At 44.0% G+C, this 142,550-nt stretch overlaps 8 protein-coding genes, 1 long non-coding RNA gene and 1 other non-coding gene across 17 annotated transcripts; 3 read left to right on the top strand and 7 right to left on the bottom strand.

Annotated features, from left to right (window-relative positions):
* Positions 1–16,234: 16,234 nt before the first annotated feature.
* Positions 16,235–18,562, bottom strand: H2BC21 (H2B clustered histone 21). Its single transcript, NM_001099384.1, is given in 1 exon segment — positions 16,235–18,562. A coding segment is annotated over 1 exon segment (381 nt). The 5' UTR covers positions 18,529–18,562; the 3' UTR covers positions 16,235–18,147.
* Positions 18,563–18,799: 237 nt separating this feature from the next.
* Positions 18,800–19,258, top strand: H2AC20 (H2A clustered histone 20). Its single transcript, NM_001081720.2, is given in 1 exon segment — positions 18,800–19,258. A coding segment is annotated over 1 exon segment (390 nt). The 5' UTR covers positions 18,800–18,846; the 3' UTR covers positions 19,237–19,258.
* A 118-nt stretch (positions 19,259–19,376) lies between these two features.
* On the bottom strand, positions 19,377–19,802 carry H2AC21 (H2A clustered histone 21). Its single transcript, XM_002686052.7, has one exon. The coding sequence runs from the start codon at positions 19,793–19,795 to the stop codon at positions 19,403–19,405; it is 393 nt and encodes a 130-aa protein (XP_002686098.1). The 5' UTR covers positions 19,796–19,802; the 3' UTR covers positions 19,377–19,402.
* A 7,976-nt stretch (positions 19,803–27,778) lies between these two features.
* On the bottom strand, positions 27,779–29,721 carry LOC101906484 (uncharacterized). The gene is made up of 3 exons (XR_233887.5): positions 29,593–29,721; positions 29,386–29,503; positions 27,779–28,227 (listed from the first exon to the last, which is right to left on the bottom strand). It is a non-coding gene; the product is annotated as an uncharacterized lncRNA (long non-coding RNA).
* On the top strand, positions 29,467–30,791 carry BOLA1 (bolA family member 1). The gene is made up of 2 exons (NM_001034352.1): positions 29,467–29,514; positions 29,862–30,791. The coding sequence occupies exon 2, from the start codon at positions 29,865–29,867 to the stop codon at positions 30,270–30,272; it is 408 nt and encodes a 135-aa protein (NP_001029524.1). The 5' UTR covers positions 29,467–29,514; positions 29,862–29,864; the 3' UTR covers positions 30,273–30,791.
* A 2,609-nt stretch (positions 30,792–33,400) lies between these two features.
* On the bottom strand, positions 33,401–47,559 carry SV2A (synaptic vesicle glycoprotein 2A). Of its 2 annotated transcripts, none has more exons than XM_024984491.2 (13): positions 45,788–45,872; positions 42,807–43,772; positions 41,109–41,289; positions 40,142–40,293; positions 39,892–40,025; positions 39,235–39,324; positions 38,904–39,014; positions 38,645–38,733; positions 37,818–37,982; positions 37,470–37,603; positions 36,466–36,672; positions 35,706–35,865; positions 33,401–35,274 (listed from the first exon to the last, which is right to left on the bottom strand). In XM_024984491.2, exons 2-13 carry the CDS (start codon positions 43,426–43,428, stop codon positions 35,091–35,093), a joined length of 2,229 nt encoding a protein of 742 aa, XP_024840259.1. In that variant the 5' UTR covers positions 43,429–43,772; positions 45,788–45,872; the 3' UTR covers positions 33,401–35,090.
* Positions 47,560–58,550: 10,991 nt separating this feature from the next.
* Positions 58,551–62,283, bottom strand: SF3B4 (splicing factor 3b subunit 4). The gene is made up of 6 exons (NM_001205584.1): positions 62,194–62,283; positions 61,616–61,744; positions 60,840–61,382; positions 60,320–60,526; positions 59,167–59,340; positions 58,551–58,967 (listed from the first exon to the last, which is right to left on the bottom strand). The coding sequence occupies exons 1-6, from the start codon at positions 62,225–62,227 to the stop codon at positions 58,780–58,782; spliced, it is 1,275 nt and encodes a 424-aa protein (NP_001192513.1). The 5' UTR covers positions 62,228–62,283; the 3' UTR covers positions 58,551–58,779.
* Positions 62,284–63,095: 812 nt separating this feature from the next.
* On the bottom strand, positions 63,096–71,600 carry MTMR11 (myotubularin related protein 11). Of its 6 annotated transcripts, none has more exons than XM_005203860.5 (17): positions 71,302–71,600; positions 70,865–70,955; positions 69,786–69,907; positions 69,499–69,559; positions 69,186–69,328; positions 68,638–68,716; positions 68,376–68,511; positions 68,039–68,126; positions 67,793–67,881; positions 67,584–67,708; positions 67,071–67,137; positions 66,770–66,840; positions 66,083–66,249; positions 65,647–65,820; positions 64,751–64,927; positions 64,039–64,332; positions 63,096–63,761 (listed from the first exon to the last, which is right to left on the bottom strand). In XM_005203860.5, exons 1-17 carry the CDS (start codon positions 71,365–71,367, stop codon positions 63,615–63,617), a joined length of 2,097 nt encoding a protein of 698 aa, XP_005203917.1. In that variant the 5' UTR covers positions 71,368–71,600; the 3' UTR covers positions 63,096–63,614.
* Positions 71,601–72,518: 918 nt separating this feature from the next.
* Positions 72,519–132,421, bottom strand: OTUD7B (OTU deubiquitinase 7B). 2 transcript variants are annotated; one of them, XM_059884587.1, is made up of 12 exons: positions 100,949–102,682; positions 99,954–100,103; positions 95,828–96,016; positions 93,705–93,932; positions 92,245–92,346; positions 89,717–89,844; positions 84,262–84,374; positions 82,291–82,418; positions 81,870–82,019; positions 81,169–81,283; positions 80,151–80,235; positions 72,519–78,965 (listed from the first exon to the last, which is right to left on the bottom strand). In XM_059884587.1, exons 2-12 carry the CDS (start codon positions 100,036–100,038, stop codon positions 77,757–77,759), a joined length of 2,532 nt encoding a protein of 843 aa, XP_059740570.1. In that variant the 5' UTR covers positions 100,039–100,103; positions 100,949–102,682; the 3' UTR covers positions 72,519–77,756. The 2 variants fall into 2 exon arrangements, with proteins under 2 accessions (XP_059740570.1, NP_001137565.1); NM_001144093.1 differs by lacking the exon at positions 100,949–102,682 and adding an exon at positions 132,191–132,421 and having other exon boundaries at positions 77,757–78,965.
* Positions 132,422–133,168: 747 nt separating this feature from the next.
* On the top strand, positions 133,169–133,240 carry TRNAW-CCA (transfer RNA tryptophan (anticodon CCA)). The gene has a single exon. It is a non-coding gene; the product is annotated as a tRNA-Trp (tRNA).
* Positions 133,241–142,550: the final 9,310 nt, after the last annotated feature.

The raw sequence follows: 142,550 nt of genomic DNA, 5'->3' as shown, positions 1-142,550 counted from the left end.
ACCTTGAGTATGGCCTGTTTGCACCTGAAGACGTCGGAGTTCGGGGGTTTTGTGTCTCAGCACAGTTGGTAAAAAGCATTACCAGAGATGAATGAAAATGCACTCAGGGGAATAGAAATTGAAGTAGACACACTGTTGAAAACCTTTGCCCCTTGCAAGGAGTTGGGGGTGAGGGAGGGCAAAGAAGAGCTGTGTGGACTGTAGCTTCTGACAGTAGGTACCCAGTTTTTAGCCCCAGGCTCACAAAGATTTTCAGAAAAGGCCCTATTATGGGCTGAATTGTGTCCCCCACCCATTCATATGTCGAAGCCCTTTCCTAGTACCTCAGATGTGACTCTACTTGGGGACAGGACCTCTAAAGTGGCGATTAAGATTAAAATGGTGTCATTAAGATAGGTCCTCATCCAATATGATTGGTATCTTTATAAGAGAAGGGGATCAGGACACAGACAGCAGAGGGACAGTCTTGTGAGGACACAATGAGAAGGCAGTCATCTGCAAGCCAAAGAGACAGGTCTCAGAAGAAATCAAGCCAACTGATATCTTTTTTAAAATTTGTTCATTTATTTTATTTACTTGGCTACATTGGGTCTTAGTTGTGGCAAAGCATGTGGGATCTTAGTTCCCCAAACACGGATCGAACCTGTATCCCCTGCATAGCAAGGTGGATTCTTAACCACTGGATCACCAGGGAAGTCCCCCTGTTGACATTTTGATCTTGGACTTCTAATCTCTTGAACTGTGAGAAAATAAAGTTAAGATGTTTAAGCCACCCAGGCTGTGGTATTTTGTTATGGCTGCCCTAGGAAATGAATACAGACACAGGGTCTCATTCCCTGCTCAGACCAATGCTGCAAGATGGGTTCCTCAGGATCTGTGTTCTATGAGATATAAGCAGAAGCAGCAGTGACTCAGGGCTGTGCAGGGGTGGCCCATGTGTACCCAGCATCTCATCCACTGACATTTGTTTGCAAAGTTGCAGCCTGAAGTTCTCAGTGAGTGACTTTCCAGCATGTCTGAGCCATTAGTGGCTGAGCAGACCCCTGACTGTATAGATGTCCATGTCAGGGCTTTTCCTCCCGAGGATCATATTTCCTGAAGTAATACTATTAATATATCAGATTTAAAAGCAGGTATCTAAGATCTCCCCATGGTCCTGAAATTTGGGCTCAGCCTTTGGGCATCTCTCATGGCTAAGGCAGTTCAGGGGTTCCTAGCTTCTCAGAAATGTCTGTCCTGCCTTCCTCACTTTTCTAACAACCTCTGTTACTTCTGCCACAACAGTGGAGTGCTCACTCCTCAAACTCAACACTTACAGGGTGTGAAAGGAGAATGGTGAAAGAAAGAGAGGGAGGAGCACTGGGCTCTTGGTGGTGGAAAAGGGGAGGGCCTCCCTGGTTGGTTTTTCCTGGTTTCTGGTCAAACGTGAACTCCCTAATGGCAGGGCCTTGTCTGTGTAATTGATCTGTCTTCCAGGGCCGCTACATAACGGGGCTCTGGGCCTCGACTGTGGAAGTGTACTCAGGTCAGCTCTTTAAGTCCCCTGTCCTCACATAAGGCCAAGAAACAATAGGCAGTGCAAACTGGTGTCTGCACACTCACTTTCTGAGAAAGTGGGACCTGCGTGACCCAATCCTTTTCACCTAGTGGAGGGTCAGGCCTTGGCAAGACACTACGGTCTCACCAATCAGTAGTCATCTTGGGGATTTGCCCCACAAGCTAATGACAACAGAATCTGGTTCTCACTGTGAGCATGTTCTAGGAGGACTGAGGAATTCTCCAGTGCCTTCAGGGCTTCCCAAACTGCCACAGACATTTTAGTGACAGATTTGGCTCAGAAGTAAAGAATCCACTTATCATGTAGGAGATGCAAGGGACACAGGTTCCATCCCGGGGTGAGGAAGAGCCACTGGAGTAGGAAATGCAACCCGCTCTAGTATTCTTTCCTGGAAAATTTCATGGACAGAGGAGCCTGGGGTTGCAGGACACAACTGAGCCACTCAGCAAACATTGATACCTTTTGGGCAATAGGACAAAGTTGACATTCTTACCACTATTCTGTGAAGGTCAAACTTCCTAAGCCTAGTAGAAAACTTTTGGAATGTCTTCATTGTTTGCAAAACTAGGGTGAGGTATTACCCAATATTTTTAATGGCAGTATCAAAATTTGATTATTTTAGGTACTTAAATAATTTCCCAATTTCAGATGACAAAAAAGAAACTCAAGCAAAAATCAATTCACATTCTTTTTAAAAGTTTCATCATGTCCAGCCTGTTTCCAGAAAAAGTTGGCCATGGAATTGGCTTGTTTGTTGGACTTTGGGTCCTTTAATCAGAGCTGATGGTGGCCTCAGCTAAGGCAGTGGCTAAGAGTGGACAGAGATAAAATGATGAACTTGAGAGAATTATTGAAAGTAAATTTGATATTTGGTGATATAGGTATTTGGAGAATGCAAGAGAGGAAGGAGCCTCTCCTTGGCTTGAGAAGCCAGGAGATAATGGTAGATTTCACTAAGATAGAGAATTTAGAGAGAAGAAATTGCTTTTGGAACCAAAAAGCTGCAATAAGTCCTTTGCAACATTATAGCTGAGATTCGGGTTATTTATCTATAATACATTCACCAGGAGTTAGGAATATTAATTTAATCAGCAAAGGGGCTCAGCTAGAGCTACTCTGGGGGAAGTCCTTAGGAGATAAATAAGGATAATAGAAGGCAGAAAATTAGATGAGATCTTCATGGACAGAGGAGCCTAGTGGGCTACAGTCCACAGGGTTGTAAAGAGTCAGACTGAAGAGACTTAGCACTCATGCACCCAGGAGTCAGAAGAGAAGACAGGCAAGGAGGAACAGTGATGGGGCTCGTAGGTGAAGAGAACATCAAGAGACAGAACAGCCAGAAATACAAGAGGGCCACCGGAAGAGAGTATCCCAAAGAGGCAAAAATGGTCAACACAGGGACTCTGACCATGCTTTATGTTTTGTATCTCTTTTAATCACCAAGACAACCCTGCAAGGGAAGTAAACAGTTTATTCTCATTTTAGACTAGGAAGCCTTGAGTATTTTGCCCAAGCTTTCACAGCTAGGGCAAAGGATTCTGACCAAAGCGCTGGGGCTCCAAAGTTCACGTGAAGCAGGAAACACCAAGTAAAGGGCACATTCTGGAAGCTGGGAGGGGAAATGCCAGAGGGGGCAGGATTGAACCCCAGGTTGATGGCCCCACTGCTTCAGTGCAATCTTCTCCACCTGCTTACCCAGTCTCCACCTGTCTCCTGTCATCAAGTGGAGAAACATCTCCACCCAATGCCAGAGCTGAGCTTGCCCCTCATGCGCTGTACAGTCTTCCCATGCCCTCCACCCCATTACCTTCAGAATGGAACCCACACGTCAGAGTCAGTACAGAGAGGCAGAGGCTAAGTGCAAGGCCCCACATGTGACTTTGAGTCCTGGTTCTGCCTCTTACTACCTGCATGACTGTGGCAAGATGCTTCATCTCACCAGGCCTCAGTTCCTCATCTGTAAAATGGAGATAATGGGCCTAGCCTGGTAGTGGTGTTTGGAAATATTTAAAGGAACAGTTCCCGTAAAGGGACAAGCAGTGTATGATTCAAAATAAACCCTAGAAAAAATTATAATGCTATTATTAGCAATTTAGAAAATTGAACAAAATTATAAAGGTAAACCTCCTTATACATCCAAAGTTATACATCTTCCTTGGGTTTGATTAGATGTTAACTAGCTATTTCCCTAGTGAAACCAAGCAGGACCCTGTTGGGCTTTCCTGAGTCGGCCATCCCCTCCTGTGCCCCTTGACCTCTTGTTTGTAGGAAGGCTTTAGCCTCCAAGGCTTTTCCTGAGTTCCAAAAAACAGTTTTCTGTGGTTCAGTAAGCAGAAGTTGCATAAGTTTATTCTGGCCCTGCCCAGTGTCTTCAATTCCCAGCCACTTCCATGACTTGGCAAAACCCTTTTTTCTGTCCATATATGTGCCCCTCCTGTGCAAGCCTATTGTTTAGTCTGTAGACTTCAGCCCTGTGATGTTTCCCTTCTGCGCCCTGCCACCACCACTCCAACAACAACAACCCTCTCACTCCTCAGGCCAAAAGGCAGCATTCTCCTCGGGTTCCAATAGGCATGTAATGAAAATCGCTCAGTTGTGTCTGACTCTTTGCCACCCCATGGACTATACAGCCCATGGAATTCTCTAGGCCAGAATACTGGAGTGGGTACCTGTTCCCTTCTCCAGGGGATTTTCCCAACCCAGGGATCAAACCCAGGTCTCCCACATTGCAGGTGGGTTCTTTACCAGCTAAGCCACCAGGGAAGCAACAAGCATACAGGTCCTCCATTTTAGCAATTCCTCTAGGATTAGTTAATCATTCTAGTTCCTCACTAGATTCTGAGTTCCTTCAGAGTGGGCATTTGGTCCCTTTCGTCTCTGTAGGTCAGCATCCTGACAGTGCCTACATGGTCAAGAAATATTTGTTTCATGAGGGATCTAAAACCTTGGCTTCTGAATCCTCACTCAAAAGGACCTAGTATCCTTTTGAATGTTCAAACTACCACACAATTGCACTCATCTCACATGCTAGCAAAGTAATGCTCAAAATTATCCAAGCCAGGCTTCAACAGTATGCGAATCGTGAACTTCCAGATGTTCAAGCTGGATTTAGAAAAGGCAGAGGAACCAGAGATCAAATTGCCAACATCCATTGGATTGTCGAAAAAGCAAGAGAGTTCCAGAAAAACATCTACTTTGCTTTATTGACTATGCCAAAGCCTTTGACTATGTGGATCACAACAAACTGTGGAAAATTGGGAATACCAGAGACGGGAATACCAGATCACCTGACCTGCCTCTTGAGAAATCTGTATGCAGGTCAGGAAGCAACAGTTAGAATTCGACATGGAACAACAGACTGGTTCCAAATAGGGAAAGGAGTACATCAAACTGTATATTATCACCCTGCTTATTTAACTTATATGCAGAGTACATCATGAGAAATGCTGGGCTGGATGAAGCACAAGCTGGAATCAAGATTGCCGGGAGAAATATCAATAACCTCAGATATGCAGATGACACCACCCTTATGGCAGAAAGCAAAAAAGGACTAAAGAGCCTCTTGATGAAAGTGAAAGAAGAGAGTGAAAAGGTTGGCTTAAAGCTCAACATTCAGAAAACTAAGATCATGGCATCTGGTCCCATCACTTCATGGGAAATAGATGGGGAAACAGTGGAAACAGTGTCAGACTTTATTTTCTTGAGCTCCAAAATCACTGCAGATGGTGATTGCAGCCATGAAATTAAAAGATGCTTGCCCTTTGGAAGGAAAGTTATGACAAACCTAGACAGCATATTAAAAAGCAGAGACATTTAGTTTGCCAACAAAGGTCCATCTAGTCAAAGCTATGGTTTTTCCAGTAGTCATGTATGGATGTGAGAGTTGGACTATAAAGAAAGCTGAGCGCCAAAGAATTGATGCTTTTGAACTGTGGTGTTGGGGAAGACTCTTGAGAGTCCCTTGGACTGCAAGGAGATCCAACCAGTCCATCCTAAAGAAGATCAGTCCTGGGTGTTCATTGGAAGGACTGATGTTGAAGCTGAAACTCCAATACTTTGGCCACCTGATTCAAAGAACTGACTCATTGGAAAAGACCCTGATGCTGGGAAGGGTTGAGAGCAGGAGGAGAAGGGGACGGCAGAGGATGAGATTGTTGGATGGCATCACCGACTCAATGGACATGAGTTTGAGTAAACTCCAGGAGTTGGTGATAGACAGGGAGGCCTGGCATGCCTCAGTCCATGGGGTCACAAAGAGTAGGACACAACTGAGTGACTGAAATGAACTGAACTGAACTGATCCAGGCCCCTTCTAGCTCTTAGGGAACTCTCAGGAATTTGCAGGCCAACAGCAAGTCTAGAAGAAATTTCCTGCAGGTTGCCCTAGAAGAGGGTAGAAGGTAGCTTGCCTGGGCTCTAACCCTTGCCCACAAATGGCTAAAGCCAACTGTTAGCCTATTTCCAGTGACCTCTGAGGGCAGAGTTCACCACTACTAACCCACTTAATGGGCTGTACTGGTGGCTTAGCAGTAAAGAATCTGCCTGCAGTGCAGGAGATGCGCGTTCAATCCCTCGGTCAGGAAGACCACCTGGAGGAGGGCATGGCAACCCACCCCGATATTCTTGCCTGGAGAATCCCATGGACAGAGGAATCTGGAAAGCTACAGTCCATAGGGTCGCAAAGAGTCAGACACAACTGAAAGGACTGAGCCCACACATACAACCCACTTAACGGGATCAGTGCTTGAAGGAAGATGCTTTAGGGAGGGGTTCATATTTGTAGTGCAGTGTAGTGCAAGTCGCTCAGTTGTGTCCGACTGTTTGCAACCCATGGACTGTGTAGAGTCCATGGAATTCTCCAGGCCAGAATACTGGAGTGGATAGCCTTTCGCTTCTCCAGGGGATCTTCCCAAACCAGGGATCGAACCCAGGTCTCCCACATTACAGGTGGATTCTTTACCATATTTGTAGTAGACTGAATAATAGATCTTCCCCCCATTAGCATGACTAATCCCTGGAATCTCTGAACATATTGTTACCTTATATGACAAAGGGACTTGGCCAATGTGATTAAGGACCTTGAGGGAGGGAGATTATCTTGGATTATCAGTTCAGTTCAGTTCAGTCACTCAGTTGTGTCTGACTCTTTGCGACCCCATGAACCACAGCACACCAGGCCTCCCTGTCCATCACCAACTCCTGGAGTCCACCCAAACCCATGTCTATTGAGTTGGTGATGCCATCCAACAATCTCATCCTCTGCCGTCCCCTTCCCCTCCTGCCCTCAACCTTTCCCAGCATCAGGGTCTTTTCCAATGAGTCAGTTCTTTGAATCAGGTGGCCAAAGTATTGGAGTTTCAGCTTCAACATCAGTCCTTCCAATGAACACTCAAGACTGATCTCCTTTAGGATGGACTAGTTGGATCTCCTTGCAGTCCAAGGGACTCTCAAGAGTCTTCTCCAACACCACAGTTCAAAAGCATCAATTCTTTGGTGCTCAGCTTTCTTTATAGTCCAACTCTCACATCCATACACGACTACTAGAAAAACCATAGCTTTGACTAGACGGACCTTTGTTGGCAAAGTAATGTCTCTGCTTTTTAATATGCTGTGTAGGTTGGTCATAACTTTCCTTCCAAGGAGTAAGCATCTTTTAATTTCATGGCTGCAATCACTATCTGCAGTGATTTTTCAGCCCCAAAAAATAAAGTCAGCCACTGTTTCCACTGTTTTCCCATATATTTGCCATGAAGAGGTGGGACCAGATGCCATGATCTTAGTTTTCTGAATGTTGAGCTTTAGGCCAACTTTTTCACTCTCTTCTTTCACTTTCATCAAGAGGCTCTTTAGTTCTTTTTTGCTTTCTGTCACAAGGGTGGTGTCATCTGGGTATCTGAGGTTATTGATATTTCTCCTGGCAATCTTGATTCCAGCTTGTGCTTCATCCAGCCCAGCGTTTCTCATGATGTACTCTGCATATAAGTTAAATAAGCAGGATGACAATATACAGCCTTGACCTATTTGGAACCAGTCTGTTGTTCCATGTCAAGTTCTAACTGTTGCTTCCTGACCTGCATACAGGTTTCTCAAGAAGCAGGTCAGGTGGTCTGGTATTCGCATCTCTTGAAGAATTTTCCACAGTTTATTGTGATCCACACAATCAAAAGCTTTGGCATAAGCAATAAAGCAGAAATAGATGTTTTTCTGGAACTCTCTTGCTTTTTCGATGATCCAATGGATGTTGGCAATTTGATCTCTGGTTCCTCTGCCTTTTCTAAATCCAGCTTGAACATCTGGAAGTTCACGGTTCACGTATTGCTGAAGCCTGGCTTGGAGACTTTTGAGAATTACTTTACTAGCATGTGAGATGAGTCCAATTGTGCAGTAGTTTGAGCATTCTTTGGCATTGCCTTTCTTTGGGATTGGAACGAAAACTTACCTTTTCCAGTCCTGTGGCCACTGCTGAGTTTTCCAAATTTGCTGGTGTACTGAGTGCAGCACTTTCATAGCATCATCTTTTAGGATTTGAAATAGCTCAACTGGAATTCCATCACCTCCACTAGCTTTGTTCATAGTGATGCTTCGTAAGGCCCACTTGACTTCACATTCCAGGATGTCTGGCTCTAGGTGAGTGATCACACCATTGTGGTTATCTGGGTCATGAAGATCTTTTTTGTATAGTTCTTCTATGTATTCTTGCCACCTCTTTTTAATATCTTCTCCTTCTGTTAGGTCCATACCATTTCTGTCCTTTATTGAGCCCATCTTTGCATGAAATATTCCCTTGGTATCTCTAATTTTCTTGAAGAGATCTCTAGTCTTTCCCATTCTATTGTTTTCCTCTATTCTTTACATTGATCGCTGTGGGCCCTAAATGTAACCATAACAGACCTTATTAGAGGGAGGCAGGAGGCTAAGTGGGGAGGAGCTGATTGAGAGAGTCATTCCCTAGGCAGATTGATAAGGAGTCTAGGGGTCCCCAAGGAGAGAGGGGTCTGGAATTCTCAAGGAGGAAGAAAGGACAAACTTTTTTTTTCCTTCTCTGCATTCCTTAGGATTATATAACAATAATGTATCCTGCCTGAGGGATTAAGGACAGTCTCTGGATTAAACCTTCTGGCTAATTCTGTTATCTTAAAATGTAAATTATGGGAGTAGGTCTGGTGAGGTCTTTATAACCTCCAGACATGCTTTGGATTCATTGGAGAGTATATAACTTCATTGCTAACACTAGCAAGCGGGTACTCTTTCTGCCCCCTCCTGATATCTATGTCAGAAGTTTTCTCTATCTCCTTTATACTTTAATAAAACTTTATTACACAAAAGCTCTGAGCGATCAAGCCTCGTCTCTGGCCCCCGTTTGAATTCTTTTCCTCCGGGGGCCAAGAATCCCGGGGTCTTCGCGTGATTCAACAACAACCTTTCATCTGCTGATGTAATCATGGAAGCCGAGATGGGATGATGAGGCCAGGAACCAAGAAATGCCAGCAGCCTCTAGAAGCTAGAAGAGACAAGGAATGGACTCTTTCCACAGAGCCTCGAGAAGAAATCAGTCTTTCTGACACTTGATTTTTGGCCCCTTAGGACTCATTTTTGGCTTCTGGCCTCCAAAACTACAGGAGAATAAATCTGTGTTGTTTTAAGCCACTAAATCTGTGGTAATTTGTTAGTTTGAATGGGAAAATAATATACCATCCTGTCATTCATGAAAGACACTAGTTTTGGTTTTTTTTTAATTTGTGGGAAGGGAGATCTGAGTGTGATTAGGAACAGAGTGTGCAATACACTTGGAAGAAAGGTGGGAGGGAGGGAAGGAAGATAGTAGAGGAGAAAAAAAGGCTTCTGGATTGGGAGACTTGGTGTTCCACAGCAAACAGATTGTCCTCTTCATGAGCCCCTTGACCAGCTTAACCCAGAGTTCCTCAGGGCATCTCTATCTTCACAAGTGTTACCAAAGGCCCCTAGACAGTGGTGACCTCTCCTAGACATGGACATCTAGAGAGCTCCCTGAGGCCATGCCATGGCAGAAAGGGCCCAGGTTGACTCTGCTGTGGTCTGCAGCAGTGGCGAGCTCTTCTTGCGCTTCAGGACAGCTCACACCCAGACTGCTGCCAGGGTGCTGTGCTTTTTCCCTTAGGGCTGCCATAGAGAATTACTAGAGAGTTGGTATCTCAAAACAATAGAAGTTGATATTCTCAGAGTTCTGGAAATCAGGAGTCTGAAAACAAAGTCTCAGCAGAGCCATCCTCTCTCCAGAGCTTCTAGGGGAGAATGCTTTCTTGCTTTCTTGCCTCTTTCAGCTTCAAGTGGTTACTGTTCCTTGACCTCTGGCAGTATAACTCCAGTTTCTGCCTTTGTCTTCCCAGACCCTCTTCCCTGAATCTCTGTGTCCAACTCTGCCTCTTCCTTTCACTTATCACATCCTCAATCCAGGATGATTTAATCTCAAGACCCTTAGTTATGTCTGCAAAGACTGAATTTCCAACTAAAGTCACATTCTGAGTTTCTGGGTGGACTTGAACATTTTGGGGGGACACTATTCAACCCACTATTGGTGCTGAGTTCTGAGCTCTATGGACCTCTGGAAGCAGGCCCATACTTCCCCTGGTTCCCCTGTCTAGGTGCCCATGAAGCCTTCACCTCCAAAAGGCCCTCAGTCAGTCACTTACACCTGAGTATTAAAGCTAAGAGTGAGAGTCTGCCTTTTTACTAATGCTCCCTGTGTCCATGAGTGTGGAGGCTAGAGAGAAGGCTGCATCTCCACTTGGGGAAGCCCAGGCTTGAGGGGCAGTACAGGGAGATGTGTTTGGCCCTTGGCTAAAGGCCTCTGCTAACCAGGAGATGGCCTGAACTGTCTGGGCAACAGTAGATTGTTCCCCGGATTCATTTGTCTGGGAAAAGCTAAAAGAGAAAAGACATAGAGCTAGAATAAGAGTTCAGGGTCTCAGTTTCAATACCTGTAAAACAGTGACAATAAATGTATACACTTCATAGAATTACCATAGAAATAAAATGAGATAAATACAGTTAATACGAAATACTTAACAGCAGTTTCAACATGGCAATGAATTAATAATTATTACTCAATTAACATTATGATGAACACTAATTGATACAAGTCCTAAATATTCCCTTTGGCAACAGTACAATCATGTTGTGAAAAGACTAATACATGGGAAACAATTAGTACACTATCTCATCTCTAGATGATTAGCATCTTGAGATTCTGCTAGACTGCAGCCAACATTAGGAATATTTGGGTTCCTGGGTGCCTTACGAATCACAAAAGCCATTCACTTATGTCCTTTCATTTGATTCCACAACAACCCAGGAAATGAAGAGGGTTTGTTTGTTTTCTTACAGAAAAGAAAATTTCTGGTGAAGACGAGACACCTAGGAATGTGAGTCACCCAGCTAAAACAAGGCCAAGATGGAATTTGAATCTAAGCTTTGTATTTTACCTTTTTCTTAGTTTTTTGTATTAGAGTCAATGTTTCAGGGAAACGTGATGTATACACAATAGCTACAAATAACATCAAAACGTGTGCTGTAGGGGAGGAAAGCTAATTTGCCCTTTTCAATTTTTAGGTGTGACCCCATAATAAAAGAGAGATTAACAAGAAAAAAGCAAACAGAAGTTTACTAACATGTATACCTCATGTATACACAGTAAGTACTCATGAAAAAAAAATTGAGTAACACCCCAAGATGACTTAGAATTCAGACTTAAATATCATTCTTAATAGGGAAAGGGGATGGGAGATGTAGGCCTCTTAAAGGAGAATAAATGCCTTTGAGGCGAAAGGAATAGGCCCTAGAATAATAGATGGGAGGTATAGTGAAAGTGAAAGTCACACAACTGTGTCCTATTCTTTGTGACCCCATAGATTGTAGCCTGTTAGGCTCCTGTGTCGATGGAATTCTCCAGGCAAGAATATTGGAGTGGGTGGCCATTTCCTTCTCCAGAGATCTTCCTGACACAGGGATCAAACCCGGGTCTCCCACACTGGGGGCAGATTCTTTACCATCTGAGCCACCAGGGAGATGTGATAGTTTGTGACAAAGTTGGTCTGGGTATGGTCTCGACTTCTAGTCTCCTCTCCTGTGATGAGTCAATCTTTCCTGTTCAGTGTAATTCCTGGGGGAGGGCATTTATGACAATCAAGTTTCTTTTGGAAAATCTGTTCTTAGGCAGCTAATGGGAGTTCAGAGAAAGTCGGCCTCTAAGTGACTACAGCTCAAAATTATCAATATGCCAAAGTAGCATATTCTGGAGTGGCATTTTCTATGACCTTTCAGTACAGTAGAAGGGACCTCTCCTAACCTCAACCCCCAGTAAGTAACACTTTTACATTGCTTCTTAGTCACATTCACATAAGAATATAAATTATAATAGGTTTCACAAAATGATATTTACTATTTGTGATATACTCTGATATTTTTCTCTTCTCTTCTTAAAAAGCGGGAGGAAAAAGGTGATCTCTATCAAAAACCAATTTCATAACCCACTAATAAGTTACAACCCACAGCTAAAAAAACAGTGGCTAGAGGACACTACAAAGGATAAAGTAAAACTCATCTTATGTTTTAAAGTCAGTATTTTTCGGAAACATGCCTTCTGAATTTCTCTATTCTTGCACACACAACCTGACGCCTTTGTGGGGAAGTGATACCCATGTGAATAGCAAGAGTGGAAGGCCTATTGTGGAGGATGACAAAGAGAAATGCAGGTTGAGCCTTGTGGGAGCTGAGAGGGAAAGGAATTGAAAATTGAAAGTTTGTTCAATTCCAGCTGAACAAACAAGGGAACCCATCCCATAGGAGGTGATATTTGAGGTGGGTTCTCAAGAATATTTAGGATTTGAGACATGTTCAGATTGGGGGCTAAGGAAGGTGGTATAATCCAGGCAGAAGGGACAGTGAAAACAAACGAACATGTAAAAGGGCAATAAGGAGAAGTGAGCTTTTCATGCTGGGGACATTAAGGACCAGTTTCAGGGACCTCAAATGCCAAGTTAGGGATAGGCTAGGTTTACATAAGGAAATGAACAATGATGTTTATAACAGCATTTTTGTGATGATGGGGAATTGGAGCAAATGTGGGTGCTTTTCACTGGGAGAGAGGGGGATAAGTGTGCTGTTTGTACTTCTTGAAGTTTAATGCAGTACTTCAGTCAACAGAGTGCACATTTATATCACAACATGTATAGCAAAGAGAGATACAGATTTTTTTTGTGGGAGTAGAGAGGCAAAGGTCAATGTTTAAAATATAGGTTAGAAAGGGAGAAAATAAAAAATAGAATAAAATATAAAACACAATACCACTTAACATGCATTCTGAGAAAGTAGACATTCGCTAGGACTGAGAAAGTAAAAAATCTGTTCTGCCATTCATCAGGCTGGGATAATCTAATCAAAGAATTAGAGGAAACACAAGTCCCAAGGACATATAACTGTAGCTACAAAGAATCAGAATCCCCTTCTTTATGTGACCACAGCTTTCTCATTCACTGAGAAACCATGGTCTTTTAAAAACTTTGGCTGTGTGAAATCTTATCAGTAAGAATGAAATATCCTCTTCCTGTCCAAAGGACCTAAATCACTCTAATGCAGAGACGCAGCCTTGGTTTTCAACCCAGTTTGTTTACTTGCTAAGTGGTGTCGACTCTTTTGCGACCCCATAGCCTGCCAGACTCCTCTGTCCATGGGATTTCTCAGGCAATAATACTGGAATGAGTTGCCATTTCCTTCTCCAGGGTATCTTCTCCACCCGGGGATTGAACCCAAGTCTCTTACGCCTCTTGCTTTGGCAGGCAGATTCTTCACCAATGAGCCATCAGGGACTAGATAATAATTATTGTTAAAATAAGTAGATACAATCTTCTTATTTTCAATCACCCATATTAAATGAATGATTAAACCTAGTCTCCCTAGTCACAGGGATAGTCTTTCAGCTAGAGGTCAATTTTGCAACCTGAACAGAGCTGCCCCTCAGGCTTACTCCCTTATGCCACAATCACTGATTAGCCATATTGTGATCAATGTTAGCCTCCCTTTTAAAGGACCAGAGTTACCCAGACCATGTTGTACAACCAAATATGACTAAGAATTGCTGATAGAGTTTTGAATTTTTTACTTTCATTTTTTTTCTTTTGAAGGCGAAACTATGTCAGTAAGGCAGGCCACTGGAGGTTTGTGAGCAGGTAGGTGATAAAGTCAGGTCTGTGCTATAGACTACTACTCTAGTCACAGGACATAAAATGGATTAGAGAGGTTTTGAGCCTAGGATAACAGAAGTGAAACCCTAATACTTTGTCCTACTCGAATAGAATAGGTATTTGTGTATATGTCTTATCCCCCTTCTGAATTCCTTCCCATTTGAAGGCAGAAATTTTAGTGTGGAACCATCATGACACAAAGTTGGAATGCATTAAAAAACGGAGGAAGGTGGCTTCCCTGGCAGTCCAGTGGTTAAGACTCCATGCTTTCACTGGAGTGGGCACAGGTTCCATCCCTAATTGGGGAACTAAGATCTCACTTGCCACGTGGAGAAGCCAAGGGGGGGGGAAACAAAAAAGGTGGAGAAAGACTGGAAACAACACAACTATCCATCAAGTGACTGAAATTATCAATTGTGGCCATAAAATGCAATACAACTCACCAATACAAAGGAATGCACCTAAATATGAATCTTACGCTGAGTGAAAGAAGCCAGATACAAATGATACCCATTGTATGATACAAAATATCTATAATGATATAAAGCAAACCAGTGGTTCCCTGAGGTCAGGAACAGAGCCAAAGGAGGACACTGATGAAGTGGGCAGGAGGGAAGAATTCTATAAGGAGCATGAAGAAACCTTTTGTGGAGGGGGGGGGGGGAATGGATATGTCCATTATGTTGATTGTAGTGATGTTTTCATGGGTATATACACATGTCTAAACTTAACAAATTGTATTTTAAACATGTACAGTTTATTGTATGCCAATTACCGCAGTAAACCATTTCTTTCTGTTACTATTTTTAAAGAAGAGATGAAGGTAGAGAAATTAATTGAGAGGTGTCATTTGGGGTGGTGGAAGATTATGGCCTTGGCTTGACAGCAAGCTCTGGCCAAGCCAGAAAGAAAGAGCAGTGCAGTATGGTCCTGGGAAACAGCAAATGGGTTTAGGGGAAGGCGACTAGAGCAGAAAACTGTATGTATAGCAGTAGGAGATAGAGCTGCGAAGAAGGAAGAGGCAGATTATGGAGGGCCTTGAATATCAAACTGTTTTAAAGTGTACATTGGGTTGTAGTTCCACCACTTACTTCCAAAATGATCCTGGACAAGTTATTTAACTTCTCTGAGATTCAATTTCCTTTACTTATAAAATAAGGACGGAATGTATCTTAAGTGGTGGCTGTGAAGATTAAATGAGGCAATGCATGTAAACCACTCAGCAGAGGACAAGGTAAACAGTTAAGTGCTCAGTAAGTAGAAGCAAGTATTATTATAACAAGTATTGTTATTAACTCCAACTTGGGCTTCCCTGGTGGCTCAGCTGGTAAAGAATCTGCCTGCAATGTGGGAGACCTGGCTTGATCCCTAAGTTGGGAAGATCCCCTGGAGAAGGAAATGGCAACCCACTACTGTATTCTGGCCTGGAGAATTCCATCGACTGTATAGTCCATGGGGTCGCAAAGAGTCTGACACGACTGAGCAATTTTCACTTCACTAAGCAAATGTATAGAGATGTTTGAGAAGGAGAAAGAAAAGACCAAAGAGGTTCTTTAGGAGAATAAAACTCACCATCAATAATCACCTCCCCTCCAGAGTTAAAATATCAACTCTAGCACTTCTTTCTCCTTCCTCACTTTGTAACTTCCTTCCTAGTAAACACCATGCCCAGGAGGAGCCCACAACCAGTAACCAAAGCTCTCTTATCTTAGTAAAAGTATTTCAGCTGGTGAGCCCTATGACTATGGGGACAAACTAAACAGAGTTGAGCTATGGCCTCTGGAAAATGAGAGCCCTCCACACACTTTCAGCCACCACCTCCACCACAGATGTATACCCACAGTGCATCCTGAAATTAAAGTAGGTGATATTTCTCTTTAATTTTAAAGCATACTTATTTATTTCCCCCCAAATACAGGTTTTTGGAGAGGGATCTTCCTTTCTCAAGTCCCTTAAACATTGACCTAAGAGTCTATTCTTTGAGCATTTCTGAGGAGAAGCCTTTCTATGCCTCAGTTTCCTCACCTGTAAAGTGGGAGACAATAATGGTAACTATTTCATAAAGTTCTTGTGAGGATTAAATAAGTCAATACATGTGAAGGACCTAAAACATCTGACAGACACATACTAAGTACTCTGCAGGTATTTTCTAAACTTTGTTAATAACTTTATTTTTTCTATTTTATTTATAGTGCTTCTTGTTTGTGGTCATGACCTTTGTTTCATTTTGTGCTCACGCACTTTTCAGTTACTAAGCATTAATAGTGTCCTCCTACCAGACTATTTCAGCCCCACTACCCTTCTGGAGTAGAAGCAAATTTGGTTGATAGTTTATAAATATTCACCTTCCGGGTCAGAGGCACTCAAACATCTCTATACGTTTGCTTAGAGCCAGTAGTGATTTTATCTACTTCATTTAGTTGGAAAATATATTACAGATAAAAGAATGCAGCCAAGCTTTTTAATTAACTGGTAAATTTATTAATAACAATAGCATATACACACATTTGAAAACACACATGTAAGAAACATTAAAATTTATTCAGTCTCTGATAATGTCTGGAGTCCATTTGGATTCATGAAACACCTGCAATCAACTCCAGGACCCCTTATCCAAAAGCAGAGTTGAATAACTGATCAGATCATCAGTGCCATTATCAGCAGAATCAAGGCTTGGACAGAAAAATACAACATTCCATGATTATAGTGAAATAAAACTAAAATGCAATCGTCCTTGCATCTGAGGGTACAAAGGTGGACAATGTTAGCTACATGACCAGTGGATCACTCACTCTCAACCTCATTTTTAAAGAAATATTAACATTCTCTCTTTTTTTTTCTCTTTCTGGGATCCTCCTGGATCAGGGATCCAACCTGTGTCTTCTGCACTGGCAGGAGGATTCTTTACCAGAGCCACCAGGGAAGCCCGAACCTTGTCTATTTTATAGGGTCTCCTGAAGAGTAAATGACACTGTTAATATAAATGAAAAGTTCATCTCAATGGGGAACAAAAGATAAGGATGGAAGGAGGGTGTCATAAATGAAAAAAGGAAAAGGATCTTCTAGTGAGCAATGTTCTGAATTTAATGCAAATCCAAAGATTAGACCAAACTGAAAAGCATAAAGGAAGGACTTAAAACTGCCACCTCCTCCTTAGCGCACACACACACACACAAATACAGCCCTCCTCCCAGCTGTTGCCCTGAGGTGACCATAGCCAACTTGGGAAAGGAGCTCCGAAACATTTCCATTTTCATCATGTCTTCCCATACACCTAATGGAAATGAACCGCACCCATCCATCCACGAAGGCTATTTTTAAAAGAAGAGGGACAGAAAAATCAATTCAACAAATACTAATTCAGTAAGTACTTAAAGTGTCCACTGTGTGCCAAGCACTGGTTGGTGGGGACAATAGAGAAAAACCAAACCAAACCAATAAAGTTTCTGTTAAGGTCTTGAGGAAAATGGTAAACAAGAAAAAAAAACTAATAGCAAAACAATTTCTGACAGCTGCTAGGAAGAAGATAAAATAGTGAGGGACCAGAGACAAGGAGAGGCACAACTTCCCGAAGGTGTCTGGGAGGTGACGTTTGAGACCAAACTAAAATGACTAGTGCCTTGCAGTGACTTGACGCCGAAATATTTCGAGAAAAGAGAATTAAAAGCAAAAATGATCCACAAACCAAGAAATAACAGGAATTTCACAGCGCCAAAGTGAGCGGCGCAAACCTAGAACCTATGAATTCCAGAGCGGCGGGAGATTTTGAATATTCATGTCCAATCAGGGAAAGGCTGAGACCAGGCAGCGCGGGCTCAGTACGAAGTATCCTGAACCGCTGGTGTCCACAAGAAGCCACATCGCAAGGGCGTAACTGGTGATCCGGCACCCACGCGGCTGCCAAACTCGCAATTCTTCAGGGCTGTGATGCAATGTTCGGAAAGACCCGGGCTTGGTCGTGTCCTGGGGTCCTTTCTTAAATGTGGATAGCTGGAATCACTCACTTCGTTTTGGAACACCGGTGAAACGTACCCAACAGAGCCACCAGGACACAAGTCTAGTAGCAGTCTCAGTATCCTAATTTAGAACTGACTCATACGAAAGCTAAGCAGCAGTGAGGGTTAAGACGCGCCCTAGATTCAAAAGCAAAGCCAGTCACGCGCCAGGAATCTCAAGTCATAAGGGCTTAAAAAGCTACGTGTGTCATCTTCCATTACTTTTAGCCAACTAGAGTAACTTACTTTGTGAGGAACTGAGGAAAAACAAGTGAACAAGGCTCTTTTCTGGTGATTAGGTGGGTGGCTCTGAAAAGAGCCTTTGGAAAATCAAGCGGCTTTGCGCCTCGTGCGAGCGCCGCGTACCAGCGAGGACTCACTTGGAGCTGGTGTACTTGGTGACCGCCTTGGTGCCCTCGGACACGGCGTGCTTGGCCAGCTCGCCAGGCAGCAGCAGGCGCACGGCCGTCTGGATCTCCCGGGACGTGATGGTCGAGCGCTTGTTGTAATGCGCCAAGCGCGACGCTTCGCCCGCGATGCGCTCGAAGATGTCGTTGACAAATGAGTTCATGATGCCCATAGCCTTGGACGAAATACCGGTGTCCGGGTGCACCTGCTTCAGCACCTTGTACACGTAGATGGAATAGCTCTCCTTACGGCTGCGCTTGCGCTTCTTGCCGTTCTTCTTTTGGGCTTTAGTGACAGCTTTCTTGGAGCCCTTCTTGGGCGCGGGAGCGGATTTTGCCGGCTCAGGCATTGTAGAACAACGCCGTTTGGCAAAAAAAAGAGGTATGAGAATGGGCGGGCCTGATCCATTTATAACCACCGTATGCAAATTAAGGCTCCAAAAGTCTTACATTCCCATTGGTCCGCGGAGAGACCTTACGTTATCAGTAATAGCGACAGAACAACACCGACTCTTAACCTTATTGGCTGTTTCAGGAGCCAATTTAGGACCAATGAAAAGCTCGTTCCTGACTCCACCCCTCGGAAAACTTATAAAGGCTTTCCAATTGCTGATCTTTTTTAAGCCGAGGGGCTCTGGTTTTTAATCGTACTACTCGTATCTTTAGTTATGTCTGGTCGTGGAAAGCAGGGAGGCAAGGCCCGCGCCAAGGCCAAGTCGCGTTCGTCCCGCGCAGGCTTGCAGTTCCCGGTAGGGCGAGTGCACCGCCTGCTGCGCAAAGGCAACTACGCTGAGCGGGTGGGGGCCGGCGCGCCCGTCTACATGGCGGCGGTTCTGGAGTATCTGACAGCCGAGATCCTGGAGCTGGCCGGCAACGCGGCGCGAGACAACAAAAAGACGCGCATCATCCCTCGTCACCTGCAGTTGGCCATCCGCAACGACGAAGAGCTGAACAAGCTGTTGGGCAAGGTCACCATCGCCCAGGGCGGCGTTTTGCCCAATATCCAGGCCGTTCTGTTACCAAAGAAAACCGAAAGCCATAAAGCCAAAAGCAAATAAAGCCTTTTCAAAGTAAGCCAAAGAACAAAGGCTCTTTTTAGAGCCACCCAAGTTTTCAAAAAAAGAGCTAATGCGCTATTTTGTGATCAGCCCTTTATTTTGACACTTTGGTGGTGGCTCTTAAAAGAGCCTTTGGGGTGAGTGGGGATGGTATCAAGCCTTTTAATTACTTATTCTTGCCAGGCTTGTGACTCTCCGTTTTTTTGGGCAATAAGACTGCCTGGATATTGGGTAAGACACCGCCCTGGGCAATAGTGACACCCCCGAGTAACTTGTTGAGCTCTTCATCATTTCTCACGGCCAGTTGCAAATGGCGAGGGATGATGCGCGTCTTCTTGTTGTCTCGGGCGGCGTTGCCCGCCAGCTCCAGGATTTCCGCGGTCAGGTACTCCAGCACTGCCGCCAAGTACACAGGTGCGCCGGCCCCCACCCTTTCGGCGTAGTTCCCTTTGCGCAGCAGGCGGTGCACTCGCCCTACGGGGAACTGAAGGCCAGCGCGGGATGAGCGCGACTTGGCCTTGGCCCGAGCTTTGCCTCCCTGCTTTCCGCGGCCTGACATTACTGCTAAAACTGCAGTTACGGCTTCTTTTTCAAGGAGAAGGATATGGCAAGGGTAACCAATTTGATGTAATTTATAAGAGCTACCGGGAGGGGCGAAGGGAAGTGGTTTGATTGGCTAAAAGGGGAGTCCGATCGAACAGCCAATAGGAAAGCGAAAAGCAGACTCTTCGTTTGCATCTTGCGCTACGTGGAAATGACGGCTTCTATAAGTACCTACCAATCGTTGTGAGCCACATTAAAGCCCTTTATTTGCATGCCAGGATTTTTAAAGTGAAGGCTTTCAAACAAGACGCTCTTCTGTTTTGCTTTATTTACTGAGTGGCAATATTTTTCTGGGTTACGGGTGGTAGGTTTTTTCCCGGTTTACACCAAGGGAAATCCTAAAAAGGGTCCTAAAGGGCTGCAGAGAGCCTTTAGCAAATGCAGTTACTCCCACTCAAGGGCCTTGGAACCTTAAATTACTAAGTTCCTCTTTTCCTGGCTCGTCAAAGCCAGACTACCTTAAAAAATACAGAACTACTGAGGCTTTTTCTTTTCTTTCAATTTAGTTGTCTGCGGTGTGGCTTCGCCCCATCCCCACCCGTCTCTGTTCCTCAGACTCCCGTTTAACCGAGAGCCATTTCCTTCTCAGGGGATCTTCCCGACCCAGAGATCGAATCCGGGTCTCCAGCATTGCAGGCAGGTGGATTCCTTACGGTCTGAGCCACCAGGGAAGCCCAGAATAGAATGTCATCCTCCTCTTGATCTCCAGGAGGCGTCCCAAACCGCCTTCAACTTGAAGGCGTCTTTAACTTGGCATTCAAAACGTCGCCCTCCGTCCTTCCTCATTCTGTTTCTTTTCCTCTGCCCGTGTTTAAATCCCATTGTTAAGCTCGGCTCTGCCTCCCTACTCGCCCTTTCCGCACATTCCATCTTCACTCTTCCTGAAGTCGTACCCAATTCAGTGCTTTCAACTAGTATTTGTTGCAGAAGCTCAGGCCTATATACCTGTTTACTGGATGCTTCAACCTGTCTGTCCCAATAACTCGACCTATCCAAGAGCAAACTCATCCAGTCACCTGCCAACCCCCGCCACCCCCCTACCCTCGCCAGCTCTCCTCTCTTTGTTCTTTCCCTGAATTGTTCCAACAGTCTGCCCGGTACCTGAGCTAACATCTACAGTTTCCTGCATCTTACAGCATATATTCATGAATATTCCTGAATATTCATTGGAGGGACTGATGTTGAAGCTGAAACTCCAGTACTTTGGCCACCTGATGCGAAGAACTGACTCATTGGAAAAGACCCTGATGCTGGGAAAGGTTGAAAGCGGGAGGAGAAGGGGACGACATGAGATGGTTGGACGGCATCACCGACTCAATGAACATGAGTTTGAGTAAACTCCGGGAGTTGGTGATGGACAGAGAGGCCTGGCATGCTGCATCCATGGGGTCGCTAAGAGTCAGACACGACTAAGAGACTTCACTTTCACTTTTCACTTTCATGCACTGGAGAAGGAAGTGGCAACCCACTCCAGTATTCTTGCCTGGAGAATCCCAGGGACGGGGGAGCCTGGTGAGCTGCCGTCTATGGGGTCTATGCGGTCGCACAGAGTCGGACACGACTGAAGCGACTTAGCAGGGGCAGCAGATTATTTTTAATACCTAATACAATGTAAATGTTATGTAAATAGTTGTAAAATGTAAAACTATGTACATAGTTGCCAAGGCAGGGCAAATTCTAGTTTTGCTTTTTGAAACTTTCTGGATTTTTTTTTTTTTTCAAATATCTTCCACCCACAGTTGGTTGAATCCTCAGGTTCAGAACCCGTGGATACTGAAGGCCGACTGAAATTGTTTCACAAATACGGAAACCAAGGCTCAGAGGAATTTAGGCACTTGCTGAAGGTCACACAACCACTTACAAAGACATAATTAGAACCAAAGTCAGTTCAGTTCAGTCTCTCAGTCGTGTCAGACTCTTAGTGACCCCATGAATTGCAGCACGCCAGGCCTCCCTGTCCATCACTATCTCCCGGAGGTCACTCAAACTCACATCCATCGAGTCGGTGATGCCATCCAGCCATCTCATCCTCTGTCGTCCCCTTCTCCTCCTGCCCCCAATCCCTCCCAGCATCAGACTCTTTTCCAATGAGTCAACTCTTCACATGAGGTGGCCAAAGTACTGGAGTTTCAGCTTCAACATCATTCCATCCAAAGAACATCCAGGACTGATCTCCTTTAGGATGGACTGGTTGGATCTCCTTGCAGTCCAAGGGACTCTCAAGAGCTTTCAACACCACAGTTCAAAAGCATCAATTCTTTGGCGCTCAGCTTTCTTCACAGTCCAACTCTCACAGCCATACATGACCACTGGAAAAACCATACATAGCCTTGACTAAATGGACCTTTGTTGGCAAAGTGATGTCTCTGCTTTTCAATATGCTATCTAGGTTGGTCATAACTTTCCTTCCAAGGAGTAAGCATCTTTTAATTTCATGGCTGCAATCACCATCTGCAGTGATTTTGGAGCCCCCCAAAATAAAGTCTGATACTGTTTCCACTGTTTCCCCATCTATTTGCCATGAAGTGATGGGACCAGATGCCATGATCTTAGTTTTCTGAATGTTGAGCTTTAAGCCAACTTTTTCACTCTCCTCTTTCACTTTCATCAAGAGGCTTTTGAGTTCCTCTTCACTTTCTGCCATAAGGGTAGTGTCATCTGGGTATCTGAGGTTATTGATATTTCTCCTGGCAATCTTGATTCCAGCTTGTGCTTCTTCCAGTCCAGCGTTTCTCATGATGTACTCTTCATATAAGTTAAATAAGCAGGGTGACAATATATAGCCTTGAAGTACTCCTTTTCCTATTTGGAACCAGTCTGTTGTTCCATGTCCAGTTCTGTTGCTTCCTGACCTGCAGCCTCACTCAAAGTCTGTGCTTTTTATCCCTCCAAGCCCATTGCTTCACTAAGGAGATTATGGGCTTTATGAAGTCATTGTGCCCAGCCTTGCTTCCTCCCTCTATTACAGAGGGAGGGAGAGCTGGAGAAATAGTTTAGAAAAGAAGATGCTAATTCTCTAAGAGTATAGTTTTATTTGTTTATTCAAAAACAAATATTTATTACCAGATGGGAAACAGTGGAAACAGTGTCAGACTTTATTTTTTTGGGCTCCAAAATCACTGCAGATGGTGATTGCAGCCATGAAATTAAAAGACGCTTACTCCTTGGAAGGAAAGTTATGACCAACCTAGATAGCATATTGAAAAGCAGAGACATTACTTTGCCAACAAAGGTCCGTCTAGTCAAGGCTATGGTTTTTCCAGTGGTCATGTATGGATGTGAGAGTTGGACTGTGAAGAAGGCTGAGCGCCAAAGAACTGATGCTTTTGAACTGTGGTGTTGGAGAAGACTCTTGAGAGTCCCTTGGACTGCAGGGAGATCCAACCAGTCCATTCTGAAGGAGATCAGTCCTGGGTGTTCTTTGGAAGGAATGATGCTGAAGCTGAAACTCCAGTACTTTGGCCACCTCATGTGAAGAGTTGACTCATTGGAAAAGAGTCTGATGCTGGGAGGGATTGGGGGCAGGAGGAGAAGGGGACGACAGAGGATGAGATGGCTGGATGGCATCACCCACTCGATGGACGTTAGTTTGAGTGAACTCCGGGAGTTGGTGATGGACAGGGAGGCCTGGCATGATGCAATTCATAGAGTCGCAAAGAGTCTGACATGACTGAGTGACTGAACTGAACTGAAGAGCCAGGTGGAGGGAATAAAGGACTCTTGATTTAAAGGTGATGAAGACATGGTCTCACCCTTGAAGTGGTCACAGAAAGGAAGTGAGACCAAGGTCAAAGCACAGGACACAGTGCTTCAAGTCTATCAGCAGACCATGAACAAAGAGATGTGGGTACACTGAGGCTACATGTGTGGGAGTAGGGAAGCTTCATGAAAGAGGAGGTGATATCTCATGGAACCATGAGGAGGACTTTGTGGGTCAAGAGAAGACTGAAAGCATTCTAGCCAAAGGCAACTTTATGTGCAATGGCTAGGAGCTGTGGGACGGCCTGGTTCATGCCATGAATGATGTGCAGCTCAGTGTGGAGGGGGCTGAGGGTGGAGCTGGGGAAAAGTGGAAAGGAGTATGGTTGGAATGATACAGTGGAGCTCGAATGCACTAAATGTTTGATTAACTAGATTGCCTGGTTAGGAATTCAGTTGCTTTCGGTTAAAAATCCCAGAGGTGTTCAAGGGGATAAGATCCAGTCTATTTGTGAAGGTATTTGGCTTTTACAAATGGCCTACTCTGTTATATATTTTAATAGCTCTGGTAAGAATGCTGGGAAAGGAACTCCAGGGAACAATAGATAGTAATTGAGGCTGATGTAATTTGTAGGGTATTGGCCTATCTGGACTTATCTAATAAGGATTTATAGCTAGATGAAATCTAAAGTATTAAATCTAATTCCACACCTCTCACATGCTCTGTAGCTCTCACTCTAACTCTCCAGCTCTCCCTCTCTCTGTAATAGGGAGGAAGCAAGGCTTGCTTCATGAAGCCCATAATCTAGTTAGTGAAGTAGTGTGCTTGGAGGGGTAAAGAGCACAGACTTTGAGTGAGGCAGACCTTGGTTCTAATCATGTCTTTGTAAGTGGCTGTGTGACCTTCAGCAGCAAGTGCTTAAATTCCTCTGAGCCTTGGTTTACTTATTTGTGAAACAATTATAGTTGGCCTTTGGTCAACAAACCACTCTCCAGATGCTAGCTATCAACAGTAGACTGTGGTAGCCAGAGTGATAGAAGATACAATAGAAGTTCATCAATTAAAGAAAAACAATATACCCTACCATAACAGAGTTGTTAGAATAAATGAGAATTAAATACAAGGAGCCTGGTACAGAGCTGGAACCTGAGAGCCCAAAATTAGGAGGCAGAATAACTTAATGGTTAAGAGTTCAAATTCTGCAGCCTGACTCCTGAGTTTGCTTACTAGATCTATGACCATAGACAAATTAATGTATTATCTAACCTGTAAGGGTGTCTGCTTCCTCAAAATGGTAAACCAAAAGTACTAACAGTAGCTACTTCACAGACTGTTGCAAGAATTAAGAGTTCATTTAGAATAGTACCTGTCACCAACAAAGCATCCTCCCACCATTCCCCACCACTGTCACTGGATTAGCAAATTACAAGGCACTCACCAAAAACAAGTGCTAAAGATTCCATCTCTTTAACATCATTCTAATTGTTTTACTTCTCTCTCTAGCTCATTTCCTGTCTTCACTCAGATTATCTTTCACCAGACTACTGCTAAAGGCTCTTCTATTCTTCGCTTGCATTCTTTTCATTCCCCTAATATATTCACACACTAGCCAAAGTGATCTTCTAAAGAAAATCTTATTTTCTCACTTTATACCTTTTCCCAGGTGATTTCACTCCCTTCCTTCCCACTTTCCCACCTTCACCCCACTGCACATGATCTTATTTCATCTTCAACAACTCTTACATCTCAGATGCCAAAATTAATAAACAAAATCTTAACAAGAAACAGAATATTACATAGACTCAAACATCTCCTACAACTACAAATGGAAAATAAAAATTTTACATTTTTTTTCCTGAGAGATACCACCTTAATCAACTGATCAGAATTATCATTAACAATAGGACAAAGCGAATTACATGCCTCCTATATAGTTCAGTGAGAAGGATTCAATACCACTTCTGCAGTTTTCCTGCCAAAAGTGTATATCCTAAATCTGAATCAGAAAGAAACATTAGAGAAACCCAAATTGAGGGATATTCAACAAAATAAATGGTCTGTGTGTGCATGGTAAGTCACTTCAGTTGTGTCAGACTCTGCGATCCTATGGACTGTAGCCTGCCAGGCTCATCTGTCCATGGAATTCTCTAGGCAAGAATACTGGAGTGGATTGCCATGCCCTCCTCCAGGGGGTTTTTCCCAGCCCAGGAATCAAACCCTGCATTTCCTGCATTGGCAGGTGGGTTCTTTACCACTAACACCACCTGAAAAGTGCAGATGGTCTGTACTCCTCAAAAATGCCAAAATCATGAAAGACAAAGACTAAGGAACTATTCCAGATTAAATGGAAGCCATAGAGACATAACAACTGAATACAGCATGTGATCCTAGACTGGATCCTGGCCCAGATTTTTTTTTTTTTCATTTTATATAAAGGACAATGGGACAATGAAAAATTTTCAGTAAAATCTGTAGTACTGTATCAATGTTAATTTCCCAAATTTGACAATTATACTGTAGTTATGTGAGAAAAAAGTTTTTACTAAGAATGTATTAGCAAATATATATTAGAGCTCTTCAGAGAAACAGAACAAAAAAGATATATATGCAGAGAGTAAGAGCAAACAAGCAAGAGAGAGAGAGAGATTTATTATAAGCAGTTGGCTCACATGATAATGGAAGCTGACAAGTCCCTAGATCTGCAGGGTGAGTCAGCAAGCTGGAAACCCAGGAGAGCTGATTGTGTAGTTACAGTCAAGCCTGAAGGTCTGAGAACCAAGTGACGCAGTGCTGCAGTGCCAGTCAAAAGCTAACAGGCTGGAGACCCAGGAAGTGCCAGTGTTTCAGTTCAAGTCTGAAGGCAGGTAAAAAGCCAGTGTCCCAGTTCAAAGAACTGGGACAGGAAATAACTCTTTTTCAGAGAGGGTTAGCCTTTTTGTTCTGTTCAGGCCTTTCACTGATTGGATGAGACCCAGCCACAACAGGGAGGGCAATCGGCTTTACTCGGTCTACCAATTTAAATCTCATCCAAAACCATCCAGAATAACATTTGCCCAAATGTCTGGGCTGGAGAAGGCAATGGCACCCCACTCCAGTACTCTCGGCTGGAAAATCCCATGGATGGAGGAGCCTGGTGGGCTGCAGTCCATGGGGTCGCTAAGAGTTGGACACGACTGAGCAACTTCACTTTCACTTTTCACTTTCATGCATTGGAGAAGGAAATGGCAACCCACTCCAGTGTTCTTGCCTGGAGAATCCCAGGGACAGGGGAGCCTGGTGGGCTGCCGTCTATGGGGTCACACAGAGTCGGACACGACTGAAGTGACTTAGCAGCAGGAGCAAATATCTGGGCACCCTGTGGCCCAGTCAAGTTGACACTTAAAATTAACCATTGCAAGTAGTTAGAGGTAAATGGGCTCTATCTCTGAAGCTTACTCTCAGATGGTTCAGAAAAAAATTATATATGTGTAGATAGATAAGAAATAAAGCAATCATGATAAAATGTTAATATTTGGATAATGTGGGCATCAAGGTGAGCAGTATACAGAATTATTTGTACTATTTGTAGTTATTTGTAATTTCTGTAGCTCTGAAAGCACTTAAGAAAAAGTTAAAAATAAAATGCATACACACACAGAACCATATATCCAACATGACATCTCTTCTTGGATATCATAAAGACACTACAAACTCAAGTCCAAAAAGAATTGGACACCAATCTCCCCCTTCCCCACCCTTCCAACCCTTCTTCCAAAATTCTGTATCTTAGGGAACAAATGCCATCCATCTTGATGCCCAAAGCTGATAATTATCCTTCATACTGTCCCTCCCATAATTACCCACAATTTCTTTCCGTCTCCACCTCCACCACCACCATGGTCCAAGACATCAACATTCTCACCTAGATTGCTACACAAACCTCTAAACTGGTCTTCCTGCTTGTGTCATTACCTCCTTTATAGTTCTCACACTGAAGCCAAGGAACTTTGCAAAATACAGATTTAAAGATGGCTAAATGCAATGCATGATCCTTGACTGACTTTCAAAAAATAAAGGCACTAATGAGACAACTGGGGAGATTTGAATATCAACTGTATATTAGATAATAGTATTGAACAAATGTTAAATGTCTCAGGTGTGGTAATGGTATTGTGGTTATATAGGAAAATGTCCTTGTCTTAGAAGATATATGCTGAAGTATACAGCAATGAAGTATAAAGATTTTCAACTCTCAAATGATTCAACAAAAATGGTAACAGTTTTTATTTTTATTATGTATACACATATGTGAAGAAAGCTGAGCGCTGAAGAATTGATGCTTTTGAACTGTGGTGTTGGAGAAGACTCTTGAGGGTCCCTTGGACTGCAAGGAGATCCAACCAGTCCATTCTGAAGGAGATCAGTCCTGGGTGTTCTTTGGAAGGAATGATGCTGAAGCTGAAACTCCAGTACTTTGGCCACCTCATGTGAAGAGTTGACTCATTGGAAAAGAGTCTGATGCTGGGGGGGATTGGGGGCAGGAGGAGAAGGGGACGACAGAGGATGAGATGGCTGGATGGCATCACCGACTCGATGGACATGAGTCTGAGTGAACTCCAGGAGTTGGTGATGGACAGGGAGGCCAGGCATGCTGCGATTCATGGAGTCACAAAAAGTCGGACATGACTGAGCGACTGAACTGAACTGAACTGATACACATATTCAAAGAGATTAAAAAGCAAATATGGAAAAATGTTAGTAAATATAGATGAAGGATAAATGGGGTGTTCATTATACTAACCTTGCAATTGACATTATGTTAAAAAAAATTTTTAGTGTGATAAGGGTATTTTTCTATAAGAGAATATCCCTTTTATTAGGAGGAGATATGTATTAGAGTACCTAGGGATGAAATGTCATGCTATCTGCAATTTATTTTCTGAAAAAGTATACAAATACACTTTTTAAGTATACAGGTATACATAAAGTACATGTTCAGTCACTCAGTCATGTCCAACTCTTTGTTACCCTATGGACTGTAGACCACCGGGCTCCTCTGTCCACGGAATTATCCTGGTAAGAATACTGGAGTGGGTTGCCACTTCCTACTTCAGGGTAGCTTCCCCAGCCAGGGATCGAACCCCGAGTCTCTTGCATTTCCTGCATAAGCAGGTGGATTCTTTACCACTGGGCCACCGGGAAAGCCTATATATATAGAGAGAGAAGGCAATGGCACCCCACTCCAGTGCTCTTGCCTGGAAAATCCCATGGACAGAGGAACCTGGTGGGCTGCAGTCCATGGGGTCGCGACTGAGCGACTTCCCTTTCACTTTTCACTTTTATGCATTGGAGAAGGAAATGGCAACCCACTCCAGTGTTCTTGCCTGGAGAATCCCAGGGACAGGGGAGCCTGGTGGGCTGCCGTCTATGGGGTCTCACAGAGTCGGACACGACTGACGTGACTTAGCAGCAGCAGCAGCAGCAGCGCACAATAATTATGTATTCGATAAAGGAAATGGACTTCCATTTTCTTGTATATAAAAGTGTTGGGCTAGATAGAGGAGCCTGGCGGGCTACAGTTCATGGGGTCTCCAAGAGTCGGACACGACTGAGCGACAAACACTGCTACTGCTGCTATTCCGGGAGACCTGGGTTCCATCCCTGGGTGGGGAAGATCCCCTGGAGAAGGGCACGGCAACCCGCTCCAACAGTCTACCTGGAGAACCCCATGGACAGAGGAACTTGGCGGTCTGCAGTCCTTAGGGACGCAAAGAGTCGCAAAGACACCACTAAAGAGACTGAGCATACACGTACGCACGCACGACCTCAAGAGACAAACAGAGACTACAGTTCCCGGGAGCCCTCACCTGCCTGGTCTATCGCGTAGCGAGAACTCCATTTCCCAGAGTGCCTCTGGACGCGAGATCTGCATTCGCCCGGCTTGTCAGGAGTTCCGTCCCAGAGAGGGAACTGCGGTAGCCAAGCCTGAGTACGAGGTAGAAAGGGTCCAGTTTGGGGTTCAGGGAGGGGGCACAGGGACAGCGGCTCAACCAAAAGCCCGGAGTTGCACATACCCTACTCTTGGAACCTCCAGCTCATTCTTTGCGAATCCCCTTAGAAGCGCGGGCTCTCTCTAATCATCGCCGCCCTTCAGCTGCTCTCGGCGGAGGCCACAATCTCCCAACGTCACACAGAGGAAAGGGGCGGTGCCTCGCATCTCACTGGCGTCTAGACGGGCTCCCAGGGTGGACGTTGGCCGGAGGCGGGGGCTAGGGTGTTTGAGACGCTGGTACCAAGAGCGAGGCCCTGACCCTCACTGCTCCCGTCTTTGTCTCTGCCGTAGCCGATGCTGAGTGGGCAGCTGGTCGTACGCCTGTTCTCCATGGCCAGCCGCGTCTGTATGTCCCGGGGCAGTGCGGGATCAGGGGTCATCGGTCCCGTCGAGGCTGCCATTCGCACGAAGTTGGAGCAGGCCCTGAACCCCGAAGTGCTGGAGCTGCGTAATGAGAGCGGCGGCCACGCGGTCCCACCGGGCAGTGAGACCCATTTCCGCGTGGCGGTGGTGAGCTCTCGCTTTGAGGGACTGAGCCCGCTACAAAGGCATCGGCTGGTCCATGCGGCTCTGTCAGAAGAGCTGGCTGGGCCAGTCCACGCCCTGGCCATACAGGCGCGGACCCCCGCCCAATGGAAGGAGAACCCTCAACTAGACACAAGCCCCGCCTGCCTGGGTGGGAGCAAGAAAAGTCGAAACTAACCCTGGACCTGGAGAGAGGGAGGACCAGGATTCAAGCGGGTTTCGTGAGAATAAACTACTGGGGCTTTCTTCCATTTAATACAGTCTGGTATTTGTTAGAAACGAGTAATGTAATATGCCCGTTTAACCAGCATATGCCTATTCTCAGGAGAGAGTAATTCATTTCACATTAAGGTTAAGCTAAGAAGAGGGGACAATCCCTACTATTCAGGAAAAGCTGCCCAGTTGTTTCATTTCATTTATTTTTTTTTTCTAATTTTATTTTATTTTTAAACTTTACATAATTGTATTAGTTTTGCCAAATATCAAAATGAATCCGCCACAGGTATACATGTGTTCCCCATCCGGAACCCTCCTCCCTCCTCCCTCCCCATACCATCCCTCTGGGCCGTCCCAGTGCACCAGCCCCAAGCATCCAGCATCGTGCATCGAAGTTGTTTCATTTTAAATTGTGACTAATGAATCGCCAGACTTTATATAAGTTACTAGTAATCCTGTACATTAAAAGAGAAATTATCATATGAGGTGAATTGCAGTGGTGTTAATGACCTGCTGTCAGTGCTACAGATGTTCTTCGGAAAAGAAAGATACTTGAAGCCTAGGCATAGTCAGAAAGAGCTTCGTTAAGCCAGAAAAGAGAGGAAGGTTGCTGCTAACAGGGGAAAGAGCCCAAGCAAGGGCAAAGAAGCTGGACTGGGCAGTTATTGGACAAAACAGCAATTACGGATGCGTTTGAACTTCAAACTTAGGGGATGTTTGGCTTTCTAACAACCTGTCCATTTCCAAAAGGATTTGCATTTCTCATGAGGAAAAAAATCTTTAAAAAAACAAACACTAAAGCAGTGAAAAGATTGTAACGTAGGAAATGAGTATAGAAGATGGAGAAAACTTTACAAAGCCCTTTTTCTTATGAGCCTTCCAAACGTTGTCATAATTCTGAGGGGAACAAGTAATGTCTAGATAAGCAATTTTCTGATGATCTCTGTGTAGAGATCGAACTTGGTAAAGAAAAGGCTTGGTTAACATTATCCACCATTTCCGGCTAAGGAGTTTAGACTGCATCTGGTTGGGCGGTAGGGAGTCATCATTGAAGAGTTTTGAGAAAAGGATGGCAAAGAGCATTTGGGGGCAGTGATGTTAGTCAGTTGTCATAGGGAATTGGAGGCATGGAGAGTAACCAATGGTGAAGGCAGAACTTTGGCTGAGAGGTTAGCTGTTGAAATGGAAAGGAAGGAGTTGATTTGAGAGCTATCATTTTTACAAAATCAAAAGGATTTGATTAGAACTGAAATGGACTTCAGTGAGAGGGGAGTCAATGTTAACCCTCAGGCAGGGTTTTTAGATTTCTTCACAGGTAAGAATTCCCAAGGGAGCTTGTTTAAAATATGGATTCTAGGTCACCTCTTTTCCAAAAAAAGGATTCTGAATCCACAAATCAAGAATGGAATCTGGAATCTATATTTTTAAAAAACACAAAAGGATTTGGAGTGAAGTTGGTTCTGTTCTCAAGAAATACCACTCCCAAGTTTTTATTTGTTTTCATTTGTGGAGTTTTTAGATTTTTTTAAATTTGTTTTTGTGAATATTATTTTATTATAGCAAAAACTTAATATGAGATCTACCTTCTTAACAAATGTTTAAGTGTATGATACATTATCACTGACTATAAGTACAATGTCATACAGCAGATCTCTAGAGTTTAATCATCTTGCTTAGCTGAAACTTAAGGTCTGTTGATTGATAATTCCCTACTTCCCTCTCCCCTCCACCCCATCCTGCCCCTAGCAGCCAACATCCCACTGATTCTATTCAGCTATTATAGATAACTCATATAAGTAGAATCGTGCATATTTATCTTTCTGTGGCTGGCTTATTTCACTTAGCATAACGTCCTCATGATTTATCACAGCCGAATTTCCTTTTTTTAAGGCTGGTGAGTATTTTATTGTATGTATATATTAATTTTTCCTTATCCAGGCATTTGTCAATTCAGGTTGTTTCCACATCTTAGCTATTGTGATAATGCTGCAATGAACATGAGAGTCCTAACACTTCTCCAGGATCCTGATTTCAGTTCTTTTGGGTAAATACCCAGAAGTGGGATTTCTGGATCATATGGTAGTTCTATTTTTGAGAAACTTCCGTATTTTCCAGAGTGGTTGCACCATTTTGTATTCCCACCAACAGTGTGCAGGGGTTCCAATATCTCCCCATCTTCAGCAATACTTTATATAATATATATATTATTTGGGGGCTTCCCTGGTGGCTCAGAGGGTAAAGCATCTGCCTGCAATCCCGGAGACCTGGGTTCGATCCCTGGATCGGGAATATCCCCTGGAGAAGGAAATGGCAACCCACTCCAGTACTCTTGCCTGGAAAATTCTATGGATGGAGAAGCCTGGTAGGCTACAGTCCGTGGGGTCGCAAAGAGTCGGACATGACTGAGCGACTTCACTCACTATATATATATATATATATATATATATATATATATATGTAGTTATCCTGACAGGTATGAGGTGGTATTTCATTAAGGTTTTTATTGTACTTCCCTGATGATTAGTGACATTGAGCATTTTTTATATACATATATACCTACTGGCCACCTGATGTGAAAAGCCGACTCACTGGAAAAGACCCTGTTGCTGGGAAAGATGGAGGGCAGGAGAAGAAGGCAACAGAGGATGAGAGGGTTGGATGGCATCGACTCAATGGACGTGAGTTTGAGCAAACTGGGCGATAATGAAGGACGGGAAGCCTGGCGTGCTGCTCTGCATGGAGTTGCAAAGAAGTCAGACACGACTGAACAGTACCTATTGGTCATTTTATGTGTTTGGAAAAATGGCTACTCAAGTCTTTAGCCCATTTTTTAATCAGGTTATTAGTTGTTTTGCTATTAAGTTGTAGGACATTACCCCAAGTTTTCGAAACTAGGAGACTATGAGGACCCTCTATCTATAAAAGTGGAAAGGTCAGCTTAGAGGCCAACTCAGGAAGTAAATGTGATGCATCGTGTTACTCTGGCCTTCAGTTTGGAGAAAGGAGTTGTTTTTCCAGCTCACCATCTTCTGCCTCAGGATGCAGAACAAAGTTGGATGTAGGTAGAGGCGAAGAAGCAGACATAGCCATTTTAGGTTTGAAGGATTTGTTTCCTTTTTATTTTTCATCAGTATTTTTCATTTATTTTTTTTTTACATCAACAGAGTTAGATTTAGGGTTCCCCAGGAGAGTAAGGGAGATGGATGGGTCCCTCCAGGGAGGTGCAGGGGAGAGGGCTGCGTCCAGCAAGTGAAGGGTGAAGAGAGAGGGTGCACACTCATACACTGGGCACTGGAGAAGGCAGTTCTTTGAACACAGACATCAGAGAGTTAAACAGTCACCACCTGGTTCACTTTTACAAAACGGGAGTGACCATAGGGTGGGGGCACCAGACGCAGCATGAGGCGGCTGAATTTGGATTTTCTTTTTTTGTTTGTTTTCACTTTTTTCCTTTTAACTTTTTAACATTTACAAACAGCTAAAAACTACAACACATCACAGCTACAGTGTTGGGGGTGGAGGACTGGGGCACCCAAGAAAGCAACCACACGGGGCGGGGGCGGGGGGCAGGGGCAGCTTAACCTACACTGGCTATCCTGTGGGGAGGGTGAGATGAGGAAACTGAGGCTTCTGGTCCTGCATTAGGGGTCCCCGGCTTACTGCTGAAACTCTTCCCACTGTGCAGGAGTTGCTAGGAAAGCCCGGTTCCTGCCCTGCCCCAGCTCCTTGTGCTTTTGATCTGCTGGTTTGACCACATACTGGTTTCTTCCCCTCCCCTGCTCCTCTGCCTGTGAGGAGACAGTCGAGGTGGGAGGGCAGCTGTGCTGTTCCCGTCTGTGCTGTGTAGGGAGAGCCTCTCACTCCAGAGGAGGCCTGTGCTTCTTGAGAGATGGGGAGGAGATGAACTTTGTCAGGTGCCCTTGGCTGTTCCTAGACTGTGAGACTCTTCTCCCAGCCTGCCGAGGCTCCTGCCACCCAGGCCAGGCTCAGAAACAAGATTAGGGGAGGTACTGTGGGGAGCAGGTACCTGTGTGTGTGTCCACTGAAATTACCCTTGGCTTGTATTTTAGGACAGTATAATGACACCCCCACCCCACAGCACACATACACACACACACACACATACATAAGTGTATACAAGCATTCACACACACACAGTCCTGCTGAGCTGCCTCAGAACTTAATATATAAATAAATAAGAATCAGAAAGCTAATTTCATAAAATTCAGGCTTGTAGCCCAAATTGAGGGGGAACTGGAGGCCAGGGGGCTGAGGTTTATTGCTACTTTCCCAGCATCCAACAGGAGGCATGAGAGGGCACTCTAGGCCCTTCCAACTCTAAGAAGTTCTTTTGGTCCATGGTCTATATCAAGCCTTAGCCCCCGGCATAACCACCTGCTTGTGGTTTCGCCAGAGCCTAGGCAGAAGGAATAAGGGGGAAAAGCCCCAGGAGCTGGGAAGAGCAAGGGCCTCTCACTAACACTGGGGGAGAAGGGTGAGGCCAAGCCTTCTCTTGTGCAAAGTCAGGGGTGGTAGGAGGTGGGAAACAGAGCTACACCCCAAATCTAGGATGGAGGAGCCTTCCCTGTAGTCCCTGCCCACGGGGTCTCACACATGCACACACATACATACACACACACACACTCACGCATACATGGCTAAGACTAAACAGGAGGCGGGGAACGAGGGCTCTGGCAGCCAGGATGGCAGGGCAGGGAACGGGAAGAGGGAATTGTTGGTCTCACAGTGTGCCTGCCACCCGCAAAGCCCGAGATTCCCTCACTGCAGCACCTGCCCCCGGGTCTCGGGCAGCTTCAGGGCCAGAGAACTCCCGAGGGCAAGGGCAGCGGAGGCAAAGAGGATGGGGGCAGCCTTGGTGATTCCCACAAAGGACGTGAAGATGCTGATCCCCAGCACAGCTGCCAGCTTACACAGGGCATTCAGGAAGCCGAAGGCTGTGGTTCTGCTCAGGAGTCCCCCAGCACAGCAAATGGGATGGAGGGGCCGGGGAGGGAGACAAAGGACGGGGCATGGGAGGATTTGTGGGGGAAGAAGGGCAGGTAAAGGAGAGAGCCAGCAGTGTCCAAGAGGGAGAGGAAGAATGGAGCAATTAGAGAGGAGGGGTACAAACCAGGGAATACAGATAAATTGGGAGGCAAGGGGGAAGGGACACCAAAAAATTAGGTTAATAGTTAAAGACTTCAAGGAGTGAATATAAAAGCTACCAGCTTAAAAAAAAAAAATGCTACCAGCTTTTAGAAGAGAAACTCAAGGGGAATATGTACCCTTTTACCCCTAAAGATGCCTTCCCCATCAGCCCCCTTCCTCACCCCGTTTCTGTCCTGCCCTCTGAGCCCTAAACCTGCTGCCCTGCCCCCACCACACTCCTGTTACCTCTTGTCCGAGGGGTAGAGTTCAACAGTCAACACGTCCAGCGCGTTCCAGGATGCGATGCTGACCCCCCCGAAAAGGCAGAGCAGAGCGATCATGGCGGACTCACTGTTCCCGAAAGACAGGAAGAAGCAGGAGACACAGGACATCACGCTGGAGCCAGCTGGAGCCAGGGAGGAAGAAAGCAGCATGAGCGTGGCCATGATGAAAGCCACCCACAGCCCACTCTGTCCCTTCGACCAGGATGAGACACTTTCTTTGCCAGGGTACCCAAAAGGAAGGCTTCTCCCTCATCTCCAATCTCACCTACATTGTCTTTTTATTAACAGTATCAGTACCAACCATTCCTTGGTGCAAGCTATGCACCAAACAATTGGATGGTTTACATACATTACTAATAAGTCAGCCTCCTAAGAGGTACTGTCATCCCTGCCATGTTGCAGATGAGACAGCTGGGTTCACAGAGGTGAGTAACTTACCTAAAATGCAGTGGAGCTGAGATTCAAAACCCATGACCCCAAAGCCTGTATCCTAGACTTGCTATTCTGCCCACCTCCTATCCCCAGAGGAGCTTCCTCAACAGACCCCGCCTGGTCATGCAGCCCCCACCTCCCCCCACTCCCTCCAAGGAGAAGCCGTGAGACACAGACCCTTCTCTGGCTAAGCTTTCCACAGACTAAGGTGAGAAGCCCAGTGACCGCCATGCCCTCCCCTGGCCTCCTAGTCAGTTCTGACACACCGCCACCCAGCCTCTCCCCCTTACCAAGCATTCGGAGCCTGCCAATCTTGTCCATGAGCAGAGCAGACACAATGTTCCCAGGAAGCACAGCCAGCGTCCCCAAGAAGCTGACAAAATACACCATGTAGGCGCCTTCACCCGTCCCCGTCACGTCCAGGGGGCAGCCCTCCTTGTTGTGCAGGAATGTGCTGTTCACCAGACGGCTGTTCACAAACTTGTACTCAAACAGGTCTGGGGGCGAAGGCCAAGACGGGCAGACAATCATGGCACATGTGAGAGGGAGGCTGCTATTGCTTATGCTCAGGGCTCTGCCTTTGAGGGGTTTAGCAGGCGGGGCTCTCAGAATCAGTCAGAACACTATGGCAAAACACCATAGGAGCTAGGATCCTTTTGTGCCACAAAATGACCATAGTTTACCAAATGAAACAGTGTGCTTGGCTGTTGCTATGTTTTCTCCTAATGATGTCTACTGATTTCTTGTTCATTCTTTTTGTCTACTCTAAGCAGTAGCAGAGCCATAAGTTTAGGACAAATTACTGAGCAAATATTAAAAAGCCTTAGAATCCTATCCATTTTTTTTCTGCAAGATAGGAAAACTCATTCAGCACTCCATTTAGAGGTGGGAAACCTGAGTCTAGCTCACAAAACCAGCATTTCATGTGCGTATAGTTTGAGAATCCCTGTTAAAGAAAAGGATTGTTTTTCTTTTTTTCCCAAGGCTGCTCTTTTGAATGATTTTGCCCTCTTCAAAAGTGCATTAATATCACAATATTAAGTTGTTTCAATTCTAGCCAAAAGCAAACAAACTTGATGTTTTCGTCAGATGTTCTACTTATTACAGAAAAATGATCAATTACCATTAGATTGTTGTAATTGTTAGTAGTAACTAACAGACCCCCCTATCACCTCCAAGGCTCTGAAGAGCTCAGCTTGAGAACCCTGAGTTAGGGAATGAAGAAGGTTCCCTTTCTCCAGCTCAGGGTCCACCCAATCCTTTGGTCTGTCAGCCTCTAGCCATCCCACCTTACCAGTGTTATAGAACACGGTGTTGATGAACGTGCAGTTGCGGAAAAATGTGTTGCTGGATGTGACATCCTCGAAATAACACTCCTCAAACAGGGAGTCCTCAAAGGATACTGACTTCAGACGTAGCCCAATGAACCTGTAAAGCCAGGATGATGAAAGCCACCTTCCCCTCATTCTTACACCCTCCTCCAACACTCGTGAAGTAACAGTGAAGTAAGACAGGAAGCTGCAGGGTTGAGAAGAACCACGGGTCTTTGCCCCCAAACAGCTTGTCTCTGAACCCCCAGACTCACAAAAAAGGCAAAGGGTAGGAGAGGTGGAAGGGGTGAAGCTCAAAGATCCCCACATACTTGTCATTGAAGTACTGTCCCCCTCGGTGGATCTGATTCTCCAAGGTGAAGTTAAAAGTCACGTGCTCCACACGTTCCCCAGGGAACACTTTGGTGCGGGCTGCATAGTCCACCGCTTGGAGATGGCGGATCATGTCGGGAAACCAGACAGTCAGGCCATAGTAGCTGAAGCGTCAAGGGCAATGGAATCAGGGCTCATGGATTAGAACCACACAGTCCAGAAGGAGAAAGAAACAGAGGAGTCAGCCCATGTTAGGACCATGCTCACCTCCCCAGCCTCATCTCTCACCTCATCTCATCTTTCACCAACTGCTGTGGTTCTGTGGGACTTCAGGTTCTTCTAACCCTCCTGCCTATTACTTCTTACCTCCCAGGCATTTGCTCTATCTTTTGTGTAAAACAGTCTCTCCATCCCACCCTCAGCCTAACTCCTATTCCTCCTTCAGGACTTAGATCCCCTCTCCAGCCTACCAGCAATCTGGGCTGGGAAGCCTGTTCCCAGTGCACATCTCCCACCGGGGCACTCCTCATTACAGCTAGTTTGTCTAGCTCCTAAACCAAGATGTAAATTCCATGAGGACTGAGACCACATCTATTCCATCCCAGCAGGGTACCTGGCACAGAATAGAAACTTAATACTGTTCTGCCTATAATATAAGTTTGTTGGATTAAGGAGTGAGGTAGAGGAGCCAGGTGGACTATCAGAGGGGATCCAAACAGCACCTTCCCTCATTATTCATCCCCTTCATTTCCATTTTCTCCACCTCTCTCCCAACCCACAGACCATCACATCCAGCACTTCCGACCCACCCCACCCAGCTCCTCACCTGAATGACATGGTGAACCACACACCCATCATCATCAGAGTGATGCGGCGGTATTCTGGACCAAAACAAGAGAGGAAATTCCCCCAGACCTAGGCGGAATAGGACAAAGTCATACAGCGGCTGCCAGCCAGTAGTTCTAGCACCTCCAGATCCCAGTTTTTCTGCCCCTACCAGCTCCCTCCAGTTCACGCATCACCCCCACCCCCAAGCTCCAGCCCTGCCCTCCTCTCCACCTCTCCACTATCCCCGCCCTCATTACCTGCCCTCCCAGGCTCAAGGCCCGGACCCCCCAGCGCTGGTACCAGGCCCCTGTGTCAGACTGGATCTCAATCAACTCATCCTCCTGATGAATTGTCTTAATGTGGGTTACCTGGGGTCAAAAGAAGGAGTGAGCAGTCACTTAGTCTGTACTTTCCAGCCCTTCCAAGTACCCCAGTTTCTCCTGCGGTAGCAGAGTGGGAAATGGGAGGGAGACATGATACCCTGAGAGATCCCACTGAGATCTCAGTGCGGCCTAGGAAGGTGGGCGTGAGTCGGGGGAGGAGTCCAGGGAGGGGCCAGGTGTGGGCACGTGGAGGACTGTGGCTTACCGAGAAGACTCGCTCAGGATGCCCCTTGGCTCGCATGTTGGTGTCATGGACCTGCTTCAGTACCATCCAGGCCTCATCATGCTTCCCATTCTAGAGCCACAGAAACAATCCCCACATCCGGGTCAGCCCTTCCCTGACCCAGGGCTACAGATCCCCCTCTCTCAACCTGACCTAGGGGCATACCCACCAAGCACTCCCAAAGAGCCCAAGGGGGAGCACAGCAAGAGATAACCAGGCTTGGGCAAGAGTTGGGGATCCCTTGGCACAATGGAAAGAGAAACTGAAAACGAGGGAAATGAAGATGGTCCGTGAGTATGTAGTCAGAGCAGGAGGAGCGTCCTCACCCTGCTGGGTCAGGATAAAGTGGGAGGGGGTGGGCTGTAGGACCCTCTTTTGAACCGTAAAGTCAGGGCCAGGGTCAGGACCCCTGCCTGCAAAACCCTAAGCCACCCATGGTGAAGCAGGTCCTCTGGTTTTAACACCCACAGAACTCCTCTGGAAATACATTCTAAGACAAAGGAAGTGAGATCAAGGCCCCCCAGACCTTGGACCCTAGGAAAGGAAGGCTGCCACGTGGACCAGACCCAGCCCATGGTGGGTGTTTGAATGCAGGAGCCCCTGTTGCCCACCCCCGAGCCCAGCCCCAGCCCCATTCACCTCCAGGAAGAAACGGGGGCTTTCAGGCTGTGTGGTCAGAGCCCCAATGGCAAACACAGAAGGGAAAGCGCAGACGAGGACAAAGACCCTCCAGCTGTGGAACTGGTAAGCAGACCCCATCTGAAAGCTCCACCCTGGCAAGGACAGAGTCACAGCATCAGCAGAGAGGCCAGAGGCTGTAGGGTCCTACCATAGGGAGCACAGGAGAGGAGAGACAGAGTCTGGGGTACATTTTCTGGGGGCTGCTCACCATAGTGGGGGATGATGGCCCAGGCCATAGCAGCTGCATACACTCCACCAATCATCCAAAACATGCAGAGCCAGCTCAAATGCTCCCCACGTTTCTCCTGTGCCAGAAACTCCGAGAAATAGGAGAAGACGATGGGGATGGACCCTCCGATCCTGAAGGGCATTGCAAGAATTCAGCGTTGGAAAATGGCTAAATTCCTGATTCCATACCCCAGCGCTCTGGATCCCCAAGTCCCTTTCATCTTCTGAACCTTTTAAAGAGAAACTCCTCACCACCATGCCCTATAAGCTCCCTCACCACCAGCCATCAGGCACCCATCCTTGGGACCCTAGGATCCTTTGTCTTGGGACCCTTGGGATCCTAGGAAACAGGCAGGCAGGTCTCAGGGAATGAGAAGGAACAAACATTGAATCTTGAAGATGACTACAGAGTTGGAAGGGAGAGCCGATATTCAGAAAAGAGGGGAAATCCCAAAGGAAGAAGAGCAAGAGGAATCTGAGGAAGCAGGCCAGAAGAGAGCTGGGAGACTATGCAAAGGGGACATGCAGGTGGCAGAGGAAGTGTAGAAGTTGGGTGGCTCAGGCATTCAGAGTTCTGGCAGGTGTGGGTATGAACAAGGTTTGTTGTTGAATGCAGGAAATATTTATGCTCTGGGAAGGGGATAACCACAGATACCCAGTGGTGAAGTTGAGCCCTACTGGGTCTCTTGAGGGAACCAGGCTCAGAATGGGACTAAAAGGTAGGGTGGAGGACTCGGGAGTGAACCAGATATGGAATGACAATCTGGACAGATAGTAGACAGGTCCTGGACAGGGAGAAACTGGCCTGAAGGGAGAGGATTTCATTCATTCCGTTCACACATATTTGAGGTATAGCTGGTGTGCCTGGCACTATGTAGGGCCCTAGAGGTATAACAGCAACCAAGGCGCAGCCCTGCCTTCCAGGGACTCATGAGGGGAACACTCACCCAACCCCAGAAAGGAGACGGCAGAAAAGGAAAGTGCCATAACCCTGGACGAAAGATGAGAAAAAGGCGAAGACACTGTTGACTGAGAGTGAGATGAGCAGACACTGTCTTCGACCCAGCCGATCAGCCAGCCCTCCCCAGAGGAAGGCTCCCACCATCATGCCCAGGTAGACAATGAGGCCTGAAGGAAGAGAACAGAGGCAGAAGGGATATGAGCAGACACACTAAGGTTCTCCCACTCGCCAGACATTTAAATGAGCTGAAACTGCAGCAGCATGGACAGAGGATCTGAAGGACTTGTAGGAGCTAAGTCTACCCAGAGATGAGATCAAGTGAGAGAGGATGCATTACATGAGCAAAGATGGAAGGTCATCTCTGCAGCCTGGAGGTTCAAAGGCAGAGATGCAGACATGGGACAGCCCTAGAATTCTCCTTTCTTTCCCTCTCATTCCTTATTGCTCACTCTTACTCTCTTGCTGTCTCTCACACACACACACACACACACACGCATACACAATACCCCCATCTCTAGCTTGCCTGGAATGAGAAATGGATCTGCCTAGATTCCCAGACCCTCCCAGGATCCCCTCTAGCCTCTCTACTTGATGCCCTCCAAGCGGCAGGAGGTGTCTCTCATGTTCCCTGGGAAAGAGGCTCCATTCCTTCAATCCTCCCAGGAAATCACACACACCCAAAAGTGAAAGTGAAAATCGCTCAGTTGTGTCTAACTCTTTGCGACCCTATGGACTGTAGCCCACAGGCTCTTCTGTCCCTGGAATTCTCCAGGAGAGAATACTGGAGTGGGTTGCCATTTCCTTCTCCAGGGTAACTTCCCGACCCAGAGATCAAACCCCAGTCTCCGGCATTACAGGCAGATTCTTTACAGAGCTACCACGGAAGCCCACATATAAATCCATTTTTTATTCCTTCCAGTTCCAATACTTCTGGTCCCCAAACTCCCCTGTTCCTTTCTTCTTTCATAAAATCAGAGTTGGAATTGGTCTTAAAAGTTATCTGCTCCAAACTCTGCATTTTACCCAGGCCGAAGCCCAGCCCGAGGGAGAAGGAAACTGCCCAAGATCTCGTGGCAACTTGGTGACAGAGCAAGACCTGATCCCTTCTGAGGGATCCCCTTCTAGGGGATTTCCTCCCTTGGGATCTCCATCAGGAAGGGCCATTAAAGACCACTCGCTGGCCCCTGAACATTCCCAATGCTAACGAAGAGCAAGTGTGACCAGCTTCTCTGGCTGGATTCTTCCCAGCCCCCCACCACCCCAAACTGACTCTCCTCATTTAAATCAAGGGGTTTGGATACTGCCTTCTTGTTCCCCCCAAGAGGGGAAATAATCAGGGTAACAAGAGGAAAGGCTTTGAAGAAACATTAAATGGGGGTCCATCCCATCACAGCCATCTCCTACAGAACTAAGCAGACACCCCACAACTACAGGCCCAAGCCCCAGCCCATGTGCCTTTTCTCTTGCACAAGCAATCTCACCATGACCCAACCTCTAGAGGAGGGTGTCAGGGTGGGGGGAGTGGAGGCAGAGAGCATGACAGAGGAACCCTGAGCCCTCCCAGGGGTATCTTGGGACCAGGATCCTCAGGAATGCAGTGGTGAGGACAGGAGCAGTTCTCAGGCACAGAGAACTGTTTTCCAGAGTTTGGGGCAGGATGGGGCTGGAGCGCAACGTGTCTTACCCAGCATGCCTTTGTTGGAGTCAGACAGGCACATGTCTTTCTCAGCACTGGGCAGCACGAAGCCCACCACGAAGACCTCAACACCATCGGCCATCAGTGCCAGACCAAGCACGAAATAGAGTGTCCACTGGAAGCGGCCATGGCCGCACTCCCGTAGGATGGCTTCATACTGCTGGGCTAGTTCTTCCCGTTCTTTCCGCCGCTGCGCTTCTCCCCGCCCCCCCGGGGGACCCTCCCCATCACCCAAGCCCCCCCTCACTCCAGCCAGGGGTGCCCCATCTGCCATCCGCTCGCCTTTGCCCCCAGACTCTGCCCGGGGGATGCCCTGATATTCCCCCTCGTAGATCTCATCATCCTCGTCGTGGCCCTCGGTGGCATCACTAGATGCGCCGCCTTCCTCCTCATCCTGGGCCCCTTCCCCGCGGTAATAGCCATCAGCAGGGGCGGGGAAGTCATCATCATCGTCCTCCTCCTCAAAGCGGGAGTAGGATCTCCGGGAATATTCATCCTGGACTCTGTCCAGGCCCTTCACCACCTTCTTGGTTGCATGCTTCTTGACTTCCTTGGCAATGTCTTTGGCCCCACGGATGAAAGCTGCCCGGTCTCTGAAGCCCTCTTCCATGATGGGGCTTTGGGACTACTTCACCGAATCTTCCCCCCTTCCTTATTCTGATTTTGCACAAGGGCTCGTGGAGTCAGAAAGACCACTTCCCCGAGTTACTTAGATGAAGTGTGTTTGAGTAACTCTGGGCACAGAATAGAATATAGGATCTGGCCAGTGAGGGTTTAGGAGGGGAAGGGAGGGAAGAGCTTTGGCCTACACCCAGTTCAGTTGGATGCATTGGGAAGGAAGAGGGGGAGAGAGGGTACTGGAACGGGAGGGGGAGCTAGGTTGGGGAGGCTAAGCTGGGGAGCCAGGATAACTCAGAAAAGGCTGCTACTTCTCTTCCAGGAGTCTCTGGAGATCTAGAAAAAGATGAGAGGGAGAAAAAAGGAGGTTGTGAGGCCTAAGACACTGAAGAGGGCCAATACAGTGCTCCGGCCAACCCAGAGCCCCACCTGGGCCTTGTGTTACAGAGATGATGGCCTGCTGGCCTCAAGCCCGACTCAGGAAAAAAGGATGATTGTCTGGGCCTGCTATGGGCCATTCAGTATACGTCCCTTACTTTGACCTTGGAGACTAGACCTATGGGATTTGCTCCAAAGTCACAATCAGCTACCCAGAGCCCATCTCCTCATCCCTGGCCCCACTTCAAGAACAGACCCTTTGCTTTACCACCCACCTGCCAAGGATAAAAGAGGAAATAGAGAAACCAAAACTCCCTTCTCTAGTCTGGTCTGGGTTTCTTACTGGGAGCAGAGCTTGGGGGGAACGTAAAGAAGGACAACTGAATCCTTCAACCTGTTGTCTTCAGACCACTGATGGCATCTGAAGATGGGGCTTCCATGGTCCTTCCTCAGGTTCCATGGTTGTAGGCTTCACAGGGAGGAGTCTTCTCCCAACGCAGCTCAGTGGGTGAAAGCTCAGCTTCCAGAGTCAGACAGACTTAGATTTGACTTCCTGCTTCAACAGCTTACTAAGTGACCATGAGCATGTCTCTGATCCTCAAAGCCTTAGTTCCCTCTCATTTAAGAGGGGGAAGTAAGGATTAAATGACATAATGAATATAAGCTCTTTACCATAGTGCCTGGCACATAACAACTGATGAGTAAATATTAGTTATTACGCTTTGTGGTGACAGTAATGTGGTAAGATGACCTCCACTCCCTCACAAGACGTTAGAACAAAAGCCACTTGTGGATGCTCTTTAGGGTGAATGGCAGAAAGGGATACTGGCAAGGAGAGAGCTGGTTCAGTGCAAAGCGCATGACAATCCGATGACATAAGTTGAAATTCCAGCTCTGCCATTTACTAACTGATCTTGAGCAGATTCCTGAACATCTCTAAGCCTCAGAGTCCTTATATTTAAACTGGGGATAATAATCTCTATTTCTCCAAGTTGATGTGATAATTTAATCTCACAACAGACCTTCTATTAGTTTCTTTCCTTCCTATTAGATTGAAAACTGTGAAAGAAGCATCAAGGGCAAAGCAGGGGGGGGTCACATTTGGATGCTGTTGTAACCTCCCAATACAGAGTCCCAAGACCCCTCTGTGTTCAAACAAATGCCAGCAGCTGGACCTATATTGTCTGCTCCAGACAAACAATGGAAGACTCACAAAAAGGGAGACGTGGAATCTGAGGTCATGGGGAGAAAAGGGCAGACCAAAATCTAAAAAAGAGGTGATGACTGGCTTGCCACCTTCCTTCAGGATGTCATAAATGGGCCCCCTTTCACTGGTCGGGGTAGAGGTGGAAAATCAAACACATTTCCAACATGGACATCTAAGGTTTATAGCTGTACCTCCTTCCTCCATGGCTTCCCTTTCTAATCCCTTAATCCTTTCTGCTCCTCCAGGAGTCAAGGAAAAAGGAGTCCATAAATACCGCATTGCGTAGGAGCTGATATAGAATGAAGGGGGCTTGGACCTCCCCTCCCCCACAAAAGACATCCTCCAGAGGCAAGCATGGGAGAACCCCCTCTTCCTTCATAGAAGCAAAGGAAGCAGGACTAGATTCTGATCAGAGATCATTCCCCTAAAAATATCCTGCTTCATTCTGTTCCCACCCATCCAGGGCCTTCATTAAATGTCACACATACACTTACACACACACACACACACACACACACACACACACACACACACACACACACGGTGGCCCAGGCAGAAGGGGTAAGTAATGCTATGTAGTTCAGAAAGAAGCACTGGCAAAGCAGAGCCCTACGCCCTCAGGTCACATGTAAGCAGTAGACCACGATGACCAGAACCAGTGACCCCTATGTCACCTTCTTTCCTTGTGGTTCAAGGCCCAAACCATCCCCCATTAGAGAGAGGGAACAGTGGAATCCCCTTTCTGCATGCAATTTGCTTGCCTCACCTTTCCTTCCCAGTTAGGATCTCCCCCCAGACCCTGGCGCAGGCAGATGGGCCCAGGAGGAGCCACGCTCGGTGTTTGTTTACACTCTCCACCCCTGAGAGGAACCGGAAGGGTACAGAGGGCCCCGGAGCCACAGCAGGATGTGAAGGCTCAGCAGCCAGCTCCCCCAGGGCCAACAAGCCCAGGAGCTCAGGAGGGAGAAAAAGAAGACAAATTCTTCAAGCTGGTGAGGAAGCGGTGCTATTTTTAGCCCCCAAAGCAGCACAGGGTGGCTAAGCTTGTGGGAGGGAGACAGACTCGGAGATGTAGAGGTTAAAGGAGACAAGATTCAGGGTTACAGGGCCCTTTAAGGTCTGTTGGCTTCACCTGATGGGAAAACATGCCCGGGAGATTTTCTGCAGAGGATGGGGGGAGGCGGGAGACTCTGAGCAAAGGCCTCCTCTCAGGATAACTCAGTCAGCCCAGGATTGGTTGTGGGGTGGGGAGGTCCAGAACCCCTTACCTCCATCAAAGCCCCTGACTTTGGAAGCCACCTGGATTTCCCAACCCACCCTAGCCCAGGTGACAAGGTCATTAAAAAGCAATCACTTATCAAAACATTCATGGATGTGGGGGAGAGAGGTGCTGGAGCACCCCTCCCCACCACTGCTGGGTAACTGAGCTTCGATCCCCACACCAGAACAGCCAAGGCTGCACTACCCCTGCCTACATACTACCCTACGGTTTGGAAGATGGAGTCTCCACAGTTCTGACGGAAAAAGATCAAGGTGTCAGCGGAGAATGTCCGAGGAGGAATTCGGAGTGGCAGGGACCAGAATGCAAGGGGAGATCTTCACGCGCGCAGGCATAGAGACCGCCCCTGCCAGCATCCGCGGCGACCCTCCCCATCCTGCCCCACTCTGGTGTAAGAGCGGAGTCCCTAGAACTGACTGAACCCATTCTCTGAGCGCCTCCCCTCACCCTTGATTCTGCTGCTGGACTAGTGCCCATCAACACTCAACACCCCTTCCCCCCACCCCGGAGCGACTGCCTGCCTCCAGCCCCACCCCCAACCGTGCCCCCAAGCCTGGTTGTTCACCACCTCTATCTACCCAACATTTCCGTTCACCATTCCCTTTCTTCCCTCCTTCATCTGCCCTTCCTCCACCAACCGCCTCCCCACACACACCCCACAAACCCAACCGCACCCCCCCGCCCCCCCCCCCCCCCCGCCCGCTGCAACCCAAGTCCAGGGGCACAGACTGAGGCAGCATATTCTCCCGCCCCAGCCAAGGTCATCTATCACGCGGGGCGGGGGGGGTGGGGGGGGTGGGGGGGTGGTGTCGGTGTGGGTAGGTGGAGGCGGGGGACAAGATGAGTTGGGAATTGGAGTTTGAGGGAACCCTATTCCACCTTACAAGCCCCCACCCCCGTTAATATCTGAGGAGAGTAGTATGGGCTTGGTTAAGGTAGAGAAAAACAACCCTCCTCCACACATATATATGTATAAATATATATATTTCTCTCTCTGATCAGCACAGCAACCGCCATAAATGTCCATTCAAACCACCAGCAATCCCCTCACCCCTGATGAGGGACGGTCACCCTCCCCACAAGCAAAGCATCGGAGGATAAAATGGCTGCAAGGCAAGGCGAGGATGCTGCTGCCCCGGGGCGGGGTGGAGCTGAGAAACTGAGAGAGGGGTCTCACCTGGGCTGAGTCCCCCAGATAAGGGAGTCTGGGTGAGGGCGGGGGTCCCGGCAGTGGGGCAGGCGGCAGCGGCGTCTGCTCTGGGTACCAGGGGAAGCAGCAATGCAGACCTGCCCCACCACGGGCTCCGGCCCCGCCTCCGCCCTCCCCCCGCCCTCCCCCGCCCCCCCCGCACCAGAGAGCATCGGGAGAGACCATTGTTGGGGGGTGGGGGGGTGGAAGAAAAAAAGAGGATGGGGAGGGACTCGGGGTTCTGGGGAGAGGTGGTGAGGGTGCTGGAGGGGCTGTCACAGGGGCAGCTGGAGATGACACCAGCCCCTCCTAGTTAAAGACTAAAGGATCTAAGGAAAGTAATACTGATGTCAAGAAGGCAAGTGGGAAGACAGAAAGGGAGACGTTGAACGAGGCAGCCCCTTCCTCAGCGCCTCCGTCCCAGAATGGCAAGACCCACGAATTTTAGGGACTCGCTCTGCCTTCAAATAGCGTCCCTTTCCCTTCCTCACTGTTCCCAACCAAACTCCCAAATCTGGACTGCTCACACTCCAAGTTTACCTGGCTGTTTCAGAGGAAGCAAGAGTAACAAAATGTGGTTTTTATCCTAAACTGCCAGAGAAGGAAACTCCTGGATCCTTGTTATCTCTTTCCAGAAATAGTCCAGACTATTAATTTCCAATCAGACCTTCTTGTCCTCCGTTCTGCTGGTGACAGCAGAGGTTGGAGAAGCTGCAGGGGTTTAGCGGGCATGACCAGTTGGGCATCTCCCCTTCCAGTTATTTGCTTCTTCTTGTTGTTGTTTAGTCCCTAAGTCATATCCTACTCTTTTTCTACCCTACAGACTAACTAGCCAGGCTCCTCTGTCCATGGGATTTCCCAGGCAAGACTGGAGTGGGTTGCCATTTCCTTTTCCAGAAGATCTTCCTGATCCCAGGGATCAACACTCATCTCCTGCCTCTCCTTCATTGGCAGGTGGATTCTTTACCACTGAGCCACCAGGGAAGCCCTAGGTATTTGTTACAATGACTCAAAAAAAAAAAAAACAAAACAATCTCCCGCAGTACTCTTCCCCACTTTCTCTTACCACACACACACACACACACACTTTTGCTTCCAGGGCAAGAAGGAGGTGAATTGGTTTCAATTCTTTCCTTTATCTTTCCTTTGCCTCTGTAACCTGGGCTTAGAGATCCAAGACATACCACTTGGTGAACATATTTGCTTCAGAGATGAGGGCAGCAGGGTGCTTTGGAGATGCTCATACTGAATGTGAGTCTACCTATTCGAGGTAAGGCCTGGGGTTATTTGGACAGAGCACTGACCAGGGTTCTCACTTCCAATAAGCTGTGGGCCCTTGGTCAAGTTCTCTGTCTCTCTGAACCCCGGTTTTCTCATCTGGAAAATGAGGGGCTTAGAGTAGATGCTGCATTGGATCTCTTGTATTTAATAATGTGTGATTCTGTTCTGTTAAGCACAGAGGTTTCAAAATGTTGGGATACGTTACATGGAGAGGGCTTGCACCTGGGTGTCCCCAACCTCACAGGTGGCATTTGTGTTACTGAATTTATCACTGACAAAGATATGGGTCTCTGGAGTTTCACAAAGCTACATCTTGGAATACTGTTTTGTGCCAACAAAGTTTACAATTTACTAAAACACATAGCCATAATACATAAGCGTTAAGTTACAGAGAGAAATTTAACTGTCACTCACACTGAAGGAAAACTCATGTCTGCATGTCCAGCACATTCTCTCCCTTTAAACCAAGTCAACAATAATGTCAACATATAAATGCACATTGATATAACCAAAGAGGAGGAGTTGTATCTTTAATGGCATCTGGCCATCCCCAGCAAGGAGTCGTGCCAATGGGTTCAGAAAACTCTTCTTGGCTACAATTCTCCACCCCCCATCTCTACGCTGTGGGCAGCCTTGCCAATGCTCCTGGACTACTCTGCTGGTTAACTCTGCTGGTTAAAGCACTCTTTCCAGGATGGCTCTTGGAAAGGCTGTGCCCACATGGGACTGAGGGACTCTCCCTTTACTAGCATTCACTGCTGACTTCTCTTTAGGTTGACATATTCTTCATTTAAACATGTAAATATTTTCAATTAGGTTAAAGCCAAGTTCTGCTGGCAGGGAGCCATGTCTTTTCTTTAAGGTGTCTTTGCATACTCTCTGCTTAGCCATTACTTATCCATTTCTAAAATAGAAATCTTGTACTCTTAGAGGGAAAGGGTGGATATATTTTTCAAGTTCTGAGGAAAGACTTCATCATTTCTCCCTAGAACCAAGGACCCATGCACCTCACCAGCTACTCCTTCATGGGCCCCTTTTCTGGGTCCACTAACATTAAGTTTCCTAGGGGCTCAGTCCAGGGCCCTTCTCTGCTTCCACCTACTCTCTTTGTGATCAGCTCAAGTAGATCCTTAACCTTAATGCTATCTCTATGATATCAATTCCCACATTTTTATCTCCAAAGGTCCAGACCTTTCCACCAAGCTCAAACTCAAAATCATCATCTGTCAATTCAACATCTCTCAATTCAACCATATGAATATCTAATAAGCATCTCAAATTTAACAGATCCTTAAACAAACTTCTGAACGAATTCTTTCCCATCTTTTCACCAAGGTGTTCAGGCCAAAAACCTTACAGGTATCCTTATTTCCTTTCTTTCTCTTATCCCTACATCAGCAAGTCTTGTTGGCCCTACCTTTAAAATATATTCTGTGTCTACCACTTCTCCACCCCTGCCCCCTAGTCTAAGCCACCATCATCTCTTACCTTAAAACTACTGCAACAGCCTCCTAACTGGCTCCCCTACTTCCAATCTTGCTTATTTAAAACCCAATATTCTCAGCAGTTAGGCTGATCCTTTAAAAACAAGTCAAATCTGATCCAACAAATACTCTCCCAAGAGAAATGAGTGCATATGTCCTACATAAAAGATAGTACAAGATTTTCCACAGCAGCTCTATCTGTAATAGTCAAAAACTTCAAATGTCTGTCAGCCAAAGAATGGTTAAACTTGTATAAACCAATTGTGCTATATTCATATAGCGAATGTGTGCATGCTCAGCCGCTTCAATCATGTCCAACTCTTTGTGACCCCATGGACTGTAGCCTGCCAGGCTCCTCTCTCCATGGGATTCTCCAGGTGAGAGTACTGAAGTGGATTGCCATGCCCTCTTCCAGGAAATCTTCCCAACCAGGGATCAAACCCATGTCTCCTGCATTGTAGGTGGATTCTTTACCGCTGAACCAGTGGGGAAGCCCCATATAGGGAATACTATGTTAAAAGACTGAATTACTATATTTGTTGTTGTTCAGTCGCTCAGTCATGTCTTACTCTTTGACACCCCATGGGTATATAGCTGCATAAAATAGTATACAGCTGCATAAAAAGATCTCACAAACAAAATACTAAGCAAAGAAGCCAGACCACGCCGCCCCCCCCCCCCCGCAAAAAAAGAGTACACTCCTGTGATTCCATTTACATAAAGTTCAAGAAAAAGCAAATTAAACAGTGAGAGGAAATAGTGGTCACATGGTGGGAATGTGCTACATTTTAATCTAAATGGCAGTGAAAAGTACATGCATATGTAAAAATCCTTAAGAAATACTTAAATAATTTGTTTTGTTTGTTTATGGATCTGTGTAACTCAGACAGTAAAGAATCTGCCTGTAATGCAAGAGACCTGAAGTTCGATCCCTGGGTGGGGAAGATGCTCTGGAGAAGGGAATGGCAACCCACTCCAGTATTCTTGCTGGAGAATTCCATGGACAGAGGAGTCTGGTGGGTTACAGTCTGTGGGGTTGCAAAGAGTTAGACACAACTGAGCAACTAACACTGCTACTGCTAAGGATTTCTTAAGTAAAAATATTGAAGATCTTTTTTAATGTTTATCTCTGATTTATTTATTTAGCTGTGCTGAGTCTTATTTGCGGCACGCAGGATCTTAGATCTTCTTTGCAGCATGCGGAATCTTTAGTTGTGGCATGTGAACTTTTAGTTGCAGCGTGTGGGATCTAGTTCCTGACCTGGGATTGAAGCTCGGGCCCCCTGCACTGGGAGTATGGAGTCTAAGCTACTGGACTACCAGGGAAGTCTTTTAGTCTAGACTTGTTCCTACCCCTCAGACCGCTCTTCTCCACAAATGGCTTATATGGGTGTGGGAAATAAGACTGTGGAGCAGGAGGTGATAAATGGGTGTATAGTAATGATGGCTGACGTTGTTAGAGCAGTTACCTGACTTGGGCACTTTTCTTACCACTTTACAACAATTAACTCACCCCACCTCCCCATTAACCTATGAAATGATTACCATTTACAGATGACATTGAGGCACTGATTGCTTAAGTAGTAACTTGATTAATCACACAACTCAGAAATGGCAAAACTAGGATTTGAACAAAGGCAGTATAGATGCAGAGTTCTTTACCTTTAAAAATGTATCCATCTTAGGTGTATAGTTCCATGTGTTTTAACAATCCTTCTGATCAAGATAAAGAACATTGCCCCTAAAATTTCTGTTGTGCCATTCTGAAGTTAATCTCCCCATCCTTAGCAACCACTGATCTCCTTTCTGTCACCATAGATTAGACTTGTCTATTCTAGAGCTTCATATAAGTAGGTTCATGCAGTATATAGGTCTCTGGCTTCATAGCTCTGGGTTTCAGAGCTTTCCAAGGTTTTAAATCACGGCCTTATACTACTTTCTGGTGTAACTTCTTTCACCACTTATCCATCAAATTGGCTCTTCTTCAGGACTTCCCTGGTGGTCCAGTGGTTAAGACTCTGCACTGCCACTGCAGGGGCCATGAATTTATCCTTGGTTGGGAACTAAAGATCCTGCATGCCAAGCATGTAACATGCCAAAAATATATTTTTGAATATTGACTACTCCTCAACATCAGGCACCCACTTATATCCTATCACTACTTTTTGTCTACTCCACTTCATGCACATGAGATTGTCAGGATGGGGAGCATAAAGAGGGATATAAGAGGGTCAATAACAGCCTCTCTAAGATACCATAAGTGGCTTCCCTTGTGGCTCAGACGGTAAAGCGTCTGCCTACAATGTGGGAGACTGGGGTTTGATCCCTGGGTTGGGAAGATCTCCTGGAGGAGGAAATGGCAACCCACTCCAGTATTCTTGCCTGGAAAATCCCATGGATGGAGGAGCCCGGTAGGCTACAGTCTATGGGGTCGCAAAGAAGATACCATAAAGTTCCAATGAGAGATGCTAACAAGTGAAGCATCAAAATTCCTACCCTCGAGGAGCTTTTAATCCAATTAGAGAGGGGATAGCTTATACAGAAAGCCAATAAGTCACAAGGCAAAACATTCATTCATTCAACATGTATTTATTCAGTAAAAACAATTGTATAACGTGACTAAGCAGTTGGCTACGGAGTTGAGTTCAGTTCAGTTCAGTCGCTCAGTCGTGTCCGATTCTTTGTGACCCCATGAACCACAGCATGCCAGGCCTCCCTGTCCATCACCAACTCCCAGATTCCACCCAAACCCATGTCCATTGAGTCGGTGATGCCACCCAACCATCTCATCCTCTGTCGTCCCCTTCTCCTCCTGCCCTCAATCTTTCCCAGCATCAGGGTCTTTTCCAATGAGTCAGCTCTTCACATCAGGTGGCCAAAGAATTGGAGTTTCAGCTTCAACATCAGTCCTTCCAATGAACACCCAGGACTGATCTCCTTTAGGATGGACTGGTTGGATCTCCTTGCAGTCCAAGGGACTCTCAAGTTTTCTCCAACACCACAGTTCAAAAGCATCAATTATTCTGTGCTCAGCTTTCTTTATGGTCCAACTCTCACATCCATTACTTGACCACTGGAAAAACCATAGCCTTGACTAGTCAGAACTTTGTTGACAAAGTAATGTCTCTGCTTTTTAATATGCTGTGTAGGTTGGTCATAACTTTCCTTCCAAGGAGTAAGCGTCTTTTAATTTCATGGCTGCAGTCACCATCTGCAGTGATTTTGCAGCCCAAAAAAATAAAGTCAGCCATTGTTTCCACTGTTTTCCCATCTATTAGCCATGAAGTGATGGGACTGGATGCCATGACCTTAGTTTTCTGAATGTTGAGCTTTAAGCCCACTTTTTCAATCTCCTCTTTCACTTTCAGGAGGCTCTTTAGTTCTTCTTCACTTTCTGCCATAAGGGTGGTATCATCTGGGTATTGAGGTTATTGATATTTCTCCCAGCAATCTTGATTCCAGCTTGTGCTTCTTCCAGCCCAGCGTTTCTCATGATGTACTCTGCATGTAAGTTAAATAAGCAGGGTGACAATATACAGCCTTGACATCCTCCTTTTCCTATTTGGAACCAGTCTGTTGTTCCATGTCCAGTTCTAACTGTTGCTTCCTGACCTGCATACAGACAGATCTTATTTCAATTACTACACCTACCGCTTCTTAGCATGTGACCTTGGTCAAGGAACTTAATGTCAGCTTCCCCATCTTAAAACTGGTGCAAAAGCAAAATCTAAAATCATAAAAGTAAAATCTACCTAAGGCATTGTTTTAAGGATTGAGATAATGCATATAAAACAGTTCAGTACCTGGCATATAGTAAGAGTTCAGTAAATGTTAGCTATTATTATTCTTATAGTTGGAACTTCCCTAGTGGCTCAGTCAGTAAAGAATCCACCTGCAATGCTGGAGACTAGGGTTCAATCCCTGGATCAGGAAGATCCCCTAGAGAAGGAAATGGTAACCCACTTCAGTATTCCTGCTTGGGGAATCCCATGGAAATCCCATGGCAGGCTATGGTCCATGGGAACACAAGAGTTCGTGACTTAACAACCAAACCACCATCACCATTTTTACAATTATTATGTATATTAGGCAGCTTTCAACACTCTCAGGAGATACAGATTAATAGAATGAAAGTCGTTAAGGATTCTTAAGGGATTCAGTTTAGTGGGGATACTTAGATTGGGATCCATGAAACTTCTGGAATTTTTGCTTCAGGATATTGGGTAAATATGCATGCATGCATTTTTTTCTTGGGTAGGGTCCATAGTTTTGTCATATTCTCAAAGGACTGTCCCATGGCCTACAAACATTAAGGACCCATGGTCTAGAGCCTGCATTGTCAATGGGAGTAGTATTGCCCCCCTCCCAAGAAGTCAAAAATTGGTACAGAGATGAGAACCTTAGATGTTATGTTTATGACCTTCCAAAGGGCCATAGTACATATACAGATACAACAGCATATCAGTGATATTAAAATTTCATACATGGGGGAGGGCGATTACAAAATGTCAGAGGGTGCATGAAAACTAAAAAACAAACAGATGTGTGAACTGAAGTAGCAAGGCGTACTCTGTTTAAAGAATTGCTGAGAAGAAATGGCAACCCACTCCAGTGTTCTTGCCTGGAGAATCTCAGGGACGGGGGAGCCTGGTGGACTGCCGTCTATGGGGTCACACAGAATAGGACACGACTGAAGTGACTTAGCAGCAGCAGCAGCAGAGTCTGAAATGGAGAAGGCAACAGCACCCCACTCCAGTACTCTTGCCTGGAAAATCCCATGGATGGAGGAGCCTGGTAGGCTGCAGTCCATGGGGTCGCTAAGAGTCAGACACGACTGAGCGACTTCACTTTCACTTTTCACTTTCATGCATTGGAGAAGGAAATGGCAACCCACTCCAGTATTCTTGCCTAGAGAATCCCAGGGACGGGGGAGGCTGGTGGGCTGCCGTCTATGGGGTCGCACAGAGTCGGACACGACTGAAGCGACTTAGCAGCAGCAGCAGAGTCTGAAAGAACCAGAGGGTGGAAAGATAAAGGAGAATTTAAGGAAGTCAAACTTAATAACTAGAGGAGGTACTCGGGGAATCACTGAATGAATAAAAGCTCAGAGATTCTGAGAATGTCTGAGAAAACAGTGGTTTGAATAAAGACAGTAGGGAATTCAGCAAAGGCACTAATTTGCTCTATGACAGTGTGAATTCATCAACATGATATCAGAAAACAGCCAGAATTGCCTCATAGGAGGAGTTCCCTGGTGGCCTAATGGTTAGGATTACAGGCTTTCACTGTCGCAGCCCAGGTTCAATCTTCAATCGAGGAAGTGAGATCTCAGAAGAATCCATTCATTTGATATATAAACTGAAGGCAGAAAGCACACAGAGACTGAGACAAAGCTTCCCAACACCTGGGGATGCTCCAGTGTTGGCCTCTGGTGTGTGGAGCCAGGATCCAGCTATGCCAGGTTCCAAGCATTTCTGGGACCTCAGTTTATGACCACATATAGCAGAACTCTGCTTGAAATTAAGGTGGTCAGTTCATCCCCTTGTGACTCAGAAGCCTGGTATCCAGTCATGATGTGAAATACCATGTCTAATCTTCCCCCAAGATTTTAGTTTGGCCAATGTAAGTTCTGCATGTAGGCTCTTAGTTCCACAAGCAGGGATGAAACCTGTATACCCTGCAGTGGAAGTAAAGTGTTAACCACTGGATCGCCAGAGAAGTCCTTCCCCCAAGCTTTTGGCATATGTAATCAGACATCCACTAGATGACTCAACCTGCACACCTTCCAACACGCTACAAAGTCAACATATCCAAAATTGTGCTTATCATTTTTATCCTGCTTCCCCAAGTTCTTCCTGCTGCCTACTCTCATCTTTGATTCCACTCTTCCCTTCATTCATTGTACCCAATCTAATACCAAGTCCTAACTTGCCTTTTAAATATCTCCCCACTGGAGGCTTCACAGTGGTAAAGTGGCAGAGTCCACCTGCCAATGCAGGAGACACAGGAGATGCTGGTTCGATCCCTGGGTCGGGAAGATCCCCTGGAGAACAACCCACTCCAGTATTCTTGCCTGGGAAATCCTATGGACAGAGGAACCTGGTGGGCTACAGACCATGGGGTGGCCAAGTCGGACACAACTGAGCAACTGAACACACACACACACACTCTCACCTGAATTGTTGCCAGATGCATAGCTTAACAGTCTTCATCTCCCCCAAATCTACCCTCTACAGTGCAACTATGGTTCTAAAACACCAAATCTGTCATCTCCTTGCTTAAATCCCCTGTGGCTTCCCATCAGGGATAGCAGCTTCCCAGCCAGTGTGTCTTGACAATGATGTTAATTCCCTCAGCATTTTGGACTGCTAGGCAGAGCCTGGGATAGCTAGAGTTCTTAAGCCAATAGTCTAAAGCCTGAAGCATTCTATCTGTGTGCTGTTTGAAATGGTTCTCTGTGCCACAATGTGAGAAGGGCTGAGAACTAATCTTTGGGCACTCCCTGACTGGTTCTGATCTCATCCTGCCTCCAGCACTGAACAGCTTAGCTTTAGCACATTATATACTATGCTACTTATTGGTCTCTTACTTCTGCTCAGAAGCATTCCACAGATCTGGAATGAGTTTCCCTTCATCTTTGTCTGAGAAGCTTCTAACCTTCAAGATCATTCAACTGTCATTTTCCCAGGAAGTTTTCTTGGACTTTCAGGCCAGGTTGGATACCCTTCCTTATGCTCTCAAAATAGTTTGTTTCATAATAATCTCTTATGTATCAGTCTACTGCTCTGGTGGCTCAGACGGTAGAGACTGCTGGCAATGTGGGAGACCCAGGTTTGATCCCTGGATTGGGAAGATGCCCTGGAGAAGGAAATGGCAACCCACTCCAGTGTTCTTGCCTGGAGAATTCCATGGTCGGAGAAGCCCTGTGGGTTATGATCCATGGGGACACAAAGAATCAGACACAACTAAGCAACTAACACTTTCACACCCCGCTGGTAATGATCAGACAGCAGAACTGCCCTGCTCATCTTTGTATCTTCAGTGGCCACCAGCAGAGCCCATGTGTGTACTACGTTACGTGAATGAGAATGATGCAAAAGAACAAGAGGGCCAGGCTTACCTTTTCTTGCCTGGAGTTTAAGAAAGTTCGTGGTTACATAAGCCAAAAAGAGCTTTGGAGAAGAGGATGATATAACAGGATTAAATGTGGCAAAGGAAAGAATAGGCCACTGGATTTGATCTAGTTAGTCTAGAGCACAGATTTAAATATGATGGAAATCAGGTTTGGAAGGACTGAGAAGAAAAGAAACAGGAATAAGATACACATCCCTTACCCAAGATATTTGGCAGTATAAAGAACAAAAGAAAATGAAGGATTACTGAGTTCCTACAGTCCCATTGCAATTACTTTGCTACCATTTAAGATACATGGTTCCACAGTAACAGTATGCTTGAGAAGTCCAGCTTCCCTCCATATCCCTTCCCTTCCCCTGCTGCTGCTGCTGCTAAGTTGCTTCAGTCGTGTCCGACCCTGTGCGACCCCATAGACGGCAGCCCACCAGGCTCCCCCGTCCCTTCTCCTAGTGGGTATCAATTTCCATTAGTCTATGGTTTATCCTTCCTTTTTCTGGCCATGTAGCATGTGGGATCTTAGCTCCCCGACCAGGGATTGGATCTGTGGCCCTTGCAGTAGAAGCAGAGTCTTAACCTCTGGAGCTCCAGGGAAGCCCTTATCCTTCCATTTTTACAATAGAGACAAATGTATAATATATATTATGTGTCACCCTTTAGATAAGAAAGGCCATTATACATTCTGTTCTACATGCTGCTTTCTTCACTTAATATAGTCTCATGATCTCTTCAATCAGTGTGTAGTCTCCCTCATTCCTTTTTACTGCTGCTTAGTATTCTATTGTGTAGATTTACCAGTTTATTCAACCAGTCCCCTACTGACTGAGAGTTGTTTCCAATCTGTTATTACAAATAGTGCTGCAATGAATAGCTTTGTGCATGTTACTTCCTATTTTTGCCATCTTATTTCCAGGAACTTTACTTCTGTTCTAACTTAATACTCACAGTAACTCTATGCCATAGATACTGGGTCTTCATCTTATGTGTAACTTTGACGTAATGAATCAAGTGCTGCAGTACACAGCAGTCCAGCACTTGCAATAGCACATTATAGAGTAAGTCTTTAAAACTTGGAATAAATACCCTCACTCCTACCTTACCGTTCTCCCAATATATGGACATCTCTTCTCAGAGAAAAAGAAGTTATTAAGTTAAGCACCACAAATGATAAACAAGCAGTTTAGTTTAATTTTCTCTGGGTATCTGTAAAACACTTAGGGCCAACGTAGGAAAAAATAAAATAAAATAAAGCCTCCTGTGAAAAAATTACACTTACAAAAGAAAGGCCTGAGAGGGATTAGCGCCTTAGCCCCTCGGAGCTACAGCAGCTCTGATTGGTCCAAGGAAGTGAATAGATATTGGGAGGCTACGACAGGAGGAAAAACAATGAGAAATCACTGAGGGAGAGGGCCTCGAAGTGGGCCTCGAGGGGGCACTGGAGGTCGGGGAGTGGGTCTGGGTGGAGGGAGGGGCCCCCGCTGGTAGCCGTAGGGTGGAGGTCGTGGAGGGCCAGTGTATCCATGAGGAGGCATCAGTGGAGGAGGTCCACGCATACCATGCGGAGGCATAGGACCTGGGTGACCTGCAGGTAGAAAAGGAAAACTAAGTAAAAACAAAGAATAGGAGACAGTGCATATTGGGACAATGTAGGGAGAGGATACACTGGGAGACAGTGAAAAGAAAGAGAAGAAAGAAAAGAAAGTGCAGGAGATAAGAGGTGTGACAAAAGAAGCTGCAAGAACAATATGTGAGGATGAGGGAGGTGGCTAAAGACTACTCACCCATAGGAGAGCCAAACGGAGGCCCTCGGGGGGGCATCCCCATTGGAGGAGGTCCAGGATGAGGCATTCCAGGTGGTGGTCGGGGTGGTGGCTGCCCCCCAGAGCCAGGGGGCCCAGCGTGGGGGTGCCCTAAGCCATGAGGGCCATGGTGGGCCAGCTGCATCTGAGACATCCCTATGAGAACAAAACAAGACACAATGAGAAATGAGACAAAAGGAAGTTAGACAGGAGGGCAAAGAAAACAAGACAGAGAAGAAAATGAAGAAAGTGACATCAGATAGAATACAGAAATTAAAGCTGGTAAAAAGTGCCCTTATCCTTGACTCCATCCCAAGAGAATAAATCAACCAACGACCCAACAGCTCCCCAGTCCCTGAAGCCCATTCGCTCCTTCCATGATTTAGGCATTGTAACAGTGCTGCAGAATGGCGTGATTATTCTACTGAACAGAATCTGGGAAGATAACAGAGACACTGTCACAGCAAAGATCTAATTCTAAAGGATGAACATGAATTTTTCAGGTGGACAACAGAGTCGGAAGAGAACATTCCAGGCAGAAAAAAATCAGCAGGTGCAAAGCATGGATGTGATCAACAGCACAGTATGTTAAAGGAAAACCAGGAGAACAGCTTGCAGTCATGGGAGTAACGGGCAGGAGCCAGATCATGCAAAGCCTAGAATGCTATGATAAAGTGTTTCGGTTTCACTCCGTAAGTAAAAGGGAGCAGCAGAAGAATTTTGAGCAAAGGTGTGTGAATATCTGTATTTAAGAAAAATTACTCTGAGATAGTCAATCAAAGTAGAGATAATTAGAGTCAAAGTGTCAGTTAGGGTATTACTGAAATAAATTAGGTGTGAAATAATGAGGCTAGGAGAGCCTAGGCTTCCCAGGTAGGGCTAGTGGTAAAGAACCAATGCAGAAGAGCCTGTTGTTCTCTTTGGTAAAACTTAAACAAGAATATAGACAGCATGATGGTTGTTTATTAAAATGAACAGTAAAGTATCTTGCATTTTTTTCATAAACGAATGTCTGAAAAAAAGGAGAGCTTGGGCACTATCTATTATTGTTAAAGAACAAAGAAGAGCAGCATTAAGTACTGATAGAGCTCCTCTACCAAGCTCATCCCTCTCCTTCCCAGCAAAGAACACCCACCTGGATGGGGCATCCCACCCGGTGGGAATGGGTGAGGATGTGAATGTCCGTGTCCAGGATGTCCAGCCCCTGGGGTTCCCGCTGATGGGGGGCCATGTCCTCCAGCCCCAGGAGGCATAGGTGGTGGTGGCATGGCTGGGGGTATCCCAGGAGGAAGGGCTCCAGGAGGCGGTACTGGAGGTGGGAAGGAGCCAGGAGGAGGCATGCCTATAGAGAAAATGGAAAAACAGTTAATGATAGTGAGCAGAGAGTGCCTTTAGAGAGCCTGTTCCACCCTGGCATCTCCAGGCAGAATGAGCTCTTTTCCCCTCCTCCCAGCTCTCTAAAGTCAGAAGCAACATTAAATGACTCGAGCAACAACCTTCTGGAGAAACTCAACAACTTTCTTCCCACCACAATCATCATCCCTCAACCCCTTTCACCTAATGACTCAATGTCCCCTCCTTGCCAGGTTCTTTTTCCTTCTTCCTGGCCCCACCCTTCCCAACCCAAGACAAACATTTTTTATCAAAAGCTTTACCTGGTGGAGGAAGCCCAGATCCCAATGATGATACCACAGGATTGGGAGCAGATGGTGGAGGGGGTGCATCTGCAAACAGCTGATGAGGGCGGTCAGCCTGGGAGAGTGGGTTCTGTGCTGCCAGAAGTCTTTCAGCGGCTGAGCCATGGCGCTCACCCTTGGAGTCCTTCTTGAATGCGTAGGACACAGTGATTGGGCGGTTACAGAGGTACTGCCCATTCATGGCCTCAATCGCTGCATCCGAAGCATCAAATGAAGCAAAATTAATAAAGGCATAACCTTTGGAGTTGCCTGTGTCAGGGTCCCGCATAATCTTGGGGGTTTGTAAGATGACCCCAAAGGCGCTAAAAGTATCATAAAGCAACTTCTCATCAATCTCTGGGTCCAGGTTCCCAATAAAAATGTTGGCCCCCACATCCAGGTTTTTGTTGTGAGCTGATGCCTTGTTCACCCGTATTGGCTTCCCATAGAGTTTGATCATGTTCATGATCTTAATGGCATAGTCAGCATCTTCCTCACTCAAGAATTCCACAAAGCCATAGCCTGCGGAAGTGGAAAAGAAGAGGTTAGCAACTGAAGTGATTTAAAAACGAGTTTATAACTCATTTGCCTTCTAAAGCACAAAGGATAAGAAATAATAATCCCAACTTCAATTGAGAATGGTTCCAGAAACAAAATCTTTAGTTTGCTCACTCCAAAACGCTTAATACCTCTAGGGACCTCCAGGAGCAGTCTGTCCCCTCCATACGTAACTGCACTTTTTGCCGTGTACTCACCTTGGTGCTGACCAGTGACTCTATCTTTTGGCATGTGCGTGTTCACTACTGGCCCTGCCTGGAGAAATAGTTCCCACAGCAGTGGTTCGCTAACCTTCTCATCGAGGCCCCCCACGTACACAGTGGCATCTGGAAGACAGGATTAGGAGGTGAGGGCAGAGATGAGGGGAAGTAGGGAGGTAACGGGAACATGAAGATGGAACCCAGGCGGAGGAAGTGGGGGTGGAGATGGGGTAGAAAAGCAAAGAATAAGAAAAAAAAAAAAGACGTTAGATTAAGCTTTTAGAAACTCCTCCTTTCCAGAAAATAGACAATCCTAAATCTAATTTAGAGTTGCGGTGCAAGTTCACTCTGTAACTTTTCTTTTTTTTTTTTTTGAGTGGGAGGGCAGCAGAGGATTGGACACAGCATCACAACTACAGGCCTCAAGCGCGTCCATCCCGTCCCCATAAGGCATCGGGACCAGTCTCGCGCCCTTCGGAAAGGTAAAATCTCCCGCCCCAACGGAAACACTGCTGGGCCTAGTCGAGGTCCCCCAAACCCCCAGAGTCCATTCTGGGTTTGTCCCCTCCAGTTACCCTGGTTTCGCTCGGAGATCGGCCCGGCCGCCATGGCGAAACCGCTCCCGCCGTCTCCAGGCAGCGATCCCGCCCCCTGACCTCAGTCACTACTTCCACTTCCGAGGCGAAGGCTGACGTGAGTGGTGGGCGGGGCCGCGGCAGGGGAGGAGCCGGAAGCGGCCTCGGCCATCTTAGGAGACGCTAAGACTGGAAGCGGCTGAGGCAGTGGTGCGCTTCAGCGCACGGTCCCGTGCAGAAGTGCTACGATGAGCGGACAGGGCGGGGAACGTGAAAAGGAAACGTTCTGTCTCTTAAGGCAGTGTTAGAAGTTAAAGGGTCACACTGCTCCCGAAAATGTCACTTCAGAAGCTGGGAGAACAAAACTTTAGTTTTCATGTGTTTTGTAGCCTTTTTTCCCCCTTAGAAGGGAGTGCAGAGGAACCCCTCAACGCAAGGCGTGGGGACAACCGTCCATCCCTACCCGCAGTCCTTGAACAGATGGGGCCTCACAGCCAAGGCCTGGGCTTGAGGTATTTCCTTTTACCTCGGGGAAGGGAATTGTGGAATGTCTGAGCTCGCTTAGTCACTCCATAGAGGGTGAGGGGAACCTGAGGCTCGGAGGTGGGGTGGTACCGAATCTTACGGGGGTTTGATACTGAAGCCCACAGGCCTCGGCCTCGGCCTCGACCTCCAGAGCACACCCTGAACTCCAGCAACATCTGAGTGTGCCTTTGCCCCGTTTGCACGAAAGAGAGGACCTTAAATTGTGAATCCTGCAGCGCCTCACGCAACCCAGCCCCTTACTTCCTTAGCAGTAATATGGTCGGTACCGTCCCTTTATGGGTCACATTCCTTTCCCTCCTCTCCCCTCACTCCCTTGCCTAAGGTTCCTTTAATCAGACACAAACAGTGCCAGCGGCGTGTATAAATATTGTGCTTTAATGAACTCCTTAAATAGAAATGTCACGACGAAAATAGATAATTGGAAGAGATAGGGTGTCCCGTGTATATTTCATACCCATAGAAAACTATAAGGGAAGAAATAGAAATTGGAATTAAAGAAGCAGCAAGAGGAGGTGAGAAGGAGGTCTGTAGGCCATCTAGTTGGCACTGATAAACAGTATATCTGATTATCACAATTTACCAGCGCGATATACAAAATTTCCATCCCAAAGACATGGAATTGCCCTGAAAAAAAGAGGCAGTCGTTCTGGATTGTTTTTGTTTCTTAATTCTTCAAATGACAAGAACTATTTAAACCAAACAAGGCAGGGTAAGAGTTGGATACGGTTAGCACCACTCATCTTAAATAGAAACTCAGGTCAGTGATCTTGTTTATGAAAGCGGAGGCAGCAAGACCAGATAAGAAAAAACGAAGGATTAGACAAAACTCTCCCTCCCCCCAGACCACCTTCTGCCCTGCCCGTGAGAAAGCAATTTCAACGGGATTGGGAGAGAATGGTGTTTGGGTTTCTTCTCTTGGAGTGATCCTCGGGAGATATTCGTGGTGTCCATTTCCTTAATAACTCCTGAAGATGGGATAGCTCCTCCTGGAGACCAGAGATTGTGGGAGCTGAGAGGCCCATCTGGGAAGAGGGTGAAGAGAGGCAGAGAGGATCCTTAATTCTCTTAGTTCCCTTTCCCCCTCCAACTATGCCCTAGGTTCCACTTGATATAAGCCAGAAGCAGTCTTCCCACAGTCCCAAATCTATTCACTTTGATACCAATAGGAATGGTATCTCACTTCCCAGTCCCCCAAACCCTTGCCCTTCTGCCTCCTGGAAACATCTGGTTTCTCCTAGAACATCTGGTTCAGCAGTCAGACCCCTTCTCCCACTCCCAATTTTTGTCTTCCCTTCTCACCTGGACCTCAGGCCTTCCCCTCAGGTAGCAGCGTCTCCAGAGCCTGATCTGGGGTCCCAGACATCCAGGCAGCAGCAGTCCCGGGGGTAAAGGGCAAGCTCCCCAGTGTGAGGGGAGCCCCCACTCCTGATCAGCCAGGCTTTCAGAAGAGATAGCAGGTCGAGGGAGCCAACGAGAAGAGACTGCCAGCAGGGAGGGACTGTCCCGCCAAGGACAGAGTTGATTCAGGGGTGTCAGGGACCCTCTAGAGAAGAGCCACACGGAACTGGGGGGCCCAGGAACCATGAAGCTTGGCTAAGGAGGAACAGGAAATCAACTGGCAACCTAGACACCTGATGACCCCAGTTTCCCCAAACTGGGTCATGAAGGAATGTCCAGCAGTCACCCACTGCACACTGCACCAGTGATCAAACTACAAGACTCCCCCTGAGAACACTTTATCTGCTCTCATTAGACTTCAAACTAGGCCTCAGGACTGATTAAAGTTGATTTTAGGGAAACATAAAAATGTGTGCATGAGACAGGAAGACTAATAAGGATGAGGAGGACGAAAAAAGATGCCATTTGTGATGTCTAGGATTTCTGTCTTCCTGGGGACAGTTAGGACTATAAATGACAACAGAAGGGGAATGAGGAACTCAGACACTATCACTTCTCATCTACTAGGATGAGCCTGTGAGAAAAAGGAATTTAGGAACTTCAGACACCTTACCTGCTGTCTAGGGAGCCAGGAATCTGGGCAGTGTTCTGGGTCATAGCCAGGATTACGGAATTGTAGTATTTGTTTATTGCTGTAGCGTAAATTCCAGTCCCAGACAGATAGCTGTGGGTTAATAGAGTTCCCAGCCCCTGGGAACCCAGGGGTATAGACTTGTGTATAGTTGTTGAACTAGATAGAGGAAACAAGAAGAGGAAGGTTAAACAAAAATATATAATCCTCCCCAGTTTAGAGATAAATCGTGAAATTCATCTGTTACTCTAAGAATCAGATGTAAGGCTTCCCTGGTGGCTAAGTGCTAAGAATCCACCTGCCAGTGCAAGAGGCACAGGTTCGATCCCCGGTTCACGAAGATCTCATCTACCTTGGAGCAACTAAGCCTGAGCACCACGACTATTGAGCCTGTGATCTAGAGCTTGGGAGTCACAACTACTGAGCCCACATGCCACAACTACTGAAGCCTGCACACCCTAGAGCCCATGCTCCGCAACAAGAGAAGCCACCACAACGAGAACTCCGTGCACCACAACCGGAGACTATGCCTCCACTCCCCATTTGCTGCAACTAAAGAAGAGCCCACTCAGCAATGAGGACCCAGCACAGCCACACACGAAAAGAATCAGATGTAGGATGGAAGTCTAGTCCTGAAAGAAAGCACCAACCTCCTCCCCCTTTCCCACCCGCAGACCACTTTTCATATTCAAGAGTAAACTTCAGAGAGTAGTTCCTTTGTTGGCCATACTGAACAGCTTGTGGGATCCTAGTTCCCCGATCAGTAATTGAACCTGGGCCATGGCAGTGAATGCCCAGAATCCTAACCACTAGCCCACCAGGAAACTTCCAGAGAGTACTTAATGGGTAGCGGAAAGGCAAAAATGGAAGTCACTGACCTGTCCACTCTGCTTTCCACGCTCCCAGGGAGTGTCTCTTAAGAATGTAAGGGTGTCAGGAACTCTGACACTGTCATGAAGAGCAAGAAGGAAGAACTCAGAAAATTCAAACTCAGCTGGAAACTGCTGGAGGAGCTGCCAGACGCAATCAAGGAAGAGGAGAAACACTGGGGCCTAAGAAGAGGGAAATTAAGAGGTTGGAAGTGGGTGTGGGGACTTAAATGGGGAGGATGAGTGACGTGGGAATGGGGACACTAAGGAGGTCAGGCAGTGGAAATCAGTTGAGGTAGGGGGTTATGGTCCCTCATCTGGATCTTCTTTCAAGCTCAGCCCAACCTCAGGCCCTAATTTGGACCTAATTCACCTCCAGTGGATTTTAGTATGTCATTTTCTCATCCCTGTACTTCTTAATAATACCCTCCCCAAACATTCTCACCTCTTCACTGGCCCCAGATCCCCCAAGTCGGGTCAGGAAAGGATGTCCAGCTGCCACCCACTCTCGTTGCACTAGTGATTGGAAGCCGAGCAGTGTTCGGGCTTCAGGGGCTGAAAGCAGCTGGACGAGTGAAGAGAGGAGGCCATTGAAATCACGATCACCGCGCTCTGGGTGATAAAGAGGGATAAGGGACAAAGAAAGAAAGACCAAGAAACTAGGGCAGAAGAGAGTGAGAAAAGGAAACATGGCAAGAGGAAGTAAGAGGCATAGGGGGAAAGTTTTGGGTAGGTAGGATTGAGAGGGCACATAAAAGTGAAGAGAAAACAAAGACCTTGAGTGATTCACTTCATACACTCCAAGATAGAAACACCCAGCTTCACATGTAGGAAGCAGAATCAAATGCCAAACCAGTTTTCCTCATTTTCCTTCCCCCGCCCCCAATCCCAGCCCCCATCCACTGATGGAAGGACAGGAACAGAAGGCTGAGAAGCCCTCTGTTAGGGACCACAAGCTTAATGGGGAAGCAGAAGTAGCTCTGAAACACGAGTAGTTCCTAGCAAAACGAGAGGAGGATGCCAGCACTGGAAGGGGACAAGGAAACTCTAGACCTCCCTTCCTGAGCAGAGTCCAGTCAGGTGAGTAAAGAAAAAGGGCAAGGAATGGAGTGGGTTGGCCCAAGAAACTCACCTTGAAGTACTACAGAACGAACCCTGGATGTCACTAAGACTGAGATGTCACTGGCCTTTCGAAGACAAGACCTGGAGGGGTGGGGGAGGAAGAGAAGAGAACAATAGGCCTACAGGAAGGGAGTGATGGGTCATGGGATACTATGGGGCAGACTCCCAATTCCTGCCCCCACCCCCCACCCACCTTCTAAGGAGCAACAAATAACAGTCTTCTTGGGGAACCAAGGAGAAGAGTTAATGGGAGAGGAGTCCAAGTTGACAGAAGTTTGAATTATAAATCATGCCAGAAAAAGATGGAGTACCTGGTGTAGTCCAACCATCGTGTTCCTTCCAAAGCTGAGAACCATTTATCCTCAGCTACAGATGAATCTGAGAGAGTGCAGAGGAGTCAGAAGGGCAAAGAGATGAGGAGAACTGGGGATTCAGGGTCCAGAATTAAGGGGTAATAAGTTAGGTAGTTGTTGCTTATGGGGAAAGGAACAAGAAGTAACTATAAATGGCTATGAGGTTTCTACAATTAAGTTGTGATGGTTGTACAACATTGTAAATACAATGAAATGCATTGAATTGTGCTCTCAAGATGGGTGAAGGGTGAATTTTATGGTACATAAATTATATTTCAATAAAGCTGCCTAAAAAAAAAAAATGTTGGGATCAGGAAGACAGGAAATCAATGGGTCTGTGGGAAATGGGAGTTGAGTGGAAAACGAAGGATTATTGGGCTGAAGGAGTACTCATCCATATCAGGCAAAAGGGCAAACCAAGTTAGGGTCAACAGACCTAGAGGTGGGGTGAGTGGTCAAAGTTTCTCTCACCAGGCAGGCAGAGGGCCCTCAGCCTCAGGTGGGCAAGTTGGACATCTGCAAGACTAGGCAGTTCATCCATGGTGTCTACCAGGACAACATCTGAATGCCCAGCCTGAAGCATGGACTCCACTGCTCTGGAGGGAAGGGATCAGAAAGTAAGGGAAGGTGTCTGCCCCTCACATCTAACCTTTGATTCTGCTTATCAAACCTCCCCTCACCTGATATCTTCCTTGTTGGGGTCACTGGCTGTATAGAAGCCCCCACAACGAAGAAGATCACTGCCCCCAGGGTGATGCCAGGACAGGCGCTTCACATGGATGAGAGAAGGATCACTGAGGGAGAAACTCCTAGCCCCACCCTACCCTTGCCCCGACACTGACCTCAGGGATCCCCTCCCTTCACAATGACCCCTAACCTCCCATGACCCTCTAATCCCCAAATATTACCATCATCCCCACACTGACCGGTCCACGGCCCTGATGGAAGTGGCCAAATGCTCTCCTGACCTCACTGTCCAGAGTTCGGTTAGGGACCCAGAAGTAACGGGGGAGGCTGTGAAATTGAGAGTTATGTCACAGCATGGCCCAGTGACCTCAATACAATGCAAACCTGTTACTATAAGGAAGTTGCTTAGGAGGGGATCATTCTGAAGGATCTCAGGTTTAGAGATTTAGGAGATAAGGGGTCTAGGTTTGTGGATGTCCTTGGAGGCTGGAGTTTGTGGGAAATCCCAAGTTTTAGATCAGAGTAGTGTGGGAAGACTGAAGGGGCAGCTTGGGGTTGGGTGGACTGGGGAATCACCTGGTGGCTACGTCGAACCTCTCATTGACAGTGCTGACCCTCCAGCCCCTGGCTGCCTGCTTTTTCCGCTCAGTCTCCCAGTCTTCTATTGTCTCCAAGAGGGGAATAGGTGGTTTTCTGGAATCAGAACTCTGGCCTAGGGCAGGAGGTCAGCACAAGAGGAGGAGGAAGAAGAACCAGAGACAGCTTAGCTCTTCTGTCTCCAGCCAGCTTCTGCTTTTCAGACTCTACCCTTTCTTTACCCCAAAGCACCCTCACTCACCAGCCTGGCTCAGGGTTATCCCTGCATACTGTTGGGCTGGACTGTTCTGAGCTCTGGCTTGGACAATGGCCATGGTCACCTGTGGAAGAAAGGACAGCCCATCCTTTGCCTCAGACTAAAGTAAAAAGGAGGCAATAAGGCTCATATGTTGTTTCACCGTCTTGGCCACTAATAGAGAAGAAAAGTGAAGACTGTCCCTAACAAAGGGAGCTTCCACTGGTCATGAGAACTGGAGTCAGGAGAACACATTTAGAACCACAAAATGACAGAATGGTAGTGCTGGGAGGAATCTTGGGAATAATCTTGTCCAACCCTCCCTGTTTTTCAAAGGAAGACACTCGTCCACAGTTACACTCCTGATAGTTGGCAACGCTGGGCTAGAACTCAGGCCTTTACTTTTACCATACTCTAATTTTAGTCTTTCCTAGAGGAGAGAAGCAGAGAGAATGATGAGAGGGATCTTGAGAGATGGGACTATTGGGGATTGCCAAGGAAAGGATCCCAAGATTCTAAGGGGAGGAGGGATTCTTGGGTTGGAGACCTCTTACCTGAAAGGCCTGAGGCTCTAGTCCTCCAGCCTCAAAACCAACTCTGAGTAGCCGAAAGTCTTGGCCATGAATCAGAATCTCCTCAGGGATAAATTTAAGCAGGGACCCTGGACGGAGGAGCTGGACTCGGGACGGGCCATGCACTGAAGTCAAGAGTTAAAGAGTGGTATAGCCATGGATCAGGGTCCCTCTAGGAGGAACTCTTCTAGCCCATCCCACTCCATCCACTCAGTCTGTCCTCTGAAAATAGAGGAAGGATGAGGAAGGGTTCCAGCACCCACAGTGAGCCCTTTCACCAAACCACCACACTTACCAGCCTCTAATCGCCCAATGTTGGCCAGGGAAAAATCATACTCACTGCTCAGGGGAGTCTCCTAGAGGAAGCACATGACTGACGCTAAAGACATCTGAAGTCTCGTTCATTGTCCTACCTTGACAGCCCTAACCTCCCTAGAGATGCTTCCCAACGACAATCCTTGGTACTCTTAGAAGACAGCCTTTTAAGCATAACTGTCTCACTTCTATAATGTTTGTCTAAATCTTCTAGACTCCCTTTCCACTTGCCACTAGTTGTCCTTTCCACTGCCCTAACCTTCTCACCTGACTCCGCTGCCATCCATGGGGCTGGAAGGTGACCCTCAAGTTGCTGCAGATCAGGGTTCCAGGCATTTCAGGTTCCAGCCCCTTCCTCACCCCTGGGGCCCATGCTAGAATCTGCTCCCCTGCAGGGCAAGAAGGGAAGCCAGGTTATGCCTGTTCGCAGTGTTGCCCCCACTCGCAGTGTTGCCCCCACTCGTATACACACACTCCTCTCAGACATTCTGTAGCAGAAACTAGTTGAGGCACTCCATTGTTAGCTCTTATGCAGCCTTTATTCTCTCCACTCACTCAACCTACCCATGTTTGTTCTCCCTCTCTTTCTTGCTTAATTGCACTCTGAAAATGATTGCCTTCGGCTACTTGATGTTTACCCCTCCAAGACAACTTTCCCTAACACTCCTTTCCTCTGGGAGCATTCTTCTTTCCAGAAAGAATGTCATAGGACACTGACCTCGAGGACCACCAGAACCTGTTCTGGAGTGATCCGAAGCCAGCCCTAATGATTCCAGTGACTCTAAGAGGAGAAGAATGCAAAGCTACATCAACCCTGATCCTTATCTTCAGTCCCATTTTCCCACCCTAAAACTATTAAGACCTCTTCCAACTTCCCAGGAAGGGGAAGGGCGCAGTCTTGAAAGCGTTAGCTTGCTGTGGCCCCCTTTGCCTGGCAAAGTAAAAAAGCTACTTTCTTCTACTCCTTTAAAGCTCTGTCTCCTTTAAAGCTCTTTCTATTCAGCATAGGTGAACAGAGGCCAGTTTTTCGGCGACAGGAGAATCTAAAGAGGAAAGACTAAGATTCCTCCCTAACCCCACAAGAATGAAAGCTTAGAAGGAGAGATTTTAGGCCCTCAAATATTTTTGAATAAGTAAATGAGAGGAGGAGTACCAGGGTCAAGAAAACAGAGGGACCATCAAGCTCCTAGCCAGCCCTAGGCATAGAACAGAGCAAACCTCAGGTAAAAGCACTTTGAGCCGGAAGAGGAATACAGAGGTATCTTTAGTGAGGTTTGAAACAGGGTTTGAGGAGGGTGAAATTTGGAACAGTCTGGAAATCAGAAGTATTGGGAAGGCATTATTACCTGGGAGGCCTCCAGAGGCCAGGCAGCTGCCCAGCTGACGACTCCTGGGCTCTGGCATCCCAGTCCCCTGGACAGACTTCGGTCCAGAGAGCTGTGAAGGGTGTAGGGTTAATCCCCAAGCTTCTCTGGTCCTGGAGTCTGGGGTTACTTCAGCAGCCACCTTTGGAGGCCTACACTCAGACTCTCAGGAGAAACTGAGATCAGTGGCTGTGGAGAGCTCAGGACAGGCGTCGGCAGATAGTTAAGGGAGGGAGGGGCTGGTTAATGGATAATGAGACAATGAACTTGAGACTGCAAAAAAGACCAAGCACTGTCAACCAGAGGCTGATATGAGACATACCCTCCGCCTCCTCTAGATTCTTTTCTTTCTCCACATCATCCCCATTTGCACCCTTTAGATGACAAACCCCTCCCCCAAGCCCTTTTCCTCTCCTTACCCCCATCTCTGGCTCTTCCTTCTGGGGGGCGATGTTGAAACTCTGGCCCCGGCCCCCCCACCACATTTCTCTGGCTCCATCCGGGGATGGAGCGGTCAAGGGTGGAAAACCTCGAGGATGCTCAAGCCCCTTGGGGAGAGGCTGAATCCTGTAGCTAGCTGGAGGGAAGTCAGGGAGAGGGGCAGGAGGAAGATTCAAGGGAAAGGAGCACTTGAGGTGCAAGGAGCACGATGTGGGGTCTTCTGAAAGGTGTGTCCAGTCCAGCTAGAGAAGGCTCCACGGAAACTTCAGTCGACTCTGGAGAGGGCGGAAGAGATGCCCAGCCCCTTAAAGGAGAAGACACACAATTTTGGAAAAGTGGAGACAAAGTGGAAGAACCTAAGAAAGGTGAGGAAAAATTGGGGAACTGAGAAAATAACCACATTCCCTTCTTTACTCCAAACCCAGATCCTATCCTCTTTCTGTTCCTGAGCTTTGGAGACTATTTGAGGGAAGCAGTGATGACAAGTATTAAACTGGAATCATTTGGGCCACTTCCCTGGACTCTCACTGATGGTTTCCCTGGGAAGCTGTTTTTGTCTTCTTTAAGGGGATGTGAGGAATGATTAAAAGTACTTCAGGCCTCCTTACAACCTCTCCTGACAGTCTGAACTAAAGTAGTTGAGAAGAAATAAATGGAAATTGGCCCTCGGGATTTTTGCCTGGGGAAGCCCAAGAACTGGGGTGGGGGCGAGTGGAAGTGTTTTTGTATATCCTTCTCCAGAGAGTGTGAAACGTGTCTCATGTGAAGGGTGCAGTGGAAGAGTAGGGAGAGAAACTGAAATATCTGCAGGATGCTGACACAGGTACAGGTACATGCAAGTTCCGTGGCTGGGGGTGGGAGGCCCAAAGAAAAGATCTTAACACTTAATCACACACACACACACACCATCCAGACAATTGGAAACTAGAGCCCATTCCAGGTACAGGAGCCCTCCCTCCAGCCCAGACATCAGATCTCCAAATTAATGATTCATGTTAAGGACTTTGAAAGCTGAGGGCTGGAACCCTCTGTTCAGTGCAACAGTCCCATCCCCCAACACTCCCCCTTGAAACCCAAGAGGCAAAGATGGGTGGGGAGGGCTGTAGGAGGGAAGTAAAGGAACAGTAACTAGGGTAGGTATGCAAAAATCTACCTTTAGATATGAAAAAGACAAAAGAAGCTACAAAGTAAGGAATTGCAGAGCTGCTGTTTTATTGATTTTGAGTTTGTACAAAGGCAGCAGTCCTTAGGTGGGGTCCCGAGTTTTCCAGAGTGACACTCAACTCTCCTCCCCCGGCACACACACCCTTCCGGCCTCAGTTTTGAAAAGTTCCCTGTCTTGGCTGCAACTGTGGAAATAGTGAAGATATTGTGAGACAGGGAGTCCATCTGGAACAAAGAGGCATACACCTGCTAGGAAGGCGTCCCAGAAGCCTGATTCTAGAAGTCCTAAAAGCTGCGACATTCCCCACACCCACCTGCATTCCATCAGCCTCAATCCCTCACGGGAAGAAAATATTTCCCAAGTTCTGTGGCAATAGAAAAAGGTGTGTACCACAATTTAAAAATCCATTATCCATTTTCCTTCTCCCCACCACCCTTCAGTGAAGAGCCTCATTCTATCCTTTAATACTTGAGGTGTAGGAACAGCAGAATAGAGAAAACATGAGGGGGGATGGGGAAGGTCAGAGCCAGAAAAAAGATGGGTGACTTGGATCAGCACCTAACCAGGAATGCAAAGGGGACAGCAGCTGAGTGTTGAGTAACAGGAGGACACCACCCCCCCGCCCCGCCCCCGACCACCCCCAACGGAGGTTTAGTGGATGGAAGGAAGGGTGGAGAGGCAAGGGTCTGTATCAGATTTTCCCATTTTCAGAATCCTGGTCTGGTTGCAGGTTTGTGCCAGGAGTGAAGGCTGCTGGGAGGGGCTGCTAGAGGAAGGAGGTGGAGCTGAGTGACTCACAAGATGAATCACAGATCCAGTTATAAGCACAGAAAGAGGCCAAGGTTCTCCCCACCCCCGCTCCTCTCTTCGCTCCTGGCAGCCAGCTTCCCTTCCTCTTTTCTAGCACCTCTTACCCAAGTGGCCAGTAAAAGGAGGGGTTGTGGAGAAAGTCTCCATGGAGGGTATAATATTCTGTTAATCCACTTAAGTTCAGGGGGCAAAACAGCCCGTGATTTCTATAAAATGAAAGAAACAGACTGCCTGTATGAGTCACTGAATCTGTAGTTGAAGGGCCTGGAGGGAAAAGGAAATTAGAAAAATCTGTGGTGCAGGTGATTCCAGGACGAGGACTACTAATTCTGTCTTCTCACCTGTGGTGGTGGGTCTGGGGCACTGACTCCTTGGAGAAAGAAGACAATGCAGAGTCCAGAGGTGTCGGAGTAACTTGGGGACAATTATCTTTGAAACTCCTTTATTGGGAAAGATAAAATGTGACTGGAACTTTGGACATGTGGCTGTTTAGAGAGTGGTAAGAATAGCAAAAGCTAGGTTCTCAGAAGTCATTCAGAACCAGCTCCATCCTTTCCAGTTCATTATCACTCCCAAACATACACTAAAAAGTCATTGCTGATTTTTGTTTAGTTGGTCTGTGAGCTTTAGTTTCACTTGAGAAGAAACAGCCAACAGCAGAGGGAAGGAACTTCCCTCCAGGCCCCACAGAGCACTGAGTTGAACACCATACCACTCCATGAAGAGACTGAATCTTTTAAAAAAAAAAAAAACCTTTTAATATCATCATTTTATTTTGCTGTAGAATCCAGTGTGAGGGAAAAATGTTTGGTTAAATCTTGTAACTCTCAATCAAACCAGCATAAATTAAAAGGAACCTGGAGGCGTGTCCTATAGACCTATTTGCTCCTTCAGGGCTGAGATGGAGAATCTAGGGTGAGTAGAGGGGGTAGCACTGTCTGAAATCAAAAAGGGAAAAATAAAAGCCCTGAAAATCTCCCCTCTCCAACAACAGCCTCAGTAGGTACCCCAGTGCCTGGGGTTACAATAACTAAATGCACTTATTTAAGCCTGAGAGATGATATCCCTCAATTAGGATTGGGGGGCCTGCCTCCCCCCTTCAACCACACCCTCAACTAAGGAATCTGGCTCCTTCTGAGTGCATGTCACCCCTCTCCTCCCTTCCCCCCAACACAGTAATTGCACGAGGCTGCCTCTTCTACTCCCTCCCCAAATACTGTCATTTCCCAGGCAATTTTTCACCACCTTCCTTCCCATCCTACAGCCGTCTCAAAAAATAAAGCAGGACAGACTTTACTTATCCCTACAGAAAAATATCCATTGACTCAGGGTCCCTCATCTTTAGAATGCAGAGGTTATTTTTTTTTTTAATGCCTCAATAAAGTTACCTTCCCAAATTAAAAACAAAAAATTCTTAATGAAAAAGCTATAGGGCCTAAATAACCTAACCACCACCACCCCCCGCTTTTTTTTTTTTTTTACCATTTTCACCCCCTTGGGCACCCCTCAGAATTTCCACCTTTTTATTTGAAAAGAAGTCAAAAGGGATTGGGGTTGGTCAATTTATAAATCAAAACAAAAGCAAACATGACACAAGGTTTCCGTTTATGTTCATTTGTCCTCAGTTTTTAAAAACAAAAGTATTAACTAGACTCTAGTAACAGATCAAATCCAAACACAGCAGTCCAGTGGCGAATTAAAAGTTTCCTGGTTTTATTCTCTGGGAAAATCCCTGGTCTGTTTCCATTCCTATTGGTCCAGGCCAAAATCCTATGATATAGATGGATGCCTACGGGAAAGGTACGTGAGCTGTGCAAATTCTAGGTGTGAGTTCGAGTCACCTGTTGTTTGGGTGCATGTCAGGCGACAGAAGTTCGTATGGTGGTGGTCCCACCAGTGTTCTAAGCCCAGACACGGGGTGAGGTGAGCAAGGCACTCACTTTGGGCACAAAATTTAAGGATGCCTCAAAAGCCAGTGACCAAGATGCTATTTTAACACAATATAGTCTGAAAATCAAAATTAATATAAAAAGAGCCACAATGAATAAAGTATCGAAATTTTAAATAAAGACAAGATTCAACTCCTCCTTGCTCAATTCAGCTTTTCTTCCCTCACTCTAACCCCAGTCCTGCTGGATCCTGTTTTAAAGATTTTGATATTTTGCCCATGATGGATTTTTTGCATTAATTTTTTAAAAATGCTGCATTAAAACACTATTTATCTTGACTAGTGAGCTTTTGGCATCTCCTTAAGTTTTGACCCTGAAGGGAATGCTCCTCTCACACCAGCCCCAGTCCTGCCTGGAAATACAAACATACCCTCCTTTGGAACCTATCTCCTTTGACCTCATTGCTTCCTTAACACATCCATTTCCAAATAAAAGCCTAAGAATTAATAGCCATGGAAATTATTAAATCAACAATCAGATTTAGAAAATAAGTGGCTTTTTGAGTTTGTTGAGAAAGGAAACTTCCTAAATTGTGAGCAGTTCCAATGAAGAGGACAGTCTTGGCTGACTTTGTTATCAAGGGGGCGGTGGGATGACAACTTTCCTGATTGGGCAGAAGCAACATATGGCAAACACAAGTCCCCCCAACGCACACTCCCAGCCCATGTCAGCCTTGGATCAAATGTAAAGATTACATTCCACAGGATGGTTTAAGAGTACACACCTCAAAAGAGAAATCCAAATACAGAAAAATAGCCCCAATTAACACTCTAGACACATTAAGTACACTTATTCCCCTTCTTCATATGCACCCAGGAGTGTATACAATTGCATAGTTGATTTTTTTTTCCCCCCAGAAAGAAATAATTTAAAGAAAAGGGAAGATTGGCCCAGGATAGGTCCTCCAGTTTAAAGCTCTTAGAAATGGTGCTGGCCAGAGCATAGGCTGTCCAGACTTGTGCTTTGTGCAAAATGCAAAGGAGCTCCCCCAACTACTGTGTCCACAGACACACTCCCACCCTCTGGGGAAAAGGATGGTTTGGGGAGAGGCGGGAGAGCCAATGACAGATCAGCTCATTGGGAGTAATCTGTGATCTGTGGTTATAGTTCACTAAAATATATATTTCTCTAGCTACCTCTTTATAAATTGCCCCTAATCCCTACCCCAAGTTTCAACATCAGTCCTATTATCAAAAATATCTCTTCTTACAAAGTATTTTTTTAATTATTTTAATAAACTAACCACAGATTAAGGTCAGCTATGGCTTAACAAAAGAAGCCGGGATGTTAAGTTCATTCTCCAAAAGTAGAGAGCAAGGAGAAAGAATGACTTAAATAGGAGGGAAAAAACTCATTTTTTAAAATGTTTTTTTTGCTTGCTAGGGTCTTTTTGTTTCTTTTCTTAAAAAAAAAAAAATCCAAAAAATAAGTTGCTTTCTACAGATATGCAGCAGCAGAGGATGGTAGTGCTCTATTTAGGTTTTTGGTTTTGTTTGAAACAGTCTGGCCAAAAGTCTGTCCTCCTCCCACCCCCTCCCAAGGCGCACTCAAATGTGTGGTTATTGCTAGTAGTTAAAAAAAGATCACCTCTGCACCAATTCACCTAGAAAAAATTCAACACACACAGCTGCTCTTATCATTCTCTTGCCTTCCCCAGAGGGAACTTCTTTTGTGTTTTTTGTTGTTTTTTTTTTTTTAATAAAATTAAAGTCTTAAAAAAAATCACAACCTTCTTAACTTAGCTGAGCTCAGTCCTCAAAAAGGATGAGGAAAAGATAGGGGGCAATCGGCAATCTCCTCTCGAACTAGAAGGGATGACAGACGGCTGTTTAGAAGGAAATCAAACTTCAGAGGAAAAAGATTCCCCCTTTAAGTTCTTGCCTTTGTCATCTCACTAAACCCATTTAAGCCATCCCCCTCCTAATAAGCACCGAGAAGCACACATTTCTGCCTTGTCTTTCCAGATCCTTCAGAAGGAAAAATTTATCCAACACTAAACATCTACCTTAATTCAAGTCAATAACAAATCTAATTTCCCAATTTCCCTCCACACTCCCAACTCCACCACCGTGTGCTTTTTTTCCAACCTAAAAGAACTTTGGTCTGTTTTTTCTTTTATTGACTGAGAACCTCCTTTGCCAGTTCCTCCCCCAGACTTCTGCCCACCTACCCACCCCCACACCCCGAATCTTCCCTTACACTTTCCCTTAGGCCTGGGATGGACCCAAGGGGTTATGACACACAATTACCATCTTTCTCCCCTTGTACCTCCTCAGTACCATCAAGTCAAGATCGGCAAAGGACCAGTATAGCCTCGAGGCACCATCCAGCCCTGACCTGCTCTTGCCAGCCTGGCAGCTCTTCAGAGTATACACACTTAAGAGTTTCTAGCCAGGCTCACACCAACATTACTGCATTCGCCCCATCAACATGGGAGCTGGGTCTTATGAGCCAATTAATTGAGCTTAACTTTCTTTGTTTAGCCCCCTTGCCCTCCAAGGTTTCCCGTTCAGAACCTGTGCACCAGCAGCTCCCCACCCGGTTCACGTTCCCTTCTCCTCAGTTCTTCTCTGTAACAGCAGGAGCAGAAGTTGTTTGTCTCAGGGTGTCCATAGAAGCTGCAGTTCGGTTGTTTGCATTTGGTCTGGGTTGGGGGAAGTCCCCGGGGACCTCCAGCCCATCCATCTGGCTCAGGGGGCTCTCTGTAGCCGTTGCTATAGGAATCAGCCACGCGGAAGTGGGGTGGTAACGGTGCACCCCTGTGAGCTCCATCCTTGGAGTGACTGCCTGGCTCCAGAGAAGAGATGCTGTCCTGGTGGGGGTAGGGTCGCCCAGGAGGGCACTGTCTGGGGAAGGTGGCATATGGTGGTAGGCCCCCCCCACACGGCCCCCCCGCCAACTGCCTCCGGGGTTCCTGGCAGTGGACTCCACCCCCAGAAGGCCGAGGGACAGTAAAGCCACCAGGGTAGCCAGCAGAGAATGCCACTGCCTTGGATTCTGCTGGAGGGGCAGTCAGCAGCTCCTCCCCGCCATCTGGCTCTGGCTTTTTGGCTGGAGGAGGCCCACTCCCTACCCCTCCATTCATGATCTTCCTCTCTGTCTCCTTCTGCTTCTGCTCTGCCAGGAATCTCTCCTCAGCATCAGTGAGGTAGCGCTGGATCATCTCCTCCTGATACTGGTGGCGGTGACCCATCTTCAGGGTGCCAACAAAAATAAACTTCCCCTCCCCTTGCATTGCAATCCTCATAATGCTCAGGCTTTGCAACACCTCCTGGCTATACCTGCTCCCTCCATTACCAACAGACTCAGATGTGGGCTTCTCAGATACAGGCCCATCCCCAGCTGCCTCCTCCTTGCCACCCTTCCAACTCTTCAGTGAGTTTTTCTTCTTCTTCTCCAGGGTCTCAGTGCCACCGCTTACCCCCGAACCTGTCCCCACCCCTCCAGGCTTAGAACCCTTGCTGTGCATCAGGCCTCCCATGTTCTTCTTGAGCTTGCTGCCCAAGGTTTTGCCAAAGCTGCCCAGTTTGTTAGCCACAGAATCTGCTCTCTTCTTGTCCTTTTCCCGATCTCGCTTTGACTTCTCTTTCCGCTTGCTGCCCTCGTTGCTGGCAGAGCTGCTGCCAACTGACTCCTTGTCTGATTCCCCAGACTCAGGAGTGGACCGGGGCTCATCTCCAGCTGAGGCTGTCGGGGACTCAGGCTGGGCCAGTGGAGCCTGGAAGAGACAAGAAGATGGTTGGCAGATACAGAATGGATAAACAACAAGGTCTTTCTGTATGGCACAGGGAACTATATTCAATATCCTGTGATAAACCATAATGGAAAAGAATATCTAAAAAAAGAATTTCTGTATATGTATAACTTAGTCACTTTGCTGTACAGCGGAGATTGGCACAACATTGCAAATCAACAACAAAAAATTAAATTTAAAAAAAAATGGCTGACCGTTATTCCACTGGCCTAGGTTGAAGGAAGCCCCCAGGAACCTCCAGCCCATCCACCTGGCTCAAGGGGCCTCCTGCAGCTGTTGCTATAGGAATTAACCATGTGGAGAGGGGTGGTAACACCCCTACGAACTCCTTCCTTGAAATGACTGCCAGGTTCCAGAGGAGCGCTGCTGTCATGAGGGGAAGGGTCACCCAGGAGGGCACTGTCCTTCCCCAGCTCATCAGCTCTCCCATGAACCAGGAGAAAATGTATCTAATGTCTAGCCTTTATCTCACCTCCTATAATCTGATGCCCTTCTGTAATAAGAAGATAGCAAAATGAAGACTGGATTTTGCTCTTCTAGAACAATGTGCAACTATACAAATACATAACCTCTGGGTAAGGTGGGAGAATATTCTGTAGACAGTAGAATGGCATTTATTATAAATTTCTCTATGCCAGATTCTGCCCAAAGTTACTCTCAAGGAAGTTCTGAATAACCACCCAAGTCTTAACCATTCTGCATCCGCTTTCAGACATTCAGCACCAGAGTCCATCAGTTGCCCCTTGCTCCTGGGTTCCTGTTCTATGGATAATGATATCCTCAGAACCTACTAGATCAGGAGCTTTTTAAGCTATTCTGTCTCTTCTAGTGCCCAACACAGAGGTCTATGTACGGAGGGCTTAGAACAAAGTAATAACAATCTCAAGTTCAAGAAAACTTTTTCTGAAGAATGTGTTTAGTATCAGAAAGCAGAGCCTGGTTGGTGAGAAGATGTAGAAAACAAAGGCCACTAACAGAAAGGCAGGAAAAAGTCTCTTTGGGAATTTATCTGGTATTTTCCAGTTACTCCTAATATTGAAGCATAAGCCACTATCCAGAAGAGACTCGGAAGGACACCACCACCAGGTGTCCTTGTTCTCCCTGACGTGGGAAGGAGGCCATGCCAGGGCGGAGTGGGAGAAGCCTCACCTGCGCATCAGAGGACACTGCGATCCACTTCACGTTCATGTAGCCATGCAGCAAATGCAATTTGACCTCTAGGGATAGGATTACACTGTGAAATGGAGAAAAAAAAGAATTTCAAAGAACTGTGGCCTTTAAAAAGCAAAGCAGTGCGATCCAGTTGGGAGGCAGGGTGGGAGAAGACTACATGGCTGGGAGCTCAGGGCTGATTTGAATTATGGCTGCACCAACTAAGGTTTATAACCTTGAGCAAGTCACTTCAACCTCCCTGAAACTCAGTAGGGGTTGATAATGAGTATAGAGAATAATATCTATCCTGTAGGGCTGTTGTGAAGATTAAAATAGTATTGAGAAAGGGCCCAGCTCAGGGCCTGGAAAATAGGAAATACTTACGAAACAGTATATTACTTAGAAGACGCTTTTGATAATTAGGTGAGAACTTACTTAAAAAGTCATAAACTCTTTTCTTATTTTTTAACCCAATCTTCTCAGTTGGCTCCAGTTTCAGGAGCCCAAAGAAGGCAGCACTGGATAAGAGGTGAGGAAGGAACTTTTACACTCCTAAGCTCTTCACAGAAAGCTGTGGAAGCAGGAGGAAGCCAACTTCAGGGAAATGGGGGTAGGGGTGGAGAGAACATATTTTTCTTGCCATTTAAGTTCCAAAAAAAATGCAAAAGTCTAGAGCAAATGATTTTGGTCAGCTATTTAAAACCCTTCTCGTTTGGGCTGGGAGAAATGTGACCTGATCATCTTGATTCTTCGACCACTGTTCTGGGGATTCTGTAAGAACACTCCTCATGCTATAAACACATCCCAGGATTCCCTTCTGTTTCATGGGGAGAAAAAGCAGTGGCAAGAGTCCAGGTGCCCAATCTGTCTCCCACCCCTCCATCTTCCCAAAGACACTAGAACTAGGATGTGACCATCTTCGCCCCTGAGCTGAGGAAAAGTCCCCGGGAGACAGACACTGCATGTGGAAGAGATTGCAGCTACAAAGCAGATGGAAAGGCTGGACGTGCCTCACCTTGCCAATCGGACATTGTCATTATCATCTTTGCCCCACTCCCAGCCCTTTCCAGGGTCCACAGCAAAGTGCAAAGGCAGCAGCTTATGCTCTGAATCTGTAAGTGGGATCACAGCTGGGGAGGAAAAACACATATGATCAAGGAGTCTTCCTGAGGAAAGAGGAAGGCAGCTGAACACAGACTGACTCCAGTAAAAAGGCAGCTGAATCATACCCAAGGTCTCTAACTATAGTCACATCTCAGTTCTTAATGACGAATTGTCTTAGCAGAAAAAAATAACAGGCAGGTTTTCCCTTATTACTCAGAACACAATTTAGGCAACTTATCTCCATGAATTCCCACCAGTCAGCTAGCACCCATGATGTTCCTGCCAATTAAAGTGAATTCAGGGAATTCAAAGTCATTATTAAGGCAAATAGAGCAAAGCATCATTTGGAAAGTTCTAGACCTTAATGTATAAGCTTCTTTACTCCAGATCAGGGAACACAGGCTGAGTTTTCCCCAAAACCTTTTTTTTTTTTTTTTTTTAAACAAAACAAAACTGTTTATCTTAGAGCTTAAGAAAACAGCATCAGCACGCTCTGTCTGGGCTTGCATGTCACTCAGTTCTTTCCTCCTACATCCTCCCTCATTTCAGTTCTTCTAAGTGAAAATAAAGCAGAACAAAAGACACCAGAGACCCAGACACTGCATTCCACACCTTGTTCCTTGGCATTCTCCTTCTGCTCCATGGACACAAGTGCAGAAAAGTGGGCCTGATCATAGGCAAGCACCAGAGGGGAGCGGTGACACTGGCTGGCTGGAACCTCCAAGGGCAGATATATTCCCCCAAAGGGAATAGGGGCGAATGCTGCAGGAAATCACAAAGATTATTATTAAGGCTATATTCTTGCCTGGTGGGAAATCTCTCCACCCAACTATGTCAATTGAGCCCCCCTTTCAGTCCAACCGGTGTTTAATAATTCTTTCCTAAGAAGTTTCATCAATTAACCTCAACTGCTTTACTCTGACTCTGTGAGAATTGTGCATTGTTCTAATTTACACCGTGTTTTTCCCCAAGGGTCATATATCCCCCTTGCAGACAGGGCTGCTCAGGGTAGAGTGAGGACTGCTTGACTCACCTTCCCCCCCAGAGTCCCTCAGCATGGTGTCTGCCACAACGACTATGGGCCTCCGAAGCACGTGGGCAAGGACGAAGACGTGGAATTCTTCTAGACTCTCATACACGGGCTCTTCTGAACTCTCCACCCTAGAGTTGTAGGAGGGGAGAGAATGGAAGAGATGCAGTGCAAGGGAGAGGGAAGAAAACAAATCAAGAGACCTCTGAAGACCAGTTCTACACAGAGGAAAAAAAAAATGTCCATTTCCTTTTTTCCATTCTGAAGGCTGCCATACACAGAGATGATTATTTTATGCTAGCATGGCTATTTCTACCTCCATTTCACAGATGGAGAAATTCAAGAAAAGAAATGTGAAGGTCTGAGGGTTAAAGTAGTGCTCAGAATTGGGAAGTAATCCCTCTTAATACCTATCTGGTTCAACAGCCTTCCCCTACTCTTTTTATCCAGTAGCTCAACATACAACTGTGTAGCCTCATTCTGCTTATTACCTTACCCACCACAACCACCCACATATCACATTCATCATGTCCTATCAAAAAAGAAAAACAAAAAAGGAAAGAAAATAAAAATCCCTTCTTCATGTTCCCTTACTTGAAGAAGAATAGCCTCGCCCATCTCTTGGCTAATACTTAGTAGCTTAATCAGAAATCTGAGAAATATTTACTGTTCTTTATATTGCATCTTCAGTTAATCACCTGGCCTGACCAATTCCATCTTTTAAGTGTCTCCTCTGGCATATCTGCAGCCACCACTTCATACCCGTGTCCCCCTCTTTCCTGGATTACTATTACTCCCCTCCAGTTCATCATCCATTTGGCTGTCACTGTGCTCAAATTCATCAATTTGTTCCTGTTACTCACATACTCACAATAGAGTGGCTTCCTGCCCCCTGCTGCTGCTACTGCTGCTAAGTCGCTTCAATCATGTCTAACTCTGTGCGACCCCATAGATGGCAGCCCACGAGGCTCCCCTGTCCCTGGGATTCTCCAGGCAAGAACACTGGACTGGGTTGCCATTTCCTTCTCCAATCCTGCCCCCTAAACCAATCTTATTCAACATTGAGTGCTTGCTACAAATGCAGATTTCTGGGCAACGCAACTGTACTTCCCTAGGGTGGAGGTCCAAAATTCTGCATTTTAAATAGACCGCCCGAATTATTCTTATACACAATAAAGTTTGGATAGGTTATATTTTTTAACTTTTTACTTTAGAAAAATTTTTAATTTTAAACATACTCAAACTAGAAGGAATAGTACACTAAACTCTCATATATCCATCATTCAACCTCAATAATCATAAATACATGGTCAATCTTCTTCCACCTAGACCTTGATATATTACCCTAGGGATCAGCCCCCACACCGACTCCACCCCACCAGATTATTCTGGAGCAAATCCTAGATATCATATAATTTCATCCATGAATATTTCAGCTTCAATCTCTAAAAAATAAAGACTATTTTTAAAGATGTCCACAATACCATCAATATCGCAATTTAAAAACTACCATAATTCCATCAATATCACACTTTAAAAATAGTAATGTAGACATTATTCACATTTCCCCAATTGTCTTATACATGTCCATACATTCTAACTGGTTGATGCATCTCTTAGGTGTCTTTAAACTTAGGTTCTTTCTCTTTTCTTTGCCTTTATTTATTGAGGAAACCAAATCACTTGTCCTGCAGTTTCCCAAAGTCTGGATAGAACACAATTTCAATTCCTTAGTATGGCACACAAAAATCTGGACTGCCTAGCTTCGTCTATCATTCAGCATCACATATTCTGTATTCTGGCAATACTGAACCACCTGTGGTTCCTAGAACATACCATGCTGTTACACCCTTCTGTGCCCTTGTCATGGCTTCTCTCCTGTCTTTCTGTCCAACACCCTCTTAGGATAGAACTCTTTGGACACTGAGGACTCAGCAAAGATTACTTTCTGCTCCTCCAGTTAGATATACTTACCCACCACAGCTGGCTCCATTGGTACCCAGATGCATGCGGGGTTCACTTGAGGCTAGCTTGATCAGTTCATTCCATTCCTTCTGCCACTCGTCCTCTGTGTATACCAGCCCTGACTGTGTGAAAGACAGCAAGGTATATTAAGCAGTTAGAGGCTAAGTTCAAAAGGAAATAGCCACTCCAACTCACTCATGTTATTCCACTCTATGCTCCTGTCTTATAATTTGTAAGCACTTGTCTTACAATTTATACTACAAAGTCCAGTCTCTTCTCCCTTTTATAGTCAAGATCCATGAAAGAATAGTCTATGATCACGCTCACACTTCTTCCATTCTTTTCCAGCCCACTGTAATCCAGCTTGTTTCTGCCCTCCAGCCTATGTCCCTTACCCCTATACACTACTTCCCCTAACTGACTGGCTAAAGACAGTGACCTTCTAATTGGCCAAATTCAGTGAACTCTTCAGTTCTCATCTTTCTCAGCATTCATGTGGCATTTGATCTCCCCCTTAAACTTTGTTTTCCTTCAGCTCACAAAACACTACTTTCTCCAACCTCTCTGAACTCTATCTTAAAATATTGATAATGTGTCAAATAATTTTAGCCTTGGTTCTATCCGGGTTATCTCTTCTACTATTATAATCTCATCTACTGCTATCTACATGCTCAGGACTCAGATATCCTCCTCTCCAGCCCAGACTTCCTCTTCATCTCTATGTTCACATCCAGCAGCCTACTGAAGGCTGTCACCTGCCCATGACTACCTTACACTCTGCTCTGTCAAAACGGAACTTCTGCCTCTTTTAAAACTTCCTCTTCCTGTTTTCTAACCTTTGTAAGCAACACTAACTATCACTCAAACACCCAGTTAGAACTACCAGGGAGTTATTGATGACTCCTTTCACCTATCCCATACCTGGATCCCTTTAGTCAATAACTATTAAGCATGAGCTACTGTAATAGATGCTGGTTTCACTACTTCTGGTCATACATTGTTATGATCCATTTTCTACAATACTACCAGAAAGATTTTTCTAAAATTAAAATCTGATGATGTTTGCTTCCTGCTACAAATTCTTTTAAGAATTGTTATTATCTATTAGATAATAATGCAAACTCTTTAAGCACAGCATAAAGACTCCACTTCCTGGGCTCTGACCTACCCCTCTAATATCATTTAATTAGTCATACCTCCTTGAATGCACCATGTCCTTTTATACTTCTGAGCTTTTGTCTAGGTTTTGCCTCGACAGCCTTCTGCCTGAGACAGCCCACTCCATATCCACCTGGTGAATAATCTCTCAACTGTCAGCAAAAAACTCAAGTATCACTCCTCTATGAAGCCTTTCCTAAATCTCCCTGGTGCATCAGCCACTCACTGCTTCCTTTGTGCCCTCCCTGCTGAACTGCTATACAGACTTCTATCACAGAAGTCATAACTGGTTACTCTGCTGTAATCGTATACTCACACGTCCATCTCCTACTACCACTCTTAAAAGCCGGGACCATGTTTTAAGCAATATGCTTAGTGCTTACCATGTGATCAGTAATCAATAAATACATGCTCAGTAAAACTATAATTTTTATCCCAGGAATGGAAGAAATAGTACAAATAATCTTAAAATACTATATTGGCTTTAGGATGTATATGATGGTTTGGAAGAAAGGCTATCTTGTTAATTGTATTTGGCCTACATAAGTGTTTAAAAAAGTTTATACTTTTTTTCTGAATATTTATTTATTTATATTTGGCTACACTGGGTCTTAGCTGCAGCACTCAAGATCTTTGATCTTCACTGCAGCATGCAGATTCTTTGTTGTAGCACATGGGATCTAGATCCCTGACCTGGCATCAAACCTGGGGCCCTGCATTGTGAGCTCCAAGTCTTAGCCACTGGACCCCAGGGAAGCCCCAAGTTTATACTTTAAACACACACTGAGAGTAGAAAGAATCACATTAGAAACATGAGAAGTATCAGAACAAACGTAAAAGGAATTAAAGAGCTATTGTGAGCATATTTTACTTTAATAAAAACAACAACAAAAACACAACAAAGCTATTTTCAACTTGTATAATTCCATAACTTTTTCTTTCAACTCAAAGTAAGAAGAATGCACAGTTTGTATATGGGGCACTCTGTTCACTCTGATAAATGGTCCCTGATACACATTCATGAGGCTCTGTCTCCCTCTTCCTCTCACCTATTTTCGTGCTGTTTTTATACACACAGCCACTAGGTGGTGTACCCTTCTAGGTTGAAAATGTTCTTACTGGGTTTTACCATTTTCAACAACAAAACAGGGAGGCCTAGGAAATCAAAACCAATTTAATTTGTTTGGTTTTTGGCACTGGCTAAAAGTAGCTCCCCAGTCCATCTCCCTTTCCCCACCCCCACTATAGTGCTATACATCGTCTGAGCTAAAAGAATTACCTCATTTCCATATGGAACTTTCAACGTGTTGAGCGAAAGGAGTAAAAAGACTACTCTTTCAATATCTACTATTCATGAGGCATGTATTTCCATTTGGGGACTCTGAGAGGGAAAAGGTGGCTGACCAAGAATAGAATTTCGGAATTTCTGAGTCTCCTGGCTAACTCCCATCATCTAACCCCCGTTTATTTTTTTGGCTGTACTGGGTCTTTGATGCTGCGTGGGCCTTCTCTAGTTGCAGCGATGGGGGGCTACCCTCTAGTCGTGGTGCACAGGTTTCTCATGGTGGTGGCTTCTCTTGTTGCAAAGCACTGACTCGGGCACGTGGGCTTCAACAGTTGCTGCTCCTGGGCTCTAGAGCTCTGGCTCAGTAGTTGTGGCTCAGGAACTCAGTTGCTCTGAGGCATGTGGACTCTTCCCAGAGCAGGGATCAATCCCATGTCTCCTGTACTGGCAGTCAGATTCTTTGCCACTGAGCCACCAGGGAAGCTCCTATCCCCACCTTTAAAATAATAACTATAAATAGTTTAATATAGCTGGAATTGGTATCTATCCTCTGACTGTGGCTGTCATGTCTGCTTAACTAATGGCATGATCTGGTTTGGCCTTTTCCTGTCTGAAGTGATCAAATCTAAGGTTCAGGTATTAGTTCAGTTCAGTCGCTCAGTCGTGTCTGATTCTTTGCGACCCCATGAACCACAGCACGCCAGGCCTCCCTGTCCATCACCAACTCCCAGAGTCCACCCATGTCAATTGTGTCGGTGATGCCATCCAACCATCTCATCCTCTGTCAGCCCCTTCTCCTCCTGCCCTCAATCTTTCCCAGCATCAGGGTCTTTTCAAATGGGTCAGCTCTCCGCATCATGTGGCCAAAGTATTGGAGTTTCAGCTTCAACATCAGTCCCTCCAATGAACACCCAGGACTGATCTCCTTTAGGGTGGACTAGTTGGATCTCCTTGCTGTCCAAGGGACTCTCAAGAGTCTTCTCCAACACCACAGTTCAAAAGCATCAATTCTTCTTCACTCAGCTTTCTTTATAGTCCAACTCTCACATCCATACATGACTACTGGAAAAACCATAGCCTTGACTAGATGGACCTTTGTTGGCAAAGTAATGTCTCTGCTTTTTAATATGTAGGTTGGTCATAACTTTCCTTCCAAGGAGCAAACATCTTTTAATTTCATGGCTGCAATAACCATCTGCAGTAATTCTGGAGCCCAGAAAAATAAAGTCAGCCACTGTTTCTACTGTTTCCCCATCTATTTGTCATGAAGTGATGGGACCAGATGCCATGATCTTAGTTTTCTAATGTTGAGCTTTAAGCCAACTTTTTCACTCTCTTCTCTCACTTTTATCAAAAGGCTCTTTAGTTCTTCTTCATTTTCTGCCATAAGGGTGGTGTCATCTGCATATCTGAGGTTATTGTTATTTCTCCCGGCAATCTGGATTCCAGCTTGTGCTTCATCCAGCCCAGCATCTCTCATGAGGTACTCTGCTGCTGCTAAGTCGCTTCAGTTGTGTCCGACTCTGTGCGACCCCATAGACAGCAGCCCACCAGGCTCCTCCGTCCCTGGGATTCTCCAGGCAAGAACACTGGAGTGGGTTGCCATTTCCTTCTCCAGTGCATGAAAGTGAAAAGTGAAAGCGAAGTCGCTCAGTCGTGTCCGACTCTTAGCGACCTCATGGACTGCAGCCTGCCAGGCTTCTCCATCCATGGGATTTTCCAGGCAAGAGTACTGGCGTGGGTTGCCATTGCCTTTTCTGATGATGTACTCTGCATATAAGTTAAATAAGCAGGGTGACAATATACAGCCTTGGCATACCCCTTTTCCCATTTGGAACCAGTCTGTTTTTCCATGTCCATTTCTAACTGTTGCTTCCTGACCTGTATATAGGTTTCTTAAGCAGCAGGTCAGGTGGTCTGGTATTTCCATTTCTTGAAGAATTTTCCACAGTTTATTGTGATCCACACAGTCAAAGGCTTTGGCATAGTCAATAAAGCAGAAATAGATGTTTTTCTGGAACCCTCTTGCTTTTTCGATGATCCAGCAGATGTTGGCAATTTGATCTCTGGTTCCTCTGCCTTTTGTAAAACCAGCTTGAACATCTGGAAGTTCACGGTTCACATATTGCTGAAGCTTGGCTTGGGGAATTTTGAGCATTACTTTACTAGCAATTGTGTGGTAGTTTGAGCATTCTTTGGCATTACGTTTCTTTGGGATTAGAGGTTCAGGTATAGTGTGAATTCAACAGTGAAGAAGACAAACTCTAGGCTGGCTCTAGCTCAGACAAAAAAAAACTCCACAAAGTCCAACTCAGCTCACCAGAAAGGCAGGGGGTTTGGTGTCAATAAAGAATGCTGTTTACTTGGTCTTGACCCTGTGCATTCATTTCCCTCAGGAATCTTCTGGGGCAGACTGGCTGATCAAAGACCAGATTCTGATCTTAATATCATCCTAATTTTAACAATTGAGCTATTTTTGAGAAAGAAACATAAGACATTCTATTTCCATGTTTTAAATCTTCAGAACATAAAATTCTAATAATAATAAAACATTCAAACTCATGCTTTTACAGTTTTTTAACAAGTAAACTGAATTTACGAAAAACAAATGGTATATACGGCCCCAATTTTTTTTTACACATTTACATTAATAAGCGTTGAAAACATAAGTCCTTAAAAATTGGTCTAGGCTTATTATAAGTAAAATACCAAAACAACAAAAAAATCCTACAAGCTTGTTGTATTTCATTTTGCAAAAGACAGTCACTAAAGGCTTACTGAGTGCCTTATCAGGAAAAGCACAGCATTAGATACCTCGTCTACAGGTCCACACTTCCCCACACCAGTTCTCATAACTCTATCGGAAGGCATGTACCCTCTGGTGGTATCTGAATTTCAATAGGATTGTTAAGAGTAACACTGACCTAAGAGCACCTAAGTAGGAGACGCTTCCTATAGTGGGCACTGAGCAATCCCTTACGTAACTCTGGGAAACAAGGTGCTCCCACCCGGCTTCCTCACCTCTTTATTCTGCTGAGTTTGCTGCCACCTCCAGCGCCGTTTTAATGCTTCCTTCTCGGCTCCCTTATCCATCAGTGCATACAAAGCTTTCCGCAACACCAAGTCCCGATCGTGGAAACCCCACATCCCTATGGCAAGAAAAGATAATGGTTAAGACACCTTTTGTATTACTTCCCTGGTAGCTCAGTTGGTAAAGAGTCTGCCTGCAATGCGGGAGACCTGGGTTCAATCCCTGAGTCGGGAAGATCCCCTGGAAAAGGAAATGGCAACCCACTCTAGCATTCTTGCCTGGAGAATTCCATGGACAGAAGAGCCTGGTGGGCTATAGTCCATGTGGTCATAAAGAGTCAGACATGATTGAGTGACTAACACTTTCACTTTCAAGACACCTTACCTTGACTCAACTCCACTTATTAATTATGATACACAGATTCTGGCATGAAGGATATCAGGCCTGAAGCCCCGGTTCAAAGAAACTCCTGCTATAATTCAGCAGAAAGGTAATCAGGAAAGAAAAGATGTTCCTACTGTAGAGGCTCAGAAACTTTTGAGAGCCTAAAAGCAGAGAATAGACCACATCCTACAAACTCCTGACAAGAAGACTTTTTTAAGTCTTTATTGAACTCCTTACAACATTGCTTCTGTTTTGTTTTGGTTTTTTGGCCATGATGCATGTGGGATCTTAGCTCCCCATCCAGGGATCAAACCTGTACCCCCTGCATTGGGAGGAAGTCTTTAACCACTGGGCAAACAGGGAAGTCCCAGAAAGCCTTTACTCTTGATACCAAGTCTAACAAATTAAAATACAGAGTAGAAATTTGCTGGCAGTCCAGTGGTTAAGAACTCCATATTTTCACTGCCCCAGACTCTCATTGCTGAGAGCCTGGCTTCAATTCCTTGCTGGGGAACTAAAATCCTGTAAGCTACATGGCTCAATTTTTTTTTAAAGCTAAAAAGTAAATAAAACACAGAGTAGCAGCAGACAAGATGGGTCTGGCACATGGCAATCAGCATCAAAGTTTGAGGAATGGTTGGAAAATGGGGACTTTTTTTAAAAAACTAAGGCAAATAATATACTGAATTTTAAATAGACATAACAATTTAAAGTAAACAAGTCAATAATTAATATCTTTGTATGGTGACAGACAGTAACCAGACTTAACACAGTGATTATTTTGAAATATACAGAAATATTTGAATCACCACACTGTGTGCCAGGGTATAACAGTGTTATAGGTCAATTATGGAGAAGGCAGTGGCACCCCACTCCAGGACTCCTGACTGGAAAGTCCCATGGATGGAGCAGCCTGGTGGGCTGCAGTCCATGAGGTCGCTAAGAGTCGGACATGACTGAGTGACTTCACTTTCACTTTTCACTTTCATGCACTGGAGAAGGAAATGGCAACCCACTCCAGTGTTCTTGCCTGGAGAATCCCAGGGACGGGGGAGCCTGGTGGGCTGCTGTCTATGGGGTCGCACAGAGTCGGACATGACTGAAGTGACTTAGCAGCAGCAGCAGCATAGGGTCAATTATACTTCAAAAACAAACTCACAGAAAAAGACATCAGATTTGTGGTTACCAAGGGCAGGGGGTGGGAGCAGGGAGAACTGGATGAAGGTAGTTAAAAGGTACAAAGTTCCATATATACAAGACTAAGACTACTGAGCACTTAGGATGTAATGTACAACATGATACATATAATTAACACTGCTGTACATTATACATGAAAGTTAAGACAGTAAATCCTAGAAGTTATCATCATGAGGAAAAAATAATTTTTTTTTCTATTTCTTTAATTTTGTATGAGATGATGGATGTTCACTAAATTTACTGTAATCATCTCATAATGTATGCAGGTCAAATCACTATACTGTATATCTTAAAACATACAGTGCTGTATTTCAATTATATCAGTACAACTGGAAGTGAAAAAAAAAGAAAGAAAAATACATTATTCCAGATTAGACATACATAACCTAGAGGGCTGGGACGGGGTGGCAGGTGGGAGGGAGGTTCAAGAGGGAGGAGACATACATATACCTATGACTGATTCATGTTGATGTATGGCAGAAACCAATACAATATTGTAAAGCAATTATCCTCTAAGTAAAAATTAAAAAGGTACATTAAATAAAGGTTCATTAAAAATTAATATCAAAATAAACAAGTCTCATAGGGGTCTGATGAAAACATATCTTTTTTATATACCAAAAGAATGAATATTAAGTAGAATTATATATATACACAAACAGTATACTACTTGCTTTCTGCTATTCATTACTTTTAGGGGTCAATTCTCAGAGTGGGACTTGTGCTAAATCCCGTGCTCTCCATACAATTTCTCAACAAAAGTGAACAACCAGGACAAGGTTCTTTTATCTTCTCCTGCACCAGCACACACACATACATACACCTTGCTCTGAGCCATCACTTCTAAGATCAAGGTTGGTTGGCTCAAGTCCTTCACATGAGATTTAACTATTGCTTCCTATCTGTGAGGGAATGAAGGGCCATTCTCATGACTCACCAAGAGAGGCTGCGTGCAGGAGGCAGTTTCCATCTCCAGTAGTTGCCAAAGGAAGGAGCCTTTGACAGGTGGGGTCCACACTCACCCACCAGTTCAAACGCCCTACAGAAACATGAGGAAAGGGAGATGAGCAGATTATCCATTAAGCTCTCTACTTTTTTACTTCTAATACAAGACTCCAAGCTTGCCTCTTCTAGAAAGCCTACCTAGAATCAAACCACCACTCTATTACTCTGTGTATCTTCTTCACTTATATCTGATTCATCAAAATCTGGTGAGTATAACTGGTTACATTAGAGGTTCTTAAGTGGGGCCAATTTTGTCCCCAAAGGGACATATGGCAACATCCTGAAATGTTTGGTTGTCCCAAATGGTGAGCGGGATGTTACTGGCATCGAGTAAGTAGAGGCCAGGAAGGCTGCTAAACACAATACACAAGGCAGCTCACACAACAAAGAATAATCTGGTCTTAGATGTCAGTAGTGCTAAGACTGAACAACTCTGGGATGGATGATGGGGCCAAGGTCATAGACTGCAATAAAGATCAGCACAAATAGATCATCAGTAAAAGAAAATCAACCCAACACATATACTCCAAGTGTCATGCAAGTATCATATATGACAGTAAGCAAGTCAGCATGCATGTGGTATGATTTTAAAGACATGAGCAATAAAATAAAGTACTTAAACACCTAAGAAAATGAGTCTCAGTTCTGTAGTCATCCTACAATTGTTGACCTGTTACTTACATAAAGAAAATATTGTATGAATGATGCTTAAAAATGTTCTTCAATTACTGAAAAGTCTACTGAAAGAAAAACTGGCCTATAATCATACCAGACAAATGACTAACTACTTAAAAATTATAAATAGATGTGCATGATTAGTATGGAAGGGTACAAAATGAAAAATAAGGGTTTCCTTTCCATGCCAACTCCCATCCCCCAGACCTGCCATGGGAGTTAATACCCGACTAGGTTTCCCAGAAATCCCAGCTGCCTCATCCATTATACCAACTAATTTTAACAATAATTTAAGACAAACATAATTGTAAAGGTAAATAAATCTTTGGGGAAAAGTTTATATAAATAAATGTGACTTAGTTAATCACCACTATGTATCATCTACAACATTGGTTCTTTCTGTTCACAAGGTGCTTCAGAGCCAATTATAATTCACTTGTATTTTTTTTTTATGTACTAATTTTTAGGTATTGATTCCTAGGCCTTTCACATGTGTATCCAGTTTCCCTTCCATCAAACAGGAAATTTCCAGAGCCAAGTGTCCTGTTTGTGTCCTTTCTTTAACTTGAAGACGCGTAGCTCAGTACACGTCTCTCTGACTGACCACTGAGTTTGACTGCCATCAATCAGATCACAGGCTTAGACTGGAAGCTGCTGGTCAAGCCTGGCCCCTCGGCAGAGGGGTGGAGGTACAGCGGGAAGGACGCGCTCACTGACCTGCCTGCTCCAAGGCAACCAGCATGGACTGCTCGATGAGGTCTCTCTCTATGAAGCTGCGAAAGTCTTCATTGTACACAGTGAGATCTGGAAGCTGGAAGGCACAGATGGGCATTTCCAGGGGGTGCTCACTGCTCCCCCCACCCCCACCATTGGAGGAGACATGGGACCGGGCCAGGGAAACAATGCTGGAGCTGGCGTGGGAGATGCCCCTAGACAGGCGTTTTTCTGCAATGAGAAATGGAGTCACCTTAGAACATACAAAACCCACTCAAAGAACTTTCCATTCATGTGGTGATGGTTACCTCTTGACAAGGTTTCCACTCAGGGAAAAACTGTAAGTCGAACTGGCTACCAAATTTCACGACCCTCTTTCTCATGCCAAATATAATTGTGAAATATAGAAAGTGGCATTTTCTCAGGCACTCACATTAGCACCAAATATACATTCCTCTTTCTACCCTTTTTGGAATTTGCCTGAACTTCTTCTCCCCATGACACTGTCTTCTGCTTCCATTTCACAACATAATAGGGACCTATTCATTTGGCAACTTGGTCATTGTTTGGTGAGAGGAAGAGGGAATAAGGGAAACAGAATTCCATTTGGCTATCAACAGACTGAGTCAAAAAATCTTGCTGATAATTTTCAGGGTCTTGGAGAATGTAGAAAAAGGATTTCCATTATAGAAAACTAATGACATATGTATACTTATAGCTGATTCACATTGTACAGCAAAACCCAACACAACATTGTAAAGCAATTATCCTCCAATTAAAAATAAACAAAAAAAATTTTTTAATAAAATTTATTTAAAAAATTAAACAAATTTTTTAAAAAAGAATTAATGACAAATCTTACACATTCAGGAACTTTCTTATCTACCATCAATAACATTTATTTACACAATTTACTACAATTTTTCTTGATATATTTATCAGGAATTTACAATATAGTCAATTCTTACTTAACAGAGGAAGGCAGTAATATAGACAGTGCCCCCCCCCCAAATTATGTAATCTGTTTTGAATACATGGCACTTATAATTCTCCAGCAGATATTCCATTGTGATCGTAACTTACTCAGTATAGTATTACAATTCATTTGCATGGCCTAAGTTATATAAAGACTATCAAAAGACCTAAAAATCATATTGAGTAGCAGATTTTAATCCAATATTTGCCAGGGATGATGCACAAAGTAAGTAAAGAGTCAGTCTAACACTATTCTATAGTGATGTTGTTTTTTAAGTTCTTTTTTAAGGTGTTTTAAAAGTACCACATGCCCATGTAAAAAATAAAAAATACTACCAAAAGGTTTCAAGTGTTAAAAAGAAATCTCCCTGTCATTCAAAATTCCTGATCCCCTCCCTAAAGGGGACTTTCTGTATCCTTGTACAATTTTTTTATGCACATAGATGTGCACATAGCTTTTATAATAATTTTTAAAACATAAACAGGGATATATTATACTGTTTTGCATCTTACCTTTCTCAGTAAAGAGATTTTTCTAAACAAGTTCCATCACATTCTACTTAATTCTTTCTAATGGCTGCAAAGTATTCCACAATATGGATGATTACCATTTATTTAACCACTCCTTTACTAATGGGTATTAAAAGTTGTTTTCAAGCTTTAACTTTCAAGCTTTACACTACCTGTCTGTCTACTTATGAATTATGTATGTATTTATTTAAAAGGATACACACACACAGATACACACACATACACATGATAAAATCTTCCCAGAAACAAAATTGCTGAGACAGAGTATACATGCATTAGAAAAATTTGACAGATAGTAATAAACATTAACAAAATGCCCTCCAAAAGAGTAGGTGATAGTGATCCTTTGAATTCTTTCTGTGTACTTTATCTTGACAATGAGATTGTTACCCTTCTTCTCTCTCATAGTATCTGAAGAAGGCTTTTAATCTGGACAGTACTCCAGATACAAACAATGAGGGGTTCCAGCAGCTGGAGGACTGAGTTCACCTCTGATCATTTGACTGGGGAGGTGGGAGAAGAAAGGAATCATTTCCAAAGAATCACGAAATTCTCTGGTTAGCAGCCATCTCACTTCCTTTCTATTTCATATACAGAAACGGCCCTCAGCACCCCAGTACCTTGAATGATGTCATCCTGCCGCTGTAGAATGGGCCGGGGAGGACGAGTAGACTCTCGATCAGAAAACCCTTTCTCAGGGGTCCTGGAGCCACCACCCCCTTCACTAAAGGGTTGGGGCAGGTTCCCAGCATGGACCTGACGTAGCTGCTCGAAATCACTGAGGGCGGCACTCACATCCCAATTCTTTCCTGTCAGGATACAAAACAAAAAGTGAATTGGGTGCTGAGAGTACAGGAAAATTGAGGAAAGACACAGAACCATCATTCTAAGCATCTTACCAAAACTAGCAAGCATATATTCATGTACACTCCAGTCTTCCTTTTCCTTCCCCTACTCTAATTTCCTTCAACACATTTCAGTCTGGAATACCACAACTTCTTTATTTATTTGCTGTTTGTTTTCTAAGAAAGCTCCATGAGCACAGAACACTGGTCTCTCTAAACTGAAAAGGCCCTTGGAGACCTAGTAATGTCATTTTACAGACAAAGGAAGTCTTAAGAAGTAGAGTTACTTGCCCAAAGTCACAGCTAGTTTGCACCAGGGCCTCAGCAGGACACAAGCCAGGTCTCCTAGTTCTGAGATCCAGAGAGTTCTGGGCCTAGATGTGCTCTGGGGTGTCCTAAGTCACCTGAAGTTGTACACAAAGTTATAGGTATGTGCATTTTTCTAAAGAAAGAGCTGATAGCTGCCATCAGGCTATCCAAGGGAATTGTTAATTCCCTCAAACTTAAGAATCACTACACTTTTTCCTTTCAAAGTTACCTCTGGTTGTAGTGTAAAGAACAAATTATAGAGGGGAGGGACTAACAGTAGACTCAAATGATAGATCTGCTACCACAGACTTTTTAAATTGCTTTCTCCAGTTAAACTAGCCAATAAATAACATGTTGCATAACTGTTCACACTTCCTTCTGCTCTGTTTCATTCGTCATCACCTTAATTCAATTCCTGTATCACCTAGTGCCCACCTCCAATCTATTCTGAAGGGTCCCATGAGATTAATCTCTCTATAGAACAATTCTGATCGTTTTAGTTCCATAATCAAATTTTTTTTTAGTGGCATACACCACTGCCTACGGAATAAAGCTTAGGCTCTTTTGTTTGACATTCAAGGCTTTCTATGACCTGGCCTACTTTTCTAATCTTTCCTCTGTGCTTCAAGCTCCCTGGCTATGAAAGTAGAGATGATTCCACATAGAGCTGTTATGAAGATTAAATTAATTGAAAGCACTTAAAACACAGCTTGGCATAGCTTGGCCACAGAAAGCATTATACATGTATTTACTGCCATTGCTGTTACGCTTCTTGTTGTAATTATAATTCTCCAGTTAAGCCGTATTAATCATCCATGCTGGATGAATTTACTTCTGAACCATCAGACTCACCATTTGCTCTAACTCCTTTTGCTCACTCTGCATCAGTCATACTGGCCTCTTTGCTGGTCCCAGAAACTTGCTAAGACTGCTCCCACTTACAGCCTTTCACCAACTAGTCCCACTGTCTAGAAGGCTCTATCTCCATTATGTCTACACAGTCAATTCCTTAACTCCTTCAGGTATTTGCTCAAATGTCACACTCTTAATAACTTAATAAGGCCTACCCTGACTACCCAATTAAAAATCACAACCTGCCTCACTATTCGAGATCATTTTTTGTAGCACCTAACGCTTTATAATATAGTACTTTACAATTTACTTGGTTATCATGTTTATTGACTCTTATTCTAGAATGTAAAGGCCGAGATTTTTGTTTGTTTTGTTTTGTTCAAGCATCTAGAACTTGGCACATAATAGGTACTCAATAAATATCTGTTGGAGAATGGAGGACTTTTGTCCTGCACCAATGAATGAATAAATGATCTGTCTTGAGCACTGGATCATTATTTCCAACTGCCTGCTAAACTGCTTAAAATAAAAAAACAAACAAACAAACAAACAAAAAATAAACTGCTTAAAATCAAGTCCTCCTAACAGTCAATATGACTAAAACTGAATGTCCATCATCTTCCCTCCTAAAGCTTAATTCTTTTCCTTCTTCTGTATTCCCTGAATCAAGAATGGCATCTCAACCCCTCCAGGCCAGAAACTATAGTCGTTTTAGCTCTTCACCATTCCTCAGTCCCTACTTTTCCTCTTCCCTCACTCTTCAATTCTCAGGGTTGTTTGTACCCCTAAAATCTCTCTCAAATCTATTCTTTCTTGTCCATTTTTATCATCACTGCCCCAATTCAAGTCCTCATATTGTCACCCGGTCTTTGGCCTCCCGGGAGGTGGCTCTCTGGTCTCTTTACTGCTAGTCCCTACCCCCTATAAATTGTTCTTTACACTATAACCGGAGTTAACTTTCAAAGGAAAAAGCGAGAGACAGGAAGAGACAGAAAATGAGGATCAGGTCCTTTGGTTCCCTTTCTAAATTACGTCTTAAATCCACCCACTTCTCACTTTGTTGTAATCCAAGTCACCATCATCACTCACCTGAACTATGACAATATTCTTAACTGACTTTACCACTTCATTTTTGGCCACCTTCCAGTCAGTTCCAGTATCTTTAATCAGTATCCTGTTCAAAGACTTAAATCCAGTCATTTCACTCCCCTGATCAAAATTCTTCACCAGCTTCCCACTGAACATACCCTGAAATGCACAACCCTTACCATAGCCTACAAAGGCTCTCTGTATCCCGCTTCCCACTTACCTAACCAGCTACCTACCACTTTCTTGTACTACTCTTCCTATCTCAATCAATATCAGTGCCAAACTCTTTCACTTTAGGGCCCCTGTATAAGCTACTTTGTCTTGCTATTCCTATGCACCCTTTTGGGTTCAGTTCACATGTCACTTCTTCAGAAAAAGCCTTTCTGCACTCTATATCTAAATTAGGTTTCTCTCTTAAACTTCCACAGCACCCTCAACTTTTCTTTCATAGCATGAATGTGTGTGTACATGGATGTGTGTGCAACAGAGAGACAGCATGCAAACATTAACTTGTAACATACTTGTTAAGAGCCCAACTCTGAAACCAGATCACATAGGTTCAAACTCTCCTTCACTTCTTGGACCTCAGGTTTTTTAAAACTGGAATACTGGAAAAATAAAACCTATTTTGCAGAATGGTTGTTAGAATAAAATGTTTCAAGTAGCTCACACATCCTAAACACATAGAAGTGTTCAACACATGCTACAAGTGGAAGCGAAGGCATATGAGTTGAATCTAGAAGGATGAGAATTTCAGGAGAATAATGAACGAAGGGACACGCAGACTTACGAGACAATTTAATATCATCAGGAAAAGGTGACAAGTCAGGCCTGGCTGGAGCACAGGCACTGTGGCAAACAGTAGTAGGAGATGAAACTGCAAATGTAAATTAAAGGCAAAGCCATTTAAACCCTGATCTTCCATTTCTAAATCAACACTAGTCTCACAGGTAGCTAAGTAAATGTCAAACTGCCACACCTTACTAAGGACTGACAATCTAAAAAATTACCTGTGTATACTAAGAACTGGCCCATCCCCCAACATGTTTACCTAACTTTGTCATTTTTTTTTTCCTAACTGTGTCATTATGTATTTTCATCATCAAAAAGCATCTGTTAACTATGACTCCAAACAAAGAATCCTGCTGAAATGATGCCAAGCCTAAATGATCTTAAAATTTAGAATATTCACACTTCCGTGTGTATATACAGATATAAGTAAACAAAAGCAGCAAAACGAAAACATTAAATTAATCCACTCTATACAGAATGATCCATATAAGTTAGGAAAGGAAAGAAAAAAACAAATATGGATGATCCCAAATATGAAAATCCAAGCCATTTATATATAAAAAGGAAGTCTTACAGACCTAAAATTATGCTTTTAGTGGACTAATCTCAAATTTCACTTGTATTACCTAAGCATAAATTGACAGTGGTGAAAAGCTACCCAAAAATTCAAGGTGAAAAAGGAATTTTACATTTTAAAATTATGGGGGGTCACACACAAACTAGATTATTAGAAGTAACTTAAATGTAAGGCCTACCATACATGAAGTATCTTTCTGGTCACCTTACATTCCAAATTATCCTAACAATAAATAGCACGTTTTACTGTCTCTCTTCTCATTCTCCCCCAAAGACTCCTTACCTTCCAGAAGATCTCGGGCCAATCCTGGTTCTGCTCCTGTGGAACGGACAAAATCCGACAGGACAGCATCCATGTCCAGGGTCATGTGATCATTCAGTACTTTCAAGCAGCTGATGTAGGGAGGACATAGATCAAAAGTCAAGCCTCCACCTGAGGAGGAAATAAACACATAAGGCCTGACGCACAGTGGAATGGGATGATCACAGCCCAGTATCAGAAGCTTCCTAACCAAATGGGGAAACTATTCCAGCTCATTCATTTCAGCTGAATTTACTATAAAGAGTAATATGGTTTCCTAACTCCTTATTAACGTTAGTTGTTTTCCCTTTTATTACATAAATTTCAGGTGCCCAGCAATATAGTTCAACATCCATAAACACTACAGTGATCACCATCACAAGTCTAGTTATCATCCATTCATTACATACAGTTCACCATTTCCCCTATATAACGCTCCTCCTCTGCCATTCTAGAGTATGCCATTTCTATTCCTCAGTTTGCTTGTGCAAACTAATGGAAGGCAGCAGCGGACTCACATCCTGAAGAACTTCCCACCTGTGCTATCCCCTAACATAGCACTTGGTTTATTTCTTTTCAGGCACTCAATATATTTTGAAATTATTTTAATTAGCTGCTGTCTAGCCGCCTCCTCCAATACACAAGTTTCTTGAAAGTACAGAGCTTGTGTGTCTTATTCATTAACATATCCCCAGCATGTACCCCTTGGCACCCAGCCCTCAGTAAATATTTGCTGAATCAATGATACTACACACTGAATAACTTTCAAGTTGACTAGTATTCTCATGCTAGCTGAGGAAATGGGAGGAGCAAACGGATATCTGAAACTACTCAAAATAAAGCACTCTGCAATTACGCAAAGCAGGGTAGAGATGCCAAGAGTTCCTAACAAAGGTCAATCTTTGTCCACTAATTTCATGAACCCAGGAAACATGCTTTTTCTCCAATCAGGACAAATGACTGCCAAGTAAGTTCACCTGAAAAAGGTCTCTTCTTCAGACTTGACTTTGGCAGGAACTATGTCCCTGACCCATCAGCCTGGCACCAATCCACATTCCTCTGAAGTTAGCAGTCCCAGCTGAGGAAGCAATAACCAAGAGAAGAACAACTTCTCACCAAAATTTGCCGCTTCAGACAGGTTTACAGTTCTCTGCAGAAGAGGGCTTGTTCATAAAGCCACCAGGCACATACCTGCCCCACCACACCCAGCAATCCCCTGCTCTAGGGGAAATGCCAAAAGTGGAGTTCCCAAGGGTAGCAGGGTGGCTCAGGTGACTGTCTCTCCAGAAACATCTCCTTCTAAACAACCTAAACGCTAAGGATGATTCTCAGGTACTTTCTCATCACACCTCCCCAGACCCCAAGACACAGCTTACTTATTGGTGTGATCAGATCCTAATTTTCTGCATTCCATAGAAACAGTAAGACAAAGAAACAGCAGTGATTTGTAGGTCATAAAACCAGTAGGCCACTAACTTAATAACTTCACACAGGATTTTTTTTTTTTTTTGAGAGGGAGAGACATGACAAAATAGAAAGTATTCTTTCTGGTTCTGTTCCAAGAGGCCAAGAAGTCCAGGAGTAGAAAGAAATGTTTAATTCATATCTGTAGCCCCAACATCTAGCTCAGAATCTACAATATTGTAAATATTGTAGACAGTCAATAAATGCCTGATGAATAAATGATTAAATGACTAACTGAACCTCTGCATCAGCCACCACCAAACCAATCAATTCCAGGTTTAAAATTCAGATCAGAAAGTCAAGGGTACTTCACCTTTCACATCACCCCTCTCTAATGGTCTGTCCCAGTCTCAATCCATCTCTCAAAGTTTTACAAACTCTCCTTTCTAAAGAGACGTTAACATACTGTCATTATTTCTACCACCCTCATATCATATGACTTTTACTTACACCTATATATATTAGCTAGGTGACTTTGGTCAAATAACTTACAGGGTCTCAGTTGCCTCTTGTATATCCTAGACTTGGATTTGATGACTTCTAAGATCATTTCTGGGTTTAAAAAAAATAACTTCAGTTCCCTAAAGCTTCATAAATTATGATCCTTACATTCTCTTTTGCTCTGCTTATTATCAATGTCTAATTTACTTCCATTTCAATATCACAATTGTCAGAAATTATGACAATACATAAAGAACTTTTGGCCGTGAAAAGAAGAGAAGCAAAAAGCAAAGGAGAAAAGGAAAGATATACCCATTTGAATGCAGACTTCCAAATAACAAGGAGACATAAGAAAGCATTCTTCAGTGATCAGTGCAAAGAAATAGAGGAAAACAATAGAATGGGAAAGACTAGAGACCTCTTCAAGAAAATCAGACATACCAAGGGACCATTTCATGCAAAGATAGGATCAATAAAGGACAGAAATGGTATGGAGCTAACAGAAGCAGAAGATACTAAAAAGAGGTGGCAAGAATACACAGAAGAACTATACAAAAAAGAGCTTCACAACCCAGATAATTACGATGGTGTGATCACTCACCTAGAGCCAGACATCCTGTAATGTGAAGTCAAGTGGGCCTTAGGAAGCATCACTACAAACAAAGCTAGTGGAGGTGATGAAATTCCAGTTGAGCTATTTCAAATCCTAAAAGATGATGCTGTGAAAGTGCTGCACTCAATAGGCCAGAAAATTTGGAAAACTCACAGGACTAGAAAAGATCAGTTTTCATTCCAATCCCAAAGAAAGGCAATGCCAAAGAATGCTCAAACTACCACACAATTGCACTCATCTCACACACTAGTAAAGAAATGCTCAAAATTCTCCAAGCCAGGCTTCAGCAATACGTGAACCGTGAGCTTCCAGGTGTTCAAGCTGGTTTTAGAAAAGGCAGAGGAACCAGAGATCAAATTGCCAACATCTGCTGGATCATCAAAAAAGCAAGAGAGTTCCAGAAATATATCTATTTATGCTTTATTGACTATGCCAAAGCCTTTGACTCTGTGGATCACAATAAACTGTTGAAAATTCTGAAGGAGATGGGAATACCAGACCACCTGACCTGCCTCCTGAGAAACCTGTATGCAGGTCAGGAAGCAACAGTTAGAACTGGACATGGAACAACAGACTGGTTCCAAATAGGTCAAGGCTGTATATTGTCACCCTGCTTATTTAACTTATATGCAGAGTACATCATGAGAAACGCTGGGCTGGATGAAGCACAAGGTGGAATCAAAATTGCCAGGAGAAATATCAATAACCTCAGACATGCAGATGACACCACCCGCAGAAAGTGAGGAAGAACTCAAGAGCCTCTTGATGAAAGTGAAAGAGGAGAGTTAAAAAATTGGCTTAAAGCTCAACATTCAGAAAATGAAGATCATGGCATCCGGTCCCATCACTTCATGGCAAATAGATGGCGAAACAATGCAAACAGTGAGAGACTTTATTTTTAGGGGCTCCAAAATCACTGCAGATGGTGATTGCAGTCATAAAATTAAAAAAACGCTTACTCCTTGGAAGAAAAGTTATGACTAACCTAGACAGCATATTAGAAAGCAGAGACGTTACTTTGCCAACAAAGGTCCATCTAGTCAAAGCTATGGTTTTTCCAGTAGTTGTGTATGGATGTGAGAGTTGGACTATAAAGAAAGCTGAGTGAAGAAGAATTGATGCTTTTGAACTGTGGTGTTGGAGAAGACTCTTGAGAGTCCCTTGGACTGCAAGGAGATCCAACCAGTCCATCCTAAAGGAGATCAGTCCTGGGTGTTCATTGGAAGGACTGATGCTGGAACTGAAACTCCAATACTTTGGCCAGCTGATGCGAAGAGCTGACTCATTTGAAAAGACCCTGATGCTGGGAACGATTGAGGGCAGGAGGAGAAGGGGACAACAGAGGATGAGATGGTTGGATGGCATCACTGACACAACGGACATGAGTTTGGGTGGACTCCGGGAGTTGGTGATGGACATGGAGGCCTGGCGTGCTGCAGTCCATGGGGTCAGAGTCAGATATGACTTGAGTGACTGAACTGAACTGAACCTCAAATTCAAAATGCTAAGTTACTAAATAAATTAGTTCCTTAGATAAAATGCTTAAGAACTGAATTACTTCAAAATTCACAGGTGAATGAGTGGTTTCCCCCTCTTCTAATACAGACAAGATTCTTTCCTCAAGCCCATTTTACACACACACCATCTTAGGTCACAGGAGATGGTAGCAGTCCAAATAACTTAAAACACATGAATAATCCAAAACCAAGAGCATACCTGCAAAATGAATTTCAACTTTATCTCTTAAAAAAAAAAGTAAAGGAACTAGGTAAAGCCACTTTAGTAACTTTCTGAAACAATGTAGGAAATACACAACACAAATGGTGGTGGTGGTTTAGTCACTAAGTCGTGTTCGACTCTTGCAATCCTCTAGACAGTAGCCTGCCAGGCTTCTCTGCTCATGGGATTCTCCAGGCAAGCATACTGGAGTGAGATGCTATTTCCTTAACAATCAACAAAAAGGTGCCCAACAGAAGAGTGAAGCTGATTAAGCCACAGGTTCATAGGCAATTTCCAAGCCAACAGAGGCTTCTGAGTGAGAGAAGCCAATGAAAACCATCAACATCATGGCATCTTAGACCTCACATGCCAACACAGCAGGTCAGTCTTTTCCAAATACAGTTTTTAAAAATAATTTCAAGGTCCAACATTATCTAGAATGACTTGCTCAAAGATTCAAAGCACTAAACCAAACTTCTTGGCAGCACATTCTTACATTTGATGTCTCCAAGGTACATGCCATGGACTCCACCCTCACCCTACCCAACAGGTGAGGACTGCAGCCTTTTTTTCACCATTTCCAACACCTGGCTTGAGCTTCTCAAATTCCAAATGGGACTATCCAAATGGGACTTCTCAAATTCCAAATGGGACTAGGTGATGACGAAGACTCACAGTCCTTGGCTCTCGGCACACAGAAAGGAAAAAAAGAAAACGCTGGCTTTCAAACTCTCAAATGAAACAGAAGAGGCACTCAAATATTTGTTGATTGAATGGTGTTTTGACAAATCTAAATCAGAGTCAAATCCTCCAGTCTTCCAATCAGAAGGACTCTGTGTGCTCGTTAGTGCTCACTCAGTCATGTCCAATCTTTATGACCTCATGGTCTGTAGCCCGCTAGGTTCCTCTGTCCATGGAATTTTTCAGGCAAGAATACTGGAGCAGGTTGCCATTTCCTACTCCAGGGAATCTTCCTGACCCAAAGATCAAACCTGCGTCTCTTTCATCTCCTGCATTGGCAGGCAGATTCGTTACCACTGTGCCACCTGTGAAGCCAATTCTTGGATGAATCGCCCATAGTTTTAAAATTATTGATCTGGACTGGTAAGCAACTCTTCTAACTTTCCCAGTTAGTGGAGAAATCACTAACATTTACTACAAGTTAAAGGAAGTTTTCAAGTTGAAACATGAAGCTGAACTTCTTCAGCAAAAAGGGACTGAAGCAATAATGTAATCCAATGTCAGCCTCCACGCAAGAATCCTTCTACTGCATCTTTGACAGATAAATCATCCTATCTCCACAAGAGTACAAGTTCTGATGGAGACTCATTTCTTTGCTACAATGTCCATTTTATTGTTGGACAGCTCTAATTGTTAGAAAATGCTTTTCTTAACTAAATCACCAGCCTTCCTCTCTCTTTAACATAATGGTGCTTGATCTCTTCTCCAGAACAGTAAAATCTACTTCCAGAAATGATGGAATTTTCATGGAAAATGATTATATAAAGCATTTCTTTCCATAAAAATTTGTTGTAGGTCAACACTAGAATGTTATCATGAGCCAACCAGTGGCCTCTTTTTTTTCTTTTACAAAATTCTTCCTTATATCAGTACTTGCTATTACCTGTATTCATGCATAAACGATTATGCCAACCCTATATTACAAACTCAACAAGTAGAATAAATGAAGACACGTACCTTGTTCAAAGTTCACTTCTGCTACTATCTTTGCTTCTCATCCCTACTTCCACTTCCATGCTCTCTTGAAGTGAGGATAGTAACCAAGAAAATAAGTCAGGGCTTCCCTGGTGGTCTAGCGGTTAAGAATTTACCTGTCAGTGCAGGGGACATGGGTTTAATCCCTGACCAGGGAAGATCCCACATGCTCTGGAGCAACTAGGCTTGTGTGCCACAACTACTGAGCCCGAGCTCTAGAATCCGCAAGCCGCAACTACTGAAGCCTGTGCTTTGCAACCACAGAAGTCACCACAATGAGAAGCCCGTGCAACAAAACCAGAGAGCAGCCCCAACTTGATGCAACTAGAGAGAGAAGCCTGCATGTAGCTAAAAATAAATAGATAATTTAAAAAGAATAACAAGTTAATATTAAGCACTTTCAAAAACACTTCTTATTCATTAACAACAAAACTCCTGCAGCAGGCTTATTATTCCCAGTTTACACAGAAAGGAATAAGGCTTGAAAAGTCAGGTGGGTTACCCAAAATCTGAACCCAGACATTTTGAACACATGCTCTCTCTACTGTACCATACTGCTTCCAAGTGTGTCTGCTAAGTCACTTCAGTCGTGTCTGACTCTGTGACTCTACAGGCTGTAGCCCACCAAGCTCTTCTCTCCATGGGATTTTTCGGGCAAGAATACTGGAGTGGGTTGCCATTTCCTCCTCCAGGGGACCTTCCCAACCCAGGGATCAAACCCCTGTCTCTTATGTCTCCTGCTTTGGTAAGTGGGTTCTTTACCACTAGTGCCACCTTTAGGGACAGTCATTACTGGTTCCCAGAACTGCACTGATTTTTAGCCATTATATTCTTTCACCACAGGAAAGTGCTGTGCCCATCTCTCATGTTTATTAATGACTCATGACTCTGCCTTATATTCTCCTCAGTTCAAATCCTATCACCCTCCTGAACAATTTCAATACCCACCTGCAAAATCTATCCAGCATTTCTGCCTTAAAGTTTCATAAACTCATCAAATGCCAAGATCTTCATCTGTACCTCAGCAATTCAGACCCACCATGCCCTGAAACCATTCTACCTCTAAATCTTCAACTCCCAACATCTTACTCTGGCTACAACCTCATTCCCCTCCAGCTGTTTCTCTCTACTACTAAACCTGCTATCTCACCTCAGAACATCTTTGCCTCAAGACTAAACCATCCAATTCTTCAATTCATCTTATTCATTAATTCAACAAAAATTAATGGAGTGCCTACTCTGGGCTAGGCACTATGGTCAGGATTAGGAACATAACCATGAACTAGATGTAATCTCTATCTTCACAAAGCTTCTAGTATAGAGGAAAAACACACAAAATTTCACAAACAACTGTGATTATAATAGGGAGAAACACTGGGGGAGGGGCATTATAGCATATAGGGAATCAAGAAAAGCTTTCCCAAGGAAGTGATATTATATCTAAGAACTGAAAAATAAGTAGGAACTGGAGACAAATTGGGAAAGAAAGAATGCTCTGAGTGGAGGAAACATATCAATGTTCTGTGGCAAGGAGGTACAGAGAGGTGAAAACAGTGAAAAATGAGAACAAAGGGGGGCCCAGTGGACCCTACTGAAGACTGAGATCTTATTAATATCCTAAAAGTAAGGAGAAGCCTTTGAAGAGTGATAGGCAGGGACAGGACAGAATCAGATTTAAAATATTAAAAGATCACTCCAGTTGCAGTGGGAAGAATGCTTTATAAGGAATACAAGTGGATTTAGGGAGAACTGTTTAGAAAACTATGGTAAAATGAGATGACAGTGAGCTAGACTAGGATGAGAGCAGAGAAGATGAGAAAAATGGTTAGATTCCACTTTGTCCTTTCTTGCCTATCTAAACATAAACATAATGAGTGATCACTTTATTCTCCCATAAAAACCTAGTTCCCTTATCCTTTCATCTGCACAATCTGGATAGATCTCACATTCAACTTCTCCACTACTAAATGAGGCTATTGTACAAGACAAGAGCCCACAATAATACGGAGTAATATGACTACAGATATATCGTGTTCTCATTCCTTTCAATGAGACACTGCTTTCTTTTGCTTTAGTACCTAACCAGTCTTCTCGGCTACTATCCTATCCCTTCACCATTCTCCCTGAGCCTCCCACCAAATCCTTATCACCTCCCTTACTCCCAGTAGATGACCTTTCTTCCGACTTCACAGAAAAAAGTATGAAACAAAGCAAGGGGTGTTCCTTCAGATTTTCCTCCTGCCTTATCTGCTGGCTGTTATTTTCGTCTTCCCTGCAAAACTCTTTAAATTAGACTACACTCACTGATGGTACTTTCTCACCTGATGGTCAGTCCTCGACCAACTAAAACTGGCTTCAATAGAAAGACAAGGACACTGCTGTCTTATACAGAAGACCATCACCATCCTCCTTACTGCTTATCTAAAGTGTCTCTTTGTAGCATTTGAGACACACAGACCACTCTTCCTGCCTCTCTTTCTGTGCCTTGGTCACCTTTGTGAATTTTTCTTTCTGTGCCTGCACCAAAGGTTACTTCACCCACAGTTCTAACCTCAAGCCTTCCATTTTCTCATTTTATATCATCCCCTTGAAGAACTTCATTCATGCCCCTGAGCACCCAAATGTCGATGACTTCAAAGGCATCTGCTGTCCCCAACTCTTTCTAATTCAACCAGGAATCCCACAGGCACTTCAGACTCAGCACTATCCCTCCACCTGTTCAAGCTATTTTTCTTCCAGAATTGCCTTTTCTAGCAAGTAGCACCATCATCCCTCCTATCACTTAAGTCACAAGCCTGGGAGCCACCCTGGATTTCTCTCTGGCCTTATCCTCACTCACAAATCGTCCTTTACTAAAGTTTAGTAATTTTGATCTTAAAGAATTCTCAGATCCATCCAACATCTTCTGCAGGCTACATCTCTTTTATCTTTTCTCAGGTGTTCAAAACCTGGACCCCAGGAAATAGCTTTCTAATTTCTCCCTGTTCCTTTCTCCAGCCATTTTTCACAGTGGTTGCTTGTAGAGGCTGATCAGTCTAAAATGCAAATATGACAGTATTATATCCCACTGCTCAATGGATCCTCAGTGACTAAAGCTTAACATCCAAATTCCTACTCAAGACAAATAAGGCCCTTCATGATCCAGCTCTACCTAATCCTCCGGCCGTATCTACATCCCACCTTTCCCCCTCTTGTACTTGATAGTTCCACGAGTATATTACATGCTTCAAATTTCAGTTCCCTTGTGAATGTTGTTCCTTCTGGCTCCTGGTCTAGCAGGTGAATTCCTATTTCTTCTTTAAGGCTACTGTAAGTACCACCTCATCTGCAAAACCTTCCCTGGCTTCCCAAGTTAAAGTGCCCACTTCCTCCTTGGTGTTTCATCTTGTACTCTCCCTCCAGCATATCATACTGCACAGTACTTGTGTTTATTTACATGTCTGTCTCCCCACTAAACCATGAGCAATTTGAGGGAAGGAATCTTGTCTTGTTCATCCTGTATTCCTAGCATCCTAGCACCTGGTAAGTACTTAGTTTTCATTCAGATAAACTGAATTCTATTTGTACGGTATCCCACTACACCCTCCCCCCCGCCCTAGTATTGACAATAACCAGATAATCAGTGTTAAACCGGGCATCTCATAGTGTTCACCATGTTGTAAACAGTGGGCATCTCAAATACATTTGCTTAAGATTGTTATATGATCTTATTTGCAACAGATTTCTCTCCCTAAACGTTGTTTAGCTCAGACTAATACTAAAATCAGTCTTCATGGTGAGTGCCCAACTGTTTAGTAACAGAGAAAAGTGACTCAAAATTAAATACTGATATTTAACATAGCTATAGATAATACATAGCTGTAGATAATACAGTTATGTTAAAATGTGTGAGAAACTACTGACCCTACATTCTCTCATCTAAAATATCCCCCAAAGTGTCCACATTCTCACACTATATCCACTCTCCTGGTCCACTGATGCATTACAGCTGTATCTGAATACTCTCCAACTCCTCCCCAAACTCACTGGAAAACCACAACATTCAAGACCGTCAAGAATTTTCAAAGGTCAGTGACTCCTCCATGTCTGTGATGTCAGTTCCAAGGAATCCAGACAAGGAGAAAGAGAAAGGACAGAAACCCTTAGAATTTCACACAATTGTTGACTAGGTGGGTGGGAGAAATGAAAGACTATCCTGGCAGATTTTTTTTAGTTAATATGTGCCCTTCCAAGTGAAAAAAACAAAATATTACCTTCTTAGAAACAAAGGAAGATTTGACTAAATTCCATACTAAAAAGATCTGCTGCTGCTGCTGCTGCTGCTGCTGCTGCTGCTAAGTCGCTTCAGTCGTGTCCCACTCTGTGTGACCCCAGAGACGGCAGCCCACCAGGCTCCCCCGTCCCTGGGATTCTCCAGGCAAGAACACTGGAGTGGGTTGCCATTTCCTTCTCCAATGCAGGAAAGGGAAAAGTGAAAGTGAAGTCGCTCAGTCGTGTCCGACTCTTCGCAACCCCATGGACTGCAGCCCACCAGGCTCCTCCGTCCATCCATGGGATTTTCCAGCCGAGAGTACTGGAGTGGGGTGCCATTGCCTTCTCCGTAAAAAGACCTATGTACCACTAAATGTTATAGTGTTAGTCACTCAGTTAAGTCTGACTGTTTGCAACTCCATGGACTATAAATCACCAGGCTTCTCTGTCCATGGGCTTCTCCAGGCAAGAATAGTGGAGTGGGTAGTCACTTCCTTCTCCAGGGGATCTTCCCGACCCAGGGACCAAACCTGCATCCCTTATGTTTCCTGCACTGGCAGGTGGTTCTTTGCCCTCTGAGCCACTAGGGAAGCCTGATGTATCACTAAATGTTATAATCCACAGTAAAAAGTGGTAGGACCAGGATTTTTATAAATCCAGCCAATCTGACTCCCAAGTACTAAACTCCACTAAGTCCAGGGAGGAAGACTGAGGAGACATGGGCATCTGCCGCGTGCAAGTCCATCCTCGCTGCCTCAACTCCTTTCACCTCCACCTGGAGAGACAGAATAGGCTCTGGATTCAGACAGATCTAGGCTCCAATCCCTTATCAACTACTAACAGCTGTGCAATCATGGTAAGCAATATGACTGTTTAGCGCCTCTGTTCCTTCAGGTATAAACTGGGGGAATTATCTACACTTCAGACTTCCTGTTAGGATTAAATAATGTAAGATATAAAAAGCTTTTAGGACAGTGCCTAGTGTTCAGTAAGTCCTCAAAACATGTCAATTGCCTTCTTTGCACCTAATTCCCTCCCACAAGCTCTGCCTCACTCCGCTGGTGCCCAGCCTTTGTCTCTCCTTCAGAAGCTCCCTCTACTCTTACAAACAAACCCTCCAGTCCTACAGCCATTTCTTGGCCCAGTCTTAACACATACACACAGTACCTGTTCTATCACTCCCATTCCAGTGTCTTTTAAGTCCTCAAGAAAATGTCATAAAGAGATTCCCTTAGTTGTATCTTCTCCCAGATAGTCCCTCAAAAAAAGAGCAAAAAACAAAGTCTGTCCTCTCCTAGAGGTACAGACCGAGCTCACTGTGCGTGTGCTCGGCCTCTCAATGGTGTTCGACTCTTTACGACTCCATGGACGGTAGGCCGCCAGGCTCCTCTGTCCATGGAATTTTCCAGGCAAGAATTCTAGAGTAGGTTGCCATTTCCTCCTCCAGAGGATCTTCCCAACCTAAGGATCAAACCCATGCCTATTGTGTCTCCTGCACCAGCAGGAGAATTAAATAGTTCATTTATCCCCAGACCTCCAGGAACAGCAATTTCCCACATATTGACCAAAATTCTCATGCCTTAATCTACCAGCCCTACCTCCCCACCCTTAACCCTTACTACCCTACTCATTCCAGATGTCTATTTTCTCCCCCAAAAACAAACGTAAGAGGAAAAAACTGAATCCGATCATATAATTTACCACTCCCAAAACAATTTATCAGTATACCATAGGCTATTGTGGAAACACACCAGTAAAGACTCAAGAATTGGACCTCTGGCTTTATCATTACCACTGGTATGTGTCAGAACAAGATTTAACTATTTTTTTTTCAAAAGTTTCTAGTTTTGTTTATTTTTAAATCAGGCTACAAACAGCAAAATTTGTTCCTAAAGGACAAATCCCATCAACAGCCAAATACTAATATACAAATGAGGGAGAAGCTTACAGAGAACTCCTTATGAACTGGCATTTCTCTATTCAGTGCTACTGATAAAAGGCTCCCTGGGTTATAGTTATTTGGGAAATTTAATAATTTGGAAGGCTTGTACAATGGAAGTGACCTTTGGAAAAATAAGGGCAGAGAGAGTCACAACGAAAGTCTATTATTATATTATTGGCACAACAAGAGTAACTTGAATAGGAACAGAAACCACGTTAGTGTTTACTTTTTTAGATCCAGACCACTATGCCTATTTGCCCACACAATGGTTTTTTTTTTTCCTTTCAGCTAGGGTGAAGGGTAGTCCAAGGTTCAACTCCCAGTAAGTTCAACTTTTAGAAGAATAACCTGTAAAACAAACAAACAAACAACAGTTCTACAAGCCCTTAAAAATATTCTGATTACTGAACTTTTGACATCAAAGAAAAATAAATATTACGAAACCACACAGGCTAGTTTAATAACAAAACACACCATCTCTCTAGAATCAACCCTCAAATATTCAGTAGTTGACAACCTTCTCTCCCCTTATTGATTCCTAACTAATGGCCATTTCACTGTCAATTACAGAACTTCCGTTTAAGGGAAGAAATAGCAGAAGGAAAAAAAAAATTACAATGACTATCCCATCTGCAATTAGTTACCCACAGGAAATTAATTCACTTTATAAATTTCTTCTGATAAATTAACTTCCTTCACCATACTATTACTAATTTTTATAAAAGCCTCAAACAAATGGAAAAAGAAATGTCTTTTTTTTAATTATATAATTCAGTTCAAAGAAAGATATTTTTATCACTATTATTTTTTTTAATTCTTCAAATGCAGTTCCACGGTACCACCTTTCCTGGCTATATCTAAACCTCATTTGAACTCCCATAGGTACAGTGTGTGGATAGTAACTACTATCCACTGGCACTTGCTGATACCATATACCACCTTGTCATATTAGTTGGCCTTCTTATCTCACCAATCTGACTATCAGTCATTCATTCAAAATTTACCAAGCTGGGTCCACCACAACCTGAGGATACAAAGGGTGAAGCCACAGTCCTACCTTCAAGGGACTCCAGTCTGGTGTGAGAAATCTCAACACGTTTCTAGTGCCCAGTGGGGTAAGAAGTATAAGAAGCAACTAGTTTACCTGGATGGGTTAGGGAAGTTTCTCAAACTGAGGCTTTAGGATGGGTAAGAGCTCATGAGACTGAAAGACAAGATGCATTCTAGGTAGGACTAAGATCCCTGAGGCTGGCCCCTTTATTTTATACTTTAAAAAATTCTAAACAGGCCTAATGAACTGCCTGGCACATAGCAGATGCCTAACAAATATTTGTGGTTCTAAATTATTCATGCTAGTACATGTGTGTGGATAATCAAGAGCTAATCTATACCTAAAAAAATACCTAAAACAGTCTTCTGAATTATTAAATGTCACCATTCAACCCATAGATATGTATAATCAAGCTCTATAGGAATAGATGTATTTGTACAGCTATCTGTTCACTAAGAATAGCTTCTCTTTTGCTATAATTTATTTGTTTTAAAAGCACTTTCACAAATATGGCCTCATTTAATAAAAATTTTAAAAATTAAATACCCATTGAGACTTTTTTATCCCCTATTTTCTAATGGAAAACACACACACACAGAGAAGCTTACAAACTTAAGTGATACCCAGATAGCAAGGAGCTTGGACCTACGTATTTTGAATTTGAATACAACACAGGGTTCATATCAGTTCCCCAGGGATTTATAGCACAGTCAAATCAGTTTAGCCATGCAAAGTCCACAGGTTGGAGAGCTCTTGAATATTTTGCTGTTAACTACTATCCACATTCACCCACACTGTCTACTAGCCACCACAACCCTCTCCACCCCCACCAAGCCTGCCAACACATACATATTCCTATTTCCAGGTTACAGGTAAGAAGCAGAAACTCCAACCCCGGGCATCTTGAGCATTATTTGGGTCCCTTTCATTTGTATGAAAGTGTGTGCTAAGTCGCTTCAGCTATGTTCAATTCTTTGTGACCCCATGGACTGTAGCCTGCCAGGCTCCTCTGTCCATGGGATTTTCCAGGGAAGAATACTGGAGTGGGTTGCTATTTCCTTCTCCAGGGGATCTTCCCAACTCAGGGATCAAACGCGCAGCCCTTATGTCTCCTGCATTGGCAGGTGGGTTCTTGACCACTAGTGCCTCCTAGGTTGTACCTTTTGTGGTAATAACTGCTCTTTTAAAAGCAAGCAAGCCTCTTATATTTATGCACATAAAATCAATTATGAGCATATAACACAATCTGACAAGTCTAGTCGACCTGGGAATATAGGTTAAACACTTCTATTATTTACATAATCAACACGTCACATTCAGCTCTTATGTGGAACAGGCTGGTGGTAAGGGACCAAAAGTCAGTCTATTTTCTTTATTTGGCCCTTTAGAATTATGGACTTTAGAACCAGGATATCATAGATCATTTCATTCCATACCCTCAAGTGACAGATGAGAACACTGAGAACCAGGTGAGTGAGATTTAGTGACTTGCCCAAAGCTAACCAGTGAGAAAACAGTGTGTAGAACATAAGTTGGTTAACTCCTGTTCCAGAAATCTTCGCTTGACTTCACATATACTGATAATTTTCAATTCTCCATGTAATCCACTTTGTGGATTTATCTATGAAAATTCCATCTTCTCCTGCCACCCAGCTAAATCTCTTACTTCTACAGATATATATCAAAGAAAAAAATGTGTACCTGGGAAATTTAGTTACTTAAGCAAACCATATTAAAAAAAGGAAGTCATCCATCTATAAAGAAAATCACAAAGACACATTCAAATTAAATCATCATTTTTGTTTTGCTCAACAACACTAAAAATATAAATTGGATTTGAGATACTGTATTCTTCTAGACTTATATCCCTTAGGTCTGAAGTTTTATTAAATTACGTGTGACATACACAGAGATTTTCCTTTTTCTTTTCTATTGATAGTATGAAGCTATGCTTCTCGTACATTATTAAGATATCATAGCAATAATTAAACTTTGAACAGAACAAAACACAAAAATCAAGAAAGCACAAACCTTTAACATATTACTTCTCCTTGTCCTAAAATGTAAAATGCCTGCAAATATCAAAGCAAAAACTTTCCTTGCATTCACATTTATTTTTGAGAAAGCTACATTGCTTCGTCCTCTTAGAAAGGGCCATGATCTGATCAGCACAGTAGCACCGAGAGTCACACAGTTCTCCCCTAATGAAAACCTTAACCTCCTGACTCAGCCATTCAGTAAGCACTTATTAAGGACCCACTCAATGCCAGGCAGTCTGAGTGAAGAGGACATACCATACATCAACTGAAAGTAAAAGTCGCTCAGTCGTGTCCAACTCTTTGCGACCCCATGGACTATATAGTCCATGGAATTCTCCAGGCCAGAATACTGGAATGGGTACTCTTTCCCTTGTCAAGGAGATCTTCCCAACCCAGGGATCGAACCCAGGTCTCCCACATTGCAGGTGATTCTTTATCAGCTGAGCCACAAGGGAAGCCCAGGAATACAGGAGTGGGTAGCCTATCTCTTCTCCAGTGGATCTTCCCAACCCAGGAATCGAACCAGGATCTCCTGCACTGCAGGCAGATTCTTTACCAACTGAGGTATGAGACAGTATCCCTGCTTTCTAGATGTTCATCTAATGGGCTGGTTCCACAGAAAATGCCAGACGGGTATCAGCTAAATTCCTTTATTGGACAAAGATTGACCAAGGGACAGGGACAAGAGACAGAAAAAGATGAAAAGGAAATTTTGAAAAGTAAGTAGTCTTTTCAAAGTTCACCGAATAACTTATTTTGGATTATAAAAATCACATGTTCTTCTCCAAAAATACGAGTCATCAGAAGTTGACTGCAAAGCCTTTTGATGATAACAGCTAACCAAATATTTTGGTCAATGGCACTGTTTCCTCAATCTTCCTACATTAGGAGGCCAGGCAGATACTACCCTGGACCGACCAATATAATTTTGTTATTTATTATAAGGTCCATAATGTAGGAATGTGGTTGATCTTACCAACAAACTGGGATGAACTGTTTTCTGTGTAGACAGATGCTTCCAGTAAAATGTACTATAAGCCTCTAACAGATAATAAATCCTGCTTAATTTTCTTGCCACTACAGAGCACAGCAAAGTAGTATAAGGCAACCTTCCCAACGACATAGCACAAGGCCAAGTTTTCAGGGTGACAAGTCTCTGCTTTTCCTTCTCCCTTCCACAAAAAGTACAAAAGGTATCAATCAGTACACAAATCATATGGCAAATATCCCATTGTCCCCTGAGTTTTTCTCCTTGAAATTAATCATGGAAACTAACCCCTGTGAGAATGAATCCTATTTATTACTAACCCATAATATTAGTACTGGTGGTGGTGGAGATAACAACCGCTAGCTTTGCAGTTCACAATACATTTTTCAAATATATTGTCTTATTTACTGAAAAAATGAAGAGAAGATAAAAGGAAACATCATAGGCAACTATTTCAAATATCAAAAAAATCAAACCCAGTTTAACTGGAATTAAAAAGCAAGCATTTTTAATTCCACCAAAGAGTCAAGAAGTTATTTCTATCAAAAAAGCAAAGAGCTGACTCTAGCAAAGTAAAATCACAAATTCCCCATTAAACACTAGGCCTAACTGATTCAATTTATAAATGTTAAGATCACAGTCTAAGAATCTGCTATTATAAATCTGTCCCAAATGTTTTACCCACAGTTAAAGACTCAACAAATATTCTTCAAAAGAAGGAATACTTAATGATGAAGCTGCTGCTCTAGAAAGACAAACTGACAACACTCTCTATTCAAGTATCTTTTTAAAGATTTAACTAACATTTATTGTGCACCAATCAAGTACCAAGCACTAGGCTAGACACACCCATATAAATCACCTCATTAACCTCATGAGCCATGCCCAGAAATTCTGGAATCAAAATGCTAAACTGACTGGACCCCCAATACTAGTTTTAACACTTACAACCTTGATCCCACCTGATTAGTTCTTAGAATTCAGTTCCTACTGGAATTCAGCACATCACTCTCACAGATTTAAGCATCTTTTAATGCTTTCTACTATGTAATGCCCATGGAAAAAAACCCTGTGCCTATTTTTAAGCTGCTAACTCCAGAACACTGCTCATTCCAAATATGGCACATAGTAATAATGGCCTTAATCTAACAAGTACTCTCTTGGATCACACTTGCTAAAGAATAAACCCAAAATGCCAACAAAACTGAATTTCAGCTAGGCAGAAGACATTGAATTTTAATAGTCTTCCCAACCTCGAGACTATTTTCTAGTCCTCTGAATACAGAAAGTCTTCTCTGTTTGAATGAGCTGTGGAAAGCAAGTTTGACCCAAGAGTCACACACTCATCAGAAAGAACCAAGGGAAAAAGAAAAAAAAATTCCAACTGGCATGACCACATTACAATGTTAACAACATATTACTCATCATTGTGCTACAAGAAAGAACTTGCAAGTGGGCAAGGAAGTCAAAGAAACAACTCTCCCAGTCCTCAAAGCACAAACACATCCAAATGCCAAAGCAGGTCAAGCTGTCCAGTTTACACCCAGGTATGAGTGGGTTCAGACAGACTGGGGAGAAGAGGGGAGAAGACAGGAAAATAATTGTGCAGCTGTGCCTGCCAGCCCCACGCAGATTTCTCTCTTGGACTCATCAAGAACCCTTTAAAAAAGAAATACTGGGGGAACTTACCTATTTTTACAACTTGATATGTGCAATTACAGACAACATATAGTATATGTAAATGGAAACACATTATAAAAACTGTTGCAGACATTCCCTTTGGAATCCATCAGATCTATATTTAAATCCTAGCTCTGCCACTTTCTTGCTATGGCACCTTGCACAAGCTATTTAACTTCTCTATGTCTTAGCAGGAACCTTACCTGATATTCACTGTGATATCCCTCAGCACCTTAAACTGTGCCAAAATATCCTGGTGAATTAATATTAACGTAGTAATAAATACTCTGGATGAATTATCTGCAAGCAGGTATAAGAATATCTAACCTATGGAGTTGTTATTAGTAATAAATGAGGTGATTATACAAAACCCTTAGTATAACTCAGCCTAGGGTCTTCACTATTAAACAGGAAAGTTTTCTCCCCTTTATTCCCTAGCCAGGGCAAAAGTTATAAAAGGAGGGCTTCCTTTTTTTTTTTTTTTTAAAAAAAGAAGGGGTCAGTAATCTGCCTGCCAATGTAGAATACAAGACAGATCCCGATCCGGGAAAATCCCACGTACTGTGGAGCAACCAAGCCCATGCACCACAACTACTGAGCCTGTGCTCTAGAGCCTGGGAGCCACAAGTACTGAGGCCACGTGCCACAACTACTGAAGCCTGCATGCCCTAGAGCCCATGCTCTGCAACAAGAGAAGCCACTGCATTGAGAAGCTACCGCACTGAGAAGCCTGCGCACTGCAGCTAAAGAGGAGACCCTGCTCTCTGCAACTGGAGGAAAGCAGCAACGAAGACCCAGCACAGCCTAAATAATAAATAAATAAAATGACATAAGAAAAAAAGTTATAAAAGAAGAGTCATGGCAAAGATTAAGATAGGATAAGAATTGTAGAAGCCAAACGTTGGAATACAGTGGCTAGCAGGGACTTAGCATAAAATCTAGAAATATTCAATCTTGGCTAATGAAATTATCTAACAGTGCCAGACCCTTACAATAGATATATAGTATGTGTTAGCTGATCCAGAAAATGCTATTTTGAGTCTGCAGGTATCTGTTACCACATTGGGTAAAAGCCTGGTAGAAGGGGGAAAGCAAAGGAAAGGAAAAAAAGTATAAGAAAGAGTCACACCTTAAATATACCTGACTACATATTTAAAAACAAAATATAAATGATTTTTCACAAGGCCATTTGATTCTCTAAAAACATACCATTAGCAAAAATACCATATTGATCCATACAATTTACAGCCCTTTTTTAGTAATAAGATCTGTGTGAGGAAACTGTTCGTAACTGCTGACAGAGTAAATAAGCTTGAAAGATCCAGGTCCAAAACTCTCCTCCTCCCATTACTCCAAAAAGACTAAGGTGGCCTTTGAGGTTATTTCATCTATAGTTTGTAAGCAAAGCAACCTACCTATAAGCACGGGAAAGGACTATTTTATCTTCAAACATTGGGGGTCAGAGAGTATATGCAATTAAGTCCAAAATCTAAAGGAAATTTATTTCCTTGACTGTGAGGAAGTGAAACTCAGAAGATAGTTCTAAGAAACCCAGGTCATTGTAACACTGTGAGCCTGAGAGAACTATACACATTTAGAGCCTAAATACAAGGAAAACGTATGTGGAACTGAAACAGCTTGTGGTTAAACCTCATCATAATGTGGTCTTCAACTTCCCATTTCACTTCCAGGCTCTGTGATTTAACCACTTGACCCACCTCCTCGTAAGCTGTATATAATAGAAATAGCACTGGACAACAGTCAAAAGCATGGGCTCTACACCAAGTTCCACTACTTACAAGGCATGCAAACCAGTTACTTAAACTCTGTACTCAGTACGATCTGAATGTTGGGCTAGACTCAGTGCTTTTTTCCACCAAGGCATTCCTTTGGAGAATAAATGTATTAGAAACCACACAAACCCAGCTCCCCTACTGCTATAACCCAGATTAAAAACATGTGCATTGTTCTTATCTACCTCTTTCCTATAAAAGCAGTTACCAAATGGTGTTTAGTTTTCTTCAAATCACTTGAATCTCTCCTTTTTCTCCATTCCCATCATCCCTGTAAAGACTCCTTTCCCAGAATTGAACAGTCTTCTAACTGCTCTCTCTCCTTCCATTTCACACCACATGGCTGAAACAATTTCCCAAAAATACTAATTTACATATATAATTCCCTGCTCAAGGATTTTTCATTGTAAAGATAAACTGAAATCCTCTACATGGGATTTAAGGTCCTCTCCAATTCATCTAACTCTCCAACTTTATTAATCTCATTGCTCTCCTAGATGAAACACTGAGTCTACTTGTTCTGCCCCTCAAACAAGACAGGCTCAGCTCCCTGTTCTCATTCCTTGAATGTTCCCCTCTCCACTTACCCAGTCTTCTCTCTTCTCCAAGGCCTAGATTATACTAAGGGTACAAATGTTCCCTTATCCACTCTCTCTAAACTTCTATATAACTATATATCTCTATCCCTTTACCCCAGAAAGACTAATGCAGCCTTTGAGCCTACTTCACCTACAGTTTGTAACCAAAGCAACCTACCTACAAGCAGGGGGAAGGACTATTTTATCTTCAAAACCATGGGTTGGAGAACATATGTAACGTCATGGGTATTGAGACTTAATACCCATGACTTTGTATTACTAGTTTTCTTTTTATGCAAACATTCAGTCTTCATAACTAATTATTAAGTTCTTGATGACTTTAATTTTTCTATACCTGAGGCCTAACTTTTCAAAGGGCTGCTGCTGCTGCTAAGTCGCTTCAGTCGTGTCCAACTCTGTGTGACCCCATAGACGCAGCCCACCAGGCTCCCCCATCCTGGGATTCTCCAGGCAAGAACACTGGAGTGGGTTGCCATTTCCTTCTCCAATGCATGAAAGTGAAAAGTGAAAGTGAAGTCGCTCACTCGTGTCCGACTCCCAGCAACCCCATGGACTGCAGCCTACGAGCCTCCTCTGTCCGTGGGATTTTCCAGGCAAGAGTACTGGAGTGGGGTGCCATTGCCTTCTCCATTTCAGAGGGCAGATAGCCAATAAAATGTTTGTTGGTGAGGGTAACTACCTTGAACAAGTCATTTAAATATTCTGGGCCTCATTTTCCTCACCCAGAAAATGACAATATGTAAATTCCTTTTCCATTCTAAAATACTATGTGAGATTATACATAATACTACACAGTCTGTTTTTCTTTTTTCTAAAAATGTGTCTCTGTGTTTGCATCCTATTTTAACCCAGAATATAAATTCCCAAGGAGCCAATTCTCCTAATACTTGTTTAGTTTATTTAGTAGGTAACAAAACCTTGGCATCTCCTTAGAGCATCTTGTCCAAATTCCAGTACACAACACGTGTTCAGTAAAAAGGAATTTATCATCTCAGCCAGGAAGCAAACATCAAGGAAAGTCTGCACAGATGACTTTTTTCAATCTTAATTTCCATAATGAACTAGAATACTACAAAAAATTACAAGTGTGACAGAAGGACCTTAATGTTAAAATGAGAGGTTACCTCGTGTCAAATAGCTAGAATTTACTTCAGGCAGCCAAAGTAGTTAGGGTGCAGCAAATCTTAAGTCTAACTCTCAAATTCTATTTTCAGAATTCTGAGGAGTCTGGGAAGTCTTTATCCCCGGTCAGTAAACAGGGACCAAGTATTCCTCATATTAGATAATCTTGCCCCTAGTACTAAGGGAAATTTTCAGAAAATGAAGAGTCTACACACTCAGCCAGGTGAGCTCCCAGTTCAATGATGAAACCAAATACTCACAAAGGAACTCAAAAGAGCAGGAAAGTTTTTAAAAGAAATGAGAGCATACTACCTAAAATATTTTTGTTAGCATTATTATATGTTCCCATTATCTTGCCTCAGTTCCTCACATGGGACTATCTTCATGTAAATATCAAGACAAAGTTCTAAAGCCTCAGATGAATTCTTTTCCTTTGAAGTCAGTTATTAATGATTCAAAAGGCACTAGTAGACCACCTCATTTAAAATGACCTGACTTTTCAAAGAATGATTTTAGAACACAAAGATGATACTTTCAAAGCTGATGTGGCCTCCTCAATATACCTTTGGTATAGTTAAGGTACAAGGTTTATAAAGAATTCTAAGCCAGGTTTGGGATGACAGGAGGAAACAGAACCTGTTAAATCTGTATGCATATCCCTTTCCCCCCATTTCTGTTCCTCAGTCCTATTCTATGGTATCTGTTAACTCCCGCTATCTACACTGTTTCTTTGCTCTTTCCCCTGACATCCGCATTCCTCTTCCCTTTTAACCTAAGAACTGTTGGGGGAACCACAGGTAGGAATCTGGTGCTAGGAGTTAGGGCTCTTACACTCTTCCCTTTTAAGTCTCCAGATAAAGTCAATGGTGACAAGAAGTTTTCTCTTCCATGGTTTTCCCCACCACCCCAGATCTCCCTTATCAAGACTAGAGAAGAGACATGAGAGGGTGGCAGGAAATGATAGTGGGGGAATCATTTACTCAAAGATTGTAAGCTCATTAAAATCAATTCAATCAATTACATGTATTACAGCTACTGACGGCAAGAGTTTTCATCTCAGGCTCATTTTCCTGAGGTGAGGTTGTATGCCCTAAAACATTCACACACTCGCCCACAACCTTCCTCAATATACTAAATGTCTGCTGAGAAATAAGAACATTTTATCCAAAATCGGAGCTAAAGATAACTACAAAAAGAAAATCTGTTGTAAAGTTCAAAAGTGCATTTTAGAATTATAAATAGAGTTGGAATTATTCACTTCAAAAAGGTCTGTGATAATGTTCTTCAGAACCCCAACAGGAAATCAAGACCTGACCTATTAAGTTTAACCACAGTTTAAGCAATGACCATTAAATACAAGATTAAGCAATAACCATTTAACACAATAACCATTAAACATAACAACCTAAACATAAGTTTAAAGAATAACCATTGGTGATGTATGACTTATTTTATCTATAAAATTGCAATTTCATTATAGTTCAACTTAACATTTAATTTCTTCCTGGCAGGGGAGGGAAGGGTTTTGGTGAGGCCTAAACAATGTTATGTTGGTACTACACATTCCAGAATTAAAAGCTTAAGAATATTTTGCCGAGATACAATCTGGTCTCATCGATAAAAATGGTGCTGTTAAAAGTATATGTACATATACACACAAATGTGTACATTTATTAGGCCTTCTTTTTCAGAGACCAAAGAATTCCTGTTTCTCAGCAGTATTTATTAAGTGAACAGATAGGCTGCTTTTTCTCACCACCAATGTAAATCTCCAGGGAAGGTGTCAAGGCCTTGATGACAATAGCAGAATTTGATAGCTAGTGAAATGAGTCTGGCCACAGAAGTACACTGCCTCAAATGCCATCAGGATCAATTCCCAGGAGTTTCCTCATTGGGATGATATCACCAATCAATTTTCATTTCATTTCTCAGGAATGTTTGCTCTCATCTTCTATAGGAAGTCAGTCTTAAATGCACTCAACATTTATGTACATTTTTATATAATTTACAGTGCTGGATGTTTCTTTATAAGCTTTATTTTTCATAAAGGCCACATTATATTGCTCATAATTACACAGCTCACCAACTCAGAGGACTGTTTTTATTGTTTTATTCATTAATTAACCATTTAGTCACTAAGTGACTAAATGCCTAATATGTTTATGTTTCTGTGGCAAGTAAATATGAGGGATACAAAGATAAAAGAAACTACTTATCTCCTTTCAAGGAGCTCACAGTATAAAAGAGGCAAGCCAAGGGCATAAATAAACTAAAATACAAAAATACACAACTACGACCAGATCAGCATCAATAAAATGATAGGCGGCTTTAGAAATAGGAAAGATTACAGCTTGCAGGAGGAGAAAAATCAGGAAAGTTTTCATGGAAGATAGGGTTTAAACTGGGACTTTGATGGTAAGACTATTTCACAAGACAAGTGGGGAGGGCAGTGGAGGAAACAGGCTTAAAGATCAGGTGATTAAATGAACTAGATCTACATGTAAATAGTTCTGAAAAACAGCACTGAGAGAGAGGGTTGCAAAAAATACCTGCAGTATGATTCTGATTTTTATTTATGATTTCAAAATAAAACTATATGTTGCTTGTGCCTACATTACACATTTTTTTTAAAGTATAAAACATAAAATGCAATGATACATACCAATTTAGGCCAGTATTCATTTCCCAGGAAAGAGGAAGGGGATAAGGATGCAGAGTAGGACTTTGGCTATATCTAATACTTAACAGTTTATATCTTAAAAACAGCAAGAAATCTAAAATAAACCTGACAAAATGTTAATATCCACTAAATCTGGGTTGTGGGCTCAAAATTATGTCAGGGTTTTTCCCCCTGAACTTTCCAAAATATTTAAAATATCTTATTATTCAAAGTGTTTAAATTAAGAAAGGGCCCGGAGACTGGAAGAATAGGGGAGTCATTAACACAAGAGTAATCAGGAGCTGGTTTAGGTTCCCCTAAACTTCCAGAGAACACTTGACAAGCTCCGTTTTAGACTGAAGAGGATCCTTCATATCCCTCACCCAGTGTGCACAAAAAGCACTGAGAGCATAGTGGGGGGGCGGGGGGGGGCAGTGGGCGGAGGCTGACAAATATGGACAAGAAAGAAGTATTTATTGCCATCCTAGATCAGATAACTGAAGGGAATGAGAACCACCTTCCCACGTAACTTAAATGCCTGCGTAACCAAGTCATCTCCCCTAAAACAAAGCCAAGGAAACTTCCAGTTACATAGGAATTCAGATAAAGACTCACTATGAGTGGCTATTCTGTGCCTCCTCTCTCTCCACCCCTCCCCCAAACACTCACAAACAAAAACAAAATGTACCCTTGCCCACTTGAGAAAGAATTAAGAATTGGCAGCTCTGCTGAAGTGGACAGTCTCCAATCCAAGGCCTTTCTCTAGAGAAGATGTTGACAGAGCCCAGAGGAAGGAGTAAGGAACTCATAAATCAGTTTTGATGAAGGCTTGTCAATGGAAGATATCCATCCTTCCACATCCCCCTCATGTTCCAGCTTTCCCCAGGGGAACCTAAGGACCGCTAAGATGTCCTCTATCCTATTCTGTTCTTCTCCAGCAAAAAGAAGACTTAAAACACAAAATCCAAATTCTTACATTGCACTTTAAACCCAAACAATTTACCTTCACAAAAACCCAATGACTTTAAAAACATGGGGAAGAAAGAGGTAGAATCCAAGAATAATGACAAATCTTTTTTTTTTAGATATACTTTTTGCTGGTACCCAATTTATCATAACTTATTTCTTTTACCAAAGTTTCACTGATACAGCTTAAAACTAAGTTTAAAAGAAAACTAGAAGGGAACTTAGTAGGAGAGATAAATACATCTGCACACACAATAAAACAAATACCTTGACATCCCTCCACATCTGAATCACTTGAATCACTGAAGAATTCTAACATCCTAGTCACTCCGCTCCAGGGCGTCCAACTGCCCCAGGCCAAAGCCCCAAATCCCCATGGCACTCTTAGGGCAGATATTCCTCAGTCAGACCCGGGAAGATACCACTGCTCACTCTCGACTAGAATAAAGGACGATGGAATGAAATGACAGAAGTCCTTCTGTCTTCAAGCACAATGCAGCGTGGCAGAATGGAACAAACACTGCAACAGGACTTGTGAGGGAATTAGAGAGGTGAGCTAATATTTATTAGTCACCCACTACATTACAGCCATGAATACTGAATTTCAGACTAAGCCATCACTTCACTACTTCTGTGATCCGGAGTAAATCTCAGGTATTCCATCTGAAAATCAATGAGGGAGACTAAGAAAGGGGAATAGTCCCTCTTGTTCTCTGATTCTATTTCTACAAACATGATCACTCAACAAAAAATGTATTAGTAAGTTATTTCAAAAGTCTTTTGCTCTGTTCCTCTCCAATCTACTCTCTCTATACCACTGACAAAATAATCTTTCTAGAACATGAAACTTTATCACTTAATGTTTAAAAACCCTTAAATGGCTTATCATTTCATGCAGCGCAAGATAAAACTGTCCATGATCAGCCTTACCTAATTCTCCAGCCTCATCCCTGACCTCCAACCCTGTCCTCCAACTATAATATTAATAACTACTTAAAAGTTACCTGAAGAAGTCTGGCTGTTTCGTTCCTTTAAGCATTTATTCATGCTGTTTTCTCAGCCTTGAGTGTACTTCTCTCTCTAATCTGTAGGGTACATCCTTAACTCATCTTTCAAGACTCAGCTCAAATATCATCTCCTCTGGGAGGCACTTTCCAACCCTCTGAACGTCCAAGGCAGAACTGCCCCCTACATACCTTTATCACAACATCAATCACACTTCACTTCATCTATATATTGACACATCTGTCTTCCACTAGACCCACGAACTCCCTGTAGGCAGAGAACTTGTCTGACTTATCTATTTCCTCAGTGCCTAAGACAGTGCTCACAAGGTAAGACACATTCAAAGGACTGATGGAGTAGGGAAGACAGGAATGGAAAAGATGAAAGGAGAAGGAAAAACTCGATTAAGATGGCCTGAAGAATAGAGAACAGTAGTGCTTATCAGTACCACAATCTGTGGCCTTCTGCTCTTTCCCTAAACTCTAGTCTTCAGAGAGCTTATTCATTTTCTTGGCTACAGCTATCACAGCAATGTTAATGAACTCCAAAACCACACTTTCAAGCATTATTTACCCCCATCTCTCCACAAGCTAAGGCTCATCTCTAACAACTGGAACAGCTTTCATTTGGACATTTCATTGCCACTTTTTAAGTTCAAAACGTTTCCAATTGAGCTCATCATATTTCCCTAAGAAATGAGGAAACCTCCCCAACTTCTTTACTCCAGTCAATATCTCAGAAACCCAGGCTTAAAACGCCATAGTCACGTTTGACGGATCACTCTCCTTCATCTTCCACATCCAGTCCTCACTGATTTCAATTTTCCCTTCACAATCTTTTTTTCACTCTTTCCCCTCCACAACCCTAGTTCAGATCTCATCACCTCATACACCCCAGGTGCTCACCTCCCTTCCCTCCAAGCCAAATTTTGTTATCATCATACTATGATCCTATAAAAAATTCTCAGTGGTTAGCTGTTTTCCATTATTTAAAATCTAAACTTATAAGCCTGACTTTTAAGACCCTCTATAAACACAGCTCCAAATCAACCTAACCATCTTTGTTTTATGACTATTCACTGCAACTCAGGTCAGTCTCATTACCACCCCAAGAACACCCCAAGTACATTCCTGTTTCCAAGTTTTTGCTTGATCTCTCCAAGCTCCAAAATGAAATAATTTTTTTGTTATTTGCTTCATCTTCATTTCCTGCACCTAATACAATTTTCTAAAGATCTGGAGTAAACTACAATTCCTCTGTGAAATCACTCATAATTACCTGAGTATTCTTCTCCCCAAATACTTATGGTTTGAGATCTGTATTATCCAATTGGTAATATACTTTCATATTTTAAAATTTTCTCTGGCATAAAGAGGCTCAGTAGGTATTCACCTCTTCCTATTCCCCTTACTCCCAACTGGACTGTAAATTCCTCAAGGGCACAAAACTGTCATTTTTTCTGATCCTTCATACCACCTAATAGAACCAAATTCACAGCAAGTCACAAAAAATAATAGTTTAGTGGTCTCTCCTAAGCAAAACTATTTCTTATAGTCTAAGGTATAAGACATAATTCTAAAAAACACAGTTACAAATAATCCTGAACTAAACTGCATAAATGAAAATGCCTGATTTTTCCACCTCTGAATTTTAGCTTAGAAATACAATCTCCTGACTTCAGTGGTAAATAATAATCCTCTGCCCATGACATCACAAGCACATAGTTTGGTAATGATTATGAGAAGGCTGGGGTAGGCAAGGATGAAGGAAAACAAGTCAAATGAAAGAACAAAGATGGAAGAACAGCTGTGTGATTTTTTTTTTTTTTGGTTTACTTCTTAAGCATGGACATGTCGCCTTCCTTTTTCTCTTTTTTTCTTAAATTGGCCATATTTTCAACAAGTTTACTTCAGGAGGAAAAAATCTAATAGATTTCAAAGGAGCTAATACCGGCAGAGCCTATACAAAGCTCAAATCCTTTGAAAAGGCCAGCTTAATCTTCAACAATGCAGTCTGATACAACAGGACTTCTCCAGATATTGTGAGTAAAGACTTATTCAGAATGCAACATAGGCATCTTCTACCAATCGCTCTTAGGAATAAAGCAGACAGCTGAGAGGCCACATTGGACCCACACAGATATTTGAAAAGAAATCGGTCTTCATTAATAGACTCAGTGTAGCCCAGTCTTAATTATCCTCATATGGACTGTTCATTTTATGGATTTCTGAGGCAAAATTTTTAATTCAAGATTGATGGTTCTTGACTATCAGTATATTTTCCTATCAGGTAATTCAGGTTTAGAAATAGAAATGCAAATTCATTCCATCAGTATGATCCCCAAACACTAAAATAAGTATGATTTTTAAAACAAGAAATTTCTTAAGCTCTGAATTACCTAAACTAGTGCTCCCTACAATAGCAGAGATAACTGAAAGTCAAATGCACTTGAAACACAATACTGTCCTTACCATAAGCTTGAAGAGAATCCAACCATAGACGCACGACTGCCTCACAGGCTGGTACAATGTGAGACAGTAACAAGCAGAGTTCAATAGAGTGAGTAAGGTGTGTGAATACAAAGACTTCTACAAGGAATCTTACATCTCCTGGCTGATCTCTTTAGGCCTGGATATTCCAGAAAAGAAGGAGTCACAGTGTATTGGCGCTTGCCTCCTTGTCCCTGAGTTCCTGGACCAGAGGGCTCACTACTTCTCACTAAATCCATCCTTTGTTCAAGGACCTACAATGACTCTATTGACCCTTTCATCAACACCCAACAGAGTCTGGCCTCTGAGTCCCCTCCACCCTCTTGCCTGCTCTACCCATGACTTGAGCAACCCACATTTTCTCTAGTCATTCTTATTTATTCTCCCCACAAACACAACTTAGTCATTCATACCATAACTGCACACTGTACATTCTATACTTTCTGCCCAGAAGATCTATTTCCTTTTACTCCCAACACAAAATAACTATTTCACTTACTTACTCACATATATTATATAAATAAAGATGGAGAAGTAAACTGTCCAAGGTCACAGTAGAGCCACGATTTGAACCAAGATCCACCTAACTCCATACACCACGCATCATTATGACTCTAATCCATAACCTCCCAAGTCCATTTCAAATTTTCCTGATTCAAATCTTCTCTAATTTACCTCATTCGTCTTCACGTATCCCATTTGTAGCACATTAAACGTGGTTTTGTTTACATGCTTTTTCCTAAATGTTAAATCTTATAATAACAGTCTGCTTTCTCATTTATGTACTGCCTTCCCCAACATCACCCTGCTCCCAAGGGCAAGAACATCTGTTTTTTACATCTTTCGTATCTCCCCAAAGCCTGTCACTGGAGCTTGGAGACTGTCTTATCCACAGGAGTGTTCAATCATTATTCAGTAAGGATTTATTACTTTAAAAAAAATCAACTTCCTTCTTGTATCATACTGAAAAATCAACTAATTTCAGGCATTCATGAAAAAACTGTTCTGCACCTATATTCTAGTTACACCATCTACATTCTAGTTACACAGATTTTAATTATCTCACTTATCAGGGGCTGCTGAGTGGATTCCAGGCTGCCATTCCACAGCTCCTAAGCTTGCATAGGAAAGATACTGCTGAAGTCACACTTCAAAGCATTGTTTCAGGATTTTTTCCCTGATGGGATGGGTGTCTGGGGTAAGGAGAAAAAGTGCTCCCTTACAATGTCCTCTTCCAGCATACTTAGCATGCTTGAGACATTCAGGAGCTCTAAAACTTTAACAAATGGCCCCATAACAATCTGAAAACTTATTTTTAATACTGAGTTATTCCATCATAATTCACTTAGTAACGTATATTGAAACTCAAAATTCCAAACAAAGCCTCTGACAACTAAAAACAGTGATGGGCTATTGGGTTGCCCTACACTTATAGGATTTTATTCACCCCTTCAATCTCCACCCCTAACCCCAACCCTGGGAATAATACAGGTAGTTCAACTAGGGCAAGTTGCTAAATACAGATATAAGCTGAATTTGCCAGATATCATCACTAATAATGGCACCAACTAACTCACAAATTAAAACAATTATTGGTAGTCAACAGACTCTGGAACAGTGTGTGTAATTTTGAAAAATTAGATAGTACCCTCCAAATTAAATCATTTTCAATAGGAGCCCCAAAGAAAGAGATTAAGGGAAAAAAGCATCAGGAAAATTTCCAAGTTACTGGCAACATAACTACATCAAAGTCCAACCAATAATTAACATCCATTACTGGTCAGCCTGCCTTATACAAGTCAGTATACAGACCTTTCTTTGGCAAAGGTTTACTTTTTTTTCACAAGGAAGTCTTTGGCATTAAATGAAAGGGATAAGTCAAAGTAGGCAAAAACAACAACAAAAATGACAGTAGTTTGAAAACTATTTTCCTTCTTTCCTTTCTGCTTCAACGCATACTGTCCAAAGTGGGTATCTGTTCAATTCTAAATTATTCATTCATGTTAATGGATGATTATCGGTAGAAAGGTACTGATAATCCAAAACAGAAAAAATCGAAAAATAACCTATTTCAGTTTTGGAAAATCTTTTCAGTACGTTTAACTTCTCAATTACTCCTGGCATGACCTAATATGTGTATTCATTTGTAATCTCTAAGTACAAAGTAACTGGCCACCAACTTAGGGAGGTGCTCCGAGGCATGCCGAGTAGCTAGTGGAAATTAGAACAGACTGGTATTCGGCTTCCCCGTGAACAACATCAATTTATTTTACAGTCCTGTCCAGCCTTCAAAATATCAATAGACTAGCACAGCAGGTTGGTTATTAACCTTTAAAAGAAAGGCTGGGAAAAACAATGAGGACAAAGAGTATAATTGTTTGCCCATAATGTATTCATTTGTAAATTATGCACAGCAAATGTTTAATTACAAGTCTGATTCTCCCTAGCCACCCAGCATAAGTCCCTACTGTCTTCTCCATCAAGAATGCAACCTCATTTATTAGGAAGGAAATTTTCTCTCTTTTAAAGTTAAGTAGTATAGAAAATGCTTTTAAAAGATTTAAGACTAGCTACCCTTATGGACCCACCTTCCTACTACTTCTTCCCTCTGTCCTTTTTCACTTGAGAAATAGGTTGAAAGACAAAGGGTTCCAGCGTCCTCTAACATCTAAATATACAGTACGATAAGTCAAAGACTAAACAATTACCTGTTTCTGATTTTATAGAAAGTATTTTATACATATATGAATTACAAGTCAACTAATTTTTGCCTTTGCATTCACGAAAACTCCCTAAAGAGTTGGGGAGAATCTCTTATATAAAACCTATTTTAGTTTAATTTTTATATTTATTGTGCCCAGAGAAGCCACCTAGGTTCCAGAGACTAAACACACAGGTAGAGAAGGGTGAGAAAAAGAGAGAGGAAGAGAGACAGAGAGGGGGAGAGAGAGACTCAGAGAGCTGGTCCTTGTGAGCTGACAAGCTAAAAATACGCCGGCCCAGTAAACAAATCCCATTCCATCCCGACCGGAGCCACACCGTTAACCTAGTAATTATGAGAAGAGGAGTGAGATCACGCAGCCCCCGGCTTACTCATCATCAGCTTCTAAAGTTTCCATCGGCTCATGGCAACTTTTTTTTCCCCCAAAGTTCATAAGCCTGCCATAGAATCAATCTATCTTTCTATCACTCTCTTTCTCATATACACACTTCTTTTTCGCTCCCTTCCTCCATTACTGGACGCACCTCAGTTTAACTATCGATATGGCAGAACAGTTTGGTTTCTGCTCATTTTGAGACTTTAAAATGAACTTTATCGTACTATGAGAGTAGTAGCCGGCACTCCTAGCCACCTTAAAATTCCACCATCCCTCCCCGAAAGTCTAGCTGACAAGGAGAACCGTCCAAACTGCCCAGCACAGCTAAGGGAGGCCACGAACCGGGAAGGGGGACTGGGAAGGTGGGACTCAGGTGAAAGGGAGGAGTAACGGGAGAAAGGTTGGGACCAAGCAAGGAACAGTCAGGGAGAGGAGCGGGTGCCGAGAGGACACGGCTCCGGGTGAAATACAATCAGAAAGGAGAAGAGGGACAGTGGCGATCAGAGGGTCAGAGTTTGGGAGTCTGAAGAGGCGGGAGGGGCGGGAACAGACGGGGGAGGGTGACAATGCGGGGGCTCCGTTACCCTCGCGGCTCCTGGGGCAAGGCCCTAGGCCGGGGCGGAGCGCGGGGCCCGGCTGCCTCTCCTCATTCCTCGGCTGTGACCCAGGGGTCCGGCCGGCCCCTCCCCCGTCGACGATGGAGGCGGAGGCGTTGGCTGAGACTGAGACCGCGGCTGCTGCTCCGCACAGGATCAGGAGCTGGAGCCAGACAGGACTGATCTGGACTGGCTTCCCCAGTGGCTTTTTGCCTGCTCCACACTCGGTCGCCACTCGGACTCCGGGCTGCTGGTTCAGGATCGGTGGTTTTCGGCCGTCCGGCCGGAAACAAGCGCGAGTTTCCGGCCGGAGCTGGTTGGTGGTGACACTCAAGCGGCCCCCGAGCCTCCTCCCGCCCCGCCCCGCCCGGCCCGGCCCGGCCCGGCCCCGCCCCGTAACAGCCCCGCCCTGAGCGCCGCTCCCCAGGCTACGACCAGTTTGGCGCTTGCCCCGCTCCTGAACCCGTGTTTTCCTGGTGGGTGTTCCTAAAGTCCCTGGTCTGGAGAGTTCTTGAGCCGGAGTTAGATGGGTACTGGGTGGACTCTTGAGACTTTAAGGTGTAGTGAGTTGGACACAGCCCTTTGGGAAGAAGCAGAAAGAGGCGGGGTAGTTCTAGAAAGGTGAGAGAGATGAAAATTTTCAGAGAACCAGAAGACTGAAATTCTAGTTACCCTACACGATCATTCTGGACTGACCGGAGGAAAATTAACAACGCTTCTTCCAGATCAGTCTCCACCCAGTTATGCACTCTCTCTCCTTCACTCCTGTAGTGAACATGCTTTTCTCTATTAACACTCAATATTTGTTTACTTGCATAACAATTATACCCTCTTGACATATCTACTTTAGATAGCGCAATCAAAACAAGTTATGTTGTGCTTTTTTGGTAACGCCTTTTAACAACAACTATGCTATCGCATAGTTCATTCACAAATATTGAGTCCCTACTGTGTACTGTATGGGCTTCCCTGGTGGCTCAGTGGGTAAAGCGTCCGCCTCCAATGCGGGAGGCCCAGGTTCGATCCCTGGGTCGGGAAGATCCCCTGGAGCAGGAAATGGCAACTCACTACTCTTGCCTGGAAAATCCCATGGACTGAGAAGCCTGGTGGAGCCGCAGAGTCGGACACAACTGAGCGACTTCACTTCACTTCACTTCACTGTGTACAACGCATTGTGCTCATCGATATTGGGATCACAAAAATGTACAAGACATAATTCCAGGCATCAAAGGCCTTACACTTTAGTAAAACACATAAAGTGAAAGTGTTAGTTGCTCAGTGATGTCCAGCTCTTTGCAATGCCATGGACTAGCTCACCAGGTCCCTCTGTCCATGGAATGCTCCAGGCAAGTGAGTAGCCATTCCCTCCTCCAGGGGAATCTTCTCCACCCAGGGATCGAACCGCGTTGCAGGCAGATTCTTTACCATCTGAGTCACCAGAGAAGCCCATATTATATAAAGCAGAACTCAGGTTAAGTGCTGTGTGAGGTAGGAGGACCTGTGGCTATGAGAACCATAAGCCTTGCCTGGCACAGAGCAGACTTTTCATATTGTTAATTGAATAAAATATTAGGTAAACGTTGACTGTTTTAAGAAGAGCCATTTAATAACAACCTCTTTATGACAAACACAAAATAGGGCCACCCCCTGCTATAATCTGACCAAAGAAATGCTGAATTTTAATTCAGATTCCTAACATTGTGGCAACTGGTTTGCATTTTCAAAATGCTGTGCCCATTTCAGTTCAGTTCAGTTCAGTCGCTCAGTCGTGTCAGACTCTTTGCGACCCCATGAATCGCAGCACACCAGGCCTCCCTGTCCATCACCATCTCCCGGAGTTCTCTCACACTCACGTCCATCAAGTCAATGATGCCATCCAGCCATCTCATCCTCTGTTGCCCCCTTTTCCTCCTGCCCCCAATCCCTCCCAGTATCAGAGTCTTTTCCAATGAGTCAACTCTTCGCATGAGGTGGCCAAAGTACTGGAGTTTCAGCTTTAGCATCATTCCTTCCAAAGAACACCCAGGACTGATCTCCTTTAGAATAGACTTTAGGCCTATTTAAAAACAAACAGTCGACTTTTCTATCCCCTGACTACTTTCTGAGGTCCTCAGATTCTAAAGGGAAGGAGAGGAGCATAGACACTTGAGAATTATCCAACTCAAGACCAGAAAATTGACACTTGAAACAGGAAACTTTCTAGACAGCTATATCTCCTGGTAATACCCTGGGTTTAGAGTTGAAGATTTTGAGCCTGGGACCAAACTAAGGTCACAGCCACTCCCTTTGCCAGCTAGATCTGAAGTAGGAGGAAAGATCCACAGATGAGGAGTCTCAAAAATCTAAAGCTGTCTTGTTTCACTAAGGCCCTCCCAGGACCAGGTTATGCCCATCTGTTAACTACGTCTTTCTAGTCTTGACTCCAGTACTACAGACTTATTAGGACCAAGTATGAGGTTCAAAGGCACGCTCCACCCTCAGTACAAGGCCGAATTTTACTTTTGGCAGTGACTATGAAAAGTTTCCAAACTTGAAAGCTGGGCCAAGTTGCTGGTCAAACTCATTTAAGTGACCATACTTTACAGGCTTGTCTGGAAATTTAGGGGCCAGGAAGTGATGGAGTTGCAGTTGCTTTGTGCCTGTTTCTTGCTCTGACCATCCATCACTCACTGTTGTTTGTGCAGTTGCTCAATGGACTGCTTGTTTTGGGTTAGCCCAGGCTGTGTGGGTAGCAGTGTGGTCAGCTGGGCTGGGAGCCAGGCCACCTGGGTTCTGGTCCCAGCTCAGCCAGCCCCTGATCCATTAAGTGACTCCCTATTCCTACGTGTCAGTTTCTCTGCCTAGGATCAGGGGACCTCTTTTGTAGTGATTCGTGGTCACTCAGGCTGTCACTATGCTAAACTCTCCGAAGCAGCTGTCCCGTGTCATTGTCAGCAGCCAGAACACAGGTGGTTATTTTTTCTGACAGAATAGTAAGGAAAGAAAGTAAAAAAAAAAAGCAGAGAAGGCCCTACCTGTGTACCCAGGGCCACACACCCTTATCTGCCATTCAGTACAAAGTTCTTTTCCTCCCTAAAGGCTTGTTTCTGTTTACTCATTTTAGTGATTCTAAGGGCTGCTCTGAGGAGTTCCCAGAGCTTTCACTTCACTTTATGCAGGAACAGAAAAAAAGAGCATTGCCTTTTCTGCAGAGGAACTAAAAGGAGAGATTATTTCAACACTGGGGCTAATGGATAGACTAGAGGGAAATGTTCAGAGAAAGCTATTTTGCAGCTAACCAGGAAAAAAAAAAAAAACAGCAATTGTTTGCATTTATATGGTTTTGTGGTAGAAAAGAAAACCAAACCAAAATAACTTCCTTTTCACTACTATCACTATAATTTAGCCAGTGGTTATGTGGAGTTTTAAAAACTATATATTGTTTGTGCCTGGGAACCTCAGAGGACTAACTCAGAATTCTTGGGACTGAGGACCATGAATCTATATTTTTAAAAAATATCCACGGTTCTTATGAAGTGAAATGTTTTCCTACCCTGCAGTGACTGTTGGTTTAGTCACTAAATCGTGTCCAACTCTTGTGACCCCATGGAGTATAGCCCACCATGCTCCTCTGTCCATGGGATTTCCCAGGCAAGAATACTGGAGTAGGTTGCCCTTTCCTTCTCCAGGGGGTCTTCCCAAACTAGGTGTCAAACCCATGTGTACCTGCATTACAGGCAGATTCTTTACCACTGAGCCACCAGGAAAACAAATGACCAAGCAATTCCACTCCTAGATATTTACCCAATAGAAATGAAAACATGTTCACAAAAAGCTTTTATGTAAATATTCACAATAGCATTATTCGTAACAGGTCCAAACTGGAAACATTTCAGATGTCTACCAATGGAAAAATGACAAATACACTAGTCAAAAAATGGAATACAGTCTTTAAAAATGAACCCCATTTAAACACAACCAAATGGATAAATCTCAAAATCATTTGTTGAGGAAAAAGAAGCCATTTATATGAAATTCAGAGCTATAGTTGCACATTGGTGGAGGTAGGGATTGAATAGAAAGGGGGCACAAGGGAAATTTTTGAGGTGATAGACATGTTCTGTATCTTGACAGTGATAGCTGTTACACATGTATGTCAAATTGTGTACTGAAGATCTGCACATTTCATAGTGTGAACCTTACCTCAATTTAAAAAAATAGAAAAAAATCTTGGGTTTCTTCATAACACTTAATTAAATTATAAATTTACATTTTTTCCATTCATTAGATTGCAAATGTTCACCGTTTTTTAATTATAGTACCTGGCATACTGCTTTACCCATGGCAGTCATTCATTAGATATCTAGTGAGTGAATGAATGAATGAATGAAGAAACTGATAGCTGAGACCCATTGCTTTGGTAGCAAATATCAGACTCTATTTATACTAGGGTCACATCTAGACTTAGAATAACTTTTATATATATATACATACATACATATATATAACTGGGTCTATTTCCAGGCCTTCTATCTGCTAGCATACCTTTGCTAGATTATGCTTCCTAAAATATTTCATTGCTATTTTCCTTTCTTTTCAAAAGCTGTAGCAACATGTTGGCCACTTAACCAGTGTCCATCCCCTTCTCTCTCTTTGCTTATAGAATCCTGATCACGTTTAAGCAGCCATCCTTCTCAGTGTGGCCATGGGCTTCAGGTAGATTGGCTCCAGTGGAGGGTGGGGACTGAGTGGGAGGGAGATGGGTGAAACACTGATGGATCTAAACCAATCACGGGGTTCCATTGCCCTTGCCAGTGCCTGGCTTAGGAATATGATAAAATTCTCTCCAATGTGAGATCTGAGGAAGTCGACTAGACTTCCTTGCTCTTACAAAGAGACAAAGAGGAATAAGAAATGATTCTCTTCTGCTGCTGAGTGTGGCTGGATTTGGAACTGCTGTTCTGTTTGGAGGACAAGGTGACATACTAAGGATGGCAGAGCAAAAAAATGCAAAGAATCTGGGTCTTGGATGAACTGCTGAATTAGCCAACCCTCAGCCATCCTCCTTGAAATTCTTATTATGTAAGAATACATCCTCCTTATTGTTTAAGCCACATTGAACTTAGTTTTTCTATTGCTTGCAATGAAAAGCATCTCAGCTAATACAGCCATCAGCAACTCCTCGGTATCTATAAAATGAAGCCAGAGTTCCTCAGTCTGCTCTGTAAGATCCTATATAACCTGATCCCAGTCTAGTACTAACTCCAGAATGTGGCTTGTTAACTTCCATCTCTCCATTTGTGTTCTGCTTTCTTTACCACCAGTGGTAAATATTAACAACCAGCTATCCAGATGGAAAAGGCCCTGATTTATAGCATTTACGAATTTCCATGGTATAAATATTCCTGCTGATTAACTTCATGCTGCTAATGTGATGTCACTGAACACAGACCTGGGGAGAGACATGCAACCAACTAGCCAACTAGCAAACCAGTAAGAGCGCTCTATGACGCTACTACCCACCTTCCTCTCCTCTGTCTATAAGTTTTCTCACTGGAGTTCAAGGCTTAACCTGTATCATGCCCTTTTAAAGACATTCTATAAAATCTTAAACTATAAATGTCTTCACCAGTCAACACCGGTCAATTGGAATCCAATAATTGCCTTGAACTGTTAGTCTTCATAAGCATTTGCTCATCTGTCAACTATTTAGTCAATTAATTTAAGACCCTAGGAGTGGGCTTCCCTGGTGGTTCAGTGGTTAAGAATTTGCAATACAAGGGACACCAGTTTGATCCCTAGTCCAGGAGGACCCCATATGCTGCAGAGCAACTAAGCCCGTGCATCACAACTATTGAGTCAGCTCTCTAGAGCCCCATGAGCCGAAACTACTGAGCCTATGTGCCGCAACTACTGAAACCCACGTATCTAGAGCCTGTGCTCCACAAGAGAGGTCACAGCAATGAGAAGCCTGTGCACCACAACAAAGAATAGCCCCTGCTCACCGCAACTAGAGAAAGCCTAAGTGCAGCAGCGAAGACGCACCACAGCCAAAAAATTAAATGAATAAATCTTAAAAATAAAAATGAGAAAGAATCTAGGAGGAACAAAACAGCAAAAGAGAAGAGTTCACTGATACAATTCACTTTCCCACGTCTTCTAAAGGGTTCCTAAGGTTAGGCATTAAGGGAACTGTGCTGTGCTAAGTCACTCAGTTGTGTCTGACTCTTTGTGACTATATGGACTGTAGCCTGCCAGCCTCCTCTGTCCATGGGTATTCTCCAGGCAAGAATACTGGAGTGGTTGTCATGCCCTCCTCTGGGGATCTTCCTGACCCAGGGATAGAACTCATGTCTCCAGCAGTGCAGGCAGATTTTTTTTTATAGTCTGAGCCACCAGGGAAACCCATTAAGGGACCTACTAAACAGAAAATCCTGCCTCCAGGCCCTAGGAGTGCTAAAGATCACTGGAAGGAATGTTGTAAATAGGACTTATCAGTTCTCCATTATTTCAAGTGCTGGTCCCCAGGAGAGCTATGTTAGGACATTAGCTACAGGGCTGTTGGCAAGATTTGGGCTTGTTCCTATTCTGCTCTTGACAAATCCCCTGAGGAGGAAAGAATGGGCATTTAAGGCCATCAGGGACCTAGCAACAGGTAGATAAAGAAAGAGAAGCCAGTTCCTGAGGCTTTGAAGATAGCAAGTGCTACCTTACCTGATTGGAATGCCATTCATGTCGGTCAGCTTCATCTCCACTTCACAGGTGACACACCCTCATATTTGGAGGAAAAGCAAATATTTCAACTGCTAACACATTGGCCAACACAATGAGGAGAGGTCAGGGAATGGAATAACTAAGTCACTCTGTCCCCTGACTAGGTCAGCACTGGGAGGCAGGCCAAATTCAGGCTACTGGAAACTGATAGAGCATTCAGGGGACAGGAGATGCAAGACCGCACCAAACTCTTTTTTAATGTGACAAATGGCCCACATTGAGCTCTATGGGTACTGCACACTAGGAATGTTTTCTAAATTAGAAATATGTGCTTCTATCCTGGCTTGGAGAGCTACCATCCAGCTATATATATGTAATTGGCATCCACTAGAATCTCTCTTGTGATGTGCCCTCTGACTGTCGCTTTCCAGGTTACTGAGCTAATCAGCATTAGGTCTGTTCCCATGTTGCTTGTGGTCTGTAGACAAGCCTACCGATCATAGCAACTCCTCATGGAGAAGTAAACAGATGATAGTTCTTCCAGCTGGAAAAAACAAAATCTGGGTCCGAAAAAATATCACAAGATTGCCTTAGGTTACACTTCCCCTAGCATGTCAGGTAAACTTCCTAGTTTTAGAAGAGATCAAACCCTGAGGTGAGAAGAAATTAGAACAAGACCAAGAACTAGGGAGATCCATGGATGAGTAAATTACTCTAGGAACACCCAAGAGAAAAGTGTAAGACCAGAGGGACCTTGACTATGAGAAAGCATTGACTATGGGAAAAGAAAGGAAAGAAAACTGAGGGGCTGATAACTGAGGCCTGCTTGAAGGAGGTAGGCTTCCCTGGTGGCTCAGTGGTAAAGAATCCACCTGCCAATGAAGGAGATGTGGGTTTGATTCCTGGGTCAGGAAGATCCCGGTGAGAAGGAAATGACAACTCAATCTAGTATTTTTGCCTGGGAAATCCCATGGACAGAGGAGCCTGGTGAGTTACAGTCCATATGGTCACAAGAGTTGGACACTCAGCGACTGAACAACAAAGAAGGTTACAAATGCTAAACAGAGGCGCTGCCCCTGCAACCATGTTTAAATGGGCCAGTTTCCCCTAAGCAGTGACCTTGGGCTCCTCCCGCCCCCGGCGGGAGATCACACACAAGTGGCCTCTCTGCTCTTACGGGCCAATAAATGATACTGAATATAGCACGAGAATGCTTGCCTCCTTATTTAGATCCCCTACAGGAGCAGCAAAATGGGAATTAATACCACTCCATGAATTCTGTTGATATTTTTAGGCATCCACTGTGTGTAAGGAATGCAAAGACACAATCATAGCCCTTAAGGAGATTTCATGAGCAAGACCAGGCATTGGAAGTCCAAATCCTTTTCTGTTTAATCATATCCTTCACCTAATCCAGAAAAAAGAAAAGAAAAGAAAAAAAGGAAGGTGATGTAGACTGTAGAAGGACAATATTGCCTTTGATTACAGATATCCATTCCTAAAAGAAGCTGAAAGGCCCAATTCTCACTGCCCATACAGTACATTCTGTCATTTATTACCTGCTTCCTATAAGACTTTCCTTTTGATCTTTAGCTTCCTCTTCCCCTCTTTTTTAGAGAATAGTATTTATATGGCCCTTTTGTAGCAAACCCCTTCTAATATCCAGAGCATGGTAGTTACTTCTTCTTTTTTTTTTTTTTAACATTTATCTATTTATTTATTTGGCTGCCCCAGGTCTTAGTGCAGTACTTGGAATCTGGGAGTTTCCATCTTCATTGCAGCACGTGGGATCTACTTCCCTGACCAGATGTTGAACCCAGGCCCCCTGCATTGGGAGCGGGGAGTTTTAGCCACTGGACCACCGGGGAAGTCCCATAGTGGTTACTTCTTAACACTGAGGCACAGCCCAGTGAGTTGGTGTCATTCTGCCTATTCTGTGGGATAGCCCTAGCACTGGACATACAAAAATCTACAGTGATTTTTACTGTAGATTTACTGTAGAAATACACAGACTATGTCACTAGTGTCCCTGCTGAAACCCAGGTGAGTTTTCTTTTATGTCTGAATCTATTGTCAATATCTCTACATCAAATCATTAAATCTATTCCTTTCTCCCAGTTCCCACTGCCATAATCCTAGCTCCTTACCTCTGACCTAAACTACTGTATAAAACCCCACAACTAGTCTCTTGTCTTTTATCTCTCTTCTCCTATTATCCTTCACGCTCTGTCTAAACCTAAGGTCTAGTCACATCATTCCCCTGTTCAAAAGCCTTCAATTGTCCTCAAAGAAAATAATAATAATAATGATAATAATAATGATTATAGGTATATTATAATATAAAATTAAATATTATAACTATATTGCATATATTATATTATTATCTTAGAGTAAGTTTTTTTGGTCAATGTGGTTGGCACTATACATCCCTTAAGGGCTAAAAGAATTCCAAGAGCTTGTAGACTGCTTTGGGATGTGTAAACTGAGAAAGAAAATATGTAATGTTACTTAAAACCAAAATTGACTACAACTGCTGCCTTTTAAAGGCAGTGATGTAATTCATATAGCAAAGAAAAACTTATTCACACTGCCTGTTTCCCTCACAGAATTATAAGAAGGGAGTGGGGGCTTTTGCCAGCCTCAGTTAGTCCTTCTGATTCTCAGGATGGGAACTGGAATAGGTGATTCACAAATTAACACAACACGTTACTGAGTCCTTGTGTGTTTGCATGCTAAGTTGCTTCCGTTGTGCCTGACTCTTTGTGATACTGTGGACTGTAGGCCACCAGGCTCTCTGTTGGGGATCTTCCTGACCCAGGGATCAAATCTGAGTCTCTTATGTCTCCTGCATTGGCAGACAGATTCTTTACCACTAGTGCCACCTGGGAAGCCCACTGAGTCCTTCGCTATAACTCATCAAAGAAAATAAAATTATCTGAAGGGAGCCCCATGGTAGGGGGTCAAGAAAATAAGGAGTCTTTAAAGGAAGAGAAAGGACTGAGCAATATAAAACTTCTTTATTGCCTCCAGCAAAGCTTAACACATACACAAATACCCTGTGTGAGGAATATTTTCTGGAAAATGAAAGTGGGCATTGTGCATCTTGGGGCAATGGGGTACAAAACAGCAACAGCAACTAGAGATGGTGAACCGATCCATCCATTGAACCAATCAGTACCCAGGAAAGCCATAAGACACCCCCCCATAACCTGGTCTTAATTCCAGGGGAGACTGAGGGCTCTAACCGTGCAGGAGAATGAGCTTAAGGCAGTTTCATCTGAATCTCCCTGGTACCTGTACAAAAGCACTGGATCCTTCACAGAAATGTGGGTTATGATTTAATGAGAAGTGTGTGCTACGCTTTACTCCTGTTCTCTGTGGGGCTCAGTGGTGCTCAGCGCCCACCATGCGTGTGTGCTTAGTCCCTCAGTCGTGTCCAACTCTTTGTAACCCCATGGACTGTAGCCCACCAGCCTCCTCTGTCCGTAGGATTTCCCAGTCAAGAATACTGGAGTGGGTTGACACATCCAGGGAATCTTCCGGACCCAAAGATTGAACCCCAGTCTTCTGTGTCTCCTGCATTGCAGGGGGATTCTTTACCTGCTGAACCATCAGGGAAGCCCACATGAGTACTGAAGAGACCTATCTGATAATA

This window comes from Bos taurus, chromosome 3, assembly GCF_002263795.3.
Source record: "Bos taurus isolate L1 Dominette 01449 registration number 42190680 breed Hereford chromosome 3, ARS-UCD2.0, whole genome shotgun sequence".
NCBI classification, from domain to species: Eukaryota; Metazoa; Chordata; class Mammalia; order Artiodactyla; family Bovidae; genus Bos; species Bos taurus.
This window is presented reverse-complemented; position numbering and strand designations above follow the sequence as displayed.

Coding starts and splice junctions, on each gene's coding strand:
- H2AC21 (XM_002686052.7), bottom strand. CDS start 19,795: ATGTCAGGCCGCGGAAAGCAGGGAGGCAAAGCTCGGGCCAAGGCCAAG.
- BOLA1 (NM_001034352.1), top strand. CDS start 29,865: ATGCTGAGTGGGCAGCTGGTCGTACGCCTGTTCTCCATGGCCAGCCGC.
- SV2A (XM_024984491.2), bottom strand. CDS start 43,428: ATGGAAGAGGGCTTCAGAGACCGGGCAGCTTTCATCCGTGGGGCCAAA. Junction 40,026..40,141: donor GGCCATCATCCCCCACTATG/GTGAGCAGCCCC, acceptor TGTCCTTGCCAG/GGTGGAGCTTTCAGATGGGG. Junction 39,325..39,891: donor GCCCCCGTTTCTTCCTGGAG/GTGAATGGGGCT, acceptor CTGTGGCTCTAG/AATGGGAAGCATGATGAGGC.
- SF3B4 (NM_001205584.1), bottom strand. CDS start 62,227: ATGGCGGCCGGGCCGATCTCCGAGCGAAACCAGG. Junction 61,745..62,193: donor GATCTCCGAGCGAAACCAGG/GTAACTGGAGGG, acceptor CCTGTCTTCCAG/ATGCCACTGTGTACGTGGGG. Junction 60,527..60,839: donor ATCTGGGCTTCCTCCACCAG/GTAAAGCTTTTG, acceptor TTTTCTCTATAG/GCATGCCTCCTCCTGGCTCC.
- MTMR11 (XM_005203860.5), bottom strand. CDS start 71,367: ATGTGGTGGGGGGGCCGGGGCCAGAGTTTCAACATCGCCCCCCAGAAG. Junction 70,956..71,301: donor AGGAAGAGCCAGAGATGGGG/GTAAGGAGAGGA, acceptor CACCCTTCACAG/CTCTCTGGACCGAAGTCTGT. Junction 66,841..67,070: donor CGATGGTTGGACTACACCAG/GTACTCCATCTT, acceptor CCACCCCTCCAG/GTCTTGTCTTCGAAAGGCCA.
- OTUD7B (NM_001144093.1), bottom strand. CDS start 100,038: ATGACCCTGGACATGGATGCTGTCCTGTCGGATTTTGTCCGTTCCACA. Junction 93,933..95,827: donor GCAGGATGACATCATTCAAG/GTACTGGGGTGC, acceptor TTCTCATTGCAG/AAAAACGCCTGTCTAGGGGC. Junction 78,966..80,150: donor CAGTGTCCTCTGATGCGCAG/GTGAGGCTTCTC, acceptor TGTCTCTTCCAG/GCTCCACTGGCCCAGCCTGA.